Below are 121,896 nucleotides of genomic sequence, written 5' to 3' on the forward strand. Positions count from 1 at the left end.
TAGTGATCTTCTGTTGTTATCATTGCTGTAGTTTATGGTTTTGCATTACTTTATTGACTCAGTATACTGTAGGCTGCTATTTTTTTTCCCCTCCCTCCACTGAAAATAGCCTTTTATGAGAAGCTTAAGCAAAAGCCTGGAATGTCCAAAGGAAAGCGCAGAAACATTACAACATTTTGCACATTTCTTTTGGACAGAGAAAGTTACAAAATATTCCTATGAAGAAATCTATCCAGTGCCTGCAGGACAAAATCCGACTTTTGATTATATGTGGAATTTCAATTTCTGCTATAAACAGGCTGTGCATTTCATTTTTTTAATCATTATTTTAAAGTTTTTTTTGCCGGGGGGAGAAGGCTCCTATATAACTGATGTCAGAGCAACGATGAACATACATACCCTTGCTGCTAAGAATACATACACTTCTGCTCTGCCACAACCACTGTTGCTATCCCATTCGAGAAGCTGCCAACACTAGAAGCTTAAGCAGAATGCTGATGGTCCTACCAGCCAGCAGCACTGGCTGAAGAGTGCTGGGGGATGGAGCGTGGGGATGGAGGGCAAATGCCTCCTTTTGCCTGTACAGGGCCCCCTCCCCTGCCCCGAGGACGCTGGGGAGGTGGCAGGGAAGGGATCTGCAGGGCAATGGGCAGCGTGTGAACACACACTTCATCTTCTTCTGATGGCTCTAGGTGCCTTTGCTTCAAGTCAAGCGTATCTATACCTGCAGGAGACTAGCTGTCCCCTGCAAACAGTGACTCAGCCCTCAAGTATTGCCTTTGCTGGCATCTAAGATGTGAAGCTGGGCCACCAGCTCCCACTGGACACCAACCCTTCAGATAATGAAAGTTCAGTGAGAAGAAACTTACCCGCTCAGGGGACCTTTTAGGTGTTAAAGATCTGTATCTTGAAGTGAACATCAGACCATCCCACCATCTGAATTCTGGCTTTCGGTGTAACCCTGACAGACATAAGCTTAAGTGTGGACTTTGGAGTTTCCCCAGAATGCGGTGGTGAGATGGAGCCCTGCAGGAGCTCAGTGCATGGAGTGGCGTTTTGGGTCATCGTGCACAACCCCTGCCTCCTAGCACGCTGCGCAGATAAGCTGTCCCTGCTGAAAGGACCAAAACTTGCCTTTCCATAGCTATCTGGCCTCACCACCTTCCTGACAGCAGTTGTAACACCATTGACTGGAGGGATGCTTGCTTCTCCAGGAGCAAGACGGTGGCTGGTGGGAAGGATGATGCTCTTCAACTATCAGAGCTGTGAATGATGCTCTGGAGCTCAGGGCCAGGGCTTAGGCTGACAGTGGTGCCCACTGGGGCAGAAGCAGAAGGGATTGGGGCACAAATGGAGGAGGGAAGTTCTCTTCGCTACTTTATATATTGTGGGAAAGGAGCAACCCTACCTGCCTGAGATAAAGAAAATGAATAAACAAATAAAAATCTGTTTGTGCCCCAAATATTGAAACAATCTTTTGAGGACGGTTTTATCTGTGCGAGAATGTAACTCTGATTAAACATGCCAAGGTCAGTGAAAACAAAGGTGAATTGCTGAAGAAATGTGAGTTATCCCAGCAGGGAGTTCACTGAGGGTGAAATGGAGCTGCACACCCCATTCTGCAGGGATGTGTCAAGGTGTGGGTCTTGCTTGCGTCAGCTCCCACACCTACCCAGCCCCTGCAAAACATTCTCACCCCAGGGGACTGAGCTCCCCAGCACAGTGTCAGACTTCAGTGGCCGAAAACGCTGCTATGTGCAACCCTTCTGAGCTGTTCAGCTGGTTTTGCCCATCCAAGACACACGCGAGCCACTGGAGCTGGGTGAAAGACCAGCACCGGTACCTGTTGGCTTCCCACCTGCCCCATCCAGCATCCCAGCCTATCTTGGTGCTCACAGCCCTGCTGCTCCAGCACCTGCTCTGGCTGCTCCGGGAGAGCGCATAAGCCTCCCCACAGCCCAGTATCTTCATCTCTGGCCCGTCAAACCCTACAAGGAAATTCCCCATCCCTGGCGCTGAAGATGCCTTTTTGCACCTTGTCGCAGTACAAGCCAAGGGGCTCTGGGGCCACAGTGGAGAGAAACTTGGGGCACCTTAGAAGGACACAGCGCAGGAAAGATGAAACATTTCACAAACTAGAAGGAACAATTCGGTATTTCCTCCAGAGGCACCAGAAGAAAAGCAGCCTCCCCCTGGAGAAGCACCCAACGTCCCAGGGGAGCCCTGAGCAGCCGCCCAGCCCCACACGAGCGCTGAGGATGTTGGGGTGAAGCCCCACGGTGCCCAAATTCCCATGTCCACTCCATGCCTTGTGCCCGGAGCCGAGCAAGACTTCACCCGGGACTTACGCAGGGATGCTCCTTATTCCCAGTCACCAAAGAGCATCCCCGGGGGCTCCGAGTTGGGGTGTCTGCTCACACCCAGCGAGGTGCTCGCAGCGCTGCGGCACCCCCGGCTCCATCAGATGCTTTTTAGCCATACAGGCAAGACGAATCCATTTTTTTTTTATTTTTTTTTTGGTGTGTGACCTGGAAAGCACGTTTCTGCACTAAATACGATAAAAAAGCACCATATATTTTCGCTCAGAAGCAGCAGCCCCGCTGCAGGGCGATGGGGTGGGGGGGGCTGGGGGTGCCCCTCCCGCACTTGTTGCTGGTCCCCCCCCCCTTCTCCCCGTGTAGCGATGCACGCAGCGCTGACGTCACCGCTGCCGTCATTATTAAGGATCGTTATTTATTTATTTGCCTGTTGATTTATTTATTCCTCTCCCTCCCCGCCGTTTCGCCGTCCTGCCTGGCTGGGGGCCGCTTCCAGCGCTGCTTCTGCGGGACCGGGGAGGGGTGGAAAGGGGAATTTGAGGGTAATAAGCACAAAAAAAAAGGGGGGAGAAGGTGCCTGCGGTGGGGAGCCGGGGGGCAGGACCCCTCGGGGCTGGGAGAAAGCGCGAAGAGAAACCCCGCAAAAAGGGGGGGTGGGGGGATCCGCGGGCGCGGAGGGGCTCCGCTGGAATCTGCTTACGGTGCCCCGATGCGGGGACACCCCCCCCCCCATCTCCCCCTCCATCACCGCGGGGCGCGCAGAGCCCGCGGCCGCCCCCGACCCGCGGCGCAGGTGAGCGGCCGCGGAACCCACCGGGTCGGAAAAACAACAAAAAAAACCCAAACCCCCACACTTCTTCGGAGGATCTCCGGCTCCCACCGTTCTGCGGGATCCCCGCTCCATCCCCCCCAGCCCTCCATCCCGCCCGGCTCCGCGTCCGCGGAGGGAAAACGCGCCCCCCCCAACCCGGTGCCGCTGTTTCTCCTCGCCGAGCAGCGCGGCGGCGCATGAATATTGATGTGTTTATATAATCGATAACCCACTTTCCTCCACTGTCGGCGAAATAAATAACTAAATAAATAAATAAATAATAAACAAACAGGCTAAATAAACGCGGGGAGCGGCGCGGGGCCCGTGTGGCGGGGAGGGGGCCCGCGGGCCGCCCCGCGCGGCGGGAGCGCCGAGCAGCGCCCCTCGCGCCGCAGGAAATGGGCTTTATATTAGACATATACGGGCAGGTCCTGTCAGATCCGCAGCGCGCCCGCCGCTCCTTTCGGCCTCCTAAAAATCACCCGGCGGCCCGGGACGCCCCGCCGCGGCCCCGCCGGCCTCGCCACCCTCCTCCGCGCCCCGCGGGACACCCCCGCGATTTTTGCGCCCCCGCGGAAGGCGGCGCGGGGCCCGCGGGCGGCGGGCGGTGGGGCGCGGCGGGGCGGCGGCGGGCGGCGGGGCCGGGAAGGCGGGCGGAGGGGCGGCGGGGGGCGTCGCCGCGCGCGGCGGGGCCGGGGGGAGCGGCGGCGGCGGAGCGGCGGCCGGGGGGGGCGTCGGCGTCGGTGGGGGGGGGGCGGCGGGTCCGGCTTCGCCCTGCCAGGACCTGCCGGGTTCCATTCACGCCAACAAGTTTGGGAGAATGTTGAGTTCAATCGCGCCGGAGCCGCGATGGAGCGCAGCGCACTGCAGGTACCGCCCCGCCCCGCCGCCGCGGAGCCTCCGCGCCGCTGCGCGCACCCTCCCCTCCCTCCTCCTCCTCCTCCTCTCCTCCTCCTCCTCCTCCTCCTCCTCCTCCTCCTCTCCTCTCCTCCTCCCTCCCTCTCCCCCCCCCCCCCCCCGCCCTCCTCCTGCGCGGCGCTGCGCGGCGCGGAGCCGGCGCTGATGCCGCCGCCGTGTTGTTGTTCCCCGCAGTGGGTCGGCGCCCCGTGCGGCTCGCACGGCCCCTACGTGTTCTACAGGGCGTTCCGCTTCCAGCGCCGCGGCGGCGGCGGCCGGGCGCGGGTCCTCTCCCTCGGAGACTTCTTCTTCGTGCGGTGCCGCGCGGAGGAGCCCCCCTGCATCGCGGAGCTGCAGCTGCTCTGGGAGGAGCGCACCAGCCGGCAACTTCTCTCCAGCGCCAAACTTTATTTTCTCCCCGAGGACACCCCCCAGGGCAGGACCAGTGACCATGGCGAGGTGGTAAACGCAGCGCCGGCACCCCCCGCGACCGTCCCCCGACCCGCATGCCCCGCGTAACCCCGCTTAGCGTCCCCGGGACACCCCCCCCCCCCCCCCCGCCGCCCTCCTCCTCCTCCTCCTCCTCCTCCCGGTCCCCGCTGACCGCGGAGGGAACGCGCCGTCGGGGCGCTCCGGTGCGCGCTACCCGGGAACTTGTGCGGGTTGTGGGGTTGGAGGGGGGTGGGGGGGCTCATCCTGCCTTTCTCCGGCTTCGTTAACCGAGCAGAAAGCCCGAAACGCACTGAAAAGAGGGAGACGAAACCTTGCGGGGAGAAGGGGGGGGGTGTGTGATTTCGATATGGTTCGGGGCTATTTTGTTAAGTATTCGATATGTTTAAGACGGCGGAAATTACGAAACGGAGGCTGAGGGAGATCAAAAGCGATTGAGCTGGCAGGGACGTGTTGAATAAAGTGATAAATGACAGGTACGGGAATAAGACGTTTCCAATAAGTCGCGGCCGCGCCGGGGCGGTGTTTTGGAGCCCCCGCGCAGGTTGCGCGCCCCCCTCCGCGCCCTCCCGTTATTCGCTTCTCGGTCCGTGATCGGGGGAAGGATGAGACCCCCGGGGCCGGGGAGGGTCCCCGAGGGGGGCTGGGGGGGAACTTGTGTTGGAGAAGCGGGGGGCACAGGTAGAGGGTGGGGTGCAGGTAGAGGAGGGGCACGGGTGGGGGGGGTGCAGGTAGAGCAGGGGGTGCAGGTAGAGTGAGGGGCACAGGTGGGGGGACACAAGTAGAGCAGGGGGCGCAGGTAGAGCGAGGGGCACAGGTAGAGGGGGGGATGCAGGTAGAGCAGGGGGCACAGATAGAGCGAGGGGCACAGGTAGAGGGGGGGATGCAGGTAGAGCAGGGGGCACAGGTAGAGTGAGGGGCACAGGTGGGGGGGGGGGCGCAGGTAGAGTGAGGGGTGCTGCCCGTGTGCCCCAAACCCCTTTCAGAGCCACGTTCGCTCGCTGCCACCTCTTCCCTTTAATTTTCCGTGCGTGCCGCTGAGATAAGGGAGCCTTTTCCTAAGAATCGGGGGAGATGACAGTGAGCAATGGATGCTCTGAAATTGCCCGTGGTGACTATTTAAAACTGTGCCTCTGTGTGTGTGTCTTGTGTGCGTGTGTAAAATGAAAGATATTTGGAAGGGAGGGGAGGGGGGGGGGCGGGGAGAGGGACACAAATCATTTTAATACGCCTTAATGATCAGCTCATGTTACTGTGGGTAGGAACATCAGAGAAAATTAATCCTAGCATTACTAGTAAAACGCTGCTCCGGTACGAGAGTTCTCAGCTGCATGTACCTTCCTAATAATATGCACGATTTTATTTATTTTTACGTGCAAACACCGCTAGTAATTAGCCGTGTGATTATACTTGTGCATTTCATTGGGGCTTTAACTGATGTCATTCTGCATTATTCAACCATATGAAAACAATTTTCAATTAAGATAATGGCACGCCTTGAAATTATGCAAATGCCGCTCGTATTGTGTGGAATAATTATGACAAATGCAAAGCAGGTAAAAAGTTTTCCTAATGCAGTTGTGTTTTACACCCCGGTGATGTCATTTCCCCTCTGGCCTAAGTTAGTCATTCATTAGCAGAGTAGCAGCAGCAGCAGCAGCAACAGCAACAGCTCTGAGTGATACTTCTCTGGCAGGGAGCCTACAGAAACCAGCACTGAGAGCCAGGGCCTAGAGAGGGCAACATAACACTCCCATTAAGAAATGTACTTTGTTTTCACTTACTCCATTAACTTGTTTATAGACAGCAGAATGATTTTTTTTATTATCGATTTTTAATAGTTTGGAACGATCCAGATTCAGCTCAGGGACGCGCAGGCAGCCGAGAGACAAAAGGCTGGGTGCTGGCTGGGGGTAACCGGCTTCATCGGCGTGCAGGGCGGCTGCTTCTACCCCACAGTCTCTTTCCTTATGTAAATGACAGCCACATCTGTCCCCAAAACAGCAGCAGGGCCACCTCTGGGGTCGCAAGGCTTCCTCACTCTGGGCTGGGCTCCTGCAGGAGGAGGTGCAGTTGTGGAGTCAGAGGCAGCTCGTGGACTTTCTTTGTGGTGTGGGACTGCTGAGGGGGTAAAACCCCTTGTCTTGCCTTCAGGGATGAAATAACCGGTGTTATTTATATAATCAACATCTGCGTTGCAAAACTGTGGTGTCCAAGGCGAAGGGTGACAGGGGCACTGACTGACAATAAAATTATTGGCGAGGGGAGCGAGTGGTGGAATCGCAGGCTTGCGATCGAGCCTGCCAAAGATTAGGCATAGTTGCTAGCGGCTACCTGCGCTGGCGGCGTGATTAATAGAAGCAGCTCACTGCCTGTTTGCTGTAATAGCAGCATTGACACTATGACAATATTCAGCTAGTGGCTGCAAGGAGGGAGGAGAAGCGAGGAGACATGTAATGCTTCTGTTGCTCAGAAATTTCTGACAGCGTATTTTATCTGATTGCCAAATGTTTGAGCTAATCAGCGATAAGTGTAAATATAAGCCTTTTTATAGCTGGCTCAATTCATCATCCAGACTTAAATAGAACCCTGACTGCTGCTAAAACTGGATATTTCCATACGCTGGGGTACAGACCCAGCAAAGAGTTTGAGTCCAGGTGTGCCTCCCTCCACCTAAGGCTGAGCATCCCTGTAAGCACAGCGGAGAAACTATCCTTCGGTCACAGAAGTCAGCCAGACGTTGCTTCCCAGGGAGTCTCACTGGATGGCAAGTGTGGGATGGGGCCAGTCGTGCGCTGCAGGTACGAGCACTCCTGAGCAACATGTGTGGAGAAGGCAGGACTAGCTCCAGCATCAAGTTTGGACCAGGGGTCTTGCTGCACAGGAGCAGCAGAAACATTTTTTGTGAGCGCGGTGGTGCCTTTGGGGACGCTGTTAGGTGAGCTAGAAGAGTTTTGTTCTGCTTCACTGAAAACTTTGCTGCTGCTTTTAAAACACAGGCGCCCAGGTGTGCTGCCCCTGACCTTGTCATCAAGCCCAAATATGCAGCAGGTGCAGCGCTGGTCGTAGGGTGGGAGCAGCCTTCTTCACTTTCCCTCCACGGGGAAAAAGTGGCTGTTCTGGGTTCCTGGGAGGGTTGCCACCCAAATGGAGATTTGTCAGAGGAAGTGACCACCTTCCCCTGCTTTCTTGGCCTCTCCTTGGCCAGCGTGGTCCTCCGTGTCACCTCCTGCGTGGGACGGGAAGACCGTGCTGGTAGGCACCTTGCAACAGGGCTTGGAGGGAGATGCTTGGGGGGGGCTGCAAAGGTCTGGAGGGAGAGGCTGTAAGAGCACACGGTTGTACTTGCAGCAGTCTCACAGTGGGTGTGTGGAAAGCAGCCCCCTAAACTTTCCGGTGGCGCTCAGGGGGTGTGAGGTGGGCTCAGCGTCTGAACCTTGCAGTCCACGGGGTCCTGTCTGAGTCTTCCTTTGGCTTATTTACTTCTCTCTGCTGTGAGGGGTGGAGTGGGGCTGCGGAACGACTGACCTTTGCAGAAGCAGTTCTAGAGCTAAATGCTTGTTAGTGCCTAGTATTTTCATGTTTTTAAAGGTGTAGGCATTAATTAGACTGGGCTTAAAAATATATATCAAAGCTGGTGCTTGTTAAACCCAGGGATACTATTGGATGTGATGTGCACAATTCCTGAAAACCCCCAAACGAGCAACTAGTCTATTTTGCCTGATACGACTTGCCCTGCCTTGTCGTGAATGCATCTTGTGCTGAGGCTGGACTGTCAGTGGGGATCTGCCTTTGGTTCATTCAGTTGCAGTTAAGTTTACTACGAACTCATGTTGATTTCATCCCTTTCTCCCAAACTGGATCTGATGCAATGCTTTTCGCCTTGCAAATAATCCTTACTCATGCAAGTAATTTACATGAGTAAGCGTTGCTCATACAGAGGAGAAGAGAGAGCTAGTTTCCTGTAATTATTTCCCTAGCAGTATTTTGCATTTTCATACTAATTGGGGAAAGAAAAAAAAAAAAAAAGTCGCTCCATAAATATATGTCATTTATAATTGCAGAAGAGATTCTTCCGGAAAGTAAAGGGAGGCAGTGGGTTTGTTCTCTCTTCATTTCATGCTCACAGCATCCCTCAAAAGCCTGATATGTTTCCGAGGGGCTCTCGGTGGGCAGAGGTCCTACACCAGTGTGTAAAGGTAGCACAGACTGGCCTGAGCATCAGTTCTTACATTGCTGGTGGTTTATTGCCACGTGCCCCCTAGAAAAATGTGTTACTCCCTTTGCACAGGAGTAGATCTTTTAGAGAGATACAGGAATCTGTATGCTCTTATTTGAAATGAGAACGGCCCCATTTTAGTCTCCACGGTGTGTTCCTCACACTCGTATCTGTCAACACTGGCAATGACAACACGTTTCAAACATGCAGATTGTGATTATTAAAGGGTGCTTTAAAAATCATGCTAATAGCATCAATCTCCAATGTACACTTGCTCAAATTAATTCATCTTTTGAAATCAGGCGCACTGTAATAGCAGTGTTGGAGAAAAGGCATTTGTCATAAAATATCATGGGTTTGGTGACTGCATATCCACTCTGTGTATTTTTATCTCTCTCGCCACCAGTAGCGTGTGCTGGCAAAGGAAGGAGAGGGCAATGATATTACTCAGAGAAGCCACATGTTGCTAGCCGTTAGCCAGCAATCTGGTGTATCTGGTCACTTAAGGCAGATTCCCTTCTTTTCATTATTTTTTATTTTATTTTTCCCTTTCCGTTTTCCCTCTGCTGCTCAGTGAATTCAGACTGGAAAATACACCCACTGCTTCTCTAGAGTTGCTGTTCCCAGTCTGATCAGTGGCACTAAACATTAAACTCTTGTCTTTGGAGAATAATAGGCCTCACATGGTACACCCTCAAGCGTGTTGAGATACTGTGCAGGCTGGAAAATAAAAATGTTCTAATTGTGTCTTTTAAATAAGCATAGGAGTGAATTAATTAGACTATATTTTGTCTTTAGTTGCTTAGTTACACAATAGTATTCCTAAGCACAAGTAAGATAAATTGGCTCTTTTTGTGCTGCTTGTCCCTTAATCATAATTACTGTATTGCTCAGGAGAGTAACGCATACATAGATTTTGCATTTTTAATAATATTCAAACAATATGCGAATGATACAGAAAGTGTGTTCTGATTCAGGCTCTTATATGCTTTTATTCTTGAAGAAGTTCTACTGCTATGGGAGCAATATTTGCATTAGTTGCTCAGAGATGTAGTTCTGGGAAATACATAATTGAAATATTCTTGCAATGCTTGTTCTGGCCCTTTCATTCACATTCAAAATAACAATGCCTGAAGTCTCCGAACAGTCATCCACTCCTGATTTAAGAGCTTTTTTTCTTTGTCCGTGTCTGCGTGTGTTTGTGCGTGTGCAGTGTGGGTTCACACCCAGCGTTAACCCTGCAGGGACTAGGTGCTCGTGTGATTCATGGTGTCGTATCAAGTTGAGCTTTTCATTTTGTAGCTAAAATGCAGTCAGAGGGTCAGATGAACATCGGCATTTTATGGCATTAATCCAATGACCTTAATGCTTGGCAGGCGTCCATGTTTCTGTGCGAAGGTGCCCGGGTTATAGATAATAAAAGAGTTTGTTTTCATTTTCAGGATATTTTAATCTTTCTTTGCAAAGCGTAGCCTCGGGTTTGGGGGGCTTGGGGCTGCTCCTGGGGGCCAAAACTAATTTCTTCCTGGGTTGTTGAATGTTTGCTGCTAATGATGGGCAGATTGATACAGATACTGAACAATGGAAGGTTCTGGCAAGAAACCCCCTAGACATGCTCAGTGGATGTATGTGAAAATTGGCTCCATTGTTCTGCTGTATGAAAAGCAAGTAAATTATTTACAGATATTTGCTAATTAAAGCACATATTGTTTTACCAGCACAATAGAATACAATATAACAAAAGACAAAAGAATAAGCTTGCATAATTTAAACCTGCTAATGCGATGTACTCCCTGTTAAGAAAAATATAATTATGTAATCTGTGAGGAAAGCTTTTCGTACTGTAACTGTAGTAGGCAAAATTAGGAATGAATTGCTTGTCAACTTGCCTAAACTAAAACAACTCTTCGAGATCTGTGAGCTATCTGATGGGAAAACATTTTGACTGAAGCCTATTTTCTCTTTGGTCAGAACTTCTATCTGGAATGACAGATATAAATTCAATTTGAACCTCTGCTCTGGAGCGGGAGGAGGAAGAAAAAAACACCCCAGAAATGAAGGAGGAGGCTTGCAGTAGAAATGTCGAGTCTACCTGGTCACAGCTGACCCTCTGTGTCCTCCATCTCCACCCCACGCCTGGCCCCCATATATACCTCTAGTCCACAGCAGGATGATGAGACCTTCTTGCGCTACAGAAAGTCTCTGAGAACAAAACAGTCCTGTACAAACGTTCTTTGCCTCTTTAGGGTTGAATATGGTCCCTGGGGGAAAGCTTGGATGAAATGCTGCTTGTAGAAGATGACTCTGGAGACCTGGATTCAGGTTCCTGAGTGGCTTTTGACAAGTGGATTAGGACTGAGTGGTTTCCATCACTGTCCTAGTGCTCTGATAGTATCTGTAGGGCAGAGAAGAGCTCTGGACTGTAGACTCTCAGCTAACAGGGCCTTTTGGTTTGACTGTGCTGTCAAGTAAGGGTGATGGAACTTTCCTCAAACACCCAGGTAAATGCATTGTTGTGAGAGAGAGGCTCATTGGAAAGGAAGGGGGGCTTGAAAATAAGCTTCCCCATTCCCTTCTCCACCTTTGCAACACGACGTTCTTCTCCTCAAAGGGATCTAGAGCAGGGAACTGGATTCCAGGAGCAAGAACAGCATTGTTGTGCAAGCTATGGGAAGGTCCTTTTAACCTAAGTTGCAGAAAAACCTAAAAAATACATGGGATGTAGAAAAAGCCCAGAATAATAGAGGTGTTTATCCCCAAATGAAATATGCAGTTTTATTATCCTCGGTGAATGCAGTCCATAAAAGTCACACTGTATTTTTTTGCTCCTGTGGATGAATGTGTTTTCATCAGCGATGTATTGGATTGTAAAATATGCATGCCCAGCTAGCTACCATGCTAGTTTTCAGTAAAAAGGCTTGAAGATGTTTTGTAATGCAAATTGTACTGATCAGATAAATGTCTTCTGTAATTATCAGCAAGAGTTTTTACAGTACATCTCCTGTTTCTCTCTAGACCACGTATTTGATGTTAGGAGACAGCCAAGCAGGTGTTTGACTTGCTTGTGCCCTCCAGAATTCCTTAAATAACCTCTGGAAGAGTTGGAGTGAAAACAGTCTCCGCACGTCAAAATTTTGAGATATCTCAGTCACCGTAATTCTTTTGAGGCTGCCTTGGCGTCTCTAAAATATAAATCTTTCCTAGTTATTGGCAATGAGTGAGGAGTTGTGACGCACTGTATGCGGGCGTGGAATCAAGATAAACGACCTCCCTGTGGTACCCTGTGACTCCCTGCCTTGTAAGAGTTAATATTTCTTCTAAAAAATAATTATCTGCTTTAAACTATTCTAACTACCTGACCTCTTTCCCTGAATGTAAGTATTTCAACCATCTGCTGAGTCAGGCAATATAGCATACTGTGCTTTCGGGAGGCTGTGATGGTTGCTTAGACAACAGTGACATAATATTTAAGCACAACGGCTCTCAAGAAGATAAGTGTCCCCTTCTCCCTGGACGATTTCTCTGAACGTGCAAATCCAATATACTCTCAAAAAACAAGAGAGGGATGAGAAGGGTTTGTATCACCATCTATCTTAGCAGTCTCCCCATTTCCCACTTGATAGGTGAAAGTATCATATTTTGCTCAGGAGTCTTGTAAGATGTGCTAAAATTACAGACTGGCTAGATACCTGCTTTTATAGAAATAGAAGGAAAAGTGCCTCTCTTTATAGGCAGTACTTATGTCAAGATTCAGACAACTTTGTGGCTGGGAAAAGCATTGGTATTGGTCAGTCAGCAACCGAAAAGGCACATCTGAGATGAAATTGGCACTGGCTGTTTCGTCCTGCAAAGCTCCTCGTCTTTCTGTAGCAAAAAAGACTTAAGCACGTGAGGGAGACCTGAACATATCACTTCACAGCATAACTAAGACGCAATGCATTGATTCTTGTATAGATGTGTATGTGCACTATAATGTGACGTGGGTGGCTTTTCATGTTTACACAGATATAATTATGAATGACATGAAGGTTACATAGCAGATTTCTTTAATCTTCTAAAGGTTTGTTAGTCATGTGTCACTATGTACCTGTTTTTTATTTATTCAACCTCTGTATTCCTTTGTCATCTCATTGAAAGGGTTTCTCTAGAAGGGCTGTGGCAGTAGGCGTACGGCAGTTGATACTGAATGGCTACAGGGGCTCTTTTAGCTGGCAGAGCCCGTAGGTCCCAAAGCAGCATTTGTTGTGACACAGAGCTATGAGACGTTTTTGCTTAACAAAAAAAAAGAAAGAGACCCTTTTGTTACTTGCTCAAACAAAAATAAATAAATAAAACTGCTCCATGACTCATGGTTTGGGTCTTAGCACTTGGAAAGGTTGCTTAAAGATGTGTGAAAGCTTGGCGAGGCACATTGAAATCCCAGAGGTGCTGAAATAGTTGGTTGACCTCCGTTTGGACAGGTGACCTCTCGTGTTAGCAATGGGCAAGATGGAGAGGACAGTCTCTCTGGAAGCTGCTGGTGGCTTGGGCTTCTCGGAAAGAAGGGTTCAAGCTACTTGCCATCTTTTCCTGTCTGACAGCGTTTGTCTGATGAGATACTGTGGTGGAAACATCTCTGGAGACGTGATCCGTCGCTGTCGAGATCGGCATTGGTGGTGGTGCTTGGTTCAGAACCGCAGTCCCACCTGCCGCTGCTGTGGGATGTGGGGAATCGGCGAGGGGACGGGGAGGATGTGGCCAATGGTCTGTGAATTGGGCCAGACAGGAGCAAGGGTGCAGAAATCAGGTGTCGGGAGAGAGCAGGTCCACCCAGTCCCGCTTTGCTGCTTGTGGGGCAGGGTGGCCCAAGGCAAGCCCTGGAATACGTAGAGTGGTTTTTCTATTTTTAAGGTAAAACCAAACTCTGTTATGTTTCTGTGGTGATGGCTAGCGGTACAAAGGGAGGACATGAGGCTGGTGCCCTCAGCTCCACCTCCTTCAGGGCAACCTGAAAACCCCACAGCGGTGTCTTTAGTGTCAGGAGCAGCTCTGGCTTATGCGTGGGTTGAGCTGCAGTTAGAGCAGGGGTCAATTGGGCTGTTTTGGCCCAACAGCCATGATTTGGGAGCTGCCGTTGCTCGGCGGTGGCACAACACCCCAGCCTAGCAGCTACCCTCTTCGGGCGATCCCAGTTGATTTGGTGGCCGGCCCTTAGAGATGTGGCTGCTGCAGCGGTGATGGGGACAGGCTGCCCTTGGGGACAGCTGCTGCAGACGCAATGGGTTGGCCCTGACGAGGAGTATGGGGAGATTTTGGCCCACAACTTCTGTCCTGGGGCAGTGACAGCCTGAATTTCTTTTATATTTCGTATTCTTGCGCTCTGCTTATGTGCTGAGATGCTCTGTGATGCTGTTCAGGGCACCTCTTTGCACCACAACGATGGTACCATTCTGAGAAGGGCTGAGCTGAGCGCACAGTAGCCTTTTCTCAGGGCCCTTTTTTCTGGCCCCGCACATGGTTAGGGGGTGCTAAACCCTAAAGTTTTCATGGCTATGGCCAAGCACTCTCCCCTGCCCCTCAAAAGCCACCTCTCCCTCTGCTTCTCTGGTTCCCCCTCCCTGGCAGCCTGAGCAGAGCCAGCAAGCATCCTGGCATCACTTCACCCTTGTTACAGTAGGGTTTCTCTGGGTTATTTTCCTTCCCTTTATTTATTTTTTTTTTTTTCCTGTGTACACATCATGTGCGTGTGTGCGAAGGTTGTATTCTCGAAAACAAGTTTATTCATTGATGATGTAATAGTGATTGTACTTTTCTTTTGGTTAATAAATTGTCTGCTCAGCTTACTTTGTACGCCAGCCAAAATTAGTCATACCAGTTCTTGGAAAGGATATGAAGAAACTAGTAATTGAAATCATAATCATTTGATCATGAGAGCTATTTGGAAAATAATATTTTAACTGAAAACACGTCTGATCTCCAAGTCAGGTTTCTATTAAAACTGCTGCTAAATAGATTCCTCTGGTGTTGAATATTAGAAATTGTGTGGTAGCTGGTGATGGTATTCAGCATCCTGAAGGGGGACTGCACCCAGAAACTGTTGAGACTGTCTGCAAGCAGGCTGATATTTATAAATCTATTTTATATTTTTTCCGTCCCGACATTTAATAATGACCATGTGATAGCTATAAAATGCATAGCAGCTACAGCTTTTTTTATTTTGAGTGGATGGTGTAATGAAATTGGGTGAAACCATCCATTGAAATTGTACTTTGTAGTACCCAATGCTTGTTTACAAAGTATTGACATTTGTCATAAACAGAGATTTAAAACATCACTGTTATTGTTTGTTGTTTGGTAGAAGCACTTATGCTGTGATAAAGGAAAAGATTTTATTACAAGCTTGCCTAGCATATAAGCCTGCTACTCGTTTCTGACCAAATATTTGTTATTGCACTAAATGTAATGAAGGTGCCTGCTTATAAAACGATTTTGTATTATATAAGGGAGAGCGGAGTATCAGATCTGCTTTTTTACCAGAGGTACTTCAGGCTTTGTATTCTATGTAACTTATCACAATAAAGCTTTTTCTTTTTTTTTCCCCTCTATTGAGCAGTATTTTATTTCCTGAGGAATGTGTTCAGTGGAAAAAAAAAAAACAAAACAAACCACAGAGAGAATCAATCGTGCTTTTCTCTTTGTTTAATAACTCAAAGAATTTCTCTCCCCTTCACAAATACTTGTGTTTATTTGAGAGAAAAATTGGATGCTGGTTTATTTATTTCGAGAGCCTGTAACCTTATTTAGCACTAGAAATGTGCAGTGTGCAAGGTGTGGTGTGCAGCCAGCTCTCATGACAACATAAATTATTTCTGCTGTTTTAACTAAAAAATCTGTAGTGTATCTTGCTGGATGTATGTGTGTTTGTTTATTTTTTGAGGCTTTCTTGAGCCCTTGCTCACTGGAGTCAGCTATAAAAGATTCTGCTTATTCATCATGACTGAGAGGGCTTGATTGTTTCCTGGAAGGATAAAATTCAGCAATTAGAGCTGTTTAATTTGAGTATATGTTCTGGAGGATAAACTAAGTTTAAGTGCTTTTCTTAGAATGTATGTTTAAGAAGGGGAAAAAAATACAGTTCTGATCTTGAAAAAGATTTTGAGAAACATGAGAATGTGCAAGTTTCTTTTGGTGGGAAACACATAACATTTATGTAGTATTTCTTTTGGGATTACATCACAGTTTTATTTAATTTTTAGGACAAAAGTTAAATTCAATATTTGTGTATAAGCCAAGGGAAAATGTATCATAAATACAGGAATTTTCTGGTGAGTCAGAGTTCCAAGAATCTGAGATTTACTTAGTCCATTTATTTCAGGGCTGGCTATAACCATTAGTCATCCCGCCATGAATTTTTACATTTGCAGCTAATTGCACCTAAAAAACAAACTTCCCCTCAAGGTTTTGGGTTATACAGAATGTGATTTGGCAACCTGCATTTCAAATGCCTTTTAGGATCGTTGCCCTGGTCCTAGAAATTGTGTTTATATCATATGTTTTTGTTTCGGGTAAACAACTAAAATTTCCGCTTAGGTGGTAGGAGGAGTAAATGTAGTAGTAGCTTTCCCGTATTACAGAAAAACTAATCTGCCAACAGCGAGACAGACTCTTCCAGTAACCCATGGGGGATGGCATTATGAGTTTATCAGTCATCATGGAGCCCCATGTGATGTATTGTATTCTCGTCTGCTTCCTGCAGGATGAAGTTATTGCTGTTTCAGAGAAAGTTACTGTGAAGCTTGAGGACTTGGCAAAATGGGCGCAGTCCGATTTCTCCAAGTGGAAGTGTGGTTTCCGGGCTGAGCCAGTCCAGCCGATGGATGTGGGCAAGAATGGACAGAAGGAGGCTTTGATGAGATACAGACAATCCACGCTCAACAGCGGCTTAAACTTCAAAGACATCCTGAAGGAAAAGGCTGACCTTGGTGAGTATCCCTTACTTTCTTCTGTGGGGAGAGACCCGTGGGTTGAGTGTCTTTCGAAGGCAGAAGAGATTGATCCTGCCAAGCCGTTGCCGATTCTCAAGGTATGTCTGTGCTTCGGGCAGAGGTGTGGTGATGAGATACCTGAGCGGGATGGGTGGTGGTGGTGGTAAGCTCATCGCAGGATCCTTCGAGATTATACTGGAGTGACTCTGTGTTTCCTGTCTGCTCCGTAGACGCATCCCTGAGCGCTAGGCTGAAACCCTGAAGATGCACACACAAATAATTGGCAAGGGCTCTCCCTGGGGCTCTGCAGGCCTGGGGATCAGGTCAGAGATGTGCGTTGCTGGCAGAGGAGCCTGACACGTATTCCCAAGGATTTTTCAACAGGCAGGGGAGACCGAAGCCCTTTCAATTCTCATGTCCCGTCTTCTGGAGGTGTCATTGTCAACTGCTTCTGGTTCATGTCATGTATCTGTATGGTCAGTTTTGTCTCTTGTTTGGTAGGGAGATGTCCCTTCCATAGCCCCTTCTAAGCATTTCAGTGGTAGCTCTGCTACTTTGGATGGTTACAGACAGACATGCAGCTCTGAGGCTGCTTTGGTGTGCATACACTCACACCTCTAAAATCAGTGATGGGGGCCCAGGGTCTGAGGGAGATGGCTCTTCTGTTGGTAAATGTGCCTGTTTTTACCGTTAGGACCTTGGATGTGTAATAGCCGTCAGAGACAGTGCTTTGAACTGCATCCCAGGGATGTTTCTCTGTTGTACCAGGGGATATTTGTCTTGTACCAAGGGTCGTTTCTCTGTTGTACGAAGCTTTTAAGAAGTGTTCTGAGTTCGAAGAGCATCAAATTTAGGTCACAGTAGGTGGAAAGGTAAGAAATTAAAAGCTAAGGCTGATGAATAAATGGAGATGCTTTTGCATACCTGAACAGGAGATGTAGGGCCAAGTTCAGCTTTATAACGGCTCAACTGTGTTGGCACAGAAGCCGAGTTACACCAAACTGCAGATACATCTTGGAGGATTTATCTTCTGCATCTTGTTTTTCTAATCTTATCAGATGATGAAGTGATTTTGTCAATCTCGCATTTCACCATTAGATATGTACGTTGTAAGATTAATGTAAAGTTGGTAGTTGATCTTGGTTTTCATTACATCTTCAGAATAAAAATAACCCGTGCAATTCTTTCTCCTTTGCTTTTCTGTGTGGTTTCTTCTGATTCATAATTACATACAGTAATTTTGTCTGCTATTGCCCTGGCATCTTCTTTACTCACTGCATTTATTTGCATTTGTTTGTTGTGTCAAAAAAAAAAATCTTAATATTTTTAAGACAGAACTTTTGTGTGTTAATGTTTTCTTGCTTTTGTTTTTAACATACAAAAAACCTTGTGGTAAGTTATGAAATTGCTATTATCTACCCTAGGAGCCAAAGAAAATTATCTTTAAGCCTAAAGCCTATAGTTGCATGTTAAGCCTTTGAAAGTAGAGGTTATACTGAAAACGCTTATGGAATGCAAACTATATGGTATAATTTTGATAACCCACATTCTGTTGTTGCTCATTTTTGGTTGGTGGCTCTGGCTTTATTGTTGGGTCTGTATTTTTCAGAAGAGGAGGATATTTTGACTAATGTTTGATTATGATTGTGTTTTTCTTCATCATGTCTGGTTGGCTGGAGTGAAACCAACCAAAGGTTCAAGAAGACCCATAGCTAATTAGGTGTGTTGATACAGACAGCTGATCTTCTCTATGAGAGGCAGTCAAAGGCACTTCTTAAATCTAGTACTAAGATGATATTTGTACCGTTTGCTTAAGAATTTAAGCGTATTTTGCTTTCCAGATCTGAGAGAAGAACAGTGATCGTCGCTGCTTGTGAAACAGCTCTGTTTGATTGCCTCCTGTAGGCAACCCATGAGCTCTGGTGTCTGGCTTAACTATGGGATGGTGGTTTAACGCCCATCTGGTGAAGAAGATTTACTTCACTCATTTTGAGTGGTTGGTCAAGCTTGACATTAAGCTCTGGGAATGCCCCATCTCCCTAGCTGTGGGGAAAGGCACTACCATAATGTGCAGTATCCAAGGCGTAGAAATTTGAGCTGCTGGCGTTGTATCTTCTCTGCTGTCAAGATGGCAGGTTTAGTGCCTGTTAAAACGTGTGCCCACAGACTTTTTCCAATACTCAGCATCTTGCCGACGGAGCAATGCTCATCCGCAGTGATCAAAGATTTACTAGCAATAACTTCTGCAGTAGGTCTCCAGCACAATGGGGTGAGGTAGTTTTTCTCTTAAAATAGGATTGTAAACTGTGAGGCAGCACAGTGCACTGTCACGCAAACGTCCCTCAGGTGAGAGCATCAGCACAGCTCTATTAACAAGGTTAATCAGCCCAAACGGAGAGGCGATCTCCAGAACATGTGCTACTTCCCACCACTGCTGCATGGTTCCCCTTCTAATCAGATAGTCAGTGCTGCACCCGTGGCTTGTTTCCTGAAGGGCTTCCTCATGGGGCACAGTGGGGACTGCTTTGTGCAGAAGGATCTGAGGGGAACAAATCTCTTCTTATGCTAGTCTGGTGGGCATGAGTCTGCTAGTGACACCCGTGTTTAACCCTGGCTGTAGATGAGAAAGTGGCTGAGCCAGGTGTTGAAAAGGCATAGATAATCAAGGTGATCTCCTGGACCCCTTTTTTCTGTAATGGAAACATGTCATTTCATAGGAAAATTCCCATAGAAGTGAATATATTGTGAAAATTTTTCCAACTCGATGTTTTTGAACTGAGCTGTAGATGGTAGTAGGAAATTGTATCCCTACCAAAAAGCTCAAAAGAACTTCACAGAAGAAACGAAATCAAGTTTCACACACTATCCAGGAATGATGAAGGGTCAAATAACCCAGATGAAATGAAAACGTGGCTGGTACAGAAGCATAGAAGTTGCACTGTGCAAACACAATTAAATACATTAATGCTGGGAGAAGGGCAGCTCAGAACAATAACTGAGCAGAGCGAGGCCTCGTGTGAGCAGCGTACCCTGTACTCTGTGGCACTGGCTTAGCCAAAGCTAAGGTGACGCCTGGTTAATCCACAACCTGGAGAAACCATACACCTACAATTAAAAGTTAACCCTAATTCAAATTCAGTAGTTCTGTCTACTTTTTTGTTCTCTCATTTTTATCTTTTTTTTTTCCTCTTTTCGTCTCTTTCCCCCTCTCCTCCCTTGTCTCTTTTTCTTCTTTTCTCTTTTCTCTTTGCCTTTCTTTTCTGCAGAAACTGTTTTTTCTCTGTAAAATGCCATTGTTTTTATCACTAGTGAATTATGCAGAACTTTTCCTTGGGACTGTATTAAATAAAAGATCTAGCACTGGCGGTTTTTTTGTGTGTGAGCTTCAAAATTCCAAGCTGAAGAATTATTTTTAAGAATTATTTTTTTCTGCCAGTTGAGGTATTTATGTTATACGTTCTCTCCCTTTCTACAAATATGTCAATATTGAATGCTAGCAGTTTATGTCTGAAGACTATTTATAGCTTTCTGAATATTTTTTTCAAATGTTGAGAAAAATAAAGAATAACAACAATGCAGCATATAAAAATAGAATTGCTCAGGAATGTATTATTCATAATGAACATGAGAACCTGTTTTTCTAGAAGAATTGGTCTGATTAAATCATTCACTACTGAGGCCGCTAGTTATTTATATTTGTCTTTAGAATTATTTAGGGGATTTTTCTTTGTAATAAATGGACTTGTATACCCATATTTGGTAAACCAGTGGGAAGTCACCAAATGAGGAATTATTTCATTTTACGGAATTTTTAGCAACTAAGCAATGTAAACACGATCGGTTAAATATGGCGAAGTTGCATATTTGTATTCCTTGGGCTATAGTTTGAAAAAAATTCAAATTATTTTATATAACACTGCTTCTTACAGACTTCCTTTAAGTGAAGTATGAAAGCTGCAGTGTAAGCTTTATTGGCCTATAAATATGTCATTATAGTTGGACTACATTTATATGCTTTGGATTGTTGTTTAAGCCAAGAAAATATGTCTCTACAGGTTGACTTTTTATTGAAACCCTTTGAGGCATACAACAGAATGTATTTTAGGCCAAGGTTATTAAAACAGCATTTTCATTTTTGCAGCAGACTCATTGTCAATTATGCTGCCACAAACTGTCTGTGGATAGGCAGTTATGAATGGTTTCATCTCTAAATGTGTCTTTAGAAAAAGAAATAAAAGATAGAGGAGTCAGAGCTGAAATTGAGAGAAGAGACTGAGGGGAAAATGACTGAATTTAGTGCTTGCTGGCTTTGTTGGTTTGGGTTAGGCAGGGCTGCGGCACTGCCTGCGTTTAGCTGAGGAACAAATAGCCCCTGTAGAGGTGGGAGCTGCTGCTGCCCCAGCTGGGGAATCTGCATCCTTTTGCACATGAGTCTGTCATGATAGAGGTCTAGGTTTGGTCCCCAGACTGTCATTGTTACTCTTTTTATCTGTCTTTTATGAGTCTTTATCATGCCAAAATGACTGGTTGAGGTTGCCGCGTGGTGAGCACCTCTTGTGCCTGCATTGGCACTGTTAGCAATGGGAATGAGCAGGTTCTGGTGCTTACAGAAGAGGGATTTGGTGCAACTAATGCTTATTTGTTTGGGCCCAGTGATGGAGAACCCAAAGAAAATTTAGTGATCAGTCCTGTCTTCCGTTCCCCAGTCATGCATTTGAGGGTGTAGAACTTGGGTCTTTGTTCTCTGTGAAATCCAGGAAAGCCAAGTACTACTTCTAGTTGAGGTTTATATTTTAACAGCCACCCTTGTCTAGTCTATCAGTGTTTTTCCAGCAGTCGTTCCCTAGTCTGCTCTTCTGAGCCCTCCAGCAGAGCTTGCCGGGCAGGGGCTGGATGCCGCAGCACCTTCCCTGGAGGTGTTTAAGACACGGGTGGACGAGGTGCTAAGGGGCATGGTTTAGTGTTTGATAGGAATGGTTGGACTCGATGATCCGGTGGGTCTCTTCCAACCTGGTTATTCTATGATTCTAGCTCACCTTATGTTTTCCTTCTTTTCTTTACCGATCTCATAATTTGCGTAGCTTCACCCAGCTCCTCTTTGTGTCTTGCTTTCCTGTAGAAGCTGGCTGATCCGTGGCAAATAGCAGTGAGGTTGGAAGGAAAAGCAGAGCTGGGATGAACTCTCTTGCAGGAAGATGCCAACCCCTCAGTGCCCAGGCAGGCATGGTGCCTGGCCCCTTCTGATTTCACTTACTTGCAGCAGGCATGGCTTCTCCACATGAAGATTACCAAGTCATAATGTAGTCAAACTATAATATTATCAAAACTGATAATCTGCATCTGTAGTGTGTTTAGACACTTGCGGTGACTTCTGAGCTGATGCCGACTCTCTGTTTTCATTGTTTATTGCATGCTGCTGAGTTCAGGCTCGCCTGGCTTAACTTGATGCAATAATTTTCTGACCAACTAATTGTTAGCTATTCAGAGCACAGCTACTTTGGATACTTTCTGCCTCAGTCATGCCTCTAACTCTTCCCCTCCGCTTACTTCTCTGTGTGTCTGCACTCTTCACCTCTTCCTTGAGCCTTCCTGGCCCCATGGCCCTAGCTGAATGCCATTTTGATCTTGATAAAGCTCCTGTAAGTGTCCCGTTATCCCATCTCCCCCTTTCTACCCTTGTGCACCGTATGTTGTGTTCTGTCTCATGGGTCAGAGTGACCTCTCTAACTCGTTTTAATCAGCCCTATTGATGCAGCTGTTTTGGCGTAGATGAAGCTGTTACATGACTTGTGTGTTGTGCCCCATGGAGCCTGAATTGAGGAGGAGGACAACTTCCTTGGGGGGAAAAAGGACTGTGGCTTGGTGTTTTTTTCTGTGGTTGTGCAGCTCCTGGCACATGCCAGCACTGCTGCAGCAGAACAAGAGCACTGGCAGGCCGCGAAGCAACCTGTTGGGATTGCTGTTCAAAGAGGCCATGGAGCAGGAAGACTCGATGATCCGGTAGGTCTCTTCCAACCTGGTGACTCTGTGATTCTATGACTCCCTTTGGTTATGCATCTTCTTTTGGTTTAACTACCACTTACCTGGAGTTTTAACATGTTTGTGATTGGAGATAACCTGAGGTGCTAAGCAGACAATTTTGTCTGGCCTTGCATGAAGAGAACAAGATAAAGGTTTATTTCTATTATTTGTCAACTAGTTGGTTTAAGATAACTAATACTTGGCTTGCCTTTAGTTCCTGGCTGCCTATTCAATGCTGAAAGGTGATGCTGTTGTTCAGCATTGTGTAAGCCCAATAAGCCTGTGATAATGCCATCTTTTCTCCTGGAGGTGACCCTATCTCCAGCAACATTTTGGGCTCCCCCTCCTCACTTGAAAGGTGGTTGTAGAGAGGAGGGTGCTGGCCTCTTCTCCCAAGTGACAGGGGACAGGACAAGAGGAAATGGCCTCAAGCTCCGCCAGGGGAGATTTAGGCTGGACATTAGGAAAAAATTCTTCACAGAAAGGGTCATTGGGCACTGGCAGAGGCTGCCCAGGGAGGGGGTTGAGTCACCTTCCCTGGAGGTGTTTAAGGCACGGGTGGACGAGGTGCTAAGGGGCATGGTTTAGTGTTTGATAGGAATGGTTGGACTCGATGATCCGGTGGGTCTCTTCCAACCTGGTTATTTTATGATTCTATGATTCACTTGGCTGTCTCTCTTGAGCCACTGCCACTCTCCTCTACACCTTCACTAGCCTTCCAGGGAGGGTGTTGGTGGGGTCGAGAGGTTGTCTTTAGCCACCTGGTCCTTGCCTAAGCAATGCTGAGATGATTTAAGTGCTGTTCATTTCTTCCTTTCTCTGGGAACAGCCTACTTCATTAAAGAGGAAATGTGTGGCGGTGACAAAAACATTTTAATATGTAGCACTGGCTATGGAAGCCTTTCATTCACCATTGGAATGGCTCATGAAAGGAGTTTTAACACCACACGTCTCAAACTTCAAGCGTGCCTTATCAAAGAGATAAAATTTGGATTTGCTCTCAAACTTTGACCCACCCTTGAGCTCTTCTAAAAGGGGGAGGGGTGGCTTTGCTCCTTGGAACTGAAGGTGGGTGTTTCGTTCTTTGAAATGTGGAAGGTCTGCCAAGAAATGTAAACAAAGTCCTATGTAACTTCTCTCTAGGTAGCCCCTAAATCACAGTGCCCGTTCCCCACCCCCACCAGCTCCTGCAGCAAGAGCTAACATGATTATCAGAATTGTGCTGATAGCAGTTGTCACTGTGTCAGCGTTTTCAATTATGTATTGGTATGACAGGGCACTTTGTCGTTGGTGTAGAGCACAGCCATTTGCAATTGCAGTTCTGGTCTGTTCGGAAGCATCAGAAATCACTGCTGCAGAACAGGAGAGGAGGAAGAGTTAAATTTTATCGCCTTGGGAAGCTAGAAGGAACTGCCTCACATTCTCCTAACGCCAAAGTTGCAGCAGTTTGCACCATCAATAAGAGTTTTGTTGCAGCCTCTGGTTGGAACAGGAGTAGCCTACATAATTACAAAATAAGTAGATAAAAAATAAGGACCATTCACAGGCAGTGTCAAAGCAGCCAGTGTGGGACAGTGTCCCTTTAAAAATGTTTGACAGCTTTTTTTATTTTTGTCTGTTTTTAGCACCGAGATTGACCTTGCCAGGCTGTGTAATAACCCACATGTGTCTGCTCTCCAGGATTTTTTCCCTTCTAGTCACTGTTGGATCTTGCATTTAATTCTTACTGACCATGAGTTTTTGTTCCAGTAACTGGAAATGTGTGCCTCCTGGTGCAGTGCTGCTGTGCTCTGAATCTGACTTTATCTCAAATTTTTCTTTTTTTTCCTTTTCTTTTCCTTTTTTAACTTTTGGGTTTAGAGGGTGCTGTTTTCCTCCCCAGCCTTCCCTCTAGTTTCCGTCCCTGCCTGTATTGTTCCAGGGTCCCAGGGGGACCCGGTTTGGAACATCTATTGTTTTGTGTCCCTGCACTTCGCGTGCCCAGCGCCACAGAGGGAGGTGATCAGCCGTCTTCTCTGTGCCATGGTTGCTGGTTAGAGCTGTTGATCCCTCATAGATCATTAGTGTCTTTTTCCTGCATTTTATCCTTTCCACGCAGCCAGACAAAAATGGGCTCAGTACAGAGATCTGTAAACCAAGCACCTTTATAATGTTGTGGCATAGTTGGGTGGGCCCTGGGTACGTCCTCTTCTTCCTGGCTGGCTTCTTTCCTGAACTGTAATTCTGTGCTGCTGGAGCCCAGGAGTTAGAGTCCTGCAGTTATCTTTGAGTTTGAGCGTTCCGTGAATCAAGTTGGAGATGTTTTCATCCCAGCTCGTGAATCATTCACTGTGCTGAGATGCTTAGGCTCTTCCGTGGTTCCTTTTGACATCATGGCCAGTTTGGGGTGTCAGTTCTCTTCTGGGTGGGAGGAGGAAAGCCAGACCCAACTTACTTACCATCTCCCTTCCAAGTTGCTCTTCTGAGTTGCTCTTTGTTACTCCTGTGCCTAGAAAGACGACATGCCTTTTGTTTACAGGCACACCGTGAGGTGCCTGGTCTGTCACCATCTGTCTTCCTAAATATGTTAGTCTGGTTCTGACTGTTGTGTTGCAGAAAGGCTGGTGCTTGTTCTCTGAGATGTAGTATTCATCTTCTTACAGATGACCTGCCTCGCGCCATGGGAGTTTGTCAGAGGAAGCATCCTTTGTGCATCTGAAATTGAAGGAGAAGTTTTGCTTTTTCTTCCCCTTTTCCTCTTTTCACAAAATCACTTGGCTCTGGTGGCTGAATGAGCAGCAGCAAATCTGCCTTTCCAATACGGGTAGCCCAGGGATCTCCTCTAGTGTTGTATGTCACCTTTGTGAGTACCAGTAGGAGCTGTATGGGTACGTGGGAGAAGACTGTTATTCTAGCATACTTGCCCGTGTTAAACTGTTTTAGGACTCTCAATATCAGTATTGTGACTGCTTAATCTCTTTTGGTTAATGGGGTTCATGCATGATGATCCTTGCATGATGACACTATTAATAGATGAGGGTGTTTGGGAAGGGAAGGGTTAAACCTAGTACATGTATAAATTGGAGTGCAGTTTGTGGGAGTGGGTGATGTAGAAAGCATGTACTTAAAAAATACAACAGCATGAATTTTCACTTACTGGGTAGGCTTTGTATTGGAAGGCATTGTGGCATAATCTTTATTTACTTCTAGTAAAATCTGTACCATGTTAAATAAGTTCCTCCTTAATTTTACTGCTAATAATAATTTGCTTGTAAAAATGAATCCCCAGCACTGTAAGCCTTCAGCTTGGGGCTCTCTTACTCTGTTACATTGTGAAGGACGAACAGTTAACGCAATAAAGAAGCTTTTGTTAGTGATAGATAGTGTGTGTTATTTTAGCAGGAGTATATTTTAGCAGCTTGTGAAAAATCAAGGTGAATTTTTACATCTGCGCACTCCTGCATAATTGATACATGTAGAAGCTGAAATTCAAAATGAGGTTCTAGAAGAGCACACATTTGATTTTCCTAAACATTTAAATATATGTATCACACCCTTGTTTTAAGATGCCAGTTAATGACTTTATGAGCATGTTGGCAGCCAGAGAATTACATGTGGTTTGAGAAATGTGTCTGGATATGCTTGGTAAGCAGTATTGTTCTGACAGTGTACTAAAGGCCATCTTCAATTTGACTGTGCTCTACTTTGTTATGCTGTAAAAGAAAAAGATAATTCAGCGGAGCATTGTACTGTCAGCTGGAGACGCCACACTTCAGAATACAAATATTACTAAGGATAAATGAATCATTAAAAGAACAGTAGCATAAAATATCTGATGAATGAACTCCAGGAGTCTCTGCTGGAATAAATTTAGCATTCACGGACAGTACCATAATATGTGAAATAATAGTATCAGTTCTACATTCAGATGCCAAAACCATTTATGGACCCAGAATAATTGTGAATTACAAGGCTATGAATACATAGAGGGGATTTGGTGATATCGATATAAACCATGAGAGAAACTCTAGGCTGCTTTCTAGTATTACCAGAACCTTGAGATGTATTTACAACCTTCTTCACACTCCTGCAGTTTTAGGGGGCAATTCTCCTCTCACAACATGTTTGTCATTCCCATTAGTACCAAGAGGAGTTACGCACGTGTGTCATGAGTGGAATAGATCCCCACGTGTTGTACAATTCAAGGATTCTATGACAAACGGAAAATCTAATTTAAGAAAAAAGTGGGAAACGTTCCCTATTGTCCTCTTCCAAGATCCCTCATATCCTGTTCTGCTCCTGTGAATGGAAAATAGGTAAAGGATGGCAAGGTAGCTACTGTGTTCTTGAACATTTTATCCACAGCTGCATCTTTTTTTTTTTTCCACTTTCTTATTACCAAGAAACTAGATGACAAAAGCCCAGATGTTCTGATCCTGGGTTTCTTTAAAGTGAAGTGTAGTGCATTTTAGAAGTGTGTTGTAAATACCCTGGGTAGGCTGGGGTCTCAGCCTGTCCACTGGAAGGAGGCTTTGCTGTTGCGATACCAGATCCGTGCCTGATAAGAACAGTCAATTAGGAATTGGGATCGAACCTGACGTGATATTCAAGAGCATTTTCAGCTTTCGGCATGTCCCACATCGCCTGGTTGTAATTAAGCCTGGTGTTCCGTGTCTTCCTGAACTGGGGCCATGGCAGAGTCTCCACAGGTACTTTGTGTCGGTTCGCACATCTCAATATTAGATGGGTTACAACCCCGGTGCTGTGGGACCCCTTCCCCTCCGAGCGTCTTCCCCCAGCTGTCTGGTGTTACTGGCCTCATCCTTCTTCTAAGTCATCGGCAAAATATGCATGTTCAGCTCAGGGCAGAGCAAGTCTGCCCAGTGATTCCACATTCCTTAGTGCTGCAGGAGGTCTCTCCATTGATCAAGCTGCAGTCTTTTCTGCTCATCCTTCTTGCAGATTTATGCTCCTGGCTGTACATCGAGCCCTTCCAGGGCATTTGTGGTATTTACAGAGGGAAGGGTCTATGGCTTGGCTGATACCCCTCCGTGAGGTTTCTGTTTTGCTTCTTGTGTTTGGGGAGGCTAACCCTCTACCATCAGCAGATGAATCGCGTCCTTGAGATACATCATGAACCCTCCAACTGATGAAGCAAAGGGAAGATAATTACAGCACCGAAAAAATAACAGTGAAATGGTCATCCTTGTTGGCGTTGTAGGTGACTTTAGTCTGTAATGTGTGTCAGTGATAGGTCCTCACCCAGCTAGTCACTGAGCCTAGATTTGCTTCCATCACTTTCCATTTATTTCATTGTCTTTCTGTCTTGGATTCATGCATGGTTTTGCTATGGCAAGGTCACAGGCTTACTGATTATTTGTCTTTAGTTAATTACTGGTGACTTTAACTTGGTGTTTGTAGCAGTATCTGTGTGTGCTCTTGTGGCAAACACAGCAGACAGCGTGTAATGCAGTCTTAATGCATGTTTTTTCTCTTTAATTGTTTTAAAACCACAGTCTCCACTTTTCCTTCATGTTAAATATTTCCAGATTAAAAGATTTGTGGGATGAGAATTAAATGATAAGGTACTATAAATATCTATTACAAGAATCTCAAAAGTTTCAGCTCCATCTTTATTTTTAGTTTTCTTATTCCCTGAATGACCCTTACTTGTGACAGTGTATGTCACGATACACTTCTGGTTTTTTTGCGCAGAGAAAATAGCTGAAAAAATCCTTTTATGCTTGTGTTTTCTAGTCCTCTGTTCAGATACCCAAAAATGTGGCCCTGTAAGTTCTGTGGTACAGCAAAAAAAAAAAAAACAAAAAACAAAACCAATAACCCAAATAATTTTGGCAGTTCAAATGCAGAAACTAAAAATAATTTAATCTGCAGTGTGAACATAGTTTCATATTTATACTAGCATCTGGCCTCAGGAATTGAATACTCCATTCTTTAAATAGCTTCACTCTGGCTCTTGAATGCTTTGTGACTAGAACATTACCCTACGGTCATACACCTTGTTTACATATTTCTGTTAAAAGGCAAAAGAACTTAACAGTACTTGAAAACATCGGTACAAGCTCCCTCCTTCCCTCTTGCCTTGGAAAAGAAAAGTTAAAAAGAATAAAATGAAAGAGTGGTCTGAAAGTGCGTTTTAAATTTAGTTCTCTCAGTTTGCTGCTGGGTACATATTTTACTGGCATTTATATGAAAAACTGGAAGGAAAATTTTCCAAGGAAAATGTGTGCCATTCCAGATGCCCAACAGTAGTCAAACACAAATTTATGTACACTTTGTATGTTTCTTTTGAATCCAGCAAATGTCTTTGTCTTTAAAAACACTTTGCCTAGAGGCAGTGGATCTTTTTTTGTTACCCATATGGTAAAAATAAGGAATAGGTCCCTGCGAAGGAAAAAAATCAGAATAATGTAATAAAAAGGTAAGCACTATAAAGGGGTGGCTAATGATTAGCTTCTTGCAGTCTTTAGGGACAAAGTATCTTTTTATAGTTTTATGATTCTTGCCCAGCCCCACTTTAGAAGGAGCTGCGTCTTCAGAGTTTTACATTTGAAACTTCAGCTAAGCTTGACAAATTTAGTAGATCCCTATTTAGTGTCTGTTGGTGAATGTAAGTCCAGCCTAATATTCTTACTGCTATTTTTTTCATTCACATGTCTTGAGGTGAACCTAGGAGCAGGAGAGAAAATATCCCATTTTTAAACCTTAATCCAGAATCCATTCGTATGACTCACTACAACAAAATCATAGCGGTCTGGCTAAAAAAGGCTTCATGTCCAAAGGGAACGTTCCTTAAAACGCTGGCACGTTTCCCACAGTGTTTCTTGAATGTGTTTTATGTTGTCTTTGTGCTCTTGTAAAACATCGAAGATTAAATCCTGTAGTTTTTTGGGGGGGAGACTCCTGGTGTCTCAGGGGACTGGTCAGCTTGAATAAGGGCAGGGGGCTTGCTTGCTCGAGAGTTGTTTGGCTGTGTCAGCTGCCTGCCTTGCTTCTCCCTTAGGGGAGCTTTCCAGGTAGGGAGAACTTGAAGGAGCATTTCTTTTTCTTGAGGTAATTATTCATTGTTGTACCATGAGCTCAGGCTTGCTGCTGTGATGCTCAGTAGCAAACCTTGCAGCAGTGTAAGTGGTGGGAAAACGGGGTCCTGTGTGTCTTTGTGATAAACTTCGAGAGAGAGAGAGTTCTTTTGGTTTTCCTACCCAGCTATTATGTCCCTCAACAGGAAAAGAGCCTCCAGGAAAATCATCCCACTTGAGTTTTGGGTGGTCAGTGCCATTTTCTGTAGGCTTTGTAGTAGTCTGGAATGCACGATTCTCCTGTGGTGGAGCAGGAGAGAGGTGGTACAGTGCTGGAATGGGAGCAGGGATGGGGGTTGCTGGAGATAGCAATAAAGGCAGCTCTGCCACGCCACTGTGTGTTTTTGTCTCTGTGGTTTGGGTTTAGCTGTTACCCTTCCCTGCAGGGAAGGTTGTTGCTCAGTTTTTTACTTTGTTTTTTAGACCTGGGCCCTCTGACTTGCATGTAATGAATGTGAATAGCCCAGGATTTAGCCTTTGGTGATTTCGGATGCCATGTGATTCCAAAACATGTGATTTATTGGGTAAAGCCTATTTAATATCTTAAAAGCGCAGAGTAGGAGATCAGATGTGAGCATAGCAGCCTTAAAATACATTCTCTGACAACATACTTCAGAACGTTTAGGTCTGTATGAAATATACAGGAAATGAGGCCAATTTTGTCCCTGCTATTTTGATGGCAGAGTGCACAGGAGAGACCGAGAGAGTGTGGACGGGAATTCATGTGTTTGATAACATGAGCCCAGCGTATTTGCACAAACGGAATAGGAAGATTTTTCACACTTTGCAGGAGAAATTCTATTGGTAGATTCTCTGCCTCATTGAGAGACTTTTAACTGATCAGACAAATCCATGTAAGGTAATATGAAGAGTCATTTTATTTCATGTCTCTCATTTCTGGCCAGTCGTGTGCAGTGTTTGCATAAAACAGAACCTCTTTGCCACCTTTCTTAGCTTGGGGAAGCACAGCGAGCTATGCTGCTTAACGGGCAGCGATGAAGAAAGGCTGCTATTCTGTACTGGACAGTTTTTCCCTCATCACCTTGTAGGCGAAGTCAATATAGGAGTAAGAAAAGGTTTGCGTACTTTTTACTAGGGGAATACGTGAGTGTTGCTTCTAAAAGAAGAGACCCTGATGAGCAGTGCAGCAGAATAGTAGTTGCTGAAGAACCTCTAATGATTTCTGATCACCCGAATGATTGAGCACAAGACCATAGAATCATAGAATAACCAGGTTGGAAGAGACACATCGGATCATTAAGTCCAACCATTCCTATCAAACACTAAACAAGAAACAAAAATTACTTATCTAAATTGAAGGAGGTTTTGACATTGGAAATTAAAGTGGCCGGGTCTAGCAAAGGTGATTAAAATGCCATGCTCCTGAACCAGGCTGTCCTTTAATTCCTTTTTTTTTTTTAATGGGTTCCTTTGCAGCTCTTTCTTTTATGCTACTTCATCTGTCACTTGAGCTAGAAGACAAGAGCTTCGGGTGCCTATACCCGAACTCATCTATGCAACTTTTTGTGAAGACATGGTGATTCTAAAACTTCACCCAAAATCTGTCTTCAGAACGGCGTCAAGCTTTCCTTTTAAAAAATATCATTTTACCTACATGGCTGGCATCTGAAGAAATGTAATTGCACACAATGGATGTGATTTTCCTTTCTAGGATCAAAATGTTGAGGTGACAGTCACTGCAAGGCACTCTGGAGCTCAGACCATCCTGACACGGTGTCTCAAAATTAATGTCCTGATGTGTCATTACATGTGTCTGGCTAAGCGTAGTGTAATTCCCATTGAGTTCAGAGACCTCAGGAATCCACTGAGCGGCAAAGAACAGCTTCTCTAGTATTGTTCCTGGACTTGGCTGCTAAGTCAGGAGTTTTGGAAACCTTTTTTTTTCAATCACTGTTCAGCTGTTAGAGATAAAGCTGCTTCGTCCTGTCAAGTGGAAGGGTGTGGCTTGGCAGGCACAGTGAAGACCCCACTGTGGTACACTCTGGCTTGAATAAGAAAAGGTCTCTTATTTGCCTTACCCCAATATCCGGATTTTACTCTCTGGATACCATCCCTGCCTATTTTTCAAAGCCCTCTGATATCGCATGCTTGAATTGCAGGGGGGCTGCAGCATCCCTCGACTTGTCCTGGTGCTGGTGCAGGAAGAGGCAGCATTTGAGCCAGGAACAAAATGTTTTGCATCTCTCAGAAATTCCCATCTCATTTACATCGGGCATCAATGTACCCTGCAATTTATTGAGTTGCTCATCATGAACACGGTGCTCACTGTGCAATAATAACTATTCTTTTCCATATTCTGTTCTTCCTGGGCATTGTTGGAATTAGTGCATCAGTTGCATACTAATAAGAATGACTAGACTAGAGTGAAATGTTACGGGTCATTAAACAAACAAACAACCTCACCTTCATTTTATTGAAGGTGCGTATAAATCTCACCGGTTTTCTTCTTTACAGCTAGTTGACCCGAGGATCCGTGTGAAAGATCAGGCTGTTGGCTTAGGCAAGTTAGATTGCTTTAAGCAGCTGTGAACTAGTTTTATAGTGCTACCAGCCTGTTTCGTTTCCAGAAAGTGAAAGTTTGAAGTAGGTCCTGAATCTAGTTTCTCACATGCAAGATCATTTTGCTACTCATGACCTAGAAACCAACAATGAGTGTATAAATTAAAGGCAAGAAGAAAATTCTGAATTGACTGTAAGTGAATGAAAGTTGAATGATTCCCTGAATTTCAGCTGGGAAAAGAAGAAAAGATCACTGAATTCTAAAACAGACTTCAATATAGAGAAAGAAAATGTTATTTTAGTACAGATTAAACTTATGACTAAGATATAGAGGGATTATTGTGTCTGTTTCAGATGTAATTTCATGCCTGAGAATTTACATTGAAGGCAAACTGGTCTGGATCACATTAGCAAGGGCCCTGTTTTGCTGTCAGTTTAATTAAATGGAAACTGCTGGCAAGGAGACCCAAGTAGGTTTATAGAAGCAATATTATTTTGTATGTTGGAACAGGAAACTGTTAGGTCTTCCAGATTGAAAGGGACACAAAAATGAAACCTGTGATTCATTCTTGTTTACAAACTCCCAGCTAGTATACAATGACCTTAGTGATACATTAACTGCAATTACACGTTACATGTAGGGGGCTTTACAATAGCTGCAGACTTCATAGTTATGAAAACCATGACCTTTGACAGGGAGGTTAGAACATGAAGTTTTTCCAAACAGTGCCTAGATCTTCAAAAGTATTCACATTTCCTTCCCCATTTCATGAGAGTAGATTGACAAGCTGTGCGGTGGGTGTCCTGTTTGCTCGCCACGAGATTGTTGTCAGGCAGAAACCCCCCAAAACAAAAAAGCCCACCCTTTGGGAACGTTGATTTATCTGTTAACTGTGCCTGGCATGCTGCCTTTTGGCTTTGATTTCAGAGAAAAATATTTGGTTACTTTAATAGGCAAAAGCACTGAACCTGACTTGTAGGGGAAAAAAATGTTTTCTTTCCCTTTTTCAGTTCTGTTTATCATATCCTGACATTGTGTATCATAATTGTGCAACAGCTCCAAGTCGGAGTAAAGAAAAGTAGAACTGGATCTCAGACTTCATCAGCCTCATTACTGGAGAGCCAGCTTTGCTGGGTGACTCAGTGGGACTGAGAATGAATGTTTATGCTGGTTAATAGCCACTCCGTGACACCAACTCTGATGATATCAAATGCTTTCTTGTACTCTATAATTGTTCACGTCACCTATTTATATCTCCTGCTTTTATTTATACTTGGTTTTGTCTTTTAGAAGTTTTTGCTGAGCTTGCGTTAACTTGCTTCTTTCACCCTAAGTCTGTTTGTTTCCCCTTTTTTGCTTATTTGGAGATATTGAAAGAAAAGGATTTCTTCCTTGTTCTTTGACCAAAGAAATTCAAGTCTTACCTATTTTTAGCTACTTCACCGACTTATGATGTCACAGGGTATGAGAGTAGAAGTTGAGAATATGAGAAAGTAAAGTTTTTAAATCATGTTACAGTAACTGTGTCCTTTATTGTGCATGCATATACACGTAGTTACCTATGATGAAACTGCAAATATATATATATGTATGTGCATGTGTGTTTATACACAACTGTATGTGTTGCTGAGCTCTGATACCCGTAGAGCACTTGACCAAAAGTGCTTATGAATTACTTAACATTCTTCACGTAAGTATCAGAAGTAATAAAACATGTTGTTTGAGACCTACAAAGATCGAAAGAAAAAGTAGGAACAAAAAGAGATGTTTGAAGAAAGTGTAATAGCGGCAGAAACAAACAGGACAAGGTACTTGGAGATCTCTGTGAAGCTGTAGGAGAAATCCATGCTTTAATACTGACTTGAGTCACGAATCCCTGCGTGGCTGGAAGGTCGGTGGAGAGGACGTTTGGAGAACTGTTGTGTAGCTGTAGGTGAGGGAAGGGAAGAAAAAGCTTCAGCCACCATCAGTATGTTTCCCTCTTCCACTAACACGATGCAGTCCATCCCAAAGCCCTCCATGGTGTTTTCATATGCTGGGGGGAAGCACTGGAGGGCACGTGTGAGCCCCTCTCCTCTGCCTCAGTTGGGCGATGGGCTTCCGAGGACCAGCTCCCCATGGCAATTGCTTAGCAATAATTAAATATAAACTAGCAGGCAGCAATTTCTCTTCAGACCCAGGGACTGCCCCTCAAAGCTGCCCCCTGGCTCTTGCTTCTTTGTCTTGTGGACAGAAAAAGAGCAAGGAAGGATTGATTAGTTTTGATCCAGACTGCGGTGAGGTAAGAAGAGCAGAGAGGTCAGGGAGGAGTTAGTAAATTATTTCACACAGATGAGGAGCAAAATCTTCTACAAGATGGGACAAAAAAGCGCTCAGTCGACTCTGCTTCTACAGCAAGGAGAGGCTTTCAGGTATCTCCTTCCAGGGCTTCCTGCAAGGCTGAAAGTGGCAGCCAATGCTCAGCCCCTGAATCCGTGATCCACTGGGCATTTGGCTGGTGTTGGGACCTCAAATCATGGTCTTTTCCAGCCCTGGCTCCTCATTACCCTGGTCCCAGTGGTGGTAATGCAGATGCACCCATCGTACTACAGAGTTGTGGGATTCCTCAGCACAGCTTTACTGGTTGTGTTGGAAAGCTGTAAGGAAGGAGAATCTCTCTGGAGGAGGTGCCTTCCAAGGCAACCTAGAAAGGAGAAAGACTTTTCCGGTTGTAGCGGTGGTGAGTCAAAGCTGGTAAAAACTTGCAGTCTCTAGAAAGTAAAATGAGATTCTTTACCAGCAAGTTTATTTTAATTTTTCTTTTCCTGTTCTGCTTCGTGACAGAACTTCAAATAATTATGTTGATTTATGATTACAGGTATTTTAAAGCTGTAGTATGCTGTAACAAAGCAATGCCAGCTTATTGTTTCTGGCCCTATCCAATTATACAATTGAGTTTAGGCATGTAATAAGGTTATAACAGAAATATCCATCATGATGGATTGAATTTCATGAAGTACGACACAAGAATATTTATAGCTCCATTCTTAAAGCCACTTTTGGGTCAGAGTGTGCCTCCTCTTTGGTATGGCCTTTAAAAACAGCAGAAAATCTGAAACTTTTCTTGGTTCAGCCCCAAACCTACCACAACCCATTGCCTACATGGGGGTGGGGGGGAGGAGTGTAGGTTGACTGTAAGCGGAAAATGATAGAATAGGGTAATTATTTCCGCTAGAAAATGAGGATCTGGCATTATTTGTACAGTAACACAAAATCATTATTTGGCTTTGCCACTGTAATGAAACAATAAAGATCATACTTAATTTAAGTATCAGCTCCCAAGAGACTTCTTGCTTTCCTTCTACCATTTTGGCTATTAAAACAAATTTAAATTGCTGGTCTAGTTTCCCACTGCTTTTTAGAGAGCAGAGTGGGCATAGCCTCCCCTCCTCCCAGCTCTGTTTAAAAGTAGACCTTTGGCATTCCAGAAATCTGACCTCGTTTGTAGGGAATGGCTCATTTTTCTATAATGTAATATGAAGCACTCTTGTGTTTTGATTCCATGAACTAGAGAGTTTAATGTTCCAGCTCGCCATGATAAGGATACGATCTGATTGAGATAGAAACACTAAAGGAAATTAGCTATTGTACTATTCTTTAACGTATTGTTTGCCTAGCAGTTTCGTTTCGAATCATTTGGAATAATGTTGGAGTACCTTTTAAAAAGGAATTTTTTTTATTTTTTTTTTCAAAAAAAAATTCTTTTTCTCTGTTGTTGGCCTGGATAAAAAAGTGGGGCTTTAAGATATTTCTCCTAAAATAAATGTGAGGCCGCCTCATTTATAGTCAGCATGCCTTGATTACTTGCAGACATGCTGGAAATTTACATGCGCTTTTCTCCATTATAAAACACTGATCTGTTCAGATCATTAGCTCCCTCATGACTAGAGTTTGGCAGCAAGCCAAGGCAGGCTAAATCTGTAGCTGTAAATCGTGAGTTGAAATAGCAGAAAGTGGATTTGTAACTTAAAAAGTGTAAACAGTTTGGAAAATGAAGTAATTTTAGAGTATGATTGATTGCCTTAAGATTGCACTTTAAATTAGCCTGGGGTCTCTGATGCAGATACAGGCACTAACTGCTCATTATATATTTTCACTTTTCTTTGGAACAATAGCATTGGTGATAGGCTTCTAAACAATGTATGCTTCTCCTAGAGTGACCTTTGAGGAAATGAATAGTTTTATTGTGTGTCCATTACTTTGCCTGAAACAACATTTTTGAGTTATTAATTTACCGAGGTCTATAAATAAAGGAATCAAAATGCAAAGCAGCTGCATTATGCTGCGTATAGTTCATCAAACATGTACTTAAACATCACCATTTGAGATTGATAATGTACTGCATAAATAATTTTTTTCCCCTTTAAAAAATAAGTAGTGTTTTGTGTAGCCCGTAGTTGCTGGAGATTGGTCCTTGAATCCCATAGAGGGAAAAATTAAGGTTATTTTTAGCACAGAAAATTAGTGAACATTCTGGGCGACCAGCACGCTGCATTCACTTTTTCAAGGACCCTGGTTCACTTAATTGTGTAGTTGAGTGTCAGAAACGTACTGGCAAGGGTGTCTGGAGTAAGAAACGGGGGACTCGTGTGGTCAGTACTGTCATCCACTCTTCTCCACTTGGATCCATTTAATATCTGGTGTCTTGCAAGTGGTGCCTGAAACCTCTTGCTGCTCTTTCCCAAAGAGATGTAAGACCCATCGTTTACGTGTTCCTGCCTCCCAGGGCAGTGTGGCATCTGAAGTCACGAACATCTCTAGCGTGGAACAAGACCTCAGTGTAACTTTGTAGGTGTGGGAGCGTAGCTGACACATATATACTAAGCATATATATTCTGTGCGTCCAGAACTGCTGCCTCCCATGTTCTTTAAAACTTATGGCCAATTAGGAGTCTAAAACTATTCAAGTGACGTTAGCAGTGGTTGCAAATCATAAAAAAATGGCTGTGACTGCTTGAAGAGAATATATAACAAAAACTCTTATAATCTTTTTCATCTCTCTTCCTGTCCTAGATTTGGTATCTAGCATTCAGTAGGTACAAGGACTTGTTTTGTCATTCTTCTGGAAGCTTTTTTCCCAGAGAGTATTTTTTCCCAGTGTTATCATCCCTCCTTGATCTTCTTTCTGCTCTCCCTCCACGTTTGAAATGAAGATTCTGCACTTGTGAAAGAGGTAGGGCTGAGAGGTCTAAGCTTAGGTCTGGGAGCAAGGACCTGCTGAGAGCTGAGCTTAGTGACTGGTTCAGTGGCCTAAAGCAAGTCAGAACATCTCTGATGAGGTTATTTCATATGTAAAACAGGGAAAATAATACTTATCTATCTACCTACCTCATAGGAATGCCCTGAGGACTAATTAGCATCCATTAAGCGCTTTGAAATAGAAAGCTATCTATTATTAGAGCATGCTCCAGACTAGTAGATAGTACTTTAGGTTTGTTTTCTGCTTAGGAGCCTCCCTCTCTGCTGGGTGTCCAGACCAGAGCCCATCAACTGGTGTTTTCTGGAAGACTGGCAGCACTCTTCAGGCCCTTCCCAGGCAGATTCTCTGAAGACTGATGTTCTCTCTGAAAACTTGGAAAGAGAGTTTGCCTAAAGAAAAGAGTGGGAGGATGCTTGTTTGTTCTCCTCAGCTCATAGGCATAACTTGTCCTGAAATCCTTTCTCACCCTGCCTCCACCTGAGGCCTTTCAGATAATTCAGGTAGCGAGGCTTCTCCTCTCATCCAGGAATCGTTTCCTGGTCCTGCAGAAGAGGAATCCTATATTAGTTCTCAGGAGTAGTGAGGTGCTGGGCTGGTAGGTTCCCATCACAGGAGCCCTTTCTTATTCAGTAAGCTGTTCCTCTTTCTTGAAGAGCAAATGCTTATATCCGTTCACCAGGCAACAAACTCCTTTGCAAAGCCCTTAGAAGGCAAAATCTAATATTGAGGATAGGATAGTAAACTCTGCAGGTATGTGTCTGCAGAAGTCTGGGAGTCTTTTCATCATCATAACAGGGAGGGTTGTCATCTGACCGGCAACTCCTTTTGTTCTCTGGCACATCTTCTCTCACCATATACTTTTGTACCTCTCTTACAGATGCCATAATAATCCAGTTCAAAGGACCCAGCCCTGTTCTCACTGAAGCCCACAAGCCTGGTCTTTCTACCAATGAGACTAGGACTGAGTCCAAATTGACTGGAGAGAAGCTTTGTTTTTCTCCATTTTCTCCTCACGTGTCTCTCATGAGTAATGTGCAACGAGACGGGAAAGCCTGTGTGAAATTTTCCAGGGGAATTTTCTGTGTTTTAATAACATTAATGAAATTGCTTAACACTTCATCAGACTTTTTAGCACATGTTGCTGGGATTTTGATGCCTCCCTGTTCAGGCACTCTTGACTTTTCTTCAGCTGCGGAAGACACTTACCTTAGAGGTGGAACCAAAAGCTCGTGTGGGCATTGAACCTTAGTCCTGCAGAGACCTTTTTGGCACAAGTATCAGTAGATACTATTTTGAGGAGACTCTGCACCTCCTCTTCTGCCTGCAAGAAGGGGAAAGGCATCAGGAGCAAGTAGCGCACAGGGTGCCACAAGCCTGCGACTGATTCCTTTTCCATAGAAATAAGGCTGTGCCGTAGGAAGTCCTAAAGGTGTGACCTTGGTCACACAGGAACGCTCTGGCATTGCTGAACTTGAGCACAGTTGGTTTTGTTCATCTTGTTCTGTGTGTTTCTCAGTTTTTGGTTCTCATGTCCTAGATGAGGGAGCACATCAGCTGCCTTTTCCTCTGCGCCTTCTTCGTATTACTCCTCTTCAGCTTGAGTCTACTTTGTTGTGATGCAGAATTAGATTAAACAAGCAGCTACAGGCTTACTCATATACCTGTAATGGCTATTGAAGCTACATTTGGGTTGCTCTTCAGAGCAACAGTTTGGGGGTTATTTGATGCAACGTGAGAAGTTTGGTTATGATGCGAATCTCCCAAATTAGCTGGGAAAGTGGGATGTGGAGAGTTGAGTCGGCGGCCTGGCGTTTCCTCACGGTAGTCCTCGTGTTAAGTTGCACTTCTTCACAGTGAAGGAGGTGAACTAGAGGACTAAGATTCCGCTGGGAAGCAGGTGCGTACTACACTGGGATGAGGATAAAGGACAGCGTATTCTTGGGAAGACATATATGGGGCTAGAATTTTTGTAATTGCAGGTTTATTTTACAGAAGTTGCATCGTGCTGATTCTAATTCTGTGCCACTCCTGGATTTAAACATTACTGCACTGCAGATGATAACTCAAGTTTATCTGTAACATTCTTTAACTGTGGTTTTTGTTTCCCAGCTTGACTTCTTTTTCTCCTCTTGTCTTTGATTGGCTTCCAAAAAAGTTATTAACATGTTGCAAAACAAATACAAGGGGCCGCTGAAGCTTATTAAAAATGGTTTCTTTTGTTCATATCTGGCAGTTGACAAATTGTCTTGTGCTCTATCTTACCTGCTCCCATGTGAAAGGTTACGTGAGAAAATGGCTGCAAATAAATTGCCATTGAATGTTGTTGAAGACTAAGCATACAGCTTCTCTATTAAGGGCCTTTTTTAAAGCTCTCTATTCAGACTCCCCCCTGCATGTCTCTCTAACACTTGTCTGTTATAATATGTTTGGCACAGAAGGAAACATTAAATAGAAAAGAAACGTCTGACTGTGGTGTTTCTAGACTCTATTATCCCTCTGTCAGATGTCCACATGAGAAGGGTACAATTTTTGTCCATATTGATGATGATTTCTGAAGGTTTTACTAACTGTCTTCAGAGTGAATTGCTAGAAACAAATGAAATTGAAAAGCATATTTTTGCAGCTTTGGAAATCTTACTTAAATCAGTGTAATGAGACGCACTCAGTAAAATGTAATTATTCTCACTTCTCCATGTGTCAAAGAAATCAACAGTATGGTTAGGGAGCGGAGGGTTACAGTGAGCTTGTTATTTTTATTCGGAGCCAGATACTGCTTGTGTGTAGTAAATTGTAAATAGTAGATAATGCAGGTTTTATGTGTACTAAATACCCTGCAAGAATTAACGGGGTTGTTACTTCATTAAGGGTTTCAAAGAGGGCATAAATGTCAAAAGTGGAGCTCGACTGTTTAAATCACCCGACCATTTCCACCCTCCACCCCTCGTGTCACAGCTCGGGACCAGCAGCTTCTGCCGTTGCTGTTTCAAGGAGGGTGCAGTTCCTCTGAATTTTCAGAATGATGGTGAGAGGGCCACATGTGAAACACCAAGATAAGGCTTTTGACTCATACTTTTGGGGCAATGGAAAATAAAGGTGGTTGATTCTGCCATGGGGAAGAGGTGGTGTAACAGTCTGTTGTAAGTAAGGCTGCATGTGCTTCTCTCTCATTTGTGTTTGAGTGGTCTGTGGAGGTGAAAGAGAGAGGAGACTGAAGACCTCATTACTCTGTTATTAAGCCCAGTTGCTCAGGTTATCTCTCAGTGGCTTTCCATTTTTTTCAGTTTTTCATGCCTTGAAATTTTCCCAAGCAAGCATGGATTTGTCATGGACCTCATCAGCACAGAGGGCAAATAGCAGACCACAAATTTAAAACTTGTCAGACCAGAGAATACGTTCAGGAAAAAAAAATAAATATTTAGTCTTGAGCACTGGACTGGGGAGCCTGTTACATCCTTGAGCTCGTTATTCCAGTGGTTAATTGTTGTTGCTGTAAAAACATGTGCCCCTCTCTTGCCAGTGACACCATTGAGTAGGGTTTTTCATTCTCCACACATTCTGTGTGGTGTTACACTTCAGATGAAAGGGATGCCGAGGCACATAATCGTAGTAGTAATAATAAAGATGATGAGAAGACGTTGTAGGAAAAGTTACTGGATGTAACCCACCCGCACCCCCAGCACCATGAGGGCCCCCTAGGGAATGTGTAACTTCAGCCACAGCAGCAGTGGAAGTCCTTGTGTTTGGAGCATAACTCTCATGCTCGAGTATTTGCAGGATCAGGCTTTATGTGCAAGTACTGAAGCGTAGTTCAGTGGTATGTTGGACGGTGTTCAGAGATTGCTGAAAACGGTGCATTAAATAGCACTTTGAATTGCAAAGTGCTGGTTCAGTTTTGTCTATGAGAATGATAACACTTATTATCTGATTGTTCCCTGTGCAAATCTCACCTCAGGAAAAATTAAATTATGTTTGAATTCAGCTAAAGCAAAGTATATCATTATTTCCTTTTGTTATTAAAAGGGATTTTTACTATTTGTTTGTTAAAACTGAAGCAGCTGCCATGTTAGAGCCTTAGATGATTTAAAAGCAAATACAGAGGCAGAGCCATTTACAGTACAATTGGCTTGTTTAATGTGATTTAATTCCTCTTCTTGGCTTCGTCATATTACCAAATTATGTTTTCAGCCCCCCTCCCCTTTTTAATTTTTTCTGCTTTATGTTATCAGCAGAATTGAAGCTGCTTATCAGTAACCACGACAACCAGGATAAATACTTGTTTTAAAGCCAATGCACATTCAACCTGAATGGTCCACATGACCTAGAACATTCAAGAGGACAGGCAGCATGTGCTCCCTTCTACAATCAATCTCCCTCTTCCCTGTGTCTCCATCTGCTTTAGAAAGCTAATAGGGCAGTTTTAAAACCTTTTCTATCAGAGTGGTTTTCTGTAGCCATCCATGGCTGTTTGGACATGGGCTGACCCATGCCTGTGACCTGGGGGGAAGCAGAGTGGGAGGTTTTGGGAGGCAGGGAGACAATTTCCCAGCCCAGCTCTGAACTTGACCTCATCCCCGGGATCGGGTTATTTTTCTCTTGCTCCTCCAGCTCTCTTTGTAACAGTCACCTGCCGTTCGGCGCGCGGGCAGACTGCTGCTTTGCAAACCCTCCATGGAGAGTGAAGATAATCCCAGCTGGGCAGTAGCTAAATAAAATTAAGAAGTGGTTGAGATTCTGTGGGATGGGGAAAATGGTTGTGGTGGGAGAGAAGCCTCTGTCCCCTGTCCCTGGTGGAGGCAGGCAGACTTGCTGGGGTGGCCAGAGACGGCCGCTTCGCTTTCCAGGAAACTCTGACTTACCCAGAAATCCCCACTGACAAAGATTTCTGCCTAGGCTGTTTGCTCTCTCCCATGCTCTCCACGTTGCTTGATGCTGTAGAATAAATCCTTTAAGCTCTCTCTGTCTCAGTTTCTCTCTCAGTGTAATGGGGATAATAATTTTTACTCATCTCCATACAGCAGTTAGAGGTCTATGGATGGAAGGGTTATATAAAAGCTGGAAATTATGATTGTCAGTCACTTTTCTTTTGAGTCTGGAAACACCTCATAAACCCACTTCCTAAGGTGCAGAAGGATCCTGGGAGCCCAGGGAAAGAGCTGCAGTTATGAGGAGCTGAATGTTGGATTAGAGTATGAAAAAGGATGTTGAATGCCTGTTTGGAAACTCTTTCAGTACTGTATTTCTTTTGTCTTCTTCAAAAAATGGATTTGTGATTCGAATTCAGAGTGATTTAATGAGTTAAATATTATGGAAGATTTTATTATACGAACCTACTGTCAGTCATTGATGAACGTTCTTGGTTTCATTCCCATTCAGTAGGACTAGAACAACGCAGATCCAAAATCACTGACTGTAAAATGTTCTTCAGCCATGTGCTTTAAGTACGCATTACATGATGCTGTCTTTTTTTTTCCTAAATGGCTGTATTGCTGTTGGGTTGAACAGTAGTTTCAATCTCCAGTAGATTTGTAAGTATTCTCTTTCTTTCAAATGTTAAACTCATCTTAGGAATTCTCTGAACGGCTGATGCTTTGCTGGCGCTGTGACAGAAAGCAGAGGGCTGGGAAGTGGCACAAAATTCTGAGAATTAGCTCTGTCTCCTTCTTATAAGGGAAGAAAGATCTGATACGTGCAGAAAGGCTGCACATTTTATTCTGTATATTGGCAGAAATGGGTTTTGCCTTTTGATCAATTTAGAAAAAAAAAATCAGGCAGGCAAACGTCCATGTAAGAATTACAGGCAACTTGTTAACTTAATCATTATCTGGTAAAGGTAAATGTAATCACTGTGTTCTGTATCCTGCAACACGTGTCCTTTGTTCTTGATTGCATTAGCATTCAAACAGAGTGAGGTTCTCAAAGCAAGGATGAGTAGCCTGGGTCCTACAAACAAAGTAGTATCCCTGTTGTGTCAATAATTTACCCAAATTTATCGAAACCCAAAACCACAGATTTCCTGTGCCATCTCATGGGATTAAATCATTACTGTATTTGCATTTATCTGTGAGAGAAATATGATTCTTAGATTAATATTTCCAGGTTTTGTGATTAATTAGCCAGCCAAGGCACACTGAGTAGCATTAGTAGAGCGAACAAAGACTGTGGGAATGAAAAAGCAGGGTGGATTGGAATAGCTGCATTTGATAAGTCTTCCATAATCACTGGAGAGAGTGGATTGGCATGCTAGAGCATGCAATAGTTTTGTGACGGTGATGTAGCTACTTGAACTCCTCAGCTGTTGCTGCTACCTGACAGCAGTCTGGTGCAAAGAGATGTGGATTCCTGCTGGGATTCTTGGTCTTGTTTTCACTCAGGGGGTTCAACATGTGAAGTGGTCAAGCAAGGGGACAGTCAAAATTCTCCCATGAAGGTAATTTCATTGGGAGAGCCGTCTTATCTCATAAAGGTACCCAGAGATGCAGGTTATTATTTGCATTGCTTCTTGGCCAGCTGCAGTTACCTGGGCAACTATTTGGGGGTATTTGGCAAGTTATGACTGGATGGTAGTATGGGAAGGTGTTTTTATTGCAAGATTTGTCTTACAGGTTTTGAGTCATAAAGATCCAGTTTATTCTTCCTGGTTACTCTTCTGTTGTTCTGCATTTTCTGTTGTTGTTCAGCTTTTTGAAGGATTCAGAGTTTTTAGGTAATAGTGTAGTAATTTTGGTTTTGTCTGCTGGAAGTGGTGCTGTCTCCCCTTGGGATGTTGTTAGAACAGGCAGCTTCGAGACGTGCAGAGCCTGTCTGACCTGCAGTCGTTGGTTTTGAAGGGTCAGCTATGCACATCTTTGTCTCATCTGCACCTGTGTTCTCACGCCTGTACTGCAGAAAGTCCTTGCCAAAGGAGTAGAACAGGGAAGGGAGAACTGGATCCTGTCTTAAGAGCTGGAAGAGCCCAAGTCCATTGTCACTGATGAGATCAACCTTTTTTATCTTGATGACAAGTCTATCTACAAGGTTTTTTTTTTAGCATGCATTTGGACCGTCGCTTTGGCACAGCGCAGTCTGTGTTGTCACTGGGTGGAGTTGATTTCACTCTGTTCGATCTGCAAGTTAAGCCTGTAGACTAAACTACTTGTCATTGATGAGGAAGTTGTAACTCCAGAGAGTGAGTTGATCCATGTCTTACAAAACAGCGATTTGGACAGAGATCTCTCTGACTGCACAGGGATCTGCGCAGCTGTCATAGACTAAAACTGCATTATTAGATGAAACAAGTCCCATTGGGCATGCTCCAGTGGGTTGCTGAGGACTCGTCTTGAGAGAGCAGTGACACCTCAACACTGCCCTGCAAAAGGCAAGAGACATGCTATCTTGGGGGTCCCAGCTGTGTTCATTCGGCACGGCTAACCCTTGCCATTCCCAGTCCCTCCAAACCCCCATGTGCATTCTCCATCACCTCTGGATCTGCTACATATTGATGATATGGTCAAAGCCATGTATACAAGCAATTATAAACTAATTATGATATGTGCATCCTCTGGGAGGACCCTTAGTAACTGAGGGTGATGCAAGAAGGCAGAGTAGCGAGGGCTCTGTGCGGGAGAGGAGCGTGATGGACAGAGCCCTGCAACTTCCTTCATTTTTGTTCTATGTTCCAAATAACTCCCTTGCTCAATTTGCTACCCACACACCAAAGCATTGTCCCATTTTATCTGGTTCCCCTGATACTTCCATTGCTTATCTTATTAAGATCTGTGTTAACATTTATCAAAACAAATGGCAAGCCTGGGACCTTTTAAGTAGTTTTTTTAGTTAATAAAACCAATCTTCTACTTCTGTTATGTTAAAAGTACATTATCTTTTTATTACAAACTCTCTACAGCTCTGTCTGTTTTCCTTCTTGGCAATTTTATGACTGCGCCAGTTGATTGCTGTATGGAGAATTACAAAATCATTAAGGGTGGGGTTTTACCAGCTGACTTACAGTACAAGCCATTTCTCAAAATAACCACAACAGTGCAATACTGATGTGTAATTTACGTCACAGTATGTTTTTATGAAATAGTTTGTGGCTTATTCATTTAGATTTAGAACTGAGTATCTCTTCTCTCACATTTTAATCGAGCTTTCTTCTTTTTTTTTTTTTTTCTTTTTAATATTTTCCACTCCTAGGCTTGGCTTCCTTCCAATTTACCAGCTACAGTGAGGAGGAGAAAAATGATATTTTTTTTTTCTTTTGCCTGCAGTTTAACTGCAAGTGTGTTTTCCTCTTTGATGTGTACGTTTGTGTTAACTGCCTCGGAAGAGATGGTAGATTTGTGGTAGAATATATCGCATAAAGATAGAGCAGAGAATTGATAAAAGAGAAGCAGAAGTTTGGAATTTCAAACTGTAGTAAGCAAGTGACGGTATTTAGCCTCCTGCTCTAGTACGTTTCCTTTTTAAAAACGACTGTCTGCATAATGTCTTGTAATTAGAACAGGAAACCATTGAGTAACTGTTAGAAGAATAAGAGCACTTAAACTGAAAGGAAAATTACCTTCTGAGAAATTATATTCACAATTTTTTTTTTCTTTTAATTTTTTTTTCTTACCTTCACATTTCTGTGTTGGTAATGATGGTAACAGATGTACGTACCCTCATCTTCATCATTGTTCTGCTTATGTTTTCTTGTGGGGGGGGAAAGAGTCAAAAAATGGACAGAAAATGGGAAATGCCTAATTACAAAAAATATTCTGTGTCACAACAGAGTAGCAATTAAATTGAAACTTCAATATAATTATCAATAACAGTCAAGCCTGGAAGGGTGCCAGGTGCGTAAAGTTGGTGTTCAGCCTTTATGTGGTTGCTAGGAGCACAGCAAAAAGTATAAAGCTTAGAGAAAGGAATGTCTAATGTAATAAAGTAACAGAAGGTAGCATAAATCATTGTGAGAGCAGTTCTTATTGACATTATTTTACTTAAATTGGGTCGAAACTACACATTTAGTCTTACAAGAGGCACAAATTCATATTCCTTCCACGGAAATTACTCTGTGCTTTCTGGGAAGAAGTGGAGTGTCCTTTCCTAGCACCAGCCTTGTACATATTTAGAATCTTTCAAGCAAAAATCCTTAAATGTTTGTTTCTGTTGGCATCCAAATGCATTTGCACTAATACGATTAAAAGAACTAAAGGGCAAAATACTTGGCAGCTTTTGCAGTTGAGGTAATTAGGTACAGGAAGGAACATGCATAGTTTTTCCATCAAGCTCTATAAAATCCTGGTGTGAAGGTCTTTTTAAAGAAAAAAATGCTTACTGATGTTGAGAATAGATTATGGCAGTTAGCAAGAACATTATAGGCTGATATTTCTGAAACAAGCAAACAAAAAGCGAGTTGCAGTTTTGTATTTCTCTGCACTCTCTGTAAATAGTTCTGGCTCTACATGGATTTGTTAGGAATTCGTGCTTTTAGCAGGCTGCTTTTTTTTTTTCTTTTGGGGCTTTTAATTGTCGCGTTACATATTAAAAATGGTTGTGCTGATTTGAAAAGTCAATTCTTGCATAAATTCATTGTATTTGGCGTTTCATGCATCTCTTACTTACAAAGACAACTTGAAGAACATGTAATCCAACATAAATGCCAGGCTGTGCCAAATCCCGGCTCTCTGTGCCCCTCACAAAGGGAACTGTTGGATTACATCTCTGCATACATAGGCAGCACTTGGAAGGCAGGGGTGGAACTTTTCCTCCTAATTACAGTTTCTCTCTTTTCAACCCTGAAATATAGAAATAAATGAAAAATTGACATTGGAGGGGGTTGTTAAAACACACAATTATGATATAAGCATGGAATCGGAGTAATTTCAATTGAGCCTTACAGAGTACTATGGGTATTGCTTTTTTACCATGTTCTCCGTGATGAAGCTAAAATGAGATTCAGAAATACAGCATCTCATTTTTCTATGATCTCAGTTAAATGTTTTTAGAAATTACATTGGTTTTCTTCATTTTAATGGAATGTGATCCACATTTTGATCTCTCCTCCTTCTAACTAAAAGGAAACTCTTTTTAATCATATTTATAAGAAGTTATTTATTAATATACATGTAGCCTATTATTAAATGGCTGTTTGATTTTGCTAGAAGAAAAATACTTCTTCTTTGGACTTGCGTTTTGTTAGGGATTTGTCCACTTCATCTTTGCTCATGTGGGCGGGTTTGAGAAAAAAGTCTTTGTTCCAAGAGCACTGTTTGTCTTTCACTGAACAAATCTTCAGTTTATTCAGCCTTTGTTCAATCTTAGATTTATCTGTTGAACCTGGAGTGAATAAAGAAAGGAAACAAATGCATCATAAAGCACTCACTGGAGTTGCACAAGCATGTGTAAAAGTGATCCTGTAAAAAATGACTTGATTTTTATTTATGCCAGGGGGTTGAGTTAAGTCATCAGTTGTCGGGGTAGAAAGTTTGTGTAATTCTGTGCAGGGACTTGCAGCACATTTGTCTAGAAACTAATGGTTTACTACAAAGGCACACGGGACATACATTTATATACACCCTGTTTAAAAAGCTGACCACATCCTGGCATAAGAAAAGTGCTGTCAGATCAACAGATTCAGTTCACCACTATCTACACAAAGGCATGAAGTAGTAATAACTGTCAGGCGGGCGTATATGAAACTCTCGAAGGAGCTAAGGATGGATCATGTGCTTGTTAATTCCTAGAACAGTTTTCCTGATCTGATTTTTAGAGTTTCCTAATAAAGGAGAGTGAGCTTTATTCCCAGGAGCAATTGGCTCAATCGTGCTGTTGTGTAGGCTTATGGGATGCTTAGTTGTTGAAAACAAAGAAAGCACAACTGCATCCTTACTGACCAAAAGAGGTTTTAGGGCCATAAATTTTATTTTCTTAGAAAAGTAGAGTAAATACTGTTTACCAAAATGTATTGGTTTTAGGTTTTTTTTCACACAAATTGTTTGATCTCCCCACCTATATCAGGGTAGTGAGGAAAGTTCTGAGTTTTTAAAAGTGACGGCTTCCAGGAGCCGTGCTGGTAAGAACAGAACCTCCCAAGTCCAGCTGCTGCCTAATTTTTTTTTTTGCAGCGTTGCATTCATCTGCAGCGATGACAATTCTAGGTGATACATCTGCTTCCAGAGACTTCTTAAAATTTAGCCTTTCATGTGTCAACATTTCCATCACCTCACGCGAATCAAGATGAGTTGTGCCATCGTATGTAGTGAGGGAGAACTGATCTGACATTTCTTTCAATATCTGAAATGACTTTTACGTTAAGGGTAAGAAAGATTATTTCGGTATTGGTAATGGGATTAAATAGTAGACCTTTTGTCTCTGACAGAAGGCTGAGTTATTCAGTAATCAGAGTACAGCAGAAAACGTAAACTGAATGCTCTTGCTTTGCCTTCATTGGCATGCATGGAAAGCCATTTTCAGTTACCCCACCTGAGGAGATAAATGAGCATAAATAGAAGTGCTGTTCAGTACTGGCTGCATACCTGCAAATGAATAATTTCTCATGTTTGCATCTCTGGTTGAGGTTTTTTTGCTGTTAGGTTTCCTGCTGGTTATCATATGATAAAACTTGATTGTGATATTTTAAAATCTGCCGCCTTTATGCCTAATGTAATCTAAAACCTGGGGGGATTGAAAAGTCTGAGCTCTGGATTGCTTTATATTTTGAGCCCAGGTTTTGACAGTACAAGCTGTTTGAAAATTCATTTGCTCATTGTGCTCTGTAGGTGTTTTATTGAGTCCTGCTCCATTTGCAGTTAATGTGAGGAAAGTTATTTTCTTCCGTTGGGGTAGCTTAGCATCAATGTCCAGGTCAGCTCAGCCCACCTTCTTGGCCCAGGGGCCTGTTGGTACTTGCCAGTATCAGATCCTTCAAAGGAGGATTAATGGCTGGGTGCTCTGGGGCTTGTATATTATTATTTTTAAAAGACGTTAGCTGATGTAAACATGAGTTCAGTAAGGCTGTAGAGAGAGCTGTGTAAAAATGGCAGATAATATTTCTATCAAAGCAGCCAAATTGGCAAAGTATGGAGAGCACTTTGGTTCAGGCTGTTGGCCAGCTTCTGCACAGTGGTGTTTTCTTAGTTATCCAGGTAAAGTCCTAGTGGGTAAGCAAGGGAGAAGTGAATGGAAAGCCAGAAAGAAGCTGTTTGAATAAACTTCTTAAAAATTTCTGGGTTTGACCTTTCTTTCGAAAACCACTGTGCTATAAAAAATCGGTTCAGTCTTTCTTCAAGAGCCATGGGCCATGGGTTTTCTGAGTTTCAGCCCTTGTTTTGTATTTTTCTGACATCCTAAGAGTATCTTTTTTTTTCTTCTTCTTCTTCCAGGTGAGGATGATGAAGATTCAAACCTGCTAATTCTCAGCTACCCACAGTACTGTCGATATCGTTCCATGTTAAAGCGCATTCAGGACAAGCCTTCTTCAATACTAACAGACCAGTTTGTGTTAGCCCTGGGAGGCATTGCAGTAACGAGCAAGAACCCCCAAATCTTCTACTGTCGGGATACATTTGACCATCCAACTCTAATAGAAAATGAAAGTATATGTGATGAGTTTGGTAAGTCATGTTACAGCTATTTTCTTTTCCTCACAAGTAAAGACATTTTTCTTCTTTTTAAGTGTCCACTGATTTCTAATGGGAAGATGTGATTCTTTCAAAGTGAACCAGTGCTATTTATGTTTGAAATGTTAAGTACGAAATGCTCTTCTGTGAGACTGAAGCCTTCTAGCCACTAGTGATCTTGCAACTTGAGTTTATCATGATCAAAGATAATGTTACATGGGTAGGGAGTGTATCACAGTTACTTGGTATGAGTGAAAGAATCCCTTGTCTTGGGTTGAAATTTGTCTACCTTAACCATTCACCTATAGCTTATGTCTCGTCAGAAGGTTTACAAAGCATGTTGGTTTTTTTTAAAGTCCTTGTTGGTGCAGTATGCTAACAAATGCAAAAGAGGGGAGACTCCCTGGGCATCCCGTTGCTGTTGTAGAACATTCCTCGACGGCGCGTGTGCTCCTAGGGCCTTGAACAAATGTCAGCTCTAGCTGTTATGCTTCTGGCCTTCCTGGAACGTGGGCTTTTTCAGTGGGGGCATTGCCAGTGCTAGGAGCTTGCTTCTACAAGTGCAAGGGCACTTCTGGGAGGTGACCTTGTAATTCAAGGGGTGTAAAGAATACTCTGCAGCTCCGGAGGAACATGTGGTAGGGAGAGAGGGCTGCAAGATTGGACTCCTGATAGCTGCCAGGTGATTTCATGTCTTTTTTTTTTTTGATGTGTGTCAGATCAACTGAAGGGCAGCGGATATGCTGCTGAACATGTGGCAGAATGCATGTTGAGTACGCATCCAGGGTAACTTCAGTAATGGGTCCAGTGTAATTTCTTTAGCAGTGTACCTATGCTGTGAGAATTAAGTTTTATTACCCATATCACCAGATGGATGTGCACTGCGGCTAATGCAAGCAAAGTCTGTTTGCATAGCGGTGGGTACACCTTTGGTGTGTGAGATCCTGCATCTATGCAAGGAAGCTCTTGTGGTCTCTCAGAGAATTTCCAGTTATGCATTTTACATACAGTAATGGGAATGAGAGGGAAGGGCTTCAACGATGCCTGTGGTGGGAAAAAGAGGGAGATGAATCTCCCCACTATGAATAAGACTGTTGTTGCTCTTAGGGGTTGAGACTGGTGAAAAAAATAAATTAAATGTCCTGAAAGTTGGATCCAGTAACATGATAGTATCATGTCGATTTGTGTTTACTCTGAGCTCCAGTTCAGAATATAAAGTTCAGTTTTAATTGACTATCCTTCTTATACGGGAAAGGTTATTTTAGGCTTCAAGGCGTTTGATGAGCATGCCATCTGCTTTCTGTGGAGTGTTTTATTCAGGGTCATTCCTTGATTACAGGTTTGTTGAAATAGTTCGATCCATAATGTAAGTATATCATGGAATATTAGTAATAGATGAATCGGAGAGTTGTGGAGTGATGCAGAAACTATACTTAGTGAACCATAGAAAGTGTGTTGTTCAGTCTCTGAAAGCTAACTATGCTGTTCTCTTGACCTTTGCGAGGTGATTATCTCATTATCAAACCAAAGCCACAGAAATCTTAACCATAGAAATTAATAATGTGTAATGAAAATTTAGTTCGGTTTACAAAAGCAGATTTTTCAAAAATGCCTATAAAACCAAAAATATGCTAATCTTTAGAAGTATTTCTTAGGAAAATAATGATGTGGTAAAATTTGCAAGCCCTGCTGTGTTAGAAGAAAAAAAAAAAATGCCCAATGTGTGGTTCCGTTTCTGTATGGCAAAATGTGTGGTGTCAATTATACTACCTCTGTTGAAGGCAACAGGCAATGTGCTATTTTATCCTTTTCTATGCCGGCAGGACAATAAATTGTACAGCACTTTGTTATACAAACAGTTTACATTGATATCATGTAGATTGATGTCACATGTGCAAAGTGATGACTGTTAAAGCTAAACAGAGTCAGGGTGGTACAGTAGATAAATGGATTGCTCTAAGGCACTGGTATTTATCAGTCAAATCTGAGGGGAGACCAGATTACAGAAATGTGACTAAAATTCTTAAAAGGTGTCTGTAAGGAGATCCAGACGTATTTAATTTGAAGGACTTGGCTGTTTCTTACCTTGCAAATGAAAAAAATGTGCAGAAGGAGCAAGGTGGGAACGTGTGTATTTCCCCATCACCTGAAATTCTCGAAACTCTAAAGCAAGTACAAAATTCGGGAAATATGACCTACTGATGTCTTTATGAGAAAGTGCCAGCTCTTGATACGGATGCCAGGTCATCTCCAGAAACATTGCTATTGGTGAAGGTGTTACACGTTCTCTTCGCATTGGAGTACTGTGTGACAGATACAGGATGTCACGAGTGAGACGCCAAAAACACCTTTACAGAGCACCCCATTCGCCACAGCATGCAAGCTGTTGTCTTTACTAGGCAATTTTAATAGAGAGAAGTGTTTTTCCGGGAAATATTCTATCCTCTTGTATTTATAACAAAACCCATTTTGTTAATCTCTGACTCCTTCTCATCCTCACCTCTTTTTTCCCCATTCTTTGAGGTTTCACAACAGGAAATAAAGCACGGAATGAGGAAGAAAATTAAGTTTCATTGACGATAAGTAATTTTTTTTATGGCGTGGGATTTTTTTTTCTTTTTTAAGTAGAAGAGGTTTGTAGATACTGTCTGTCAGCTCCTGCAGATGTGGTTTGAAGAGATGCTTCAGGCTGGCCCATGTGGACGGCCTCTGTATTTCCACAGAGCTCCTGTAAGGGTTAGGCTGCGATGAGCTCCCCATGTGGCTTCAGCCTGGGCTACCAGATACAGTACCTGCTGCTGACACCGTGGCCACGTGTATCTACATCTATCCTGGCTCTGCAGGTTGGTGATTGGGGCAGGAATATTCAGGACTTTTTTTCTCACAAAGTCCTTTACTGCTGGTCCTCTTAACTTGGTTCGGTGTGCCCCAGCATCCCACCCAGGAGGCCCTGGAGAAGCAGCTGCTCAGGAATCAGATCGACAGCTGAAAGACTTTAGCATTTACATCTATTTCTTTGCAGCCTTCATTTACAGAGGAAAAACTGCTGTGAGCGGGAAGCTTCCTGCTCCCATTCTTGCTGATAGAGCTACTGACTAGTTAATCTAACTGCCTTGGAGGGTTCCCCTCTAGAATGCAAATAGCTCCAAAGCTTGCTTCTGTTCAGAAAACAGAAGGCATAAGCTATGCTTGGATGTCATGATAGGCACAGTTCATGGATGTGACCACAGTGAGACTGTGTATCTCTTTCCTTCCTGAAGTACGAGCAATTAGAGGTCCTCACCAGCATGGAGCAGTCAAGGTACATAATGAAATGCTGGTGCCGCTGGCTAGGAGCAAGAAACCTGGGATTTTGGACATGCGTTGGAGGTTGGAGTAGAGTTGTTCGTGGTTGAACTTAAGCACAGAGGCTTGAGCCCTGCCTGGTTGTGCCACCAGCCCACGCAGGCTTGCAGGTGGCATTGACCAGGCAGCAGTGGCAGCAAGTTGCTGCCATGACTCCACGGGCTGTGTCTGCTTGGACAAGGGAGGATGCAGCAGGGTGAGCAAATGGGATCTGTTATTTTCATAGCCTGCTTTAGTTCTCTATCCAGACTAGAGTTCACCTACGCATTCCTTTATCTAACTGCTCCTATTAATTGGCATGTGGAAAAAAACAAAATCCTATTTCCTCATTCCCCTGCTTCCTTAAAATAAAAATAATATGTACCAGCTGAACGATTCATTTCTCTTCAACTCGAGATCATTGGTAAGGACATTTTTCAAAATCTTTTTCATTTATCAGCCTCTGGGGTTACTGTTATTGAATAACTTTCATAAATTCATGTAGTTCCACTGGCATTTGCTGTGTGGTCATGTGTGCTGCAAGAGGGGAGGAATGAAAAAGTAAGGATCCTGATAGTTTTCATTATGGACCAAAGAGATCTACTTGGAGGCAAAGCTGCCAGTGCAGTGTCTAGAAGATGGATTCAAGGGTCATGGGCAGAACTCGGTGGCAGTTGTTGCTAGAGCAGCACACGTCCTTTGCGTTTTCTTATTTGGGGGAGTTAACTTGACCTTCTACCATACTAGTGCCTATTCCACTACGTGTTGTGACTTCCAGGGTGGATCAATGAGTGTGGATCCTTTCACAGCCCAGATGTGTCTATCAGCACAACCTCCACATTCTCTGGGCTTGGGGACTCATGGGGCTGTGAGAGCAGATGCGCAGCTTAGACACAGAAGGGTCAGGTGTTTGGGTGGCGGTGGGTTTCTACAGCTCCATCAGCTTTGCCAAGTGAAAATCTTACACAAAAGGATTTGTCATGGTTCTTTGCTAGCTAGATATTATAAATCCTGCCTGCTAAAGGTGAACCAGAAGGCTCACTTTCATTTTTTTTCAATTTGTGAGCATGGAGTTGCTTTTTCTATAAACAGGAGTTGGAGACAAAACAGAATACCTTATTTATTCTTGATTTTTAAAATCTACTTGGTAAATTTTAAATCATTCTGGATTATTTTTATAGTATGCTGCGTCCAATACGCCATTAAACAAGCTGTTTGGTCCCTGGGGTACTGTAAACACTTGCTCACCCCCAAACAAAGGTTGGAAGTTTTATTTTTGTATGTAAAGGCCAATTTTTTATAGAATCATAGAATAACCAGGTTGGAAGAGACCCACCGGATCATCGAGTCCAACCATTCCTATCAAAATATATAACATTATATAACATTTATATAACATTTCATACCAAAAACATGAAAGAACTACATCTTGCTGTTGTATTAATATCATTTTTTCTCTGGAAAAATGGCACTTCTTCATTGTACCATAACATGAGCAATGCAGAGAGAATGTGCTTTTGATAAAAACTGTATGCAAAGGACATTGCAGTTCCCACTTCTCTACACTCCCCCCTCCCCGCCTCTGAAAAAAAAACTTAATGATACATTAATTGTGTTGGGAAAGACTGCCCACTTTTAAAAAAAAAAACAAAACCTTCAACAACTCAGATCTCTGTGTAAAACAATGCAGAAAGCAGATTCTCTCACTTCCAGGGCTGGTAGGGAGCGGTTAGGAGTGAGGGATGACTTACCCACCTCCCAGCCTTTGGGGTTTCTAAGCCAATGATTGCAGAAGGACTCACCTCCTTCTTGTCCATGACCAGGGAAGCCAGGGGAGGACAGCGCTATGAAGAAGGGACTTTTTAGGGATAGGTCATGTGCCAGAAAAGATGTGTGTAGGATAAAAGCTCATGACTTCAGGGTATAGAGTGGTACTATTACTCCTGGTACAGCCAAAATTTGGTCTTTGCTTTCATTATACACCTCAGTTTACAGAAGTTTATGACTCACAGATAAAATAATTTGTTTAGGGGAAAAACATAACAAAACAAAACCTTGGCAGGGAACGGGGTGGGGAATGAGCTTTACAAAAAAAAAGAAAAAAAAAAAAAAAGAATGTTTCCAGTCTAAATAAAATACCGTTTTCCTGCTGGTGATTTTCTCTATTTGTGGGAGTCAATTTTGGCTTTCGTTTTTAAATCAGCTCTAGTATAAAGTTTTACTAAGGCCTGAAAGGGTTGGTTTTTCAGACATAAAGTATCTGCAATATTGCTATTGACTGTTCTGGCTACCTGCAGGATAATTTCTATCAGTGAAATTCAGAAAACCCTGAAGTTTCCAGATAGATGCTTTGGGCTTCTTTGTTTTAAGAGGACCATGATGTTAGAGTGGGATCAGTGTTAGCGCTGCTCTGCTAAGGCTTAGAACATTCGAGCTTTAAGAAATGTGATAGGAAGAATATGAAGGCTTTTTATTAGTGTAGATACTGGGACCTCCTCAGATGGAGCTTTATGGTGACATCTCCAACAGTCTGAAAAATATGCAAATCTTTTCCAAGGTCCTGGGCAGGGTGGCTTAACTAAATATTTCAAATTTTAACTCTCTGAAAACAAAAACAGGACATAGCTGGAGGGGAAGCAACGATTAATGCATAATAGTGCTATATACAACATAGATAAATGTACATTTCCTCTTCCCTCCCACCCCACCTCTGCAAACATAAGCTTTCAACTTGAAAAAGCGTATCTGGAAATGTTCTGGATTCTGGTCAGACTTCTTATTTTGTTAATTCAACTGTAGAGTGAGATATTAATGATCCCCAGATGTTGCTTATAATGATTGATTTTTCAGTTGTGAAAAAATACTTGCAGTTTTTTTAAACAATTGATATTTTCTAGTGTGCTCTGCAGCATTTGAATAAAATGTCTGAAGGCAGAGCTGTTTATGTGCCCAACATAATTGCTTCTGTTAAGTGATTTCTTCATTCTTAACATTTTTAGCTCTAATTGCTTTTTCCCCATACATCTAAAAATAAATATTTGCAAGTTTTGCATTCTGTCACTCATTGAAATGCATAAAATATTTGTACACTCAAAGCAAAAAAGGCACTGATAAGGGGTCACATTCTGTCTCACTCAGTGGCATAAATCCAAAATAACTCGATCCACTTCAGTGGCTGTTACTCAGGATTTTCACCAGTTAACCAACGACAGAATCTCACCCAATGTTAACACCAAGCTGTTAAGTGAACATAAGTAATGTGTGGTAAAGTAAGATAAAATACCTTCATGCCTGAAAGAACTTCAATAGAAACAAATGCTGTTAGCTTCTACTTTGGGTTTTTGGTTTTTTTTACATTTTCACCAGCAGCCATGGCTGTAACTGGGATAAATATTAAGATAGATTATTCTTCACTTTATAATCAGAACTCCTTTATGGAAAACATCTACAGACTTGCTGATTGTATTTGGATTGTGTGTTCCGACTGCCCTCAGGAAGGCAGCAGATGTTGAGTGGAGGGGCAGGTGCTGCCTGAAAAGCTGCTTCTGCCCGTTTCCTCTGGTCTCGTGGCATCACTTCTCAGCTGGGCTGGTGGCAACTGGCTGACCCGCACGGACTAGCAGGGTAGCTGCCCAGAAGCCCCCAGCGGCCAGCTGGCACCCCTGCGAGAGCACAGCTTCTGTGGGGAGAGCCTGGGTGTGCCCACTGCCAGTCTAGTGCTTTTCATAGAATCATAGAATCACCAGGTTGGAAAAGACCCACCAGATCATCGAGTCCAACCATTCCTATTTTAACTTCTTCTCCTCTTTAATTTTTAATTGAAGAGCGATTACGTGATGGTATTGTGGGGTTTACATGTTTTCTTAGCCAGGGTTTGGCTGAGAAGTAATGTCTAGTTCCAGTAAACGAAGGGTTAGCGTGTGAGCTGTTCTTCTGTGCCTGATAAATGCAATTTATCACATGAGCTTTGTCATCTATTACACGCGTCTGTTTTATTGGTGTCCGTTCACTAAATGATTGTAGATATAAATGACTAATTTCTCCTATATAAGATTTCCACTTGATGGCTAGTTTTATGATTCAGCTATCAAAATCGCTTTTTGTCATTGTGGTGAGAAGTAAGGCAAGCTGTGTTCATTGCAAGTGTGATAGCCGTGTCCCTCATACATGTTCTCATTTCTGGAGCCATCCTTTTTTATTTGCAATATCCCTTCGGTAGAGAATCCTCATTTAACTGTTCCCCTGGTTTAGTGCCTCCTTTGAACCACAAAGCAGAGTTTTTGGTCCCCTGGCATCCAAAGCCTCACGAGCAGCGTCCCCGAGGTGCTGGGGCTCAGCGATGGTCGGGAGCCGGAGAGACCTCTGCAGCCAGGGAAGGGCCCCTGTTTCTCACACCCGTATAATGGAAAAGAGAAGTGGTTTATGTCAGAATATGGTCACATTCTTCTGATTAAACCCACTCAAAAAAGACAACATTGTAATATTTTCCAATGACTGTTTATCATGAATTACGTCAGCCTTAGTTTAAATTGCTATTATTTCTCCTTAATGCTTCTTGGTGCCTGCATAATTTACAGCATTGGCAGCTGCGGGACTATGAAATAACCTTTCACAACCACCATACAATAGTAAAGAACATGAAGTTTTTGTTGTTAATTATTATGGGACTCCTTTAACTTTTTTACAGAGTGACATAAAATATTGTTGAGGTATTTATGGTTAAAGCTACTTTTACATGGATCTATTTTGCTTCTGGCTAGTTCTTAACTAAAGCAGTCATTTGTGGTTATTATGCCTTGGGAGATATTATGTCAGAACTGGTTTAAGAGTATTATTATGTATCACATGTCGTATATTACATGTCGGCACTTGAGGCTGTCTTTCAGTAAAAACAAATGTAATTTCAGTTAATGGTCTTTTAGGTATAGGCCATTTGTAAACTTACCTGAGTTCATTTGATGCTATACTAAAACGCTTTGTTCTCCCAGAGTGCACTTGAGTAATTTCATTTTGGCATCAGATGGAATTTCCAAAATATTTGTCATTATTTCAGTCAGACGGTGCTGCCTCTAAAAAGCAAATAGTTTCCCAATACTGAGGTTAATGTACACATTTTAAGGAGCTGTAACTGTTACTCATTACTTTGTTTGCTTTTCCCCCCTTTGGAGCTCAGGCTTCCTGGGTTCCCTACTGGTCAGGCTGATAGCAGTATCCCAGGCAACTAAGCCACCTAATGATGATAACTTCAGCGTGCCGCTTAAATGAATAGCTTATACCTTCTAGATAATCCGTGGGTGAAGTGGGGTTTAAATTGAAGGTTGCAGGCGAGTTTTCGTTTTGCTTGAAGTTTCATTTCAAATCTGGAGAACGCAAACTTACACAAAGCAAACTTTGAACTAACATGTCATTTCCCTTGGTTCCAAATACTACACATTTTCCAGTACTTACTTATTTAAAGCAAGAAATGAAGCATATAGGGTGTGCCAGAAAGTTTACAAAGAATGAAAACACATAAATGACTTGTGAACTTTTTCTCATATTTTTCTTGATGTGCAATTAATTAATAACTGCTAGGCAAAAAAAGAAAAAAAAAACACAAAGGCATTCTTTTTCTCCTCCTCCATCTATATTTGAGCACCATAAAAATGATCAAAGCTTCTATTTGTTTCTAGTTACATTTTACTCCATGGGACTATTGGTTTTGGTGACTCTATTGTAGGAATGGAAACCCTGCTGGGCAAAAAATCAGTCTCTATCCCCCCACAAATGCTCAGGCTGAAGATGCGAAGATGCAAACATGAAATTAAAAAAGCAAAGAGCAGGGTGAGCATTTTGTGTCTTGCTAAGATGGAATTTAATAAGAGGAACATAAAATGGAGCCAAACTTGCCTGGATGCCGCAAGATTTTTTAATATTGGGGAGCATGCTTGATTTCCCTGGAAATGAGTGAGCAATCTGAATTTAGAGTTGTTTGGCATGGGGGAGGGGGCGTTTCGTTCTCTTTTTTAATCAAAGGCATTTCACAAGCCGACTGCAAGTGAAAGGGGAATCTATCATTACGTAAGAATGTAGCAAACTTCTGTTTAATGAATGAATATTAGGTATTTTGGGAATAGATAAAAGATGGTAAAAGAGGGAGACAGAGATGACGTCTTAGAGGTTTTAATAAAGGCTGAAGTTAGTAGTGAAAAGGTCAAAGTGCCATTTGTTGAGCCCCTGCTTCTGGCTTGGTTTCAAAGCTCACAGTGCTGACTGGGGGGCTGTGATGTGTGTTAATGAACAGTTGTGGCACTTAACTGAGATCATGGGTTGGTCACATGAATATATATAAAAGATATGAGTGAAGATTTCAACATCCCCCCCTGCTTTCTGCTGCAGTTTAGCTGTTGGAAGGACTAAACAATTAAGAGATGTTTGAACACCGCATTAAGTCCCCTAGCCTGTAAGGAAAATGAGCTATGAATAATAGAATACTGCTCTAGTTAAATATAGTTATTGAGAATTGTTTTTAGCTACAGATGTTATGCCATTTTAGAAACTTAGACTAAATAATGTCAGATCTTGTTTGCTTTTTTAGTATGTTATTCATTTATTGAGAAATTCAAAATTTAAAACAGCTGGGAAAAGGGTTTGGTGTTCACTAAGTAATCTTTAAAATGTGTACATTTTAGGCTTGCTCTTACAGCGCTGTTTAGAAAGTCTGAATTGTATATTATAGTTATAAAGTTCTGTAAACATGCTGTACCATATAGATGACAGGGAAACATGAAATGGGAAAACGAGATAATTCTGGAGCCAAATTTTATGTATTACAGACTTGATACAACAGCAAATGGCTTTCTCAATTTAAATCTGTAACTTTCCAGGAACGTGCATGGGTGTTATGAACAGTATGTCTAAAATAGCAGCGGAAAATAATGTTCATTCTCCTTTAATTCTTCCTTTGATGTTTATGTCAAAACGAAGGAGTTAATTTATCTAAGAGTTTCACTGCATGAGTTGGACTGTACAAAACCAATCATGTAGAAATAATAGACTACCATTGGAAGTGCTGTACTATTGCAGTTTTAATAGCTCTCCAGTTCTGCTCAACAATTAGTCCATACATTTTATAGCTGTGTCTTTAAGAAACTGGCACACTCAGCAAAATCACAGTAATTGGGAGATGATGCAATGTGGGGAGAAATCAGAGGAAGAAAATTAATTGAAAAATAGTGTTTTGTTCGGGTTTGCATTTGTTTTCTTTTAAAATTTTAAACACTGCAGTAGTAATTGAGGGTGGGTGAGACTTCTGCAGAATTTAAATTCGGTGTGGCTGGGGTTTTGTGAATTTATTTTTAAATCAACTTGCAAGAGAGGCAAAATAGGGCATTAAAGTTCTTGCTGTAGTTTTCTCTCTCCGAAATCAAGTGAGGGCACTAAAGGTAATACAGAGGAGGGTTTTTTCCCCTCTTTTGACACATGTGCTGTTTCAGTAATTTCTCTTTATCTGTCAGCATCTTTGTTAACCTGTGAATACTGTGAACCTGTAAATATGTGAATTTACAATACACAACAAACAGCTAAAGAGACCCCAGCAATCCCTTTTTGTATGTGTTCATTGGCGAATGTGTCAGTGGTTGTGATTTAAGCATCCATCTTCCCAGTCATAGCCAGTGGACGCTGGTGGTTTCTTCACAGGACCTTCTTTTTATGAGCAAGTACTGAATAACAAGGCAAATGAGAAAAAAAAAAAAAGTGTTGCATTTTTTTGTGGGTTTATCGTTGTCAGTTAGGACTTTGTAATGCTTTTTAATTGATTTATTGTCTGTTATGGGCCAAAGGCCAGTGAAGCAGTGAAAGTTTACATTTCAGCTGAAGTTGGGCCTTGGTGTTATATATAGCTGCATCTTGCTCTTTTAGTGATCAGACAAACATTTCCTTGTGCCTCAGGGCTGCTGTGTTCATCTTAATGCCATAAATTACTTGAGAGTAATGATAGATAACCAATTGACTAGAGTAGTAGAGCAAACCTGGTTCTTAGATGAATAAGTAGGGGAATAGTAAGAAGAAATAGAGAGGTGTTACTGCTGCTGTGTATAATGCTAGAGGAAATCATTATCAAACCCCTAAGAGCTAACATTTTTGGTAAGTCAGTCAAATGATGACGGCTTTCCACAAAAAGGGTGATACAATTGCATGGGGTAAGTGCTCTGCTAATACTCAAATGTATTATTCTGAACTACGGGCTTCAAAGGAACGCGGAAGAGCAGAAAGACTTTATTAGAGAGATTTTTCCCCACTTTCAGCTTTGCATGTTGTATTGCAGTACTGGACGTGGTTAGAGAGGGACCCAAGGAACAATTCACAGCAGGGAAAACTTGCCTTGAAGTTGAAAGACTAAAGAATGCCAGTCTATTTAATGCATGGGGGAAATGACTGAGAAGGGACCTGATCGCAGTCTCTTAGTACCTCCACGAGGAGAAGACCTGTGACAGTAAAGTCCTCTAATCTGACAAACTGACACATAGCAGAACTTCATGCTTCAAAAGTGGAAGCAGATAAATTAATGCTGGATCTAAGGCACAATTATCTAGCAGTGAGCGGTAATTAACCATGGGAACAACTTAGCTATGAGTAACATAGATTCTTTGTTACTTGAGTCTTTTAAATCAAGACTGCTTTTTCAAAGACACGATCCTTGCAAGAGATACTTTATTCATCCAGTGGTCACTGACGTTGTCTAGACAGTATTTGCAGAAAGTAAACAAGGCGCTAATATCCTACTAATTCATTCTGGCCTTTAAAACTGTTACTGTATTGATAAGTATATCCATTACAGCAGTTGGGCCAGTAAGAGCTAGATTGTTCTGCATTTTGTGTCCATTATACAGTAAAACAAACCGTCCTAAAATTGGCTCACGCACTTAAGCAGATATGACAGAGCTTTGCAGCTGCTCTCTGGACTGGAGATTGAGGAACAGGGTTACAGAAGAAACTTGTACGTTAGGAGCTAAACACCAGTGTCTTCACTGGTCCATGTTGGTGGCTGTTGATACCCAGCGTCCTAACTGCATGTTCCCTTATCAGTCTTCATCCACCATGAGTGGTTGCCTGTCTCTGAACCCTGACTGGGCAGGGTGCTCCTCTGCTCTGGTGTCTGAGAGCTTCTCAGTCCTTTCCTTGTTCTCTGTTAGGGAGTTCTACTCAGGGAGAATCAGATCTGGTCCATCTCAGGTCACTTCAGTAACTTCTGCAAAGGGCTGTCTCCTCAGCTGAAAAGTGGAATGGAAAATGTAACTCAATAGCATCTCATTTAAATGTGAAGCAACACACTGCGAGATCGTCTGCAGACTTACTGTAGCAACTTCTTGAGTCTTCCCTGATGGGTCCTTCACAGATGTCTCCAGTCACCTTACCTTTTTGTGTAATAGCTTTAAAGAGTGTGTTAATTAAAAAGCAGGTGTTAGCAACAAGTGAGTAATAGAAGAGGAGGAATTTATTTGATATCATCAGTTTCATCGCACAGAAAGGGTAAGAGAATATGTGAAAAGGCTAATGGTGAACATCCTGCTAACATGGGTGACATTCCCAGAAGCTGCTGCTGCTTCAGCAGAGAGGTAGTGTGCAACCTTCCAGCTCTGTCATCACCCTCCTGTGTTTCTCTCTGGATTTGCAGCTGTAGTAGAAGCAGTTAAACTCCCAGTGAAAGCAGCTCTTTGCTGTGGGGTGGCAGGTGTACTTTAAGTAGGTGTTGATGATTCTACTTCTCACTTGTTGATTAAATAAGTCACTTCACCTTTATCTTAAAATTCGCAAACCTCAGCTGAACTTCGCTGAGATGAGCCTGTGTCCCTTTAGGTACTTTCAGGGAGGTAAAGCACAAGTTTGTAAAACAGGGAAAAGATTATGTTTATGGTCTTTAGCAGCTCTTAGCTCAGAGTACCATGTTTAAAATTAGCAGTACAGTGGCCCTCATTCTTTTATACCATCCCAATTTTGCAATGAACCAAAATAATTGGACTGATTTGCCCCAAAAAATGATGGTTCTTTGAGGGTTTTTTTAGTGTTGGTTGTTTTGAAAGGCAGCCTGTAATTAAGATGGATACATGTACATTGTGAATGTTTAGTTAGGGTAGAGATGGGTTTGTTATAAAACAAAAAAAACTCAAAAAATTACCTAGCTGCAAATCCTTGCAGTTGTTTAGTTTAGAAGTTTAAGTCAATTTATGGAAGTCTGTGTTTACTGTCTTTAGAGCTTGGTCATGACATTGGAATGTATTTTGGAAAAAAAAAAGACCCTATAAAATGAAATCCACATTTACGGGTAAGGAGCACAGAGCACTTAGGATCAGGAGTGAGACTACAGTGTCTCTTTGAAGTGTAGCGAGGAGGAATACTTGCTGGTGCCGTTTTGGGTTTGGAAGGTAGTGAATCGATACACTCAGTGGGTTCTAAAGCTGTAACGGCAGCTGGACCCAACGCCATTAACTCCATGAAAATGTGAACTGTGATATCCCAGTGACAGCAGTCAGAAGATAAAACTAGATCTGAAGCACTTCATTTAAAATAAAACTTTATAATAAAGTCAGGTCTCCTAAGATGCTTCTTCTGTGCTGCTCTGCATGTGAGTAATCTCCATGACTCATCTAGCCTCTGACATACTGCAGCCATCAACATTCCCAGCCACGAGTGCTGCCCTTCATGAAGGAAATATCCTATTTTTGGTATAGTAATGTCCTCAGTTTTAAAGAATTTTCCTCTTTTAAAGTGCTCAGACAATTAATGCCTCATGCATGTATTCAACAATAGTTGCCTAGCAACCATCAGAAATATTCGTGAGAGCAAAGGAGGCTGAGATGAATGAGCAGAAACATCAGCTCCCATTTCAGGTGAGCTGGAGAAGGCATCAGAGCTGCGCTGGCTGGGTCTTAAACATGAAAATCGGGTGATCCCAAAGTAGCAAACAAAGCTTCAACTTGCCTGTCGGTCACATGCAGGCGTCAGGTTGGTCATGCAGCCAGATGCAGTTGCAGGAGGTTGCAGTTGGTTGGGCTTTCTTAATTTTGGCAGCTTAGACCAATGTAAAACAATGTAACAATGGTTGAAAGAAATGGCAGAAAGTCAACAAACTGTCCTTAGTGGCTGAGGAGAGCTTTGTTGCCTTGTGTAGTATTCCACCTGCAGCTGGAGAACAGATAAAGTTTCTGCTTCCTTGGTGGAGATTTCCAGGCATGAGTCTGAGCACTGGACAAATCCCTCGCATGGGGCTTTTCTCTCTGCTCTTGCATTGCCACCTGGCTCCGTCTTCTCTTTTTGTATTTTGATTCTGGCATAGCTTTTATCTCACAGGAGATTTTCTCACTCTTCTGAGTCAAGTCCTTGATGCTGTTTTTTATCACTGGAAGAAGCCATTCAAATGAAATGGAAATCTTTTCCACAGTAAGAGCCCACAGCCAGTATGTGTCTGTCTGGATTTCAGTCTTTTTTCCTTTTTATTTATCCAGTGGAAAGGTTGAAATGAAAAGCTTGATCTAGGGTTGGAAGGACTAAACTTTATTGTGCTGGGCTGATGTACTCTTGGGGACAACTCTGCCACAGTGATGCTATTGTGGCCACATCTCGCACCCATCCCTTTCTCCAAACAAGGTCTGGTGCTGCACCACGGTCTTCCCAGTGGTTGCACCATCTCAGCGGATCAGGTTGCTCAGCACTCAGTGCTTAACGTGGTGGGGCGCAGGAGCACAGGACCCCAGGGCCCATGGTTTGGTGGGACACGGTTTAGTATCAAAACCATTTGAGACGAAAAAGTTTGAATCTGTAGAAATAATTTTAGTCGGTTTCTTTTTGTTTGATGCATTAAAGAGCCTGATAGCTGCCCATCAGTGTTGCTCAGACTTTTTTGACTGCCTGCCCCAATTTGAAGAAAGTTACGAAATTCTAGCATTTACCCGTTAGCTAGAAAATCGGATTTATGACCATCTCTACTTCAAAGGTAAAGGTTAAGAATAAGATTATGATCTCCTTTCCACTCATGTAAATCCACAGGAGTCAATTACTTGGGATTGACAATGATATGATTTAGATCAGAATCTGGCATTAAAGCTTTTTGGGGTTTGCTCCTGCACCCATTGACTTTGGTGCCACTTGACTGATGACTTTATGCTTTTGGTATATGGTGATGGTATTTGCATGTGGAAGTGCCTCAGGGCCCCTCCATAAAACATCGGTTCGCTAGCTTTAGTAGGTTTTTATAGATTAGATGTTAAAATGTTGAAATCAAAATATGTAGGGGGTGGTTGGGAAGTAGCACATACAAAATGGTAATCAGAATAATGTGATTTTTGAGGCTGATATCTGGTGACTTAGAGCTGGAAAAAATCCCTTGTGTATCTTGGAGTTCTGAGGCTTTTACTCCTTCTGATTTTAAAAGGCATTTATTTCTGGCCTTGATGGTTGTTGAGATATCAAACTTAAAATATGCCATGATCCTATAGTCTGGTAGTGCTTTCTGGCAGCGGTCAGTGACTAAATATAGTCAGTTTTGAACCGCTGTGATAAACCTGGAAATAATGTTCAGCAGAAAATTCTCAGACAATTCCATAGACAAATGTGGAATATGAAATGACTTTTCTGGATCGCATCTGGTTCGTGCTGTATATGCTTTTGTGCCCAGTCTCTCTCATCTCCGTGTTTTCCAACTGCTATCTTACAAAATGTTTTGTGGTACAGATAAATCTTAACTGAGGCATCTCAGTGGTTCGTGTTGGTTCATGCTAAAGTAACAAATAACATAAAGGATTTTTAAACCCTAGCTATTTCACGCATTCCTTTTGGCTTTGTAAACCGTTTTGCCTTGTTTTTACAAAAAGGTGTATTTAAAAGAAAAAAAAAAAAAGCATGTCTTTCCAAAAATCACTGATTGTCTTCAAACGAACGTAGTCCAGGAACATGCAGATTCTTGCATTGTATTATGGGATTAGAGGCATTCATCTGTCATGCATAATGTGAATGTGATATTCAGGGCAGGAAAAGAGCCTTTTTGAAAAGGTTTTTACTTTTTTTTTGTTTTTATTGATATACTCACATTTGTTTTCTTTTTATATTAAAAAAAAAAAAATCAGAACTCGTACATACTTCTACCAGGCAATGTTTAATTTCAAGATGGTATCTTTGCTAGAAAGATAATCAAATGTAATGTCTTCCACAACCTCTTCATATGCATGACTGCGTGAAGCTTGTGTAACAGTTTATTATTATAAAATTAGTATAGCATAGCATAGAGCAAACTGGGCCCCTGGCCAGATGAACTAGACAATGAATAGTTATATAAGGTTTTGAAGCACATGTATTAGAACACAAGCGCCCTGTATTTTCTTCTCAATTGTCTGCTGTTTGTTAATGTTTCCCTTTCAACGTGATTGCATCTCAATTTAATAGCACTTGCCATTTCAGGGTTTAGTGTGCCAGCGCTCGCATAGTTGCATCCCCTCTGTGCTACAAAGCCTGCATGTATATTAAAACCGAACTAGGCACGGTTAGCTAATGGGTACTTTGAGAGATATGCACTTATGGAATTAAGTGATGTATGTAATTGTTAATTTTGTGTTAACAAGTTTGAAAAATGTGTTTCACCAATAATTGAAATGCTCCGTTCTGTGCAAAGTGTGACACTTTAATTCCTGTTGAACAGTTCCCTACCTCTGCTCAGTGTTTTCATGGCAGGGTATTATTTTGCAATCAAGATAAAAGCATTATTTATTAAAGTTCTAAAATATTACATTACTGGAAGTTTCAAGCTGCAGATCAATCTCGTGTTTCATAAAAGCATTTCATTGATTTTTTTTTTTTTTAATTGGTCTTTGAATTTAAACTTAAGTTCCACATTATGGATTGCGTATGATGCCAGAAGCAGAGGGGTGTTTTAGTGGAGGCTTGGTGCTGTTTTAAAGGAAGCGATGTACCTGTCACAGAGCTGTGGGAAGGGCTTGTGTTTGGCAGATGCGTCCTTGGGTCTGTCAGATCCCAGCCTGCTGCATTTTTGGCACAGGGAGCCCATTGACTTGGTCTGTGGGAAACCTACATTCAGCACTATTGGTCCTTGTGTCTTTTTCTGTGCCTCCAAAGGAACCTCTGTTAGAGGCTTCATGTCTTTGGGAGTCAAATAACTCTTCCATGCTTTCGGTGGTGCACGGAAAGAGGGTGCTCAGTAGCCTGTGGCTGGAGTAGCCCGGGTGTCACCCACTAGAAGAGTGACCACTTGGTGCTGGATTTATTTCCTTTCTTTGTGTAATCCAAAAAGCCCAGACGTCTGGCTTCCCCCAGTTCCTATTGCTTCAGTCCTCAGTTCCTCATGCCAGGCACTCGCCTTTCGTCCCCCTTCACCGTATGCTCCCATCCTGCTCCCTCTTTTTTACACCAGGATAGTGCCATTTCCCTTGTGGTTCATACATGCCGTTGCAGATGGGAGACCAAAACCTACTATTCCCTCTCGTGGAGGATAAATTAATCCCTAGCAGACCTTACAATGAAATTGTGGAGAGCGCAGGTTCAAATTTTCCTTCCAGCTAACAGGAACTTCATTTACACATTGTGTCATCTCATCGGTGGAGTCAGACCCCATGCAGACTTTTTGGTTGCCAACCAGCGTGGGGGTGGTCATCGAGAAAGGGGAACCACCACCATCCCACACAGATTTCAGGAGTGGCTGTGTCTAGGATTTTACTTCCCAATTAAGTTAGATTTTCTGATTTGCAAGTGAAGATGAAGAAAGGGCAGAATGGGAGGAGCACAGTGGGTTCAAAACACAATAAAAATAGCGAAGGAAACAAACGGTTTGTGCCTAATTTGAAACCAACTGATCTCCATGGTGACTGCAACAAATCTTTGCTATGTTTGACTGTTTAGTGAAGACCAAGGTTAAAAAGAGGAGTTCACTCGCCGTGCTAGACCGTTTGAATGAGCAGAGGAGTAGGAGGGTTGGTGCCTTCCCCATCACCGAGCAGCTCTGTGAAGGTGCTGAGGGGAATTTGAGGAGTAACCTCATTGAAACTCCAGAAGATTCAGGTGTCTTCCTTCCTCATGCATCTTCAGGAAAGTCAGCCTTTATAAATTCCCTGGAATTTTTATTGCCAACAGTATTATTCTGTGGAAAGAAGAGTCCATAGCACTGTGGCTTCAGACAGAACAGCATGGTAGAATACTTTCAGAAATCAGGCAGTAAGCTTGAAACCTTAGATAAATAATAGGACTAATATACTCGCTGCAGTAAATAACAGGACTATAACTCCCCCAAAGCTCTTGATTTGACATTGTCTCAGAGTAATTCGTTATGTGAAATAGAAGCCTGAGATAAAATTTCAGACTTAATTTACAGATATTTGAGACAGAGGGAGAAGGGAGTGCATTAATCCTTACCAAAGAAGAAATTCCTGTTCATGGCAGCCTGAAATACTGTCATGTGATGAGTCAAAATTTTTATTGCTGATGGCTTCGGCAGCCCAGGCTACTGAGTTTTGGCATGTGGACTGGGCTGATAGCATTTGCAAATCAACACATCTACTTTTGCTGAGGCCAGAGCCATAGCAAGCTCCCTATTTGCAGTAGGTGTGCATGAGCTTCTTTTTTTAAAAAACACGGATTTTAGAAAGGAGAAGATGACACTTTTGAAATCCTTAGTTGTAATGAACTGTAATCACCAGGGACAGCTGATGAAGACATTGAGATTGTTCGTTACACTGCCTAAAGATTTAGAGTTTCTTGAGTAAATATTGACCAATTTGACCTTTGCTTTTCTTCAGTCAATATTTATATCTTGAGACAATGAATCTTCATATTCACCTTACTTGAAATCCAAACCTACTTAATAGTGTACTTGGAAATCCAGGAGAGGCGCTGATTTGTCTTGGTGCTACTTTTATCTGTTTAAAATTAGATATACAGAAGTTTTGGCCACTTAGGTCACTTTGTCAGGGTTCCTAAACAAAGCAGCGTCAGGTCACGGCTGATGGAGAGGCTTCTAGGAAAAAAATAGATCTGGCAGCAGGCAGAGCAGGTGAATCTGGGAGTAGAGCCCTGACCAAGCCCTGCTATATAGGACTTTATTTCCCCCTTTATTACTTCAATAGCAATTCCAGTATTTCGGGGCCCCGGCTTAGGCTGAAGCTGAGCAACAGCCTTTGCCTGAAAAGTGCGGATGCTGGGGCAGCATGTGCGGCTGGAGCCACTGCCTCAGGGTCCTGGGACAGGGGGTTCTGGCACCTCCCGTTGTGCTGTGTCCCACAGCATCACTGGGGATGCTGGCAAAAACCTTCTATCAGTAACAGGGGTAGAAAGGGCATTCACTGTGCTTTTGAGCCACACTATGAGAGCAACAGCAACTAGGAAGTGCAATTCAGGTGATGGAAAAAGACGAGGCTTTACAAATATCTCCTAATGCAAATGAAATAATTTGTCTTCTCAAATGTTCGGTTTTCCTTTTCCCTGATTATATTTTCTGGATTGCCATATGTACTTCTTGTGATATTTCAGTCCTGTCAAATTAAGCAGAGAAAACCTTATAATTAACTTAGGATATATACCAAACAAAGCAAAGTGTATAATTTTTGTTGTATAATCAGTCAATAATATTACAGGTGGCATCGAAGTTTAAGCAAAAAAAAAAAAGTCTGACTTGTTTTTTTAGTCTACAACTATCAGAGGTATTTGGGCAAAAGGCATTGAGAAAGAAGATTATTTTAAAATTGCACAATTGCAGTTGAAAAAAGTAGAGCAGGTGACGTCATGTGTTTCTGAAGAGCATTCTGTTTAATTTTATAGTAACAGTATTTTAAGAATGCTGACGGTACACAGGAAAGAAGTGAATAATTCTTATTGCAAAACCCTGATGGTTTGGTGCATTCACAACGTTAAGACTCAATCAGCCCTGGATTTCTCTTATGAAAAACAGGACATTTGGGGGAAAAAAAGAGAGGGGGGGAAAAAAAAAAAAAAAGCTGGTTGGAGCAGTAGTGATTTATCAAGGCAGTGTTTGAATAATATAAAGGCTTGGCATCCTTAACTTGGGATGGGCTGGAAAATGCATTTATGTTTTCATGTACCTTTCTTTTTTTTCCTGATGTGCCTGATTGACTTGTTTTAATACCAGTGTTATTTACATTTCAGGGATGGGCCTCTATTATGCAGGAAATTGTCCAAACCCCTACAGCTGTATTTTAAATTGAAATGATTTTTTTTTTATGAAGTGATTGTGCAGACTTAATTTAGTAATCTATTATTAAATTTATAGTTTCAGGCTGTATAAAGACTTTCTATAGAACAAAAATGGGCACATATGAAGAGCTATGCTATGTATACACCTGGTTCTGTATATTAAATCTTTTACATATGTTGTCCATTTTCAGAAACAAATAAACTGCTGCTTTTGAAAACCCAGCTTCTCTTCCATATTAGGGAATTCTGCAGACTCCCTATGTTCCTTAGCTTCAGTATAATGCTAAATCAGTTTGTACATTAGTCTATTTTTAGTTATGAATGAACTTTATGGAGTGCAGCGTGCAGAGTGATTTCAGAGATTCTCGCTCATAAAACCCGCGTGTCGTGCGCCGCAGATACAGCCGCAGACATCATGCAAGCCCTGAAATTTCCAGGAGAGAAAAGCATCCCCTCACGCCCTTTTATACGAAATATTACACGCGTAGTAAATATCATCGCGTGAAATGAGGTTAAATTTGGTGACCTTGGCTGGGGTGAGCAGCAGGCAGGCTGCCTGGCATGGCAAGCAGGTGACACTAGAGGGCAACTAAGAGTTTAATTTCAGCCAACCAAGCTGGAGATGGTTTTAATATCAACTAAGTGTTTAAACTCGGTAAGGATTTATTTTCCTGTCTGCAGATTTCACATATGTAGCCTCTGAGTTTCCACTGACAGCAAATAATAATCCGAGTGAAGTTCTTCTGGGGGAAAATGTAGCGGGAGCGGGTCAGAAGGCTGGTTTTGCCCAAATAAGGCTTTTTTTTGCAGACCCCATGTGTTAGATAATGATCAACTGACAGTCGGTCATGAGTTAATAATGCTGGATGCTGAAATATGCATACCATGTGGTATACAACAGTTCTGCGGGGAGAGACAAACAGGGCTATAATTAGACATCTGAAACACAAGGAAGTGTGTAAATTGTTTAATGGTCCTTCCACTTAATTCACTCAGATAATTTCCTAAGAACCAGTATTGAGTACGAAAGAATATTGCACAACTGACTTCATATTTAGTTTAAACCTTGCCTAGCTCAGATAAATTAATGAAAACAACTGAGTTTTATTTGGATTTTTTCGAGTGCTAGAGATTTACAGGGGCTATAGCGCAGAGACAGGCTCAGTTCTGTTTGTGTTGATGTTCAGGACCATTACGCCGAGTTCATGGGGTTTGCACTCATTTAAACCTGGGCACGTGATATTACTAGTAAGACTTTAAAACCACCATTTTTGGGATGTTTTGGGGATTGTACAGATTCCCTTTCTACTCATGCAAAGTTACCAGAGTTACCATCACTGCATTTTACTGGTGAAAAAGTGCAGATTCCTCCTCTGCTCAGGAGTGCAGAGCAGCATCACCTCTGCACCCTTGCATTAAAGCGCTGGGTCAGGTATATGCAGGTCCCCAGGAGTTACTCCTGAGCTCCTTATCGCTGTGTGTGCTGCAACGGGGTGTCTGGCAAGGCCCTTGCCAAACTGCTGCTGCTGAACTTGGTGATGACCCAGAGATGTGAATGGGACCAGGGCTCAGGCTACGGCTGCTGCCCCTGTCTCCACCTAATGCGTTGTGTGGTCCTTGTAGTGGCAGCTGAATGCAGGCATCAAGGTAGGGGAGCTTGCTCTCTAGTTTCAGCATATGCCTTTATTAATACATACCTTCATGAAGGTTGTTTATGCCCAACAAATTTTGATTACTTTGCAGTGCAATGATCAAATGCAAAGAAAAAAAAATGAAAAAAAATTATATTATTACTACCAAATAAAATTTCTTATATAATCCATTACAAATCAGAAATACAAGAGATGTAAATAATATATTTTGTATTTTCGTATTGTGCACAACTGGCTGATTGTAGTTTCCTACCTGCTGTTGTCATTCCCAAACGCAGGGTCTTGGGAAACCATCCATTTTATGTTTCTTGCATAAATTGCTGCCTGTTTAGATTCATAGACAGTGTCCATCCTTTACCAGTCAATTAGCTCATCTCATCTGCCTATCTATGTGGATATGACTGGCTACATGTCTATTGTATTTCTGAGGTATGTAGGTCACGTCTCCATTGGGTACCGCTGACTCTGCTAGACAGCAATTTCACAAATGCTGGCTTTTACTGGAAAGAAAAGGAAATATTGCTAGGAAATCCACCTTAAGATTTGATGTTTGTCCTTATTTGCCTTGCATTTTCTGAAGCCCTCTAATGGGAAGTCTACCTGGCGTGTTCTGCTGAGTTTTGATGAGATAAGCTGGCTGCATGGGTTTGGTGTGTTTTTTCACTTCTAGCTGCCATGTTTGTGCTGGTCTTGTCTTGGCTATTCTGTTATGCATTTGTGCCCACTCAGTCTTTCCTCTCTTTGCTTTTTTTCTTGCTTTTTTCTTTTTTTAACCCAGACTATTCTAAGAAGTCAGATATGCACTTCTTGAGTATCGCTATGACCCTCCTATAGAAACTGAAGCCCCCGTCTGCTGGGTGCAGCTTTGACCTTTGGGGCGGAGGGCTTGGAGGCTGGAGATTGACTGCAGATTTCAGAGGGGAAGGGGAGCTTGATGAACCCATGTCTGATCCTGTGATGCTGCCCAAGCATGTGGTGTTTCATGAAGAGATATGACGATTTCTTTGTTCAGGGCTTGGATGCTTCTTTCCTGTTAGCGATAGAGAGAGTCATGCTGGCTTGCTTGTATTCGATGCTTAACACTGGCTCAACCTCAAAGGTGTGAACAGCTTCAGTGAGGTCATCAGAGGTCTTTTCATGCTCTGGGTCTTTATGAGTTAGGCATGTACTTTGCTGAATCAAGGCCACAGCTCTTCATGTTCCTTGTCCTGCATAGCACAGTACTTTACTGTGTTTGATCCTATACTTACTCAGTTTCTCACCAGAAGAACCATTGAGTCATCTAATCCAGTGTGAACCCCAAGTAGTGTCTCGTCGGCCAAAATTACTGGCAAATGCTTTCATCCAGTTCACCACCTTTTTTCTGAAGAAGGGAAACAGCTGTTTGAGCAAGGACTACAGCCAGACAGCTGGACGCCTCCTCCATGCAGCCAGCCAGGCTGCTGCAGCCTCCCGCAGCGACGAGGCTCTCCCAGCAGCAGCCTGGACCTGGTCCTCGCCGTGGCTGAGGCGGGACACCCAGCTTCGGATTGATGTCTTGACAAAGACCCTCAAATTGCAGGCATTTCTTCCTGCACTGTGCACACCAGCTTCTGTCTGGCTTGGGCTTTTTACTGAAAAGCCTCCTGAAAGCTGGTCTTATACATGTCTCTGTATACTGGCATCAGGTCATACTCATGTATATGGTTGGTTATATATATATATATATATAACTCACATATATATATATATATAAAACTCATGCTTGGTTATGCCTCCTCACTTCTGAATAACATTTTCACCATTGAGGCACCTGTTTTCACCTTTGAGGTATGTAGTGAAGTAATTTCTGAGTCATTTTTGCTCAAAACCAGCACGGTTTAAGTTATTCAGACCTTTCCCTTAAAAGCAGACCTCTCTTTGGCCCCAGCATCTTCCTACCAGGATATGTTGAATTTCCAGTGCAGGGTGGCCTGTGAAGTGACACCCTTGGCTTCATCAGTAGGACCTGTGAGCCTTTGCTGGACCATGCAAATGCAACGCTCTCCAGTACAGCTCCAGGATGAGACCTGTGAGCCTTTGCAAAAGGCTCACAGGTCTCATCCTGGAGCTGTACTGGAGAGCGTTGCATTTGCATGGTCCAATTTTCCTTCTGATTATTTGTTTGTGTGGCCTGATGTTAGCATCGTGCAGTGTGTCTATGTGAGTGTTACTGTCAGGGGCCTTAGATTTATTTCACTGATGAAAATGTTGAACGCTTGCAAGCCTAAGAGCAACCACTGTGGAATCACACCAGAAATATTTTCATTTGATAGACATTCCCCACCGATGCCTGCTTTTAGCTCTATCATATATCTAGTTCTTAATTCATTTAATATACTCTTGAATCAAATGACGTAGTGCAGTTTTTTAATCAAAGTGTTATCTAATATTAAGTCAGCTGTCTTACTGAAGTGCACATAAATTCAGTGCATGCAGCTTGTTTCTCTAACCAAGCTTGTACTTCCAAAGTATAAAATAAGGCACTTTGTTTGCTTTTCTTTTTTGTTGTTTTAAGATCTGGTTTCTGTAAAACTAAGTCAATTGACTGGCTTTAATTATATTCTTTTGCAAGCGTATCATCTGGCTCCTTTGCAAATATGGAACAAATATTTACCAAACACCTCTGCCTCTTTTTGAATCATTAATAACAATCCTGTCATCTGTAGCCAGTAATAGGCCTACACTGGATTTTTTTATTATTGTTATTATTTTAATTTGCTCTAAAGTCTACTTGAATGTCACCTATTTGTCAAGGCGTAGACTTTTCTCTGAAGTCTTCAGCTTCCCTTTTCAATTTTTACTGCACTTCATAATTTCTAACACATGTATAGCTTTTTCCCAAAAAAGATTTTTCCATGTTTTTAAAAACCTTAATTATCCAGCAGCACATAAAGAGCCTGGATCAGGCAAAAGTCCTGACTACCAACCATGCTAAAACGAACAAAACGAGACTCCAAGCCTCGTCCTGAATCTTGTCCCCATCTTCCATGGAAATGAAAAACACTCAATTTTTGACATAACTGGCCAACCTGGTATTTGCAATGCCTCTAACTTTTCTATTAAAAGCAGTGCTGGTCTGGACTGTAATCCATGAAGAATACCACCTTTTTGCTTTTTTTGGAGATTGTCTGGTCAGGAGGGGGGTCAAAACAACAGTCTGCAGCAAGTCATGTGTCTCCACGTTAATCCACACAAGGAAGTGTCTGTTTCACTTATTTCCAAATGAGGAATGTTTTCTTTAGAGAGGTAGCAAATTGATTTTCCCCACATGGAGCATGGGATATCTCGTTTCCAAAACAGAACTTTCAGAAATGGCTACACAAGTCCACTCTTCCTCTGTGTGGGTTCAAAAGCAGCGTGGATCCTTCGGATTCCCTGCAAAGTTGTTTGCTGCTGTGCTCCAGAGTTTGCAGATCAGGCCTGACTTGTTGAGTTACAAAGAAAGGACTAAACAAGTGTTTGCATTTAGAAAAAGTCTAGTAAAAATAGTTTCAATATTCAAATTGTTTTATGTGCAGCTTGAGTAGGCAAGAGGTGTGTGTTTGTGGAGAGGCTGCTTTAGCTGTTGGGAGATGCTCATTGCTGACTTCCATAGCTGTCCTTAGGATTCTGTGGAGAGTTTCCCCAAATTCAAGTGATGCTGTTGTTTCTTAAACAAAGCTCTGTTGTTGGGTTTTTTTAGTGTAGTCTGATATTTTTAGTTTATTTTCTGGAGACTTTAATTTCTGACCCTTTGATGCAATCCTAGGTTGGTTGTAAATTGCTTCTTTTCACCAGCTCTGCTCAGCATGCCTGTGCAATAAATGCCTCCGGCCCTCCTTCTCAGACCCTGTTTCCAGGAGGCAGAAGCTTTTAAATAAACTTTGAGGGGTGAAAGGAAAATAAATGAAATGTAAGATCCTGAACTCAGGTTGCAGAAAAGGGAATGAGGTGAAGGAGGGAAAACAAAGAGGTGGAGGCAATGAGGAAATCAAGGAAGCAGCTGGGACTACAGAACAGTATGTGAGATGAACTAACCTTTGAATAGGTTTTGAGACCGTGCTTAAATACAGCAATATGCTTTTCTTAACTTTCAGATATTGCAGAATGCCAGAAGCCCCCTAGAGGGGTAAGTGTTAAAACCATTAAAACTGTTAACTTTCACTTCGTTACATTTTAAAAGGTGCAACATATAAGCATGTTTCTCAGCCAAGAGCTAACTTTTGCCAGGCTGCTTTAGGAGGTGTCCTCAGCAACCACCTATCCTCTACCGCCTAGCAAGCATGGCCAGTTCATGGATTTTCTGGACATCTGGGATCATTCTTCTCACCTTGACATCGATAGCCAGGTGCCTCCATATGTCACCTCCAGCTTCTCTTTGGCACCTGAATCATGAATAGCTCTGCGATCTGACATATCTTGCCTTTTCCACCTGCCTAAGAGGGGTTTCCTAGTCCCTTCTGTATCTACGGATGGTTTTGCAGCTTCGGGACAAACATTCTGGTATCGCAGCTTTTGTGCGTACGCGTGAAAACTTGAAGATATATGAAGGAGTGGCACAGTGCAAAAGGGCTCTGTGAGGAGGTGTTCTGCAAGGTGTCCTACAGGGAGGAGAGGCTATTGATATATCTAGCAGGTGTGTTGCAGCTGGCCTGATGTGAGAACACTTCTCTTCTGAACCCAGCACCACAGTGCATCCCTGTTTATGAACTGCTTGCACCTTCCAGTGCTCCACCCTAATCCTGGCTTTGTGATTACCTCCCTCTGGTGCACTCCCACCTCTCATGTTTAGAGCTCACCCAACTGTCTAAGTCCACCCTAAATGGAGACCCAGGTCTTCAATTGGCTTTTCTTTGCTGATGGCCCTGAGCATTTTTACAAACGAAGATGAGTTTCGTGTGTTGTCACACACTTACAGTTGACAAAAGTGCCGTTGCTCCTTTCTTCTCCTTCATCTTTCCACAGGACAGAAACATGGTTACAAAACCAACCAGCAGCCAGAATCCCGTTGGCAGTATTAATTTTTAAGTGCATTAGCAATGCTGAGCAGCTATCCCGATAAGTTCTTCAGTGAAATACAGCAATGGTCGTCCTTCCCTTTTCTTGTCCTTTTTTCTTTTTTGTCCCACTTTTGAATTGTTTCTGAGAAACTGGAGTACCAGCAAGCCAGAATCAAATGTCATATCAGGAAATAGTTATGCAGATCAGAGAGGCCCAGAAAAGGCAAGAACTTTGATCACAGGCATTACAATTGCTTAGATGTCCTCTGGAATAAGTAATGTGGAGTGAGCAAGAGAAAAGGTACATGTTTTAGGCATGAGTACAGTACTGTTTACTTACATGGTTTGTTGAGTAGCCAACGAGGTCCAAGGTTATTTTGGACTCAGCATGAGTAAGTGATGCAGGTATGACAAATGAGGTAATGCATTCCAGGCTCATTAAAAACTCTGGGCTACACCACTGATTTTGACAAAGTGCCAACAAAGCTTGACCCCAGTTGTGTGAAGGCCACTGTTTTTTTTAACACCCTCCTTATAACAACACATCTTTTACATCAGCCGAAATAAATGCATCTAGAGAACAGTGTTGTGCAGAGGGTTTAATTCATTTGACTTCCAACGATAATCACACTCCTAAAAAAGAGATAATTCTACTGTAACTAACCTGCTAAAGTCAGCTACTCCAGAACCACCACCGCTGTCTCCTGACGTATTTGTGTGTCTCGGGGTGGCTGTGTGTATGTAGTACGTTGCATTCTTGGCATGGACATGGCTCGAGTGAGACTGACTTGATAACAGAGAGATGGAAAGTCCAGCAATCACTTCCCTTTCCTGGAGATGCAGGTAAGGAAGGTAACTGTTGGAGGTGCTGTCTTCTGGTGGCAGCCTATGCTTTTCCACCACATTTAGTATTTAATCCCATTCTTGGGTACTTCTCTTTCCCCTGTGTAGAATTAGCCATCCTTGGGATTAACGTAGAGCTGGGAGTTGTACTATGTGACCTGTTTCCTGCATCTTGCTGAGCAGACAGTGTCCCTGAAAACTGAACAGCTGAGGGTGAGAGTGGCAGGAGGGCAGTGGCCACAAGCTTGTCAATTTTCTGAGAGAAAATTGGCACAGGCACAAGCCGTTCCCTCTTCCCTTTTCTCCTGCCCAGCCTCCTTGTGTCCTACTCAGTCATGAGTTAATGTTTCGTGGTCTTCTGAGGAATACTGATCCCTCATTTTGAATGGCAGGCAGCAGTCTCTGTGTGATTTGTGGTGACTACCTGTTTCCAGACGATGCCCAGGGACCCTTTCAAACATGAAGGGAAGCAAATATTCCTGTCTCTTAGCAGATTCCTATAAATAAATTTCTTTTCCCTGAGAGTTCACAAAACAACAGTGAGATGTATTCCACAATGGGAAGAGTTGTTAAGATATGGTTGTCATCATGGCTTGTGTAACTATTGATATTCATGACATATCCATTTCACACCCTTTCACTTAATCAGGAGCACAAAACTTTTACCACCACATAGTCAGCTGAGAAACAAAGTCCACACTATATGTATGCTAGTTAATAATCACACCTTTTGTTCTTTACGGTTACAGATGCTTGCACTTGAATTATATCTTCGTTCTTCTTGAGTTCTTGCGTGATTCCTCGTGAATCGCACTGTTACAGCCTCAACCCCCTCTGCAGCAGGAGGCAGTGTTGTGAGCAGTGGTGGTTGCATTGTGGAGCCAGCCAAGCTGGTGGACTCTGAGAAATGGGTTTGTTTAAATGACACCAACTGGATCTCCTGTTCAGGGAAACAAGGAAGCAACCTGCTGATACGAAACCAGAGTCCAAGAAGTGCTAAAATGGGCCCTCTGAATTTCTGTGGATGGGTAAAGGTAGCAGGCACAGTAGTGATGTGTATGGGAAGATAGTCAGCCTGGGGTTGAAAGAGTGCTCTCGTGCTCTTTCAGCTCTCTGCACACGAGGATTGCTAGCTGGGACTATGTGCATTTTGCAGCTGTCTCTGTTCTACCTGGTCGTATCTGAAATGTTTCTAGAACTTGGCAAGTAAGGCAAGTTTCCCTGATGGGTTCTAGACCACTATCGCACCTACAGATTCTGCAGGGAAGATAATTTCTTCTGCATTGCCATTTTCTAAGTGAATTTGCCCTTTGTGATAACCAGCAAACTTGGGATGATATGGAATCTCAAGAAGAGGCTCTTTGGGCCACCAAGGCACAGGTTTGTGTGGGCTTCAAGTGGATGAATGTGCTCTTGCTTCTAGAGGTCTGAGCCATTTGGATGGTCTCAGGTATGTGGCCCTTCCATGCCTGCCTGCTTTGAACCCCAGGAGCTCTGCTGTCCCAGGGCATTGTCACCTGTTGATTGCAGGAATGGGGTGTTCTGGTTTGCACCTCAAACCTCAAGCACACTGGGCATCTGTATTGTGCTAATATTGATCCTTTGAGTCACATCTAAGTAGAGGCAGAAAAGGTTCCCAGCAGACCATGTAGGGCCTCAGTGGACATTTCAGTAGCTGAGTTTTCCCCTCTTACAGATGTATCAGGATGCAAAAAGAAAGAGAGGAAGGGGGGGAAAAAACACAAATTGACAAAAACAAACATGCTGTCAAATACATGTGACAGAAAATATTGAATCTGGTGGTACCTTGCATCTCTCATTCTCCTGTTTAAGGCAGTTAGGCTAAAAAGATGGCGAATAAAAGCAAACTTTTGCTATACTTATTTATTCCATTTTTTACTTGAATTTGCTTTGCTTATGTTCTCACCTTCTGGGAATGTACAAGTTATCAGGTCTCACTGCCACAAATGCTTTCAGAAAATGAATTTGAAAGCCATATGCACAAACATGGGAAGAAATTGAATTGTTTCAGATATTCACAGGTAGTCATGCCAGAAGTCCCTCTCCACCAGAAAGCAGAAAAAGCCATGGGATATTCACTTAGCCATCCAGTACATACTGAACATCCACTGTCATCAGGAAAACTGACTGGGACTAAGCCACAACATATGTGTAAAATTGCTGTAAGATAATTGTGAATAACAAATTCAAGATCTCTGCAGTGTGCTCATGAATATGTCATAAATGAAACAAAAAAATGAAAATATTAACACAAATACGTGACTTGTAAATTATTCCTTTGGTCCCAGTCATATTTCCTAGCTCGAGAGAACAAAATGGATATAGCTGAAATATAAATAATCTCCAAATAATGAATTTATTTATAATGATTTAGGGACCATATGTTAATGGCTTTGTTTCAAGTGTGACTGGAACTATTTCAAATGTTTTCTTTTACGGAGTACATACTAGAGGCAAGGACCTTCTCTTCTGGTATGAATTCCTATTACTGTTTTCTTGTTAGTTGTGCATCTAAGCTGGAATGGCATAAAGTGATCTGAACTCGCACCATGGGGTGTGGGATGGTCCTCGTGTGAGCTGCAGACTGAGCTTCCCGGCTGCCGCTCCTGAGCCACGGGGAGAATGCAAATACCCCATTTCATAGTGGGTTTGTGCCAGTTCTGCTGTGGAAGGCTCCAATTCAAACAGTGTTTATATGCAGGCTCAATATACCTGGAATTTAGGAACAAATGCCTTCTTGCTTGAAAGCTTTTAGCAAAACATCAGGAGTGCTTTATAGTGTGAGACAAAGTACAGTGCCAAAACTCGGGATAACAAGTATGTTTGGAAAACATTGAGCCTTGAACTATTTTCTTTATTTATTAAGAAGGAAAGAAAGAAAGAAGGAAAGAAAGAAGGAAGGTAAGAAGAAGGAAAGAAGGTAGGAAGGAAAGAAAGAAAGAAGGTAGGAAGGAAAGAAAGAAAGAAGGAAGGAAAGAAAGAAAGAAAGAGAGAGAAAGAGAGAGTAGTTTGCGTGCAAGTGTATTTGATACTAGGTGAACTGCATCTCTCTGTGGCTGCCGGGGGAGGTGGTTGAGTCACCTTCCCTGGAGGTGTTTAAGGCACGGGTGGACGAGGTGCTGAGGGACATGGTTTAGTGTTTGATAGGAACGGTTGGACTCGATGATCCGGTGGGTCTCTTCCAACCTGGTTATTCTGTGATTCTGTGATTCTGTTGGTTGGACCAAGTCAGGGATCCATTCATTTCCATGGTTAAAGTTTTAATGCATGTGCCAGGATGGAGTAACTTGAGGGAGTATTTTTATACCTTTTGAAAGCAGGTGTGACTGCTGGGGCTGACCATGGTCAAGGATCTGTCCATCCCATCCGGGTCGTGTGCGAAAAAAAAAGGAGACATCAGTAAGACATCAAAGACAGAGGGATGAGCGGGGTTTATAAATAAGACAGGGCGGCATGGCCGGGGCTGGCAGTCTGGCAGCCGGCGCTGGAGTCCTCAGAGCTCATCCCACGCTCCCGCCGAGTCGCTCATCTCTGTTTATATGAGTAATGGAGCGGCTGGGGGAGGGGATTTGTAAGCACGAAGCAAATACTCTTAGTGTTCATTTTGTGTAAGACTGACATCCACACCAAGTCGAGACTTCCAGCGACGTAGTGTGCAGTCACATGCTGTAGCATTCATGAGTACAGATATAAATCAGGCAGATGTTTGTCGACTGGAATGGGTAATAATTTCTTTCTCTCTTTGTTTGATTTTGCATGTTAGCCTCAGATGACAATTTCAGAATTGCTTTTCTGCAGTACTTTTCAATAAGCAAAATGTGCTTCACTGGAGATAGATGGAGATATTTCTGTAGGGAGATAAACATATTTTTAGGTAGACATGAATGTGGACTTACACACATATGCACATATATATATATATTTTCATATTTTTTTTAACCATTTGCCAGTGCTGGGGGAGGAAGGAGGATGTGTCTTTTGGACTTTTGCTTTTAAACCCACGGATTTTCTTTTTCTCTGAACAGACCAAATATGACACCGTTACTCAAACTATAAAATCAAATTAACACCCTTTATTGTGTTTGCAAACTAATTAAAATGTAAAATGTCCTGAAACCACTGGCTTACTGTGTGACAAATGTAAGATTAGAAACAATTAGAAGGCACTCAAGAGGTTTGTGGTGTTTGGATTTCTGACATTGTTCTAATCATCCCTTTAAGTAATGAAAACAATGGTTACCTAGAAATTAAAGGTTTAAAGGAAATTATCTTCTTCGGTACAGTCATTAGTTAATGATTGTTTATCATTTTAAATGTTGCCATAGTAGTCAGAGGCTGATTTTTAAATCTGAAAGCAGGCAGGACACGTAATAATGAGCAAACATCTGCTTCATCTACTATTTCTGTATGTGATCATAATTTATATTGCTATACCACTATTGAAAGATGAGTCTGATATTTTTTATGATGATCTGTATCCCATTGTGCGCATGGCTCAGCACAGCTAGGATTTAGTCACTGTGCTATTTCAGAGCTGTTTTATCTTAAGAATTGGACAAAAGTGAAAGTGATTCATGTTAATTTATATGTGTGGTATGTAACCCTTATGAAACAATCAATCACTTATTTCTGTACTTGTCAACTTCCAGAACTAGTTGTTAAGGGTTTTTTTGATCCATTTCAGGACTCAGGGGTAATTTTTTTTTTTTTTTAACTTTTTTAGAAGAACTTTGACAAGAATGACAGGATATATAAACATTTCTTGTAGCTGTAAGGAATTTCAATATTTCAGATCATTTCCAAAACCAGATGTTTCTCAAAGTTGGAAATAGTAGTTAGTACTCTTACTGGAAGATGAGAAATAATAAATGCAGCAAGCTGATTAATGCAAAGTTACCTATTAGTATTCTATTTTGTTCTTTTTTGTACCATGGAGAAATATATATGCTTTTCCTTTGAGTCCTTCGGAGACCAGTGTTTGACTTTGTATTAATTAGTTATGTGAAAGTAGAATAGATTAGCCTTGGGGGATATTCCATAGAAATGTATAGTGTGTCAAGATGTAACCCATGGAGGATGGGAATCTCGTAATAAGCATTTACTGCAGACAGATGTGTACATTCCTGTGACTGATTGTACTGGAATTATTTATTATGCTTTCAGCTGTTAAGAATCCAGTATAAGACAATGTGCTCAAATTGTTCTCCATTAATTTTCAGCGCCAAATCTTAAAGGCAGACCACGCAAAAAGAAGCCTTGCCCACAGAGAAGAGATTCATTAAATGGCATTAAGGATTCCAACAATAATTCTGAAAGCAAAGCTGTTGCCAAGGTAAATCACCTAATAATACTCTTTTCAGTACACTCTCCTTTTTTAGGTACAGCCTTGCCTTTGTTTCCCAGCATGCTGTTTCAGATTTAGACTGTAACTTATTTTCTTGGGGAGATAAATGTATTTTTTTTCAATAGTTTTATTCTTCCCTTTAAATCATGTCTGTGTTCAAAGTTACCAGCAACTGTAATCACCTAACAATCTAATGCTATCAGCTTGTTGGTAACTGGTAGTGCTTAAGCTTTCTTGGCATCTAGTGTTGGTTTTCACATTCTGTGACACACAAACATAGTTTGTGACAGTATCTTCAAATTAAAAATAAACCTGGGAGCAGCTCACCCTGTTACAGTGTACTTCTAAATATAAGTTTGAAGATAAACAGACTATGAAACAAGAGCCACTTCAGTAACGGTTTCCAAGAAGCACACACAAATGATATTACCCTGATGTTAAGATCCTGACTTTTTTTAAAATTAGGGGGGAAAAAACCCGATAAAGGCAGAAATTCTATATGAAGGCTTAAAAAAAAAAAACCCTGGTGTTAAGATCTCAACTTTTTTAAAATTAGTGGGAAAAACAGTACAGGCAGAAACTGAGTAAGAAGGCTTAAAAAAAAAAATCTGGGCTGTTTCTTTAATACTTAGTACTGAGCTGCATGTTCCAGGGTTTGTTGAATAGTGTGTGCTTTTACAGAGCCTTCTGTATGTGCTACAGTGCTTAGCCCACACTGCAAGTAAAAATTGGATCATTGATTTGTGTTTATAGACTTAATCTTTCAGATATTTATGGGTTGGTATCTTTTCCTTAAAATATTTTAGAATTGGGTTTCTGTAGTGTGATTTGCATCCTATTTTCCATGTTGTTTGTGTGGTTTTAAATAGGAATTTGGTTTTCTCTTTAAAAAAAATGCAGCACAAATGGCTCCTTTCAAGATGATTTAATTTGAAACTGTAAGATGCAAAGATGGAAAATTACTTAGAGCAATACTTGTAGATTTGTATCTGAGGCAGAACTTTGTCACTGTGATACTTTTGAGCTAAACACATTTGCATGGGCTGAATTTTAAGGCCAACTCCTCCCTAATCCATTGTTTCAATAAATTAGATGGATGTGTATCTGAAAAATGCTTCCATTGTTGTGCCCATCTCTTTAGGAAATGCAGTGAACCTATAGATCCATTTACATTGGTATTGTTGTATGCAATGAATGTCCTGGGAGATTAGGAGGTTAAAGAGGTCAAGTGGAAGTGTTCTGCTCTCAGTTTCTCATAGGAAGGCAAATTAAATTCCACCTCCTCCTCCTCCCTGGGAGTTCAGTTAATATTGTGCCTTCTGTTGGTGACGATAAAAGAGGCTGAAGTTCATGATGAAGCTCTGCCCTTAAGTCACTGTTTCTCTTCTTTTTGTGCCTATTGTGCTCAGTTGGAGTCTGTGCCATCATATTAGACAGGCATGGTAAAAGGCGATGGAGCCTGGTGTGTTGAAGTGCAGCGTCCTGCCTGATACTGTAGAGTTTGCTTGAGTGTTTTTGCTCTCTGGAAGAATGTGCAAAATCTGCAGTGTGGAAATGTCTCAATTTGCCTCAATTTCCCCTTCCCCTAAGCCATTTTTCGTGTTGAAATATCACCAGGAAGCTGCAACATGGACCGTGTTGTCAAAGCACCCTGGGCTGTGGCACAAGTAATTTTGCCTCTTCAGCACCTGATAGATAATTAAAAACAACACTTCATACCAAATTGTTTATCCTCTGTGTTTATATTTGAGTTCACCCTACTAGTCAAATGGGAGGATATTTCAGATAAGAAATAATTCTGCCTATTTATCTAGTCATACTGTGCTCGTCATTGTGCAGATATTAATAGCATTAATTATCTTGGCCAGCTTAATTTCATTATAAATAATAGACGTGCTCATGATATAATGTCCTTGCATGTAGTCACACTGACTTCACTGTGGCTCTTCACATCAATCTGTGTCTCAGGGCTGTGGATATACTTTAATAAGAGGAGGACAATGAATCAGAACCCTCTACAGCAGATGCGCTGCACTTTGTACAGCCCGTGCCTGTGGGTTTCAAGGGGAGACGGGGACGTATATTTGGGGAAGGGAAGAGGGATGGAGATAAACCTACTGTCTTCTCATTCTTGGGAAGAGTTGGGATGTGACGTCATCATCTTAGGCTCCAAGTTGGGCTTCACCATCGCTCTGTCCATGCTCTGTCTCTGACTGATGCTGACAATGGGTCCTTGGAGAGCAGGGTTGAACACTGCTAGTGTAAATGAGACAAATCCGCTACTGTCAGATGCTGAGACATTGTTGCAGTGTTTCTGGCCATATTCCTGTTCTAGCTAAAATCCCTTTTGGCCAGAAGTTGTGTTGCTTTTATCCTCACATCATGGTACCCAGTGTGTGACAGCAGCCTCATTTCCTAGTTGACAGCTCTGATGAAGATGCAGTGGCCATACAATTTGGGTCAGGAAATGGCAAAAGTGGCATTCTGAAGACTGGTTTTGAGCCTTTCAAGACCAATGCAAGCTTCATAGCTGTAATGACTTGCTGAATTGCATGTTCTTAGCTACCAATGACGGGAAGGCTTTGCACCTTCTTACAACTTAGACCTCATTAGGTATGTTTACCTTGAACCACCAGCAAATCATTTTGTCATCTTTTACTGTTACCTGACACAGAAAAGGGTTTGGTTGGGTAGGAGCAGCTCTGAGCAAATTCTGGAGTTAAAAATAGGGCAATAGTAGGACAAGCACTGTGGTCCTGGACCTGCAGGTGATGCCAGGGAAAGTGGCATCACTCATGTGATGATCACTCAAGTGACATCATTCATGTACCACTTCTTGCTTTTGATCCTCTTGCTGGTCACTGCATTCACTTTAGTACCTTTTACGGATGATCTGAGGGAGGTTCCATCCCAGGCTGGGAATGTAAAGATCACAAGAATACGAGGCCATCTACTGAGGCAGCATCAACTCTCCTGGAGAGATGTATATCAAGCTCTTCCCTCCAAGTAATCCAAGGACTCTGGAGGCTTTCATAGTTCACATGTCACCAGTGCTGGACAGGCTTTTGAGACTTACAGGCTCCAGCATAACCCTTGTTGTACCTGCTTCATGCTCCCGAAGACCCTTCCCAATCAAAGTGTGCAGAATTGCACTGTAAGGCTTTTTAAAACTGGCTGATATGACCATTTCAAAGACATGAAAGGATTGACTTGTTGAACATGGAAACTATCCCCAATTGAATTTACTCATTACATCTCCTAGTGCAAATGCTGAAGTAAACCTCTCAGTTCATTTGTACAGCAAGATCTGGCTCTTTGACCTTACTTTCCTGTACACTGGAGAGAAGGAGGCTGTGTGTAACACAGGCTTTTTTCACTCCTGGTGGCTTTTTTAGTTTTATTTTCTTTGTTTCCTTTTGTCTCCTCGGGAGTAGCGTCCCTTGCTGTTAGTTTGCTTGCATAGCAGTGAGCTCTGATTTCATTTAGCATTCATGCCCAGGCTGTCTTTGCAAACATAGTTCTGAATTGCCCAGTTTGAAAATGCAAATCCATTAAAAAGATTGATTGATTGGATTTACCTAGCGAGTGGGTGACAAAACTGGAAAGTTGTTCCCATGTCCAGTGAACTTGTTCCAAGTTTTAGCTTGCAAAAATTGGCAGCTCAAATTAAAAATCCTCAATTTATTGAAATCGTGGGTTCATATTGGGAATGCTTATCCCAGCCTTTGGTATAACATTGAAAACTATGACAATGTAATCTAAACTTTATAAGAGGAAGCTGTTAAATAATTTTGCGAGGAGCCAAAGTAAGAGAGTCAAGGGATTACAGCTTTAAACTGAAAAGTGGATGAGGAAATCCAAAGTTCATTTAATAGGAAAAAAAAATCCTATTAGCTCCATTAAGTTTGGGATGAAACCCAGGATCTTCACAGAAGTTTAATCAACAACATATCTATTGCTAAAAGGCGAAGCATAGTGTCCTGTGCCATAGGAAGACAGCATCTCTTGGAACCCTGCAACCAGAGAATATCAAGCAGTACAACAGACATACTTCAGCAGCAATGATCCAGAAAATTCCCTCGAAAGTCCGTTTCCCAGTCCCTCCCTGGGAGGAGCAGCCCCGTACCCTACAGTGCCCAATGGGGAGACTTTTCAATTGCGTTGATTACCTTGGAAAATTGTGGCCACTTCTCCTTTCTGGTTAGGAGCTAGTGCTGCTTTATCAACATCTGTGAAAAACCGTGGAGGCAGCTGACCTCATGTCAGAGCTTTCTGCAAATTTAAAACTCCAGAGGAGCATAAAAGAAAAGACTTTGCTTTCTCTCAGCCTGAAGCACAAGGTTGCTTTATTGACATAAAATATCATCTCTCCAATTATATATTTGTTGCTTGTTTACAAGCGCTTACATAATGTTCTTTGTTGTGCTTACTTCAAAAACGTCAACAAGTACCCAGGAACACCTGGTTTAGAAGTAAGGAGAGTGAAGGAGAGTCAATGGCTTACTTGACCAAGAGCTCCTGCCTTCCTGTTCAGTAAGATACGCTGCTGTCCTTTGCTGTCCTCCTGAAATACCAAATACTGGCTGTTAGAGTCTCCCTGCTCCCTCTGGGAGCACAAAGGACGTGTCTTGGATGGGGTGTGGTACTGGCAGAAGGCTCCTCACAGCACTTAAAAGCATTGAAAAGACAGTGCTAATCCAAAATACACGTAACCATTTCCACTATCTCATATAAGAGGACTTCCACTGTTTCACTGGAAATGTATCGATCCTGTCTTGGCCATGGAGAGCTTTTAAACATCACTTTCCAAGGTTCTGCTCTTGTGGGTTTTGTATATGCAAATTACAGGAATGCTCAAGTTGTAATTTGCTTTATTTGATAAGACGACTATCTTCAGGAGGACTGTAGGATTAAGCTAGTCTCACTGGATGTTTTTCTCCATGTTGGAATACTGATGGAGAGGTGAAGTGGTTCCAATTTGTTGACTTCTTGATTGGCACACGACTGCTGGGGAGGCCAGCGGGAAACCTGGAGCTCCGGAACTCGTGTGCTTTGGGGCTGCTGACGTCTACCAGTGAAGGGCTCCAACTACCAGCCTCTTCCTTCTGCGGAATACTTAGGGCTGTGCTTCAGTTTAAGCAGATGCTCAAACTCACTTGACTTAAGTCTGTGCTACAGCAGAAACTCCACTTGTGTGCCGAGAGCTTTCCCTGAGTAAGGTTGCCAAGGTTTGCATCTATTTTGGTGGGCCAAAGGAGAGAAAAATCCGTCATTTCAGAGCTGGCTACTGAGCGTTCCTGGAAGGTGCTGAGCACCCTCAGCTCCAGGGGTTGTCTAGGGGAGTTGACAATGCTCAAGTGTCAATCCTGGAATGAAGGTTATTATTAGACTTGCTAATAGCAAGTGTATGTGAGAGATGGGAGCTGTCTGTGACATAGCAATGTATAGTCATAAAAATGCAGATCTGGAGAGCATTACCAATGGGTTATAATGATTTAAAGATGTGGCTATTTAAAAATGTTGTGACTAAGATTCAGAACAAGACTTTTAGCTCTATAAATAGCTTCCTTTGTTTCCCCTCACAGTTGCATGGTTTGGCCTTCATTTTTTCAGCAGTCCGTTCTGCTAGGAGAGGGTATTTATTCCTTAAATGAAAATTAAAGGTTACCCAGATCTGATATGACATCTTTTCTTTTCCCAGGTAAAATGTGAGGCTAAGTCAGCTTTGCCCAAACCCAAGAGTAACAACAGCAACTGTAAAAAAGGCTCAAGTGAGGATAAATCAAAGATTGCCATAGGTGAAGAATGCAGAGCTGATGAACAGGCTTTCCTTGTGGCTCTTTATAAGTATATGAAAGAAAGGAAAACACCAATTGAACGAATACCGTATTTAGGTTTTAAGCAGAGTAAGTATCCTTTTTCTCACTTTCTTGTTGACATTTTAGAATGGTTTGGCTTCTCTGGAAAAAGCATTTGCACACAAAGCCTATTTTAAAGCTTTATGGATGGGGGACCATGTTTATATCTATCTTTTCCAGTCCAGGCATTTCACTGTCTTATGCCTAGATTTGCATCTCTTCCTTCTGGGGTAGTTGCTGCCAGATATTTATAGGTTTAAATCCGCTGATTATGACTAGAAATAGGCATGTTGAAAACTCTCTAGTTTTCTGTTTTGTAAATCTGCAGCCTCTGTAATGCCTTTCTTCTGAGTTAATAATATGACGTATCTTTATTGTGCCCAGATGTTCTTTATGAAAGGACAAATATTAAAGGAAGACATTTAAAGATGGTCAAAAAAGGCACAAAAGGGATCGTATATTTAAGCCCCAAAATGTGTTTATAGTTAATAAATTACTGACTTAGGAGAATATAAAACCAGACTGTATCTGTTTAATACAGAATGCAATGTTTAGAATTGCTTTGGCATGTACAGTTTGTAGTGCCACAATCTGTAAAGCAATTGTAGTGGAGATGATACAGTTGTAACTAAATTTTACATAAATATTGCAGTACAACGTAGATCTTTCAGTTTCCAACAAAAGCTGTAAATGGGAGTATTTTTCCTTTTTATCTATAGATTGAATGATACTTTATTTCCTTAAAGGGAGAACTCCCTGGATTGAAATATTATTTACTCTAGTTTATCTCCCAGATTAAAACCATGTGTTATTTTGATGAAGAATGTCAAACCTGTATGTTTTACATAACAATTTACATACCTAATAGCAATTGGCACTGATTGCAACAGGCCTCCAGCATCCATTATAAACTTATATAACTCTGAATGATTACAGTGTTTGTCTGAAAACTGGCTGCTTGAAATGGAAGTAAAATTAATGTACTATGAACAGCGTCGTTGCATTATGCATTGATTCAGATTAAATCAAGGCCTAAGCAAAGCCCTTGATAGCTTTGAAACAGTACAAGGTTCAATGAGGCTTCCAGAATGTTTGTTGTTAGAGAGCATTTCTCCTCCTTCCCCCTGTTTCCCCCCTCATTTTATTCTGCTGTCTCTCAAGAACGGGGACAGGATGGGCTTGAAAGACAAGCTAAAGTATTATTTCTAAAATTCCCCACCAGGGGTAGGGCTTCTGTTAACATTTAGTTGAAATACACTGGAAGTTGCCTGACATTCATTATAAATTAGGGACCTGATCCGGCAAATACTTAAATGCCAAGAGTAAGTATGCTGAGAAGAGCAGAAGTGTTTGCGGGATGGGGCTCTCTATTTGTCCAGCAAGACTTGAGCAAACATTGCCAATATAAATAGGTTAGTGGGGAGCAGCAGTATGTACACTACAACAGAGCATCCCCCACCAGAGGAAGAGATCCCATCCTCTGAGATCTGGAGTGTTATTGCTGAGTCTGGCCTCAAGTATTTGTAGTGTGTCTATGGGGAATCACTCTTTGTTGGTGGAATAGTGCGTGTATCTTTCACAGAGACATGACATCAATTTTTTTCTTATAGCAATTAAAATAAGATAACAACAAAAAATAAAATAAAATGAGACACCAGCAGCAAGCAGTGGCCCCGTGAGACAGTGGGCCAAGATGAAAAGCACATTAGAGGGGAGGAGTTCTGCAGGAAGTAACAAGCATCTCCCAACACATCTTTTGAATTGAGTTGCCTCCGTTCCTCCCACTCCGCAGCCATGGGCAAGGCGCAGCCATGCATACCATAATTATTATGGTAATTTTTATTTGTGCTCCCCCCCGGGCTCATTCACACAGGCCCCATTAGAACACAGCCTATTGTTTATTGATTGTGGAGGTTATTAGCTGAGCTGCGGTGAATATTGGATATTGTTGTTTAATCAATAGGCTTTCTCTGTGAGCCAGTGTGTGGCTCGTGCTTGCTTGCTAATGAAATCAGTATTAAACAAATAATTAAAAGCAACGTTCTTCCCAATGAGTAATTTTTATTACCAAAGTTATGGAAACATGCTACAGTCATTATATGGTGCCTCTTATCAGCAATGTCAAATGAGCCCATTACCTTTGTCTCAGTGTATTTTTCCAGTCCTGTTAAGGAATCTAAGTGCATTCTCTTATATGTGATTAAAAATATATATAGTATGGGCTAATATTTACTTTTCGGATTATGTAAATGCCTCTCTGGAAAATGTTTCACAGGAGCTTTTTCAGGGGCTATGAACTTTTTTTTTTTTCTGTTTTTCTTTTTTAAAAACTGTTTAATTTGCATTTCTTTGAAATATGTTGGTTAATGCAATGCTTATCTAAATACTTATTGTCCCTCTAACAGTTAACCTTTGGACTATGTTTCAAGCTGCTCAAAAACTGGGAGGATATGAAACAGTAAGTGTTTAAGTAACTTAAATGAAATAATTGTGCAATCTAACTTTTCCCTGTTAGAAAAAAAAAAATGCAAAGGCAAACAATCCTTTGATGCATTTTAGGCAAGCTGTACACATTGTGGGTTTATTGGACCCTCTTTGGAAACAGTCCCAATTAGTTCCAGGTTTGGCAAAATTGTAAGCTTGTCGTAAAAACTACAAGTGGAAAACATATGTAACTCTTCCCTGTCAAGGAAATTAGTTGGGTCTGTAATTTTTTCCCATGTTGAGAAAGGGCTATTATTGTACAACAAGCCAAGATTGCATAAAAGAAATTTCACTTGGCAACATCCCTGACATCTGTTCATGTCTAATATGGGAAATGTATTAAAGGCTTTCAAAAGTAATCAGCATTGTCCATTAAGGAATAGTATGCTGCAGTATCTTCTCTTATTCCAAGTGTAAAAGATCTTTATTAGACAAGGGTCAGTACCACATAAACAGGAAGTTATCAAAGTAATTCAGAAAAGTCTCTGACACTTTTTATCAGCTAACCATGTCTGACAAGAGCAGTTTATTTTTAGCTCACAGGAAAATTTGATGGCCATGGATTTTACAGCATGTATTCTGAACCAATAAAGTATTAGAGCAACAAAGTTAGATTAGAATCTTGAAATGAGAAGAAAGAGCTGCATTAATACGGCCCATTGAGATGACATCTGTAATAAAAACCAATTGACATAGGAAGATGTCGTCATTGGAAATATTTTCGTTGCACACAATGATCAGATTAAGTTGCTCAGTTCCTGCCGCAGTTGGATGAAAGAAATTATCTTTGCTTTGTTTACGCAGTAATCTGGGACATATCTGTGCTGTAGAGAAATGACAAGAAAAAATGCACTATCAAGAAAATGAAAGTCATTTGAACCAAAGTACAAAACTCACTGTTTTCCTTCCATACAATAAAGCAGATTGTTCTGTAAATCAGCAGCCCAGGTTGATTTGCATGAGTGTGGCTGGGATTTTGTGAAACGTGAATTCTAACATTCTCAACAAAAATATAAGCTTGATTTGTCTTTTATTGTTCCTGTATCTTTCATTAATCAGCACATACCATGCTTATGTACAGGAGTGCGTAGGTGTGCTCATGGGTATTTATGAATGAATAGCTACTATAGATCGTTACAGCAATTATGAAGCAACAGTAATTGCTGTGAGTTGTAAAATGCAGTGAAAATGAGGGCTAAAATCTTGAACTTGATCCAGAGCAAAAGGGAAGGCAGGGAGGGAGATTGAAAGGAGAGTGGCGTGTTCGGAGTGCTGTTTTCACAGATCTGCTTGAAGGGACTGAGGATCGGAGCAGGGATGCCCAAGTCATGGCTTGCTGGAGACAGCTGAATTTTAGTGCCAGAATGAGAGGGAGAGGGATGGATTTAGAGATGCTGGGGAAGGTGAACCTCTGTGTGAGGGCCAGAGCAGGAATAGAATGTTGATTTTGTGAGCAGAAGACCAGAGAGCCAGGTCTGCCAATGGTAGCAGAAATGGATTTGGATGACTGGGGTGACATGAACCTCAGTATCGGTTCCAGAATGTTAGGTTGGTCTGCTTTGATACAGAAATTTTGAGTGACCAGAATCTGGCCGATAGATTTGCACAGTGCCAATATCTATTGATCGTGATAAGTCACGTGCAGAGCAAAGGGTTTCTTGAACTTACCCTCATTAATAAGTTTTTTTCTATATGGACCCTTCCATTTGATTTGAATGAGTCATTTGTCCATTATAAGGGCTTCGCCACCATTAACTTGTTCTAAATTTTCACAGTTTTCTGGTTTGGGCATTGAGATAGAAATTGGTCTTTTCTCTTGGATGTATAGTTAGTAATAGAATATTTAGAAGAAGATATTTGGCTTCTGCACACGACAGCCATTTTATGAACAGGAAACAAATAAAATATTGGTTAAAATCACACATGGGAACTTAGAGTGGTCAGATGACTAATTTTCTTCTAGTAAGTTTTCTTCTAGTAACCTTTCCAGTTAAAGTGATTGCAAACTTTATGTCCTTATGGTTGACACAACAGTGCTAGTCATTTTGAATTTCAGTTTCATCCCCAAAACAGCCCACCTTGTCCATGTATATAGATGCTTTAATGGGACATTAAAAACATCTTTGAGAAACAAGCAGAGATTATGTACCGTGTTTCCCAGCTTGTGCCCAGATTCGTAGAACAGTGCAAGACTCTTAAGTCCAGTCCTGTCAGTTAAGGATCTAAAAGTGAATGACAACAGCCAGGGATTGGATTTGAGATGCACAGAACAACTTTCTTAGCTGTCTGTCTAGTTCTTAGCTGTTTGTTCCTCTATTGTCATGTATCACGGGCTGGAAAAGATCCAGTGAGGCTTGACAGAGAGTATTATCTGTGCATATGGGATATGCATATGGGATAGCTAGTGATGTCAAGTCATGATTTTGTGTCATACATTATCTTTAAAGGCTCTCCAGTTAGAGTACTTGCGAGGGTCATTTCTCATCTATCCATTAAATGTTTGATTACTAATTCTTAGCTGTCATCTGTAACTGTGTAAGACTGCACTGGAGATGTCTTAGAAAGATAAACAGTAACGAGAAAATTAGGTGGAGCTTTCAGTGCATAGCAACTTAAATTTTGCTAAGAGTTGATGGGATCCCATTTAGCTGCTGCCTCCTGGAAGCAACAATAAAGTGTTTTAGTTTTCAAAAATGAATGATTGACACATAGAGCAGGTCTGTGTCTGGGCAGGCCCGAAGACACTGATCTATCAGTGGAATGGAAAGTTACCTGAGTTTGTTTCGTACAGAGCTAATACCCAGAGCTCTGTTTTGAAAAGCATTGTGAACATCACACACCATGACCAGAAAATCTCCCATTAGATTTGCAGCAGGAAATAATCAAGAAGCATTTTCATGAGAAAGCAAGCTGGGAGCTGGGATCAGAGTGCAGAGGACATTAAGATTTCTCACAGCAGAAGGGCACCATTAAAAGCATGTGTATAAACAGTCCTCTGCTTTAACAGATTAGATCATTGCTTTTATTTTGTTGTTCTTGAGTACCAGTCACTGCGTAATGCTCCTCCGAGGTCGCTGGGCAGACAACTTTCTTGCCTAGCTCCAAATTCTGCTGATTAGGAAAGATATTGTAGAGATTTTCAAAGCTCCTGGCTTCCAGTGGGCCCAGATCTAGGACTGTGAAGCTATAGGTTGGAGCAGATGGTGGTAGAAGTCTGCAAACCAGTAAACTTCTTCAAAATTAAAGCCAGCATCACAATGGGAAGCTGTCAGAGATTGGACTGGTCTGTGCAATTGCCTTGATTAATGAGAGAGCCTGGAGGATCCTGCGCTTTAGAAATGTGGCAGGTGCTGGAAGGGAGGTACATACTGGTAGGAGTAGGTAAAACCAGATTGAAGAACTAGAGCACCAAAGGTTTTGTCTTCTGTTTGTTTTCGACTGAAGCAGGGTAACTTACCTCCGGAAACTGAGGCTGTATTAATCACAAGTGTGAAATGTAAGTGCTCGGAGCATTTGTTAAAGCTTTTTTGGCTTACACCACTGTGGCTCCATGCCCTTAAAAAAGCCCCAACACTTTGCTCCTGAAGGTTTATGGGAAATTCTCTTCCCAGACAGCTAAAATATTTTACTATTTTCATACCTTTTGCTATCTGTCTTTATGCTCCTCGTGTGCACCACTCATGAACGCGTCACCAACCAGGAGCACGTATGAGCCCTTTCAGAGTTAAAACCAATGTGTAAAAGCAGACAAAGCAAGCATGTTTGGTAGGAACAGCAACATAAGCAAAACACTGCCAAGCACTGCCCTTTCCTGGCTTGTTAGGAAGTTCCTAGTCACTGAGATGGCTGGGAGGGACTTGTATGAGAAAAGAGAGCAGTCCTCAATTTGGATGTGGCCAGCATGATGCGTCCAACTCAAGCAGTGCTGCCCCACACAACTGTGATGTTTCCACAGTGCAGTGTTTTGTTCAGATTGTTTAAGTATGTAATGTATCAGTGACTTTAGTCCTTTGAAGTTTATTAAGCATAAAAACTAAACTTCCCACAGCAGAGGAAAACTCAGCCCTGGACTTTGTTAGAATAACAGTTGTTTCAGGGAATGTCAAAATTAAACTTAGCTCTGTACATGGAAGGGCACCGCTCTGCTAATTGCTGAGGAGCTCTGGACTGTTGCAGAGGCAGGATTGGATAAAATGGGGCAAATGTTTGTGTAAATGCTGTTCTAACCAGCAGAGAGGAAAGAGACACCAAAAATGATCCAGGGATTTCAAAGGGATTCCCTTTTCCCCTTAAAGTTGGTTGTGTGTACTGATGTTCCGTTTTTGATGTTCCAGTCTCTTCTCCCAAGTGACAGGGGACAGGATGAGCGAGAACAGCCCCAAGCTCCGCCAGGGGAGGTTCAGGCTGGACATCAGGAAAAAATTTTTCACGGAAAGGGTCACTGGAACAGGCTGCCCAGGGAGATGGTTGAGTCACCTTCCCTGGAGGTGTTTAAGGGACGGGTGGATGAGGTGCTGAGGGGCGCATGGTTTAGTGATTGGTGGGAATGGTTGGACTGGATGATCCTGGAGGTCTTGTCCAACCTGGTGATTCTATGATTCTATGAGTATCAGCTCTTGAGTCAGCTCCACCTCATGATTAACAAGACTTGGGCTCTAAGGTTAACATTTTCCTTTTGAAAATGGAGACCACGCTTCTTAGTCACATTGGGATGTTTAAAAAGGGGACGTGCAGTAGTCCTCTTGCTGACTAATCCTTTGATTTGTCTATAGCTCCTGCAGAGCATCACCGTACTTAGCCAAAGCATCAGGTCTTGGCCCACAGCCTTGCAAGCCAGCCAGGCTGCGCTTGCCAGAGGGCTGGAGCACAGACCCCGTACAGGCTTTATGCATCTTTGTTTCCCTCATCCATGAAGCTGAAAGAGACTTGATTTAATCTAAAGGCACTCGCAGCAGTCCTTAGGGAATATGTGATTCTGGGGAGTTACTAGAAGGCCAGGGCTGTCTGGCCATGCCTCTGTCCTTTGCCTGTCCCGAGGACTGGTGGGATAAGTGTGGGAGACAGGACCAGAGGTAGCTTCCCATCCAAGCGTTCCTCCACTGCAGGGTACTTGGTCCCTCTCTTTTATGACCTTTCAGGTTGCGGAAGGAGCATCTGCTCATATTCTCAGGAGATGATGTTCTTTATGGCTTATTGGGACTCCAGTTCTTCAATCCCCTTTCGTTATAATAATAGGTAGAAGTGTGGGTAACCTGGGGAAGAGACAGCATAATAACTTAAACAAAATAGACTGAAAATGAACCTTGTCCTCAGATGAGCATTTGATTTGTGTTTAAATAATTCATTTGTGGTGAATTTATCCTTGAATTGCAGTCTCTCTCTTGTGCCTGTGGTCTTTGAGTTGGTTACAGAAGACAGAAAATAAAATCAGTGAATGTAGTCAGTCCATTTTGCTTTAAATAAGGCTTTAGATAAAATACTTCTTTTTTTGTCAAGTATCCGTAGGTGCAAACTACGTACAGGTGCTAATAGTGAGTTGGAGATACCGATCTTTTCTAAGGAGAACTGTACAAACAATAAACTTGAAGAAATTGAAACATTATCAAATTATAAGTCTCCAGCCTTACTTTTGGCTGTGGAAAATAATTGCTAGAAAGTAAGGATTTTCCTTTTATATTGCATGAAAAAGAAACACCTCTTCCTCTGTAATATTTAATGATGATAGCTATCTTCTCTTGTTTAGATGAAAATTACAGGCCTCAGATTGCAAGTTTTAATATTTGTTTTCCTCTGATTGCTGCCTTTAGCTCCTCAGTAAATGCCATTGACTGCTCTGTGGGTAACTCTGAAGAAGCCTTCGGGGCTGAATATATTAAAATCCACAGCATTCCACAGAAAATGACAAAATTCTCCCCAAATTGCCCTCACAATTTTCCACTGGTCTTCTTTATGAGCTGCAGGCAAAAGAGGATGATCTGTTGTGCTTGTCCTATTCCTGTTTTTCTTCCTATTTTAAATATAGAGGAATATATAAAGTAATGAAGTGGTATTGAGAAACGATTCTTTTGCCAGGTCTTCCATCTGTTATTCTGTATAATCCTAATTTCTGTACAAAAAAAAACAGAACTGTGGTATGCAACTCAATATGTTACAAGATGTTTATTTTCATCAGCATAGTCCAATAAAGTACATAGCTCAAATATTAACATTGGATTATGTTAAGATTTCATTACTATTTGATCTATATATTTTACTGACATAAATAAATAAAAATAAACAGCTTGTAACATATAGACTTACGGACTATGCTTTTGTGGATTTACAGAATTCTGTGGTGCATTTGGGTTTTGCAGCAGATTTATTTTCTCTAATTCAGTTAAAATAACTATGTAATCATCATTTGTGCTGAGTATGGTTTGAGCTTCATTTTCATAATTCACCGTGGGATTTGTCTGCATAACTTCTGATGGTTAATGACCCTATATTGATTGAGATTCTCTTTTGTGAGGCCGTGTTGCTTATGACTTGATAATGAATCAGTCAGATCACTCCATTTTAGAGAGAAAGAAAACAGACATGGTGTTAACTTACAAAAAAAAAAAAGATACTCAAAGCACCGTGCACTCTATATATTCTGTAGGGGCTTTTATAGTGCTTGTAGTACATGCTGTTCTGAAAGTGTCACGCATGCATTTGTTGTTGTGAACTCAAATGCTGTAGAATCTGTAAAGATGCAAGATTAAATTTTCCATTGCCATTTTTACAGATAACAGCCCGTCGACAATGGAAACATATTTATGATGAATTAGGTGGTAACCCTGGAAGCACAAGTGCTGCTACATGTACTCGCAGACATTATGAAAGGTAAGATAACAAATCTGAAATTCTTGTTTAATAATGAAAAAATTAATTCAGAGAGCCTTCAAAGCATTTTATAAAGAATTAGGGAAAGAGAGAGAAAGAGAGAGGCTTCTTAAAGATATAGTAAATATGCCCCCAACAGTTTAGTCAGATAATCCATCGTAATTTAAAACAGAGTGTATGTCTCCAGTGACTAAATAAATAAAACAAGCATCTGATTTTTCTTCGGTACCTATCTTAATTTTTGTAACAGCATTCTGGTTAAGGAAGCTGAAAGACAGAGCAAAACATACTCAAGGAAAAATAAGAAACGACAGGTAATTGATGCAAACACTTGTCTTCTGTCATTTTTTACGAATACTAATTAAGCAAATTGTAGTTGTGATCACAATAATGGGGTGGCCCACAATGCAGGGTGCTGTTAATGTTGTAGGTCATGCAGAGTGTTGCATTCCTCTTCATTGCATTCTTTCCCTCCTCCCTGCCTGCAAGCTGCTGCCAAACACTCTTTCTCTGCAGCCATTGTTGCTGGTCAGGACTGTTGATTTCTTATTCTTCCCATGTAGATAATAACTTCCAGGGCTGGTGAAGCCAGCATGCATTGAATGAAATACTGGACCTGGAATGTTTTTTGGTTTGGTATGGTTTTTAGAAACAGCTCCCTCTTCTTTTTTTGTCCTTTGTTTTAATTTATTTTTGCTTTTTTTGCCTTTTTTTTTTCTTTTTTTTTCCTTTATTTTTTTTAGGCAAGCACAAGCGTTAACAAAAACTGTGCAATTTCAGGCTCAGATAAGGGAAGTCCAGTCTCTTGTCCTGGGCATAAACAAGTTGCTTTGCTGTGCACAAGGTGGTACAGCAGAGCTGTGTTCAGTGGGCAGTTTCCCACCTTCTTTTAGTGCCTTACATGTTGGCCACTCCAAGGGAGATGCTGCCCTCCTCATGGAGGGAAAGGTTTATCACCCATATTTTCAGGAAACATCTCATAAATAAGGACTTGGGTGCATGCAGAAGCTGCATGTACTGCCGCTAAAAAAGTTTCTGGAGATCAAGTGAAGCAGCAGAGCAAATTGAGTTGTGGTGCATGTCAGATGGGGCTTTTCCCTGCCTTTGTGTTGCAGACGAATGTTATAGATTGTTTTAACTGACTCATCAGATCGTGGATATTACAGTCCCAAGTGTCTTGGGGCTCTCTCTTGCACCCAAGCCAGCTCTTGGGTTTCACACTGGTAGCTTGGGTCGTCCTTCACCAGATGTGCTTTGTAGGATGTTGTTTATTTGACAGAGGAGACCAAAGCGTGCATGAGAGTTAGGTCTCTGTGGGCATAGGTCACACAGGGAGCAAGTGGTACTGGTCTCTACGTTGCCTGCAGTCACCAAGAGAGCACCTCTCTTGCAGTTGTGGAAGAATAAATGGACCATTCACAAATACTTCATAAACCCCTGTCTGTCTCACCTGCTTTCATGCTAGTGGTTTATTTTTTAACTTACAAAATCCTTGAATTGCAATCATCTCTGATGCATAGGGGCTCATCTGTGTGACTTACTAAGCAGTTACTCGGGTGTGATACGAAGTGCCGTAATGCTCATTGTGCTCACTAGAAAACCTGAGCAGATTCATGATGCCTTCACGATTGAGAAACCTCTCCAGGCTACCCAAAAGGAGGTCTGCTTGCCTTCAGCCAGTCTGAGGAAAGTGTCTTTTATTTTATGGTTAGATTGGTCTTAGCACGCTGAAGAGCTCAAATCTGAGTTCTTGGACTGCAGTCTTCTGTGCAGGTTCTGGTTTAGGTCTGATGTGAGGCAGCACTCATTTTCCAGGTCTCTGGCAGGCTGTCAAAAGATGGTATTTGGAGGAAAAGTCTTGTAGGATTTCTAAGTTAGCCCTGAGTTTGCGTAAAATATGCTTTACCAAGTCTGGTCTGAAAAACCAAAACAATCATACAGAAAACCTCAGTGGCTGGTCCAATCTCTGGATTTCTGGTGTTAAACACATCTTTTTCCACCACAGGAAAGCTCTATTAAGCCTCAGACTTGGAAAAAAAGTAAATGAAATTGTCATGGTTTGTTTCAGCTGGTAATTCTAACTACAGCACCTGTAAATGTAATGCTCATTTATAGCCAAAGTGCTCAGATGACATTTAATCTAAAGCTAGAACTGCAGAGCAGGAATACACATTCATGATTCAGGACACACATACATTTTCTAACTTGAAGGTGAGCTGTAAAGCTAAACTGGAAATTGAATTAAGCTGGGAAGTAAATGCTGAATAAACCTCATGATTTTTCCTTTCTGAATCCCAGTGGCTTTTCCTTGCTTACTGAAGGCAGAACAGGCAGTTCCCTGACTACGCTGATCCTGTTGCTGTTTGACTTAGCCTCGCCATTCATCTCTACAAGTAGATCACAAGGGCATCCGTGTTGTGTTAACCAGCTTTATTCCAAGCTGACAGAGAAGCCGTTTGCACTGGCCTTAGCGTGTCAAGGCTGCTTAGGTGGCAGCAGCCTTTCAGTGACATCCTGACATTAGGATGTTGAGGAGTGGAATGGCACATGAGTCCCGTTCAGGTACTGCATCCCGCCTTCCTGCCCTCTCCAAGTTCCCTTCTGCAAGGTGGAGTTTCACACACAACTTCAAAGGCTAAAAATAAAAAAAAAAATTTAAAAAAAGGAAAAAAAATCCAAAACTTAACAAAAAGCCAGCAAGAACTGAGGAGGGCAGAATTGCCCCTCTGTCTAGCAAATCCCATAAAGAAGCATTACTTTTCTCAAAAGATGCTTAAAACCTTTAAAAAGGCTGCAGACCCATGGTACCAAGGATGGTAAAAGCTGGAACAAAGCCATATTGAAAGGCTTTGGGGAATGCTGTGCTCCCTTCTCTGTCCCCCCCTGTTCGGAGCAGGGCTTGTGGTGTTTGCCGCTGCCGTGCTATAGGCAAAAAGAGAGCTCTTTGGTTGGTGCGATATTTGCTTTGTTTCCCTGGTAAAAGGGAAAGATTCTTGTGGGCATTATCAACTGATTCATTTTTCATGTACGGTTTGTGTTTCCAGTAACTGGTTTCATTTTAGAACAAGGCGAGGCTGCCAGTGTTTCAGTAAGTGTTATTTGTATATTAGACAACTTTTGTTTTATTAATGAGTATAATAATGAAAGTGCAGGTTGCTGAGTAGGAGCAATGGGTGTTTTTATTTAAAGCATAGCAGGCATCGTATAATGCCAATGAATGCGTTATTGTCACTGTAGGCATGGCTGGTCTGAACCTGCCTCTGATTGGGTTATTCCAAATAGGCCCAAGCACTTCATAAAAATGTCTTTGTCAGCCTAGTTTTCCTTCCAAACCTATTCATCTCTGTCAGTTTTTAATATTAGTACCAGGCTCTTGGCTATAGTCCATTAGTACTGTATTTAATTGCTCATGTTACAGATGATTACCAATATAAAAAGCATTAATGTTTTCCCATCGTGGGGCTGTTGCCCTGTGCACAATTCGGACTGTACAGAGCTTACAAGTTGTTGTTGTTTTGGTCATTAACTTTCTTCATTTGTGCTCCCTTAATGCACCTACCTTGCACGATCGCAGAAAGCTGGAGGCGTGTGTGGTTGGTATGAGCTGATTCAGCCCGCACCTTTCCTGTGAAACTCTCACAGCCCTTGTCAGTACCCTACATCTCTCTCTCTCTTATCAAGAAACACTCAGAAACGGCTATTTTTCTGCGAAGCACTCTTCTCCATGTTGCCTTCCCCTAATAATGCAGATGTGGTTTTCACATGCAGGGTTTGAGGTTTCTTTCGCTTTCATGCAGAACACGTGATCAGCAGCTTTAATTTTCCAGCATGAATGATAGGCTGTGTTTCTGCAGTGCTGATGACGTTGTTGTTAAGGGTTTTTCTTCCATACTACACCACCACCACCCTTAAAAAACCCCAAACCGAAGGAACGCAGCCTGCTATTTTGCAAGGTATATACAGTTCCTAATAAAATGCATTGAACAAAACAAAAATACGAGCAATTGCCTGTTGGGGCCTTTTTCTAGCTCCACGTCTGGCTGTGATTCATCTTGGTTTCCTCCAAAGCGAGCCTTGTGCACGAGCTATGCACAAACATGCATGGGCCAGGGATTTGTGGTGTTCAATGGCATGAGGTAGCACTCCTCAGCTGCTTTGGTGGACAGACGTTTCGGTGTTTGAAGGTGTCGTTGCAGGCTGCTGGATGGTCCCATAGAGCAGAAACCCTCCTGGCTGCTTGGGGTGCTGCCAGGAGCCTCGTTCCCTTGGGGTCTCCGGCAGGGATGCATCCCACAGGCCATGTCCTGCTCTTCAGCAGTGTGTCTCATGTCCTGCTCTTCACTAGTATCTTGAAAATCAGACTGACCTGGTCAAACCCAGCTGGAAAGGGGTTTATTAGTTTTCACACTCTCATCAAATTTAGGCAGCTGGGAAGTGTTCTGCAGAGCCACAACCACCCGGGACTTGGTGAAGAGCAGATAGGTGAGATGAATCCATGAGCAGGTTGTGGTTCTTCAGAATCTGGAAAGGTGGCTGGCTGCACCTGTGCTTTGGACACAGACCTGCAGAGGGTTTTATTCTGGCTGTGAGAGTGGCCCCTGGGCACCTGCAGAGCACCCTGCATGTCAGTCCCATACCACGGGACTAAATCCCAGGAGATGCAGCGTCTTGTACAGTTCAGAGCCCATTCAGCCATTTTTCTGTCTAAATTCCTCGCATGAATATTATATATTATCAACAACAAAAGCAGGTCAAAATAAGTCCCTTGCATCGTTTCCCTTGAACAGCCATAAAGTCTCTCTACCCTAAGGATACTCTGCAGTAATTCAATATGCAAGAGAACCTTGCATTCCATGCAAATGCCATTTGGTTTTCTTACAGCATTTGGATAACTTTGGTAACGTGTACGTATTTCAGTGGAGTTTCTTAGGAAATAGCAGCCGATCTTTTAGAAGGAACAAAAAACAGAAGGCTAGTATAGCATCCACGTGAAAATGCTTATGGTTATCTTTTAATACACAATGTAATTAATAGAAGGTTTTGATTTGCACTGTTAAGTGTGAAAACATCCTCAGGCAAAAATTAATCAAATGTTATGTCATGCTGCAAACTACAGCTAGCTCTTTGTTTGACCCAAAAAAAACCTTGCCAGACAGCAGTTCTTTCTTGTTGTACTGACTTGGTTGTTTTATTTTTGTCTTCACCCCACTTTCCTGCACCCCTCCCACTTCAGCTAGTCCTAAACTCCCAGAAAACTTCACAAGTTGGAAATTGTCTCAATAGTTTTCCATCAAGCACAAATTTAAGCCTGAAGATAGATGAGGTGTCTCAGTTCTCTCTTTCTTTTCCTGGGTTTTTGGTTTGGTTTTTTTTCATTTTGATAAATAACAAGAGGTTTCTACTTATGATTTTCTGCCCTCGGGGCTTTATCATTAAGATTAAATAACTGTACTCTCAAGCATACCACTGAACAAACATCTTTTCAATTATGTGAGTAACAGATGCTTTAACAAAGGAACTATTGAAAATTCAGAAAGCTTCTCCCCTCCCCAAAATTTAAAAAGTATCAGATGACAGAGGAATGTAATTGTTTACCATTAAAACAGATCCTTAGCTGTCCATTCAAAACATCTGAGGATGCAGAGTTTTTTCAAAATTTCTAGGTTTTCAGCCTTGGAGACTTAGTGGCCGACACTGGAGCCAGCGGGTGTCCCTGGGTGCAAGAGTGCGGGACAGTTGGACACTGCCTTCCAGTGCCTGAAAACGGATGAACTCTCTCCTTGCAGGGAATTGCTTTCCCAGCCGCATCCCTCTTTGCACCCAGGAGTTTGTCCCAGCAGAATTGGGGGATGCTCTTTACTACCCGGTGTTCTGGGGTGGGTTGTCACCCAAGGAGAGGGGAGCTTCTAGGCGTGCTGAGACTGTGCCATATGTCCAGTGCTCTTGGGGTCCTGGCAGTCCCAGCGGCTGAGCTGAGTGCTTGTGGTTGGTCAACATCAGGCAAAAGTGTGTCTCACATGGTAACCTCATTTATTTGACTTCCAGAAGTAGGGACAGATTCTGCACAGGGGTACAAGCACCTTTTCCTGCTGGGAGCTGAGTTGCCCCAGGAGGGTGCTGCGTAGTGGGAGATGTGCCATTCTCCTTTGCAGGAGATGGAAGAACGGAGAGTAAGATCTTTCCCCTTAGATTCTCCAGGTCTGCTGGGAATCCTCAACTTGCATGTAGCAATTGTGGTAGAGTGATGTGGGGAAGCTGCACTGTCCCCATCACTCTTCCTTTGAATCCTTCCCATGCAATAAATCTGCACCAAAGGCAGAAGTCTGGGGTTGTTCATCTCCCCCTGCTGATCCATAGGATCGAGTGGCTGAGCTTACCTCATCTGGCCATGCAGCTAAATCAACAGCTGTGTTTGTAATGTCACTAATTTCCAGTTTACTTAAACAAAGTGTCTTTGAATTCTCTTATGGCAGCACGATTCCCACCTTTCAGCAGCGAGCCGTTCTCATTTACCCACCAGCACTCCCAGTGGGCTGTGAGGAAAGTTGTTGATGAAGGGATGAAAGAGCCATTTCTTTAAGGAAGGAACGTTCTTTGGGAAGAAAACTGAACTCAAACATGTTTTGCCTTGGCAGATAAAATACATGCCAGTTTTGTACTTCAGACAAATGCAAATAAACCTCTTGCTATTGTGTTCTGCACAAAAGCATGTGAGGCTTGCTTCTCGTAACCCCTGGATGGTACAATGTGGTCCAGGGAAGTCAGGCTTGAGGAACACACTGCTTCATTTCCTTGATGTATTTTATATTCCCATTTCAGGAAACAGGCCGAGACCTAAGTTTTGGGTTATTCTTCTCCCCTCTTCTGTTCTGGGAATTTGTCGTTGGTGCCCAGGAGAGCTGTCTCCTGCTCCTGGTCATCCCCACCAGCTGATTGCTGTTGAAGGTGGCTTTTTTCCCATGCTTACACTGACAGCATTGCTCCAAGATATATCCCTTTTGAAGAGCATCAGGATAAAAAAGACTTCTCATAGGGTCAGAGCTCGAGGGAAAAAGACCTGAATGTTTTGCCATTGAGTTTCTAGGGAACAAGAATTGGATTTCTCTCACTGAGGTTATCAACAGGGGCCCCTTTGCACTGTGGGGGCTGTCACTGGAGCTGCCCCGCTCTGCCCCAGCTCAGCAGCCGCTCATCCTGGCCCTGCGCTCAGAACTTCTGGATGCAGGGGGTAGGGGTGGCTCTGCCTGGCTGCTGTGGGCACCTAGTGAACCAGATGGTTGCCCTGTTGAACCAAGCACAACATCTGTCTCATCCCCCAGCTCCAGCAGTACCTTTAGAGGAAGGAGGAAGAGCCACTGTGGCATAGTGTGCCCAGGAAGAAGGTGTTCTCCCACCTCCTGCCAGTAAGGAGATTTATTGCCTATCCCTTTTCAGTGTTTTTGAAACTCTAAGAGCTTAATGTTCTCATGATTTACATTAGTATCTAATCCTTGTGTAATCACAGTAATCCCTTGGCCCTAAGATATCTATTGTCAGTTCCACAGGTTAACCGGTTGCTGTATTCATTTGGTGGAGCAAATTTAAATCTTTTTCCATTCCCGTTGCAATCAACTTCCTTAACCTCCTGGCCAAGTATGGGAATGGGACAGCATCTCCCAAGGAATGGGCTTCAGTATTTTAGAATCATAGAATTGAGTAATTTTGGTTGGAAGGGACCTTTAGAGATCATCTAGTGCAACCTTCCTGCAATAAGCAGGGACATCTTCAACTCAATCAGCTTGCTCAGAGCCCCATCCAACCTGACCTTAAATACTTCCAGAGATGGGGCCTCTGCCGCCTCTCTTTAAGCAGGCTCTTCCAGTGTTTCACTGTCCTCATTGTAAAAAAGTTCTTCCTCATATAGTCTAACTCTACCCTCTCTTAGTTTAAAACTATTGTCCTTTGTCCTGTCACAACAGGCCCTGCTAAGAAGTTTTTCCCCAACTTCCTTATAAGCCCTCTTTAAGTTCTGAAAGGCCACAGTAAGGTCTCCTCGGAGACTTCAAGGTGAATTACCCCAACTCTCCCAGCCTGTCTTCTATCACAGGAGAGGTGTTCCAGCCCTCTGATCGTTTTTGTGGCCCTCCTCTGGACCCACTCCAACAGGTCTGTGTCTTTCTTGTGCTGAGGGCTCCAGAGCTTGAGGTGGGGTCTCACGAGAGTGGAGCAGAGGGGCAGAACCGCCCCCCTCGACCTGCTGGCCACGCTTCTTTTGGTGCAGCCCAGGATACGGTTGGCCACCTGGGCTGCAAGTGCATATTGTTGACTCTTGTCCAGCTTTTCATCCACCAGTAGCTCTAAGTTCTTCTTGGCAGAGCTGCTGTCAATCCCTTCATCTCTGTCCTGTATTGATACCAGGGGTTGCCTCAGCCCCGGTGCAGGACTCCGCACTTGGCCTTGGTGCACCTCATGATGTTCGCAGGGGCCCGCTTCCCGAGTTTGTCCGGGTGCTTCTGGATAGCATCCCATCCCTCAGGTTTGTCAACTGCACCACCCGGCCCAGTGTTGTCTGCAGACTTGCTGAGGGTGCGCTCGATCCCACTGTCTATGTCATTGATGAAGTCACTTTAAGTCCTTCCAAAATTATTCTTGTGGCTGAGAGGCTCTGTTGTGCGCTGTTCTGTTTTGGGCTTGGAGCCCTTGAGAAAACAAGATGATGTCAATGGGAGACCTGCTGGAATATTTTATTCTGCCAGAAAGAAAACAAAAATAAACGCTGAAATAAGCAATATAAAAAATAGTGTAGGGGTTGTGCTAAACTGCCTCCTTCCCTCCTGTGTGTCCTGGGCATATGGTTCCTCCCTGACCCGAGAGCCCTGTCATATCCATACACAGTGGGGAGAATTAAAGAGGAAACTGGCAGCCTTAACATTTAATTTCCTTCCTCTTTCTGGGCTGGTCAGATCCTTTGCATTATTGTAACTACTTTTTTATCATGTCTATAAATAGATGTGCTCTCATGTGTCCTGTGAAGCGGAGTCGGGCCAAAAAAGTCATTCATTCTGCATAATCAATACATGAAAATGTAGTGGTTACTGACTCAGATGAGGTCTTGTATTGTTAGTTCTGTAGCTGGGAAAAAAATGTTGACTAATAAAGATTAAGGGCTTATTTTTTTTTTCTTTTTATGAAATGCTAATGATGAAGACATGTTTGATATACTGTGAAATACATTTCTGTAATGTGAAGTTTCTGCTTTTTGTTGGGAAAGAGATTCAGTCCCTGGAGGATTTTAGAATTTGTAAATATAAAATTATCTGCTTCGGTGTTTTTTAAAAAAAGGTTGGCAGAAAGCCAGATTACTTACATTACTGTAATAGATTTCCTGACCTCTGACATCTGCTGCAGAGAAGTACATTGAATTTTTCATAGTATCAGATGATTCAGATCTAAAAACTCAGTACACTCTGCGCCATTATTTAATTCAGGACTTAGTAAAGCAAAATCTTTTTTTGAGTAGCAGTTTATACGTGATTAAACTTAATATTGCCGATTGTAATAAATCAGGATTAGTATAGTTCTGATTTGTTAATCTAACTTGTATTGATTTTAAGTTGTCTTTATTTAAAAAAAAAAAAAAAAGACTGGCTTTTCACAGTGACTGAATTTAATAAGAAGCCCTGTGATAGCAAAGACTCCCCTACTGTTTCTGCTCTTGGCTGGAAAATGTTATTCTTGTATTATTCCAGGAAAGAAAAAAAAAATGCCTCATGCTGCTAAAAATCTGCTGCCTGTGGAAAGATTTTTTAATACACTAGTGCTTACAAATTCTGTTTATGTTAATTGACTTATAAATAATACATTTTATTAATCTTAATATGGGAATCTTGATCATGGTAAAGGCCCTTTATTTGCTCTCCTCACAGGCTTTACAAGTAAATATTTTTCGGACCACAAAATATTCCCCCCTTTTTCCTTTTTTATGAATACTTTGATACTTTCCCCCCTGCCGGGAAGTACAGCCACGGTTCAAAGCGACTGCAAAGGTGGTGGCTGTTTCCAAAGTGCGATACATTTGAGGTATCGGACTCCACTTTTTTAGACACTATCTTTACCTCTCCTTGCGCAAAGATTGATTAAATCTTACCTGAGCTGCAAATATTTGACCAAAAAGAAAAAATATCTTCTGTTGGTTTCAGACATGTCACATTCTGCTAAACTATTTGGCCAACAGCAGATTGCATTCTTCCTGTGTTGGGCAATATTGACCTTAAATTGGCTAAGCCAGCTGCTTTTATGGCATGTGAGCCGGCTGCTTACATGTTCCGAGAGCTGTATTAGCTTTATTACTCCTGCGCTATAAAAACTTCTAATAATCAAATGATAAGATCATATCCTGTGGGTAATTGTGTTGTACCATGACAGGATAACTGAAGAAACATTCAGTGAAAATTGCAGCCGACGGAAATCTTGATGTGAAGCGGCAGTCGCTGGTGTTGCTCGACTCGGGGCTGCTCCCTGGGGTCTTGCAGCCCGCGTTCCCGACGGCTCCTCTCTAGCTGCCCCCCGGCGCCCCAGAACCCACCTCGGCGGCGCTGGGGACCAGCTTTTGTTTCAAACGAGGAGGGGAAAATCCTAGAACAAGCCGTCCTTGTGTTTTCATTCAGTTTTACCTTAGTCATGCCGCCTCCCCGATACACGAAACATTTAATTCCAGATTTCCTGCCGCTGGCTCCGGGCCTTTGACCGGCTATGTGAAATGTATTTTTACTGCTGTCGGCCTGCCAACTGCTGAGCTCAGTGAAAAATAACTAAAATGAAAACCTTGTACTCCCACGTGAACCCTTAAGATCAGAAAAGGAAATTTAAGCCACGGTTACTAATTAGCGCCAAAGCTAATGAGTTCTGGTGAGGTGCAGCGGGAGGAGGAGGAGTTTGAGTCCCGCGTTCCCCTACGAGGCTCGGTGGAGAGCACGTGAACGGTGATTAATCGTGTCGGCCCAGGTCTTGCTCCCACCCCGGCTGTCGCCGCCGGGTTATTCGCGCGGCATCTTCCACGGAAAGACTCACTAGTGGGCCAGGAGCATCCCCGTCTCTCGTGGGGCAGCGTCTGAAACCTTTACGGGTGGAATATGTAGATCTTTAACGGGCGACACGTTCCCATGGAAACAAAACAAAGTCAAACACTCCCCCTCGCAGTGCTAACAATTATTGTAATAAAATGTGGTTTTATTAAAAGTGATTTTAAATATTCAACACATGGCGGAGTGGCCTCGACGTTGCCCTGTGTGAAACCCAACCTTACCTCTAGTGAAGTCCAAAGTGCTTTGTGCGGCACGGGGAGGAGATCGGTGTTTTCACCAATATTAACACTTTGTGAAGAAAATGCAGCAGTCTCAAGTACAAACAAGATTTTTTTTTTTCTTTTTCTGCTTAGTTATGCTTTTTATTATATAAACATTAACTGTAATATTACAGTGGGAAGCAGGTATTTGGCAGCTACATATTATTTTGCTAAGTTTGCATAGAGGGAGCAGTTTCCAGTTTTAGCAGCTGTAACATGTTTAAACTCAGTTTGTAATGGGATCTGAAGATGAATATTCCCTGTGGGCTCTGCTTAGCTTCATTACTGGAGCCCTGCCAAATTCAGGGTTAGAAAGTATTATTCACGCCTCTTTGCACATACCATGTCAGAGCATGCTCAGTTAATGAATTTTGTTTCTAATATAGCATAAATTAGGTTTATATTTTAACATAATTTATGTTGTATTTTATTAAAATGTAAAATATTATGATCACGAGCAATCTAATTTCTGCTCTCTTAAGCCCAAACTGTGTTTGAACATCTAAGTATGTAAATCAAAATTGCATGCTTAGAAGCTGATTCTAGGATAACAAACGAATATCTGAACCAAAGAGGTTTCTGCCTTGGAGTCTTAGATTAAAGATAATTAAGGATTCCTGGTATTTGAACAGATTTATGTTGTTTATAAGCAAAGTACATTTTCTTCATAGAGTCAACTCATCTTTTTTTTTAAAAAAAAACAAATTATGTTTGCTGTATTAAAGTTCATATTTTTAAAGTCTGAGTCTTGTATTAATCCCACAGTGAGTCATTAATCATACCAAATGCATTATAAAAACTTTAATCACTGAAGTTGAAACTGAGATTGTAATGCAATCCATCCCTTTTAATTATATCAGTTATTTTTCCTTTCAGATCAAGAACTGTAAAGGGAAAACAGATAGATTAAAACTCAGTGTGTTTGATGCTTTCAGGGGAAGGGTATTTTTTTGTTTGTTTCTTTCTTGCTTTTTAAAGCGATCTTGTGCACTTTGTGGAGGACGGTTCTACAGTGAAAAATTCCTTCCTTCTTAATTCTTTTCTTCTCTCTTAAAAGACTGATGGAGGCAGGGAGTGTGGTGACTGTCACTGGATGGGCACGTTGCGAGGGTGGGCTGGTGCCGACTGCAGCGTGTTGGGTGCTGTACCCACCACCATCAATTTCCTATAAGCTTACTCTCTGGTCTTCTGCAGAGATCTTCGTGCTCACCCTTGCATGCAGGGGAGCAACCAGCCTAGAAACTGTAGCTGTTATCAAGTTGGCTGTGGCTTTGTCAGTGTTTTCCTGGGGTTTGCTGCGTGATTTAAGAGGGAAAATAATACATGTAGATTTCTTTTTTTTTTTAATCGGTCTAAAATGTAGTGGTTGGAATCCTCGTCTGGTACAAATTGGTGTAGCCGCACAAACCACCGTGCTGTTACTGGCAACTGATCTACTCCAACTCCACTGAATTTACGCCACATCGTAATCTTGCCAAATAAATTGCTTTATCGTACTTGGATTTGTAGATGTAGAGTTTAAACTGTTGCTTTTATGGCATGGAAGAAAGTGGATTTATTAACTAAACTGCTCGTAGTAGATACATTTTGTTCTTTGCTAGAATGGCAAAATCTGATCAATTATTTGTTCCTTAATCCCCTAGATTAATCCTGCCGTATGAAAGATTTATTAAAGGAGAGGAAGATAAGCCACTGCCTCCAGTGAAACCTCGAAAACAGGATAACAGTTCCCAGGAGGGTGAAGCGAAAACAAAAGTGTCTGGAACAAAACGCATCAAAAATGAAAACCAAAAGAGCAAGAAGGAAAAAGATAATGCACAGAAACCCCAAGATGCATCTGAGGTTGGTTGCTTTTCTGCTTTTCAACTTTTCAGTTAAAAATACGCAGCTCTAATCACGTGAAATCCAATGATAAAATATGTAATTTAAATTGGAGAATCCCAACCAGTTGGCCTTCAGGTGTGCTCAGGAATGGAAATGCAGTTGTTGTGGTACTGTCTGTGTTGGGATTTTGCTGGGCTACGAACAGCCACCAGTTAGCTCCATGTTGCACAGCAGTGATGGCAGAAAACCAAGCTCTCAATGTAACAAGTACTGTTTCTGCTCATTGTATTATACAGTGGTCACCACTAAAAGATCAGCAGCTGCCAAAGGAAACCACACAACTACCACAGTTATTTCCTCATCCAAGTATAGGGTGCGGGAACCTCTAATGCTGTTGATAATATTGTGGTAACAGTTGGACACAGCTGATTTTTATAATGGTAACCTTTGGATCAGCCCTTTCATGCTCACAGATGTATGCACGTCTGTTAAAAAAGCACATCGCTCCCCCAGATTTTTATAATGTTATACTAAGTTTCTCTTTGGATTGAAAGGTCAGATTTTGAGGGAAGTGCCTTCCAAGCCCTCACTGAGACTGACTTCCCTCTCACATGGCACAGATGGTTTTCAGCCGAGATAGGTTCCTGTTCTGTCACCTGCTTCACATGGGCAGGCTCCAGTTTCCCTGTAGAGCTGCGTTACCTGCAGTCATAGGACAGCGCTCGCGGAGCAGATTTTATGTTCACAGCCCAGGGTAAGATAGATCAGTAGAAATCATATTTGTCTGCAAATAAGAGTAAGTTTCAGATGTTGTTAAGTGATATAAAATCAATGGGGGGTTGCTCCTGTTTTACTTAAGGACTTTATTTTGCACATCCTGCCCACCCTCCCATGTGCCCTACTTGCACCCTGTGTGAACGAGGCAGTGAAGCTCCTCACACGCACCCCCTACACAAGACACTGCTTCTCCTGTCTCAGTCTGCCACATCACAGCAGCCTTCAAGACATTGCAGTGAACGTAGGTATTTAAAGAATGTCAAAACACACAATGTGCCCGGCAGGCTATGGCTGCTCCCTTGACTTAATTGGCATCTGGCAGGTATATAAGTCCTGTCTCTAAACCTGTTTGGAAATTGGTATTGAGTCAGCTACCGATGATCCTCCTCTCCATTGTTTAAAAAAACAATGCGAGACCAGTAAACATGGATGCTTCTGAGATTCTGTGTACCTAGTTTTCGGAACAGAAAATTTTTGTTTTTCATGTCCCACTGCCTCTCTAAGCTGTGTTTACAGGGAGGATTTCATCTCCTGTCCAAATCAGAGTTTGTGTTTGAAATTGCCTTGATCAACGGCATCCTTATTATCTAATTTAAGAGCACTCCACAGAGAGGGGAGGGGGTTTTGTTTTCCTTCACACTGTAATTTTAAAGCAGGGAACCCTGTTGGGGGAAAACCCCACCACTTCTGATGAAAATTACATAGGGCGGAGCGTGCGCACAAACCTGCTTCAGTCACTGGAAGGTTGCAACACAAATTGCCCTAAGCAAGGAGGTACGAAGTGAAAGCTCGTGCTCCCTTCATCCGTCATTTCTTCATGCCTGATTATTTATTGAGGGGTCTTGGATCTGCAAGATACATTGCACAGTATCCGTACTGCCACTGTTAAAGCACAACATAACAAGTCAGCAACAGAGCATCAGCCTTAACTTTGAATTTCCTTGCTTTTGTTGTTCCCTATCTCAAACTTCCTGCTGCTTAAACTGCAGTTATTTTTGTGTGGTTTGCAGGAAGAGTTCTTAAGCTCTGCTTATCGGAAATGTAGGGAGCCTAGACAAGACAATAAAAATGTACAATTACTGCAGTTTCCCATTGTAAAATGGTACCTTTTAAAGCAGAATTAATGTCTCCTCCCTGACTGGGGTGGAAGATGTGTCCTGCCCCTGTTTAGTCAGGCTGGGCCATTAAGGACTCAGCCTTCATGCAGATCACCATGTGGGTCGGTGGTCACACAAAGCCCGAGCAGCAAAGGGGCCTGCAGGGGTAGATGCTTCCACCCTGGGAAGGTGCGAAGCTAGAGAGCTCATCTGTCCTCTGCCATAGGGAGGGCTTTGTGCACAGGACGTGGCCCTTACGGGGCCAGCAGAAAGGGGATGTCCATCTCCTTTGGGTGGAGCAAAATCCAAGTCTGCTGGAGCCAGGCAGAAAGTTGCGTGTCCCTCTCACTCCAGCCATCCCCTAGTGGCAGAGCGCAGAGCCACGGTCCGTGTTTGGGCACATACCCCATCCAGACACAGCAGAGGTAGCGTGTTGCTCACCAGGAGCCTCCATAACCCCAACAAAGCCATCGCTTAAACCATTTCTGCGTATGGCCCCGAAGCTGGCTGTAGCTGTGAGTTGTAAAAGAGTATTCAGGTTATAATTGCACAGTCCTCTCAATCGTGTGTTCGACTTGTGCACTGTGCTAAGTATTTCGGGAGAGATATAACTTTAATTTATTAGGGTTGCATTTGCTTTTCTACTCTTCACTGTTTTCCTGCCGTCACAATGACATTGTCAATGTAACGAGCTACCAGACAAAATGCTGTTAGCCTTAGACTGCACATTTCCTCACAATAGCTGAAACTTCAATCGAAATGTTGGTTAGCAGAAACAAAGAGCAGAGTGTACAGTTATTAAATATGATTTCTCTTTTTTTTTTTTCTCTGCCTTGCTTTGCTCATCTGTCTGGTATTTTCCTGTAATTTTATAAGCTCAAGAGACTGGTGATGCTACTTTGTAAAGGACCTAATGATGGTATTTGGCTGCAAAAGGCAGCTATGAGTTTAAAAAGAAGTTAGGATGACTAACAGACACTGTAACTAATAGGCCAACCAAACAGACAGAATATTTAAAGGCAGCCGTGAAGAAATAAATCTCTGAGGGGGTTAGATTCATTAGGACCTTCTCCGATCTCCCGCTCCTGTGACAGACCATAAGGCAGCATTTAGATAATAACTTTCTGGATGCGTCTTATCTTTACAACGAAGAAAGAAAAAAAACAATAATAATAAAGGGCTCACACAATGCTGCTGTTTTATGACTGTCTTCTACCACGACATGTCAGAGGAGAGTGACAGCAGTTTTGAAAAGGGCTGTCAGTCAGCTGGATCGCAGATGGGACGCTCTGGTGACCTCTGCGGGTCGCAGTTCAGCCGGCTACATAATGGGATGAATAGTGTGAATTGTGCACACAAGCTTTATTAATGGGGGAGCAGAAAGAGCTGCAGTCCCATTGACAGTAACGTATAAAAGCTATGTTTGTAATAGCAGGCACACACACTTACTGAATGTTGACAACTTCATTTTAATCCGTTAATAAAAAAATGTGTGTCCTAGTTAAGCCGTGGCAGTGATTTGCTGCCTACAATAGGGATCCCTAGTATGCCATTTCTATCATTTTCACAGTTTAATGCAGAACTGAGTGTGAATGATCTCTGTGATCACTGAATTTTAAGATAGCTATGCTGGAGAGATTTTATGTAAGAAAAAAACATGGGAATCATTGTGCTGTTTTTGTAGGTGAAGCTGGCTAGCTGGAGAAATTTCTGTAGCCTTATTTGTGTTATGAAATCTGGTCACCTGCGTTTGCCTAATTAATTTTAAAAGAGTGTAACCTCATTGTTTAACTATGCGGTCAAGCCACTGGCACCTCTTGTCGGGTTACAAACATCTGCTGTTTGGAAATGCCTTATTGTGACCCTGGCAGGGGTGGTGTATTACTTAATACGTTGAAGAGGTACATTTCTTTGTTTGGGTCTGATGCATGGTGTTAGAGACTTCACTTTCCAGCGAGGTGATTGACAAATACTTCTCTAAAAGTAGCCAGCAGTCTACCATGTATGATCTTATGAACAGTCTGCCAAAACGCACCACATTCTTATTACTGTCTGTTGAATCGTTTTATTAGGTTTCATCAGAACAAGAGAAGGATCAAGAATCAGCAGACCAGAAAAATTTCCCTGAGCATCCTACAGCGGGAGAGATAAAACAACCCATGCAAGGCCCTCCATCTCATTTACCAGAGGCAGCTCGGCCACTGCCCCTGGAAAAGACAGACTTGACAGAAAACAGCATGAACAGTGAGAAAGCCAAGGAGGAGGTTCAGCACTCATCCTCTTTCTCAAGTATATCCATGCCCCCAGAAGAAGACACAGTGCTGGATGCCACCATCACGAAACGATTACAGCCCCCAGCAGATGTCCTGGAAGACACAAAGCCTGAACAAAAGCTACACAAAGCTTTTACTGAGAGCTTAGAAAGCGAACCCCCAGAAATGCCCTTCACAGCTTTCCCAGTCCCGCTACCCACTCAGAGCGACATGGAAGATGACAAACTGCCAGAGATGGCCGATTACATCGCAAACTGCACGGTGAAAGTGGACCAGCTGGGAAACGAAGATATCCACAATGCACTAAAGCAAACACCCAAAGTACTGGTAGTCCAGAACTTCGACATGTTCAAGGAAAAGGAGCTGCACGGGTCCATGAACGATGACCCCACTTTTGGTTACACACCGCTGCTCTACTCAAAGGGTAATCCAGGCATCATGTCACCTCTGGCGAAGAAGAAGCTGCTGTCACAGGTCAGTGGCGCAACCCTGTCGTGTAGCTATCCTTACGGTTCTCCTCCGCCTTTGATCAGCAAAAAGAAGCTGAACAGCAGAGACGAGCTGTCCTCAAGCTTATCACAAGGTCCCCACACCCCTAATTCTGATCCTGTAGCAATTAATAGGCCCTCGGTCATACAACACGTACAGAGTTTTAAAACCAAGGAAGACAGGAAATCGATTAATGACATTTTTAAACATGACTTGCTATGTAAACCAGATCCTCAGCGCTGTGATTTTTCAAAACATCACCTCAGTTCTCTTGCCGAGTCGTATGTACCGAAGACAGATATCCAGGACTGCAAAGATAAAATGAGTGAGAAAAGGGCACTGCAGCACTCCCATGTGCCCACTTTCTTGGCGGATTTTTATTCATCACCTCATCTGCACAGCCTTTATAGGCACACAGAACACCACCTTAATAATGAACAGACATCAAAGTACCTCCCCCGGGACATGTTCAGAGAGTCTGAAAATATTTCTACTTTTACTCAACACAAACACCAAGAAAAACTAAATTTAAATTATCGCCCATCTTTGCATCAGCAAGAAAAAAAGGCAGCAGTGGAGGCCTCTTCAGATGATCAGCCAACAGATTTGAGTCTTCCAAAGAGCGTACACAAACAGACTGCAAAGGCTCCAGGCTCCAGTCTCCCTCATTCATCCATGGCCCAGCAAGAAGGCAAAGGTATCTCCCCGTTCCAGGCAGCGAGCAGCCAAGCGGTGAATCTAGACTGTAACCCCAAAGCTTGCCGCGTGTCCCCCATGGCCATGACAGCCCCGAAAAAACACAGCGAATTGCTCCATAGATCTGGGAAGCAGCACGCCCAGAGGCTGGAGAATCTGAGGAAGATGGAGGGGATGGTGCATCCTATCATCAGCCGCAGAACAAGCCCTCAAAACGTAGGGACCGCCCGGCCTTTGAAGAGGAGCCTGGAGGATTTGGACAAAGTCATTTCAGAAAAAAAAATCCGAGCTGTCTCTCCTCTGCACTTACCAAAGGAGACTCCAGTGAAAGACAAGGTTTCCGACCCAGAAGGGGAAGGCAGCAAGCCGGTGCATGGGCTCCATTCTGGCAGCATGCTGGAAAGCCACAAATTTCCCCTTTCAGCCCCCATCTTCCCAGGCTTGTATCCGGGAAGCCTGTGCACAGGGCTGAACAACCGCCTCCCACCCGGGTATTCTCATCCCCTGCAGTACTTGAAAAATCAGACTGTGCTCTCCCCACTAATGCAGCCTTTGGCTCTTCACTCCTTCATGGTGCAGAGACAATTCCTCACATCCCCTGCAAACTCTCAGCAACTGTACAGACACTTAGCTGCAGCAACACCTGTAGGAAGTTCCTACGGTGACCTTTTGCATAACAGCATTTATCCTTTAGCTGCTATAAACCCTCAAGCCGCGTTCCCACCTTCCCAGCTGTCCTCTGTACATCCCAGCACAAAACTGTAAACCCCCTCACTCACAAAAAAAAAAAGGTCTGAGGAGAAAAGTTGAGTTAGCGACATTCCTCCCCCTGTGACGATGTCTTGCAGGTTTCACAATCTGGTTTTTTTGTCAAGCAGGACATAGTCGTACCCCACCCAGCGGAGCGCTTTGGAGTTCGGAGACGGGGACTTCTTCTTTAGTTCTGGGTCCCACATCAACCCCCCTTGCCCTTTATCTTTGCCCCTGCAAAAAACAAACAAACAAAAAAAAAAAACAACAAAAGAAAAACAAAAGAAAGAAAAAAAATCATTGGATTTTGCGTATGTGTTTTCTGAAAGGACCTTGTGTATGGTAAGAGCAGATGTTCAAAGGGAGCCGTGGAAATACTGGCCGAGTCCTGAGCTCACTGAAATCCCAGGTGAGGGCTGCGTTTGCCTTTCACTGAGCCGAGGACCAGGGGCCGTGAGTTGTTGCAAATGAGTCGAGGACTCGAGATGAACCTGGAAAGGAGAAGCAGGCCAAGAATCTGTACAATCAGTGGATGTGCTTTTTTGGGTAACTTTTCATGACTTCTAAAGATTCAATCAATGCAATGTATAGTAAAATGGCAATAGATTTTTCATTTTAACACTATTAGAACAGAAGGGTAAACACTGTTTAATTTGACTGTACATATCCACTTCGTAAACTACCAGTGTCACATTTGGTCACAATAATTTATATAGTTATGTTTGTCTAGTATATTCTGTGCTCTTTATGTTGGGGTTTTTTTTTTGTTCTGGGTTGGGTTTTTTTTTAAATTAAACAGTATCATTTTATCCGCAACTTTTTTTAAAGGCTGTGGCTGTCCTAATTTTTTTTTTTTTTTTATGTGTTTGTAATTTTTCCAGTTCCTTTATACTTTTGATCAGAGTTTTTTTTGTTTCGTTTTTGTGGTAACGTTTACTGTTTACAAACTGAAGCAACTGGTTCAGATTATTCTTAATGGTTATAAACATACTGTAGGTGATCTTTTGGTGCAAGGATGCAAACAAGGTTCCCTTCCCCAGGGTCAGTCTGCACCTGCAAGGTGCTGAGCACCTCTCGCCCTTCTCCTGTTGTTGCAAAGGCTCCTACGCCGCTTCTCCCCTCCCACTGAGCTTTGCTTTCCCATATTGTGGTCCGTGAATTTGTCAAGCATTGTTACTTACCTAGGCTGTGAAACCCTCCTGCCTACCAGAGAAATGGTCTAGAAAACAAAACCTCCGTGGTACAAGCTGCTGGATGACAAAGGAGTCCAGAAAATGGATTTGTGGTTTGCAAGAATGTTGAGGATTTCAGAAATTAGGACAGGAGCCAATGTTGATTTGGATCAGAGGCTTGCGGGTCCTGTGCCTCACGAACAGACTGGGCTCAGTAGGATAGGTAGGGGGTTGAGATGGTCCTTCCATGTCCCCATGGGGACCTCGGCTTCTCCCTGGGCATTCTTTTGCAAGGGGAAAGCCCAGGCAAGGAAGGGCTGGGGTTTCCTAGCGAAAGAGCTTCCCTATGGATGTATATTCCCTTTGCAGAACATCACCACTACGCAGCTGAGCAAAGACATTGATCAAGTGATGCGTGACTTGGAGGCTTTTTACAATGTGAAAATTGGTTGTCATTCAAACCATCTCAGTTACTGTTCAAAGACAACATTATCAATACAAAAAAGAAAAATGGAAACTCCTAAGAAACACTTTGCATGCTAGGCATGTCATTAAATTTTCCCGTGGTATGAAGCCAAATACAATATATGATGTATCATACTTAATATCCAAAGGTGGAAACCAGAATAATATACTCGTCTACTGTTAAAGATCCAGCTTCTTCAATTAAATACTTTATATTCCTGTGGTAAAGCTATATTTAATTGATTGATAAACAGACTAGTAGAACTTAGAACATGGATGTGCCAGTATGGAGGACATCTCTAGTAAAGTTGCACTAGATCTGAATCACGTGAGAATCAGGGGTCTGGGGATGGGGGGGAGAGGGTGGGGGGAAGGGGAGAGACTATAAAAATCTACAGCAAACAAGCTTGTCGTGTGTTTGGCAAAGCAAACGCTTCTCTTTCTTGTTCCAGTTAAGTCGTGTGTCCTGGAGTCGTGCGTTTACACAAAGTGTCTGATTTCCCTTTTGGTTACGTCTCGTGGGAGTTCGGTGGTCGCCTTTTTGGAGCCGTGCAGGGGCAGCGTGGGTCTAGGGGACGGGGAGAGGGGAGGAAGGCTCCTCGCTTGCCCCATGAGGAAACTGGCTGGCTGCTGGCTGGGGAAGCTCATAATATACTGGGCAGAACATCAGGGCAAAGGAAAAGAACTGCTAGCTTAAGACCCTAACAGAAGCCATGCATTATTTGTTTAAAAACTCTTTAACAGAGATCTTGGAAATCTTTCAAAAGACTACTGAATTCTCCATTGGCTGACGAGTGTATTTTTTTTTTCTTAATGTCTTAAATGGGTCTTTGTTTGCATTGTTTGAGTTCAAGGGGCCTTATTATTGAATGAAATTGCACAAGGCGTTCTTTTGTGCAATCAAACCATTGTTATTGGTAGGTTTGTAAAGGAAACTGTGGAATCTAATTGGCAATAGAGCCATAAATCTATTTATCAGAATCCAGTTCCAAGAAATGTTGCAATTCAAACGCACTGCGTCCAGGATTCATTAGAGATGCTGAAGGTTGTGAGATTCAAATGAGGAGGCCTGGCAGCGAACGGCTCACACGTAGCTTCTGGCCGTACGCTGAGTCGGGCTCCACAAGATGCTTGGGAAGTAGGGTCTGACTCCCTGTAAAACCCCTACCCCTAGCGAGGCTGGGTGAGAACAAGCCGGTGTGTCGCAGCAGGTCGGTCTTGGCTGCGTGCTGACCTGGCACGAGAAGTTTGCCTGTTGCGTTGGTGTCTAGGAGGTGGTTTTGTCCCAGCTGCAGCACCTCTGCCCTGCTGGGGCTGCTGCCTTCAGAGACCGGGGTCCCCTCGCCGCTCCCCAACCCGGTCCCTTCCTTTGTGGTGGTCAGCGAGGTCGCGTTTGAGCTGATTTTGCAATTGTCATTATTTTTGGGACTTCTTGCGCTGGTGTGAGGCGGGTGGCAGAGGCAGCGCTGCTCGGAGCGCTTCCCACAGTGTTTGCTGTACGCATGGTTGATAGTTCGCTCGTTCTCTTCCTCCTCCTCCCCTCTCCCTCCAGCCCCACAGTTTTAAATATGTTCTAATAATGGCAGCATAATCTACTAGCTGTTTATACTTTTTTAACTTTCTTTTGTTGTAAATATTGTATACTTTTTGTGATTCAAGTTATGTAGCCTATATGCTCTGTAAGGTGATGATTTGTATATATAAAAATGGCCCAGTAATATTATATAGTTTCCCATGTAAAAGGTTATTGAGTAACCTTTGTGTTAGTTTAAACACTACCAGAAATAAAGCTGAGCCAACTATAAACACTCAATTTTTGTATGTTTTCCAAATTGTACTTATTAATGCTTTTGATACTGTATTATGTGCCAATAGTTTCCCAATCACATAGCAGGCAAAAGATATTTTGTACTTTTTGATCCACTGTAATATTTAATAAAAAATGTTACTATCTGTTCCCTTTTGTGTTTGATTAATAATTCTGTAAACAGCCCTTATCGCAATGGATTACATATTATCCCATCCGACCTTTCAGCCCTCTTATATTGGCTTTTCTAGAAAAAATATCTCCTCCTGCAAATGATTAGATTAAAGAAATGGAAGTTTGCAATTTCCTAGAGGAGGAAGAGACAAGATCTTTTGTCAGTGCCCCTCTATTTTTGCAGTGTGCTCCCATTAAAGTGTGGTCAGGCTGACTGTAGGAATAGCTTTTGAGGGGATAACAGCCTTGCTTACGCCAGTGGCTCCAGTAGCAAATTTACTCCATTTGAATCTCAGAGCAGAATTTTTTTTTTTTTTTTACCAGTACTGCAGACTTGAGTTAGGATCTGAAAATTGCCCTCTGTTCTTC

At 42.6% G+C, this 121,896-nt stretch overlaps 1 protein-coding gene across 5 annotated transcripts; it reads left to right on the plus strand.

Moving 5' to 3' along the window:
- Nucleotides 1-3,844: 3,844 nt before the first annotated feature.
- On the plus strand, nucleotides 3,845-121,504 carry ARID5B (AT-rich interaction domain 5B). 5 transcript variants are annotated; one of them, XM_069864358.1, is made up of 10 exons: nucleotides 3,845-3,999; nucleotides 4,222-4,485; nucleotides 16,431-16,656; nucleotides 49,864-50,094; nucleotides 83,350-83,462; nucleotides 89,176-89,380; nucleotides 91,738-91,790; nucleotides 98,583-98,680; nucleotides 111,647-111,845; nucleotides 115,774-121,504. In XM_069864358.1, the coding sequence occupies exons 1-10, from the start codon at nucleotides 3,979-3,981 to the stop codon at nucleotides 117,922-117,924; spliced, it is 3,561 nt and encodes a 1,186-aa protein (XP_069720459.1). In that variant the 5' UTR covers nucleotides 3,845-3,978; the 3' UTR covers nucleotides 117,925-121,504. The 5 variants fall into 5 exon arrangements, with proteins under 5 accessions (XP_069720459.1, XP_069720461.1, XP_069720458.1 ...); XM_069864360.1 differs by lacking the exon at nucleotides 4,222-4,485 and having other exon boundaries at nucleotides 3,907-3,999; XM_069864357.1 differs by lacking the exon at nucleotides 3,845-3,999 and having other exon boundaries at nucleotides 4,154-4,485.
- Nucleotides 121,505-121,896: the final 392 nt, after the last annotated feature.

This window comes from Phaenicophaeus curvirostris, chromosome 9 (genome assembly GCF_032191515.1).
Source record: "Phaenicophaeus curvirostris isolate KB17595 chromosome 9, BPBGC_Pcur_1.0, whole genome shotgun sequence".
NCBI lineage: Eukaryota > Metazoa > Chordata > Aves > Cuculiformes > Cuculidae > Phaenicophaeus > Phaenicophaeus curvirostris.

Bases quoted from the DNA above. Each gene is read 5' to 3' on its own strand.
- ARID5B (XM_069864357.1), top strand. From the start codon at position 4,192: ATGCCGCCGCCGTGTTGTTGTTCCCCGCAGTGGGTCGGCGCCCCGTGC. The intron at 16,657-49,863 runs GTGAGTATCCCT...TTCTTCTTCCAG, and splicing joins GAAGGAAAAGGCTGACCTTG to GTGAGGATGATGAAGATTCA. The intron at 91,791-98,582 runs GTAAGTGTTTAA...CCATTTTTACAG, and splicing joins AACTGGGAGGATATGAAACA to ATAACAGCCCGTCGACAATG.